Genomic DNA, 144179 nt, shown 5'->3' with positions numbered 1-144179 from the left:
CTTCGTGGTTACTTAGCTAGTCTTAAAGGAACAAACTTATGTACACTTTGTGGTTACACAGCTGGTGCTAAAGGGACATGTTTTTTGTAAACTTCGTGGTTACTTAGCTAGTCTTAAAGGAACACACTTATGTACACTTTGTGGTTACACAGCTGGTACTAAAGGGACATGTTTTTTTTAAACTTCGTGGTTACTTAGCTAGTCTTAAAGGAACAAACTTATGTACGCTTTGTGGTTACACAGCTGGTGCTAAAGGGACATGTTTTTTGTAAACTTCGTGGTTACTTAGCTAGTCTTAAAGGAACACACTTATGTACGCTTTGTGGTTACACAGCTGGTACTAAAGGGACATGTTTTTTGTAAACTTCGTGGTTACTTTGCTGGTCTTAAAGGAACAAACTTATGTACGCTTTGTGGTTACACAGCTGGTACTGAAGGGACATGTTTTTGTAAACGTCGTGGTTACTTAGCAAGTCTTAAAGGAACAAACTTATGTACACTTTGTGGTTACACAGCTGGTACTGAAGGGACATGTTTTTGTAAACGTCGTGGTTACTTAGCTAGTCTTAAAGGAACAAACTTATGTACGCTTTGTGGTTACACAGCTGGTACTGAAGGGACATGTTTTTGTAAACGTCGTGGTTACTTAGCAAGTCTTAAAGGAACAAACTTATGTACACTTTGTGGTTACACAGCTGGTACTGAAGGGACATGTTTTTGTAAACGTGGTGGTTGCTTAGCAAGTCTCAAAAGAACAAACGTGTTTACGCTTTGTGGTTACACAGCTGGTACTGAAGGGACATGTTTTTGTAAACGTCGTGGTTACTTAGCAAGTCTTAAAGGAACAAACTTATGTACGCTTTGTGGTTGCGTAGGTAGTGTTGAAGGAACATGTTTTTTTAAACTTCGTGGTTACTTAGCTAGTCTCAAAAGAACAAACTTATGTCACTTTGTGGTTACACAGCTGGTACTAAAGGGACATGTTTTTTGTAAACTTCGTGGTTACTTAGCTAGTCTTAAAGGAACAAACTTATGTACGCTTTGTGGTTACACAGCTGGTACTAAAGGGACATGTTTTGTAAACTTCGTGGTTACTTTGCTAGTCTTAAAGGAACAAACTTATGTACGCTTTGTGGTTACCCAGCTGGTACTGAAGGGACATGTTTTTGTAAACGTCGTGGTTACTTAGCAAGTCTTAAAGGAACAAACTTATGTACACTTTGTGGTTACACAGCTGGTACTGAAGGGGCATGTTTTTGTAAACGTCGTGGTTACTTAGCTAGTCTTAAAGGAACAAACTTATGTACGCTTTGTGGTTACACAGCTGGTACTGAAGGGACATGTTTTTGTAAACGTCGTGGTTACTTAGCAAGTCTTAAAGGAACAAACTTATGTACACTTTGTGGTTACACAGCTGGTACTGAAGGGACATGTTTTTGTAAACGTGGTGGTTGCTTAGCAAGTCTCAAAAGAACAAACGTGTTTACGCTTTGTGGTTACACAGCTGGTACTGAAGGGACATGTTTTTGTAAACGTCGTGGTTACTTAGCAAGTCTTAAAGGAACAAACTTATGTACGCTTTGTGGTTGCGTAGGTAGTGTTGAAGGAACATGTTTTTTTAAACTTCGTGGTTACTTAGCTAGTCTCAAAAGAACAAACTTATGTCACTTTGTGGTTACACAGCTGGTACTAAAGGGACATGTTTTTTGTAAACTTCGTGGTTACTTAGCTAGTCTTAAAGGAACAAACTTATGTACGCTTTGTGGTTACACAGCTGGTACTAAAGGGACATGTTTTGTAAACTTCGTGGTTACTTTGCTAGTCTTAAAGGAACAAACTTATGTACGCTTTGTGGTTACCCAGCTGGTACTGAAGGGACATGTTTTTGTAAACGTCGTGGTTACTTAGCAAGTCTTAAAGGAACAAACTTATGTACACTTTGTGGTTACACAGCTGGTACTGAAGGGGCATGTTTTTGTAAACGTCGTGGTTACTTAGCTAGTCTTAAAGGAACAAACTTATGTACGCTTTGTGGTTACACAGCTGGTACTGAAGGGACATGTTTTTGTAAACGTCGTGGTTACTTAGCAAGTCTTAAAGGAACAAACTTATGTACACTTTGTGGTTACACAGCTGGTACTGAAGGGACATGTTTTTGTAAACGTGGTGGTTGCTTAGCAAGTCTCAAAAGAACAAACGTGTTTACGCTTTGTGGTTACACAGCTGGTACTGAAGGGACATGTTTTTGTAAACGTCGTGGTTACTTAGCAAGTCTTAAAGGAACAAACTTATGTACGCTTTGTGGTTGCGTAGGTAGTGTTGAAGGAACATGTTTTTTTAAACTTCGTGGTTACTTAGCTAGTCTCAAAAGAACAAACTTATGTCACTTTGTGGTTACACAGCTGGTACTAAAGGGACATGTTTTTTGTAAACTTCGTGGTTACTTAGCTAGTCTTAAAGGAACAAACTTATGTACGCTTTGTGGTTACACAGCTGGTACTAAAGGGACATGTTTTGTAAACTTCGTGGTTACTTTGCTAGTCTTAAAGGAACAAACTTATGTACGCTTTGTGGTTACCCAGCTGGTACTGAAGGGACATGTTTTTGTAAACGTCGTGGTTACTTAGCAAGTCTTAAAGGAACAAACTTATGTACACTTTGTGGTTACACAGCTGGTACTGAAGGGGCATGTTTTTGTAAACGTCGTGGTTACTTAGCTAGTCTTAAAGGAACAAACTTATGTACGCTTTGTGGTTACACAGCTGGTACTGAAGGGACATGTTTTTGTAAACGTCGTGGTTACTTAGCAAGTCTTAAAGGAACAAACTTATGTACACTTTGTGGTTACACAGCTGGTACTGAAGGGACATGTTTTTGTAAACGTGGTGGTTGCTTAGCAAGTCTCAAAAGAACAAACGTGTTTACGCTTTGTGGTTACACAGCTGGTACTGAAGGGACATGTTTTTGTAAACGTCGTGGTTACTTAGCAAGTCTTAAAGGAACAAACTTATGTACGCTTTGTGGTTGCGTAGGTAGTGTTGAAGGAACATGTTTTTTTAAACTTCGTGGTTACTTAGCTAGTCTCAAAAGAACAAACTTATGTCACTTTGTGGTTACACAGCTGGTACTAAAGGGACATGTTTTTTGTAAACTTCGTGGTTACTTAGCTAGTCTTAAAGGAACAAACTTATGTACGCTTTGTGGTTACACAGCTGGTACTAAAGGGACATGTTTTTTCAAATTCGAGGTTACTTTGCTGGTCTTAAAGGAACAAACTTATGTACGCTTTGTGGTTACACAGCTGGTACTAAAGGGACATGTTTTGTAAAATTCGAGGTTACTTTGCTGGTCTTAAAGGAACACACTTATGTACGCTTTGTGGTTACACAGCTAGTACTCTGTTTTGCCTTCATTCCATAGCCTGTATACAAGATAATTGCTCACAGCTGTTTGTTTTTTGCATAACGCCGCACTCAGCAATATTCCAGCCATGTCACGGCTGTCTGTAAATAATCGAGTCTAGACCATACAATCCAGTGATTGACATCATGAGCATCGATCTGCGCAATTAGCCTACTGACATTACAAATATCCCTCGACTATCACTACTTACATTCACAATACTACAACTAATACAGCCGTGAGGATCCGGGTTATAATTGATCTTCAGCAACCCATGCTTGTAAAAGGCGACTATGTTTGTCGTAAGAAGCGCCTGACGGTTCGGGTGGTCAGGCTCACTGACTTGGTCGATGCATGTCATCGTATCCTAATCGACGCTCATGATGTCAGTCACTGGATTGCCTGGTCCAGACTCGATTATTTACAGACCGCCGTCATGTAGCTGGATTATTGCTGAGTGCGGCGTTAAACAACAAACAAACAAACTCACCATTACGTGGCTAAAACAAGGATTGGTTGGCTCAGAGTCAGTATACTGTGTCTGAGTGGGGTATTCATGTTAAACTGCGGCATGGTATCTCAGTGAGCTAGCACTATAAATCGGCATCAGTCCGGACTAGTACAAGCAGCCACACAAACATACACACGTACATGCACGTCGCTATATAAGTGCAATAATCTTGGACGCGACGTTAAACCCCATTTCACCTCACCATTATTACAATATATGCATATATATATAAACTGACGTCCAAAACTTTACCAGAGTTTGAAATCACTCTTGCTCAAAAACAACAAAACATACATGCATGAAGTAAAGTGTATTAATCATACCGCGACCGAGAATGACGTCAGAGCCCCACAAAGTTGGGTGTGGTACAAAACTCGAGCTTTCAGAATCATGGACAATTATAGGCAGAGTACATAAACATTCGCTCACGTTCAATAACAAGTCATAAGTAGGGTGTCTGACCACCAAATGCCTCAATACACGCAAAAACGCTTCGACGCACAGAAAAAGTCAGTCGTCTGATGAGGTCACGTGGGATTTGACGCCATTCTTCTTGGAGGGCCAAGATCAGTTCTTGCCGGTTGGCTGGAGAGTGTGGATTGCACGAACCTTCGGTTGCTCCCGTGTTGACGTTACCAACTTGATGCAACGTTACAGACAGACAGGGCGGACCGCTGACAGGCCAAGAACAGGCAGACCCAGGGTGACCACGCCCCATGATGACCGGTACTTGCGTACCTTGCACCTCCGAAATCGGTCCCTGACAGTGACGTCATCGGCGACAAATGCCTTAGGTCACAGGGTTAGTCGACAGACAGTGGCCAGGAGACTCAGGGCTCATGGAATCAGGGCTTTTAGACCATACAGAGGACAGCTATTGACAGCGCAACATCGTCGTCTGCGATTGACACTGGCCCGGACTGTACGACGTTGGCAACGACGTGACTGGCAGAGGGTTGTCTTCACTGACGAAAGTCGATTCTGTATGTTTAGGGCTGATGGAAGACAACGTGTTTACCGCCGAAGGGGTGAACGAACGGCGCCGCGTTGCGTGCAGGAGGTCGTACCATATGGTGGAGGGAGTGTCATGGTGTGGGGAGGGATCTGTGGGCAGGAGAGGACACTGCTGGTCATCGTTGACGGAAACTTGACAGCTCAGCGGTACATGGATAACATTCTTCGTCCAGTTGTCCTACCATTTCTCCAACAGTAGCCACGCTGTGTCATTTATCAGCATGACAACGCTAGAGCCCATACAGCCAGAATTGTCATTTACTTCCTCGCAGCCAACAACGTCAACGTCCTGCCGTTGCCTGCACGCTCACCCGACATGTCCCCCATAGAACACCTCTGGGACTTGATGGGCGTGGGTGGCTCCCATCTGTACCATACCCAAGGCTCGTTCACGTTGTTCGACTGTGAGTCGTGGCATTTCTTTTGTTTTTTTTATCACAGTGGATGTCTGACTTGCCGTTGCAATCGTTTTATACCCTTACCCGCACGTGCATTTGCAGTTGTCCGTGGTGCACGTGTTTTTCACTTTTTCGCGTGTTATCTCGCAAACATGTCACAGACGATGAACATTTTCTGCATACACTATTGTTGTATTTAGGTTATGTGTTTTAGATAGACTTCATCGAAAAAAATTTTATACTTTGACGTCAGTTTATATATATATACTAGCCACATAAAGAAACTGTGCACGGAGAAAATATATTCTGGACTGAAATACAACACAGCAAGAACAAAATGATGCAGACGCTGTAGCAGCTGAATGATCGGACCATAGGAAAATGTCAACGGGACCTGAACAACATCTGTTACGATGACGTCAGAAGATCAAAATGGAGTAGGGGGTCAAACGACAAAGTCACAAAGTCAATAACGGGTATGACCATCCTGTGCGTGAATCACAGCAATGCATCGGCGACGCATGGAGTCCACCAAATGGGCATGGAAGGCCTGGGGAATGGCCTGCCATATCCTCCTCAAATCCTGTGCCAAGTCACGGACGTTATCTGGAGGATGTGGAAGACGACGCAGACGGCGCTCCATTTCATCCCACACAAGCTCTATTGGGGAGAGATCTGGAGAAATTGCAGGCCATGGCAGTAACATGACATTGTTATGGTGAAGGAAATCCATTGCGACCCTAGCCGTGTGAGGACGAGCGTTGTCCTGCTGAAATGTCAATCCCGGGCCATGACGTTGCAGGAAAGGAATGACCACAGCCCTCAGAATCTGATATCTGTAGCCAACACCGATGAGATTGCCCTGAACAACCACCAAAGGGGTTCGGTGCCGTGCTGTTATCACACCCCAAATCATCACAGAGCCACCTCCAACACGATTCCTCTCCACAATACAGTTGCGTGCATAACGTTCTCCCAAACGCCGGTAGACACGTTGGCGCCCGTCATTGTGGGAAATGTTGAACATCGATTCATCTGTAAAGACAACATTTCTCCACCATATTCGAGGTTGGCGAACATGATTTCGACACCATCTTAGACGGTTGACTCGATGACGGTGTGTCAGGATGGGACGTATGGCAGGGCGTCGTGGTCGAATCCCGTACTGACGTAGACGATTCCTGACAGTGTTGGGATGGATACGTCACAGTCCAGGAATTGTCTGGGACGTCGTTACTGCCGTTTGGAACCTGTGTCGGAGATGTGTCACTCGAATCCATCTGTCCTGTCTTGGCGTCGTTACTCGGGGACGTCCTGAACGTGGGTGTTCGGCAACGTCATTTGTGTTCTGATAACGCCTCACCAATGCTTGTGATATGCTTGTGTCTGCGCCTGAGAAGTTTTGAATTTTTGAATGACCACAGATCATGCTTTCCAAAGTGACAGCGAAAGTTGAGTTGCACATGCTGTGTACAGCTGCACAGGATGCACGTACAGTAACACATTGCACGTCCATAGGCCCCAATCAATGACGTCATATCGCATGGCACGTGCATGAGCGTTTGAATGTCTCCAATAAATGCTGTGTTCAAACCTATGTTTCATATATGGACGGTGTGCCCTTATATCTATATTTTCTCCGTGCACAGTTTCTTTATGTGGCTAGTATATATATATATATATATATATATATATATATATATATATCTGTATATATATATATATATCCTATCAATTATATACACAATGCTACGTGAATGTAATAAATGCTTGTCATGAAATGTATCCAATATCCATTGGGCACAAGTCATTTCGGAGACTCGCGGCGGGAGATATTTATCATCAGTTACATGAATAAACATGAGTGGTGATGCGTCATCTGGTTAGAGTAAAAATAAACAAAAGAGTAATATAATCCATACAAAACGTGTGTCTTATGACTAAGTAAACAGTTCAGTTTGCAGACAGTGAGAGAAGCAGACCAACTGATATTTATCTCTCGATAATCACGAATTTGTTGGACAACAATCTGTGAGTATGCTTACAGCATATGTATTGCCAATTGTTCGTGTCATTGTAGACCGCCTCCGTGGTCTGCATTTGGTTGTAGAGCGTGCCATGTTCGATCCCCGGCCGCGTCATACCAAAAGACGTTAAAAGATGGTACTTGTTGTTACCCTGTCTGGTGCTCGGCATTAAGGGGCTAAAACAAGAACTGGTTGGCTCGGAGTCAGTATACTGTGTCTGAGTGGGGTATTCATGTTAAACTGCGGCATGGTATCTCAGTGAGCTAGCACTATAAATCGGCATCAGTCCGGACTAGTACAAGCAGCCACACAAACACACACACGTACATGCAAGTCGCTATATAAGTGCAATAATCTTGGACGCGACGTTAAACCCCATTTCACCTCACCTCACCTCCCAATGCTAAAACATGCGCCAAAACGTTACCACTGCAATGTTTACCTGAAAACCACAAATGAAATACAGACAGTGTACTGTAAGGTATGTGTGGGTCTGATTTAAAGTGCAATACTGCAATCCGCATACAAAAGAGCGCTCATTCGTATGCAGCACATATTAAGTGTTATTACTGATGCAGGCGTATTGTCAGTAGCAAGCAGAGTGACAGGTATGGAGGCATGCATGCACGCGTGCTTGTGTGTGGCTGATTGTACTAGTCCGGACTAATGCCGATTTTATAGTGCTAGCACACTGAGATACCATGCCGCAGTGTAAATGAAAACCCGACCAAGACACATGATACTCCGAGCCGACCAGTACTTATTTCAGCCCCTTTATGCCGAGCACTAGCCAGGGTAACAACAAGATCCATCTTAAAACGTTTGACGCGGCCGGGGATCGAAAACCGGGGATAGTACTCCGGCCCTTCCGATCTACAGGCGGACGCTTTACCACTAGACCACGTAGGCGGTCAGCACCTTTACTCAAACACTACTCGCTTACTACTTCATGTCTGAAACCAACCCGTAATTTGTAGTAATTGTTATCTTAGTTATAGCTTCTTACAGCTACTTTTGTTGTGTGTGCAATTAAAACACGACCTGACAAAGTTGAAAATAACGGACAAAACGACAAAAGTGTGTATTACCCGGCATTTTCTGTTTAAGAAAACGACAAATAACATCGCATCAGTGACATAATGTCGATCGGCCTTTGTGTTATTTCTCATGACAAGTAATCAACTTTTGCGAAACATTCAAATAAAAACTCCATTGGTTTCAAAATTTAAGTCGGTGATACAAAAATTTAAATACAGTAAACTACGGTTATAACGAACACGCTTATAACGAACTGGTGGATATAACGAACTGGTTTTTAGGTCCCTGCCATTTGCTGTATATATGCTGTATATATACTTATAACGAATTACGGTCATAACGAACTAGAATTTGTGGTCCCTTTGAGTTCGCTATAACCTACTTTACTGTACATACATCAGCGGCACACGGATGTCAAGTGACAGATGCAGGCCTTTCCTAACAAGTAAAATGAAATAACGGGCATAATATATGTAAGAATTAATTGTAAATTTTGATATGTCAACATTTCCTCTTTTATCAACATATAGGAAATACCAAGTAAATCTACCATCTATCAACCAGTTCCATGCATCTAGTTAAAATTTACATACCAGCCAACATACACTGTCCAAAAAAAAGAACCGCATAACAGAATAAACAGTGTTTCATTACATGTTTAATGAAATAGGATTACACAATCAATAATGAAGATACAAAACCAACTTTTACACAGGATGAGGCACATGTTTCGTACACTACAAACAGTATTTTAATGTTCTAAGGGACGTCTGTGTCTGTGATGGTACTGTGCCAAAGTCAGTACCGGGTGTTACCACCACGAGCATCGATCACAGCTCTGCACCGCCTGGGCATGGACTGTATGAGTCGTCGAATCTGGCGTTGTGGAATCCTTCTCCACTCATCCTGCAATGCTTGGTTCAGCTGTTGGGGCGTCTGGAGTTGAGACTGTCGGCGTCGTACACGTCTGTCTAGCAGATCCCACAAATGTTCAATGGGGTTTAGATCAGGCGATTTGGAGGGCCATGACAGCACAGTAACAATGTTGTGGGCAAGATAATCCATGGTAACACGTGCCGTATGCGGTCTTGCGTTGTCTTGCTGGAAAATCTCTCTTCTGACGTCAATGGCGGGGAAAAGGTGACGTTGAAGGATTTCATTACGGTAGCGTACAGCAGTTAAATTTCTGTCCTACCATTCACCGATATGCTTGCCCACATCATGACAATTCCACCGCCGTATCGGTCGACTTCATGAATACAGTGTCGAGTGTAGCGTTCATTTCTCCGTCTGTAGTCACGCATCCTACCGTCATGGCGATACAGCATGAACCGCGACTCATCACTGAACCATATCCTTCTCCAGTGCACTAGGGTCCATGGTCGAACATTTCTGCTCCATTGCAGACGCGCACGACGATGATGTTGCCGCAGAACGGGCGCTGTATATGGTCTCATTGGCCGTATCCCATGCTGCCTTAGACGATTTCTGATGGTTTGCGCTGAGACTCTACGAAGACCAGGAACATTGTTAGTTGTGTAGCTGCACTGATTGTCCGGTTGCGAAGATGCAACACCCGGATGAAGCGGTCCTGCGCCGCAGTTGTGACCCTGGGTCTTCCACTTCTCGGTCGATCTCTTGTAGAGTTGTGGAGTCTGTAGCACTGCCACAGACGAGAAATGTTACTCTGCCTCACGTTAAAGTGCCTGGCTACTGATGTCTGACTTTCTCCAGCCTCCAGGCGTCCAATGGCTCTGTTTCTACAGTCTTCATTCAGTCTTGGCATCATGAGAGTCACGTATACAGAATATCGGAGAGTGATTCGCAGCAGGACTGTCAAATTTTTATACTCATCGGTATGAAGGTTAAGTAGCCGTATTTGCACGTGCAGCATGCTTACAGCTTTTTCTCCATGCAATTTCTCCCAGTTTGGTTTCAAGATGCTGTATTTTGGCGACAAGTCACCAAATGTTGTGTTCGGGTGCAACAAATTAGTGTCAGGTCAAAAGTCACAGTTAGCAATGACATTTATATTGAGTTCAAGCCTTCATCTTTAATAACAGTCAAGTTTGAAAAACAGATTTCAGCTATGCGTTTCTTTTTTTTGCCAGTATATTTTGAAATAACAGATTTACAGTGTCCATATTATTCTATCCTGTATAAATGCGAGCATCGATTCAGTGTGTGCGCGCCTGCGCGTGCGTGTGTGTGCGTGTGTGCGTGTGTGTGAGCGCCTGCGTGTGTGTGTGTGTGTGTGTTTGTGTGTGCGTGTGCGCGCGTGTGTGGATGTGTGTGTGAAGATATATATTAAATAACTAGTCTGTTCAGAAATATGACCAAAGTAAAATATTTGGTTGGCAGTGATGACAAGATGAATGCTAGTAGTTTGCTCTGTGGAAGATACTCAAACGTCAAACATTTCATGTTGATAGTGACAATGAAAAGGATAGTTTGATGGTGCGCAGTAAATAGATAGTCTCTTGGAAAACAGCTGGGAAAACTAAATCGCAACCCCCTCCTCCATGGAAATCAAAGAGGTTATCACGCGAGTGTGTTTAGGGGTGGTAAATATCCTGTATTAGGAATAAACATAGTATTTAGCGAACCTTATTCGTAATACTAGATATTAACCATCCCCAAACAAACAAGCGTGATGACCTCTTTATCATATAATTTCATTCTTTAATTCTGTGCTCGAAAATCTCTTCCCATCTCTCACAAACATTGCCTAAACATTGCAAGCTTTCGTGGAATGTGCGCATAAATATATATTACGTCAGAAGGTAACTGACGTGTCAGTCGGACAGTGACAACAGTCAATATGGTTCCAACTGAAACCTGTTTCTTATACAGTGGCGTAACTACATAGAGTCAAATAACAATTGTCTACACATATTGTTTGCACTTGCCTTTGGCAGTAATCCATCGGTCCGCCTGCAAGAGTAACTGCCCTTTATCAAAGGGAAGCTACTCTGAACCTAGTCTGTGAGACGTCACGTTTGTTTGTCTGTCCTGTCTTAACGTTACGAGTGAGTGAGTGAGCATGGTTTTACGCCGCTTTTAGCAATATTCCAGCAATATCACGGCGGGGGACACCAGAAATAGGCTTCACACATTGTACCCATGTCGGGAATCGAACCCGTGTCTTCGGCGTGACGAGCGAACGCTTTAACCACTAGGCTACCCGACCGCCCCTTAAAGTTACGAAGTGCAGTCAGGTGTACATACAGCGACAAAATGAAACAAGATAACAATTCGGACATATTTCGGCCAAATCCAACTGTTTGAGTTTGACAAGAGGGCTCTGCTGAAAGCCAAGTCTAAAGAGCTATAAAACCAGTGAATATACGAGATGTTTGCGAAAAGGTGGGCCTATCCGATGGCACACGCCACAAACACATGCAAAGGCATTCAACTGTTCACCTGAAAAAATAACACAACATGTAAAAGTCAACATAGGGAATTGCATCGGAGATCAGATTTGTCACTAATGCGTCCAATTTGGAAATGTGTTCCACATGTCCACCATAAAACGTTTTGAAAGCTTTACTGAGGCGGTGGGGTAGCCAAGAGTTTCAAGCGTTCGCTCGTCTCGCCAAAGCCCCGGGTTCTATTCGCAAAATGGGTACAATGTGTTCAGCTCATGTCTGGTGTTCCACCGCCGTGCTATTGTTGGGATATTGATAAAAGCAGCATAATACCATACTCACTCACTCACTCACCGTAAACCTGATCAAAAAGTTTTGAGCAAGTTAATTAACCAGCGGGTCCTAGTCTGTCTACGTCGTAGGTAGCATCAATTGTATCGGATGCGCTTCATGCATTTTGTCTTCATGGTTTATTCTCACCGTTCCCGCACATCAAAACTATATGACAACGGATGCGTGTAAAATCTGCTAAACATGATTAATGAAAAATGCCAGCAAAATAGTACCCTCTTACCCTGTACCCTCTAGCCGTCTCTTTTGTATCAATGATTAAAAGATGAAATCATGAAACATGCAATTAATGTGTACACTGTAATTGCAGGAGACTTTAAAATAGATATACTTCGAGAGAATAATCCATAAATCGAATATTTGCAAATGGTGCATGGACTTTCACAAATTATTAGAGAACCTACTAGGATCACCCAACATTCCAGTACTTGATAGATTTACTTTTGTGACGGACGTTGATAGTGTACAGGACTCGGGAATATGTAATCCAGTTTCTAGTGACCACTGTCCAATTTTCGTACCCATAAAAGAAATAATCCCTAAATCTCATTCTTTTATACGTAAAGTTTATTATTATTCCATACCACACCTAGATGGTTTCAAAACTAACTTGCTGAATATTGATAGTGATTTATCATTCTCATCTGGGGATTTGAATACAATTACTGATGAACTTACATCTAGAATAATAAACGTATGTGAGACGCATATTACCAATTCAATCGTTACCATACGATCAAAGGATCCACAGTGGATAAAAAGTGAAATACGTTCCTTAATAAGAAAACGAAACTGCCAACATAAGAAAGCTAAAAGATGTAATACTCCAGCTGATTGGGCAAATGTTAGGTTGTTAAGAAGTAAAGTAATCGGCTATGTCGGTAAGGCAAAGAAAACATATGCATCTAAAATTGATACTGTAATAAATAGTTCTCAAGGTACAAAGACTTGGTGGCGTTTAGTAAAGGAAATTCTTAAAACACAATTCCCCCCAATTTTATTTGGGGATAGGTTGTATGGATATTGATAATATTCTCAATTGTGTCGTAACTGCCTTTGGGCGTCCAGTGCGACCCTGCTACAGTTACTAAATGTATTGCCGTTCCTGGTCCTTGTGGTCAATTAAGCCAGGACATTGCCCTCGCCTTGTCCACCACGGCTCGGCTCCATCAAGGAGTGATTGGCCTAATGACCCTTACTCCAAGTTGTCTCTATCAGCATTCATACTCACATCATAAAGAAACGCAAAACCAGTTTATACTCACATAGTTTTACTTACTCTCAGCCCATCTATCAATACAGAACAGGATCAGACTGGCCAGGCTCGTTACTATCTGGTGGAAACTTAGAACGATCGGGATTCGACTCGATCGACTGCAAACCGCGCTTCCCTCTCCTAATGTTGAGGGTATCATTTTATAGTGTTCGAGCCTGGCCTGTCCTTGTCACATGTCTCAATACCTCCATTTGATTCGTTACAAGTTTAGATCTGACCATGAACTCATGTGTGTCGCCATCGGAAAAATACCAAAAGCCTACGTGCCAGATTGCTCATCTCTCTATTGATTTTGTGACTCGCTCCGAAGCTCCAAATGGCTTATACCTTGTAATTCCCCATTTGTTTCATTAACTCATGGACGATAGCCAGAGACCAATCCAATGATAAATGTGAAATGTCCAGAATACACTTGTGATAAATGTGAAATGTCTTTTCTGAATTGATTCCTTTCCAACTACAAGTTCTGTCACGAACTACATCTAATGCAACTCCTCATTGCAGCTATAATGGTTCTATTTATTATCATTAGTTTCTGAGATGCATTTTTAACCTTATAACAATTGCTTCTTTGTGGACCAATTTCGCATATGTAATCCTGATATGCACCTTCCAGCCGTAGAATTAGATAAAGTTGATAATCTATTAGTGAATATAATTTCGATGGAAGATGAATTCGAAGTTAGGGATATACTACTGTCCGTGGACACCACAAAGTCGACTGGCCCTGATGAAATAAAGTACTTAAAAACACAGCTCACAGTTTAGCCCCAATCTTTACAAATTTACAAATTACAGACCGGTTGCGTTCATAAGTTGTTTAGCAAAGGCATTGAAAAAAGTATATTTAAACATGTCTATTACTATTTAAGGAACAATAATGTGCTCGCTAACCTACAATCGGATTCAGGCAGGGTGACTCCACCTCAAATCAGTTGACATATTTATATGACTTTATTGCAAAGGTTTCGGATGAAGGCTGTGTTTTGTGACATCAGTAAAACTTTTGATAAAGTCTGGCACAAAGATCAATTTATAAGCTACAACATTATGAAATCTGTGGAAATGTTTCTTAGAAAATCGATATCTAAAGGTAGTTATAAATGGCTCTAGCTCGGGTCCAAAAGCTGTCTTGGCAGGTGTGCCACTGGGCTCGGGCCTGGGACCATTATTGTTTATTATCTATACTAGCCACATAAAGAAACTGTGAAAACGGAGAAAATATATTCTGGATTGAAATACAACACAGCAAGAACAAAATGATGCAGACGCTGTGCAGCTGAATGATCGGACCATAGGAAAATGTCAACGGGACCTGAACAACATCTGTTACGATGACGTCAGAAGATCAAAATGGAGTAGGGGGTCAAACGACAAAGTCACAAAGTCAATAACGGGTATGACCATCCTGTGCGTGAATCACAGCAGTGCATCGGCGACGCATGGAGTCCACCAAATGGGCATGGAAGGGCTGGGGAATGGCCTGCTATATCCTCCTCAAATCCTGTGCCAAGTCACGGACGTTATCTGGAGGATGTGGAAGACGACGCAGACGGCGCTCCATTTCATCCCACACATGCTCTATTGGGGAGAGATCTGGAGAAATTGCAGGCCATGGCAGTAACATGACATTGTTATGGTGAAGGAAATCCATTGCGACCCTAGCCGTGTGAGGACGAGCGTTGTCCTGTTGAAATGTCAATCCCGGGCCATGACGTTGCAGGAAAGGAATGACCACAGCCCTCAGAATCTGATCTCTGTAGCCAACACCGGTGAGATTGCCCTGAACAACCACCAAAGGGGTTCGGTGCCGTGCTGTTATCCCACCCCAAATCATCACAGAGCCACCTCCAAAACGATTCCTCTCCACAATACAGTTGCGTACATAACGTTCTCCCAAACGCCGGTAGACACGTTGGCGCCCGTCACTGTGGGAAATGTTGAACCTCGATTCATCTGTAAAGACAACATTTCTCCACCATATTCGAGGTTGGCGAACATGATTTCGACACCATCTAAGACGGTTGACTTGATGACGGTGTGTCAGGATGGGACGTATGGCAGGGCGTCGTGGTCGAATCCCGTACTGACGTAGATGATTCCTGACAGTGTTGGGATGGATACGTCGCAGTCCAGGAATTGTCTGGGACGTCGTTACTACCGTTTGGAACCTGTGTCGGAGATGTGTAACTCGAATCCATCTGTCCTGTCTTGGCGTCGTTACTCGGGGACGTCCTGAACGTGGGTGTTCGGCAACGTCATTTGTGTTCTGATAACGCCTCATCAATGCCGATATCATGTTACGATGGCATTGGAAATGTGTTGCCACCTGTTGTTGCCTCATTCCCGCTCGGATCATTCCAATGGCTTCATGACGCTGTGCAGCTGTCAATCTTGGCATGATTTGCTTGTGATATGCTTGTGTCTGCGCCTGAGAAGTTTTGAATTTTTGAATGAGCACAGATCATGCTTTCCAAAGTGACGGCGAAATTTGAGTTGCACATGCTGTCTACAGCTGCACAGGATGCACGTGCAGTAACACATTGCACGTCCATATGCCCCCATCAATGACGTCATATCGCATGGCACGTGCATGAGCGTTTGAATGTCTCCAATAATTGCTGTGTTCAAACCTATCTTTCATATATGGACGGTGTGCCCTTATATCTATATTTTCTCCGTGCACAGTTTCTTTATGTGGCTAGTATATATCAATGACATTGTTGAAGGAATAAAAGTAATATGTAATACATCTTTGTATGTGATCATAGAAGATCCTGATATAGCTGCTCGTAATCTCAATAATGCCTTAGACAGAATTTCAGAATGGGCTGCTAGTTGGAAGTTAAATTTAGTCCCGCAAAGCAAACTTAAATATGAATGGTACAGAAATTAAAGATGTACAAAGTCAAAAGCACCTAGTTTTTACTTTACAAAGTAACTGTACATGGAAAATACACATTGATATCATTCATGTGCATTCTCACGCGCCTTATTGTCAATTTGGGATTCTAGAGACGCTTATTACTGACCAAGGTCGTGAATTCTGCAATATGTTGAATGATGAGCTGTGGGATCGTTTTGGAATTGATCACATATAGATAACATCCCCATACCATCCACAGACAGGGGGCCTAACTGAACATTACAACAAAACGCTATGTAATAGCGTTGTAAAGTACACCAATGAAGCGCAAAATAACGTGGACATGCATGTACCTCAGGTGCTATTTGCCTACAGGACATCAATCAAGAATGAAACCTGTTGAGTTGGATATATCAGTGGATCTGTAGAAGCTGATGATGTCAGTGCATTAGAAAGCAGAATAAGTTCATTCGTTGCCTTAGCTGATAGCCGCTCCACTGCAGCATGCAACATATATGTATCAACTGCTGAGAAAACCCAGAAAGAACACTATGATTCCCCGTCTCGTAAGGTATCTTACGAGGATGATGATAAAGTGTTGCTGTTCAATTCCAGGAAACATTCTAGGAAAGAATAAACTGAAAACTTGCTGGTCTGCTACGTTCATTGTAGAAAATGTACTTACCAAAGGGACGTATCGTTTTCGTGAAAAGAAGACAATAATCAATGGTTCCAATTTGAAACTGTACAAAGAATCGGAAGTAGCAAAGGACAATCCAACTACAGTGGAAAGGAGCAAACTCTTCACCTCAGAATCACGCCAGACTACAAAAATGCAACCGAAGCTCCCATTCAAGATAAGAAAGTTGTCATCAGAACCGTCTGAGGGTGATATATTCAGCAAGTTTGTCAGGTCAGGGAGCCTACTGATACACAAAGCTCTCTCGATGTCCATACCATAACGTCTAGTGCATCAGCAAATCCCAATCGAGTCGACTGCGGTCCAGACCCCCTTTTTTATTACCCAGTTGGCCAATACTGGCAAAGGGCAAAAGCAAGCTTGTTTGGCCTTGAGTGTCAAAACACTCCATAATGAAATCTCTTCAACTTTACTGCCTGCAAAAGCATCTCCAAAGGATGTTGTTCGCATGAGAGGTGACGGAAACTGCCGTTTTCGTTCATTTCGTTCAAAGTTTTGCAGTTTTTGGAAGCCAAAGTCTTCATGGCATTGTATGAACTTCTGTTGTACAGTTTATGGTGTCCCAAGCACATCTTTTGGATGTTATATCTATCACTTCAATGGAAGAGTATATTAGCAGAAGTGAAATGGATCTTGATGGTACTTTTGGAACAGTAATTGAGATTATTTAAGCAGCTACAATGCTGAAGGCATCAATCCATGTCTACAGCAGAGTAGGACATGGTAGGAATGAAGAGTGGAGAACCAACATTCGGGTGGCTTGTGTTTTCTCCTCTGGGAAACAACAAACATGACTGAAGAAGCCATATATCGTGAGAATATGAGCAACCATTTACCACCAGTCACAAGCACCGATACAACTGGCACCTATTCCCTGGAAAGAAGACCGTTCTTCAGAGTAGAAAAACATCTCTGAACTTTCAGACTCCATTGTCAGAAATGTGTCCAAGGTGTGAACAGCTAACTACAGATTTTAAAATTGACCGAGATTGAGATGGTTTGTGCGTAATATGTATCTTTCTTTCATATAAATATGCATTCAATTAAAATATTGCAAACGGTGATGTAGTTACTTGAATTGGCATCCTATTGAATTGTAAGGCAGTACCTTTCACTGACAGATCATTCAATCCATCATCAACAATCATGAAAATCGTATCCGCCCCGACGTGCATATACGAGGAGGAGCGTCGGCGGGGATACGATTATATAACATGATTGTTGATGATGCCATCAATAAAAAAACACTCACTCACTCTCTGTCTTGTTGTACATGGATACCAAGTGATAAAACATGACATATGCGACTGGGAAAGTCGACATTGACAAGCACCTGGTGTAAACATTATATGCAGTGAAAAATTCAATGCTAGGTTTGTCGATGTTTTTTGAAATATTTTTCAAAATTATCTGTTATAAAAATCATTTGTTTATAAACACCAGGTGCCTGTGATGTGCTGCCTCGGTTATTCAATGGCGGGCCAGAAACTAAGGGGAATTTACCACACCACATATAGATTCACCTGCAATCAAGTCCTTATATCAGGATAACGAAGTAGGACACTGCTGTAACCCGCAGTGTACTATTGTACCCTACCCTTGCGGAATATAAAACGAGCATCCGCCACGTACAGTGTTCCGTCGCCCTGGCGTAATTCGAACTTGTTATTGCATAGTCATCGGGATTGTTCGCATTAGCTAATTTCTCCAGGGAAGATAACAGAAACCGTACGAAGTGTATGAATCTTAGTCCATTACTTTTCTTTGTTCTACCTTTCCCATCCTTGTCAGTATAATGTATAGTTTTAGTCAACAAGAATGATATGTATTTTTGTTATTTTTGTAATGTTAGTTGATTTCATATTTAAGTTATGATATAGTATCTTTGTATATCTAATATGTATGTCACACTCCCAGGAATAACAAATGGCCAGTCTATTCAACTGCTTCATACTATCGATAACTCGCCTGGCAACTTGAAGTCGCTCTCTGCGATGTAACATATTACCCGAGGTGGACCAATATAAGTACTGAGAGAGATAATAATAAGATATGGGGAAATAGAGAACACCACACTATATCTGATGGGTATTACAGTGTATGCTCACTCAGTGATGAAATTTTTAAGCCTTTGGGAGCTAGTCTCACACAAAATGAGTCGAATGGGATGCTGATTTTAAGCACTCGAGAAAAGGATGTAAATCTTTACAAGAACTTAGGAATAAATACACTTGGATTACCCAGAGAATATAAACTGAACAACAAAAGTTCCTGTGACACCAATATTTTAGTGTATTTTTCAAACAAGTAAAGTTTGGTTTTCAATATTGTAGTACATATATGGAATCAAGTCACAAAAAACGCAACTGCTACAGAAAAGCATGCATTCCATGCAAAAGTTGACTTTTATGCATGTCCCATGCATTTCACTACCCAAGAATGGGTATAAAAACATGTGCGTTAACGGTATTCCAAATGCATTGTTTAGCATCGTGCTGACAACAACCACTCAGAAAAACAACAAAATTACGCAATTATTCAACATTACGAAATACCACGCCTGTCCAAAAATGAGAGTCTGCGAGCCATTGGTATGCTTGAAGCAGGATCGAGTCAACGTGATGTTGCAAGACAATTTAACGTCCACAGAAACACCATTTGGTGTTTATGGCAACGTTGGCAACAGACGAATGCAGTCAGAGACTATCCTCGGAGTGGCAGGTCACCCTTAACCAATAAGGTTTCAGATGAAGCAAACCCAAATCCATCATCTAAGTAAATTACAACATCTACAGAATGTTTTCTCCAGTCTCTAACTAATGGCCTAAAACACTTAGTAAATATATAAGGGGCCGAGGTCAGACCAAAAGGTAAAACTGTGAAACACTAAAAACGCTGTACACCTTTAACTGACCAAGAAAAGTCTAGAAACGTGTGTTGACTAGGGTGAATATCTATGTGGTGATACCCAGACTTAAGATCAAACTTGTACATGTATCCACAAGGTCTAACGAAATCCAAAGCAACCTTGTAATCCTGAGGTGAGGTGAGGTGAAATTGGGTTTAACGTCGCGTCCAAGATTATTGCACTTATATAGCGACGTGCATGCACGTGTATGTGTGTGTGTGGCTGCTTGTACTAGTCCGGACTGATGCCGATTTATAGTACTAGCTCACTGAGATACCATGCCGCAGTTTATCATGAATACCCCACTCAGACACAGTATACTGACTCCGAGCCGACCAGTCCTTGTTTTAGCCCCTTAATGCCGAGCGCCAGACAGGGTAACAACAAGTACAATCTTTTAACGTCTTTTTGTATGACGCGGCCCGGGATCGAATGTAATCCTGAAAGACTATCTTTTCTTTCCAAACATATTTGTGTACTACTCTTAGGTCTAAAATCAACCTTTTCTTACCGGAGCTTTGAATGGAAACTGATAGGGGGTTGACAACCTGAGGTGAGTCTAAGACTCCCTTTGAATCTGAACTGTGGAGAGTCTTCTCTAGCTCTCTTAATAACAGAGAACGACTTCTGCTCAGTTTCATCAATAATTTCACTTTTGAAAGTTTTCAACTTACAGTCCATATATTGGTTAAAGAGTTGAAACTTTTCGTACCCTTCAACAGAATCCTGTGCTTTGTTAGGTTGACCAGTAATGTGTAGTTCTTCAACGGAGTCAAGATTTTCCTGCTGTGGTGAATCCATTACGAAGAAAGAAGACAAAGACAGCTCGCCTGTGTGGCGCGAAGGTCTCGAGTGGTGTTTCATACACCTTGCCCTGTCCTCTGCACCTTAAGCACGTGACGCCACCACTTTCACGCTCACAGACGTCTTCAAATTACATTCGTTACCGTATTTTACCCCCATCGTAAGTACATTTTGTTTTGGAGCAATTGCATACCCTTCGTCGCATTTACGTCTTCCAGTTTGCATCATAGCAATATGTAACTGTATACATTCTAAAGTCTGTTCAAACCTGTGCTTCAGAAAATGACTGATAACTTTTTTATTTTGCAATGTTGATAAACATGTTTTCAAATTTGCGTCCGTGAAATACGTAAATACACGAGGCTATATAAACTTGCAGACTTACATATATAGCTGATGTTTTAGTATCGATACATTCAATATCCATATGTGTTAAAATTCAAAAAGTTATATAATATTAATTACACTTTCAGGCAGAACTGTGAATACTTAAAGAATTCCCAAACAGCCTCTATTGTAAAGTGTGTATTTCGCGCCATTGTTAACTAATGCGTTTAGCAAAATAAAAAGCATACTAAACCCTTCTTTTTTCATTTGCTCAGTTATAAACGAATAATCAATAAAACAGATTTGAGGAAAAAATATCTTAGAAAAAACAAACTTTTCTAACATTTTAAACTCATAATTTTACAAAAGTGTATACACACAAGGTGGGTTTGAATAACCTGACATGTGCTTGGAATGCGGTTCACCCGAGTCTGGTCCCACACTATGAATATCCAATCTGTGGAAACATGCTGAAAATATTATTTTTGTTCCATGAACACAGGAAGCATTCAAATGCATTATATTTTATGACTGATATCACGTCTGGTTAAGTATGTTTTCTGAATTAGTTATTTCGTCTATGGGCGAGAACAAAATGGTCCATTGTCGAGAATTTCCCTTTGCTCCAAAACTCATGACACATGATTTAATTCAGCTAATTTATATCCTTATTAAACTATCTCTCCCATGGGCGAGATTTTTTTCCTTTACTCAAAAAGTATCGTTTCAGACAATTTTACAGTGGTTGATAGTTTGAGCAACGATCCACGCCATCGGCACACGTTGATACGCCATCACCCGTCAACAAACCTGACCACTCAATCCATTAAGTAGCCCCTCATGTTGAGATGTGATTGTGTGCATTGTTTCCATCGCGTATTTGGTTGACTAGGCTGACTACCCATAACAGCGTGTCCTTTTTCTGTGTCTAAAACTATGTGTCCCCTTATTCGTTTCCATCAGCATATGGCATGAACAAAATATTTGCCAGCCTGTTCATATCAAATAAGAAAATCAGTTTGTCTCGCTAATAGATTTCAGTAGCCTTGAGGTCAAGGACAGGAGTACAGATGGGTAGCGTTGGGCAACAAACCCATGCAGTTAAACACTGTTGTGTCGAGCTTTGATGTGTCGAACTTACGGTTGTCTTGATGTAAAAACTTGGTCCCTGCATATTCCTTATTTATTCCTTCGGCTAACCCGAAGTCTTTACATAGGCCCCTTCAACGTCGACAACGTGTTTGACTGTACTTACTTTTTTTAATTGTGTGAGTGGCGGGTGCTTCCGGGAGAGCAGGACACGCTCCATTCATATAATTTTCACCAATATATTGCCTTTTTTCTCCCAATTGAGACTGCCTCCGTGGTCTAGTGGTAGAGCGTCCGCCCGGAGAGCGGAAGGTCCGGGGTTCGATCCCCGGCCGCGTCATACCAAAAGACGTTAAAGGATGGCACTTGTTGTTACCCTGTCTGGTGCTCGGTATTAAGGGGTTAAAACAAGGACTGGTCGGCTCGGAGTCAGTATACTGTGTCTGAGTGGGGTATTCATGTTAAACTGCGGAATGGTATCTCAGTGTGCTAGCACTATAAATCGACATCAGTCCGGACTAGTACAAGCAGCCACACACACACACACACGTGCATGCACGTCGCTATATAAGTGCAATAATCTTGGACGCGACTTTAAACCCCATTTCACCTCACCTCCCAATTGAATTTGTTGTGGTAGACAAGCGAGACTGTTGTCGTTTTATATATTGTGACGTGTGCCACCGATGAGGCAGGATACACTCACAGTGCCGCGAAGCGTATCGACTAGTTCTACTCATATAACTAGCAGTAAAATATTACTATAATCATGCCTGCATAAGTTTTCCGTGAATATAACACATCCTCATGAATGACGTCATGATGCTACAATCAGGCTGTGACCAAGAAGTAATACAGACAGACTATGCAGACAGTATACTGTAAGCTACAGTCCGTTTGACTCCAAATGAGAACGATGAATTGCAAAATAACTCGAAATCCAGAAAAGTTTATGAAACATCAATACGGTACTTGACCATGAATACCCTGTACCCAACAAAATCTGAATTTTGTTTAATTGAAGACCCATGACGGATGAAGTTCTTTAAGAAACTATCATGTAATTTGTATAGAAATGTGTACATGACACGTAGGGGGGACAAACCGTGGAAGGCACAGCGCAAGCACGGTCTGCACGTGCTACACAGTGACCGTGTTCATTCAATGACAAGATGCGCTACTCAGCAGATGTTAAACAGTTGATGTTGAATGTGATTTCTTTAGAAGTGAAGCAGAAAGAGCAAAGCCTTTTTATGCAATTAATATATTCTTGAAACGAGCTTCAAAAGCTCTTGGTATGTCCCCTCAGAAACTTAAAAATGTTGTTAGTCGACGAGATACAAATAGTCAGGCCAAGGAGGTAGGGAACATGTCAAAACCACGCAAGGTTGATAAATTAGACAGTTTTCAGAGGGATCAAGTCAGACGTGCAATTGTTAAACTGCACTCAGAAAATAAGTACCTGTCCCTCAGAACTTTGAAGATTGTGACCATGATTTACGTGTTACAAAGTACAAACTATGGCAGCTGTTGCATACATTTGGTTACAAATACAAAAAGATAACTGGAGAAAATGGGGATGTGTTGTGTGAACGGTCGGACATTGTTCGTCTCCGAAATCATTACCTTCGTACCATCAAGCAGAAACGTGAAGAAGGATATGAGCCCGTCTTCTAAGATGAGACATGGGTAAATGCGTCACACGCAGCCAGCAGTCAGTGGGTACCCAGGGTGACTGTAAGGAGTCTGGTAGGAAGTTACCAATGGGAAAGGGTGAAAGACTCATCGTTCTCCATGCTGGTTCTGCTAGCCAGGGTTTTCTCCCAGACTGTGACCTCGTCTTTAGAGCCAAGGCCAAAGACAACAGGGACTACCACACAGAAATGAACGACAATGTATTTCAGGAGTGGGTGAAAGATAAATTAGTCCCTGCTTTGCCTACCAAGTCTCTCGTTGTCATGGACAATGCACCGTATCATAGTGTGCAGGATCCAGAAAGCAAGACTCCAATCTCTAATAACCGCGTAAAGGAGACATGGTTACTTGGCTACAACGGAGGAACATTACCTTTCCTTCTCGAGCAACGAAACCACAGCTGTATGAAATCATCAAAACTATGAAACCTGACCCCGTGTATAAAGTTAACAGTTACATCAAGGATTTCGGATTTCGAGTTATTTTGCAATTCATTTGGAGTCAAACGGACTGTATGCGTGGGTCGCATTTATGGAGCAATACTGCAATCTGCATACAAAAGAACGCTCATTCGTATGCAGCATATATTACGTGTCATCACTGATGTATGTGTATAGTCAGTATAGTGGAGACAGAAGCAAGCAGAGAGACGGGTAAGTAGGCTGCTTGTTCTATTCTGGACTGATGCCGATTTTATAATGCTAGCCCACTGAGATACCATGATGTAGTTTAAATGAATACCCCACTCAGACACATAATACTGACTCCGGGCCGACCAGTCCTTGTTTCAGCCGTTTTCAAATACCAGTTGTATATATTATTACTCATTGAGACTAATATATACGAAAAACATATTGGTTTCACCAAAGTGGTAACCGTTTAATATGCATCACTTCGGGGCTTTCCTCCCACACGCCGTGATATTACTGGACAACTGTTAAAGTGACGTTAAACCCAACTCACTCACTGATATCAATTGCTCCCCAGCAACCTATTCTGGTCGAAAGGGGAGTCTTAATGGGTCAGGTGGTCAGGCTCGGTGACTTGGTTGATTGCATGTCATGGTACCTCGCCCTGCCCGATACCGCGGAAATCTAAATTGGTAAAATACCGATACCGCGAAAGGAAAAATAGGTTCATTGGGTGAGGTTTGGACAAATCGCGCGAAAGGAAATTGCTTAATAAACGAGATTGGGGCTGATAGCGCGAAAGGGAAAATTGGTTAATAGGCGAGGTTGGGACCGTTAGCGCGAAAGGGAAAATTGGTTAATTAACGAGGTTGGGACCGATAGCGCAAGGGGAAAATTGGTTAATAGGCGAGGTTGGGACTGATAGCGCGAAAGTGAAAATTTCTTAATAAACAAGTTTGGGACTGATAGCACGGAAGGAAAAAATGGTTAATAGGCGAGGTTGGGACTGTTAGCGTGACAGGGAAAAATGGTTAATAAGCGAGGTTTGGACTTATAGCGCGAAATGGAAAATTTGTTAATAAATGAGGTTGGGACCGATAGCGCGAAAGGGAAAATTGCTTAATAAACGAGGTTGGGACTGATAGCGCGAAAGGGAAAATTGGTTAATCAACGAGGTTGGGATTGACGGCGCGAAAGAGAAAATTGGTTAACAGGCGAGGTTGGGACCCATAGCACGAAATGGAAAATTTTGTTAATAAACGAGGTTGGGACTGATAGCGCGAAAGGGAAAATTGGTTAATAGGCGAGGTTGGGACTGATAGCGCGAAAAGAAAAATTTGTTAATAAACGAGGTTGGGACTGATAGCGCGAAAGGGAAAATTGGTTAATCAACTAGGTTGGGATTGACAGCGCGAAAGAGAAAATTGGTTAATAGGCGAGGTTGGGACTGATAGCGCGAAAAGGAAAATCTAACACTGCAAAAAAAAATCCATCTATACAAGCTTGTATATGCTTTGGAATGATGATATTTCCAAAGCATATACAAGATTGGAATGATGATATATACAAAAATATACAAGTTTGTATATACGACATATACAAAAATATACAAATTTGTATATATGGTGTTTCCAAATTTGTTTTCTTTGTATATTTTGGTAAAGGGAGATAATTGTTATGTATTTGTGTATGTTTATTATGTATGTGCAAATTGAAGTGTTTTAAGTTGAGCACTGTGTTTCTTTGTATATGTTGGTAAAGGAGGATAATTGCTATGTATTGTTCTATAATTGTTTTGTATGTGGAAAATAGTATCAGCAAGTTACACAGAAACTGTTAATACTCCAATAATGTCCTTTTTTATGATAAAGTTTTCTTTTATAAGTGAATGAGATGTTTTACAGTTGTTCAGGTGAAAAAAAACTATGAATGTTTATTCAGCGTCCGAAAACCCATAAAACAGGGATATAAAACAAAATATATACAGGGATATATACACAAAGATAAGTACAAAGATATGCTTTTCTCAATATGCTTCAACATGGGAAAAGGGACATTGCACATTTGTGGCAGGGTGTCTAGCCGGGAGAGCCACATTTCAGAAATGGCTATTGCCGGTAAAGCCACATTTTCAGCTGAGTGCATTTCGCCTATTCTAGCAGGTAATTAATAAATCCGATTACCGATACCTTTATATGAGTGTCCCACATTTAAATTACTAAGAGCGGTACTCCCAGACTGAGGGAGGCGACCAGTTCCTACACCGTGTTAGTGACGACATCATCATCTTCACTACAGACAAGAACATTGAACATTTGTGTACTGCAGACATTGTATTTTGTGATGGTACATTTTATGCCTGTCCCAAGATGTTTGATCAGATTTATTGTTTACATGCTGAGGTGTTTGGCCATATGTTTCCATTAGTTTACTGTTTGTTGTCCAATCGAACAAAAGTTATGTCAACATGTTTCAGTACCTATGCGATTTTGCTAGTAGAGGAGGTCTAGAGTTTGCCCCACTTACAATTCAGTTGGACTTTGAACGTGCAGCTCACAATGCCGTGACTGAGGTATTTCCTGGGACATTAGTTAGAGGGTGTTTCTTTCACTTCACCCAATGTATCTGGAAGAGGGTGCAGAAAGAAGGTCTGGTGTTGGACTATAAGGAAGGTGAGGAGGTGAAGAAGCTGGTGACAAGAGCTGCTGCCCTCCCTCTAGTACCTCGTGACAAAGTAGATGATGTGTGGCTTGATGCCATTGCTGACTCTCCTGCTGGCCCTAAAGTGACTGCCTTCATGGACTACGTGACAACCTGTTGGGTTCAAGGAGGGGCCTTCATGCCAACCATTTCGAAAACCAAGGCCACCGTACCAACAATCACCTGGAAGGGTTGCACAACAAGATAAAGAAACTTGCCAAGAAGTGCCACCCGAACATCTACGAGGTAGTGAAGCTATTTCAGCGAGAGCAGTCACTCAAAGAGGTTGCAGTCCTTAGACTCTCACACCAGTGATCAGAACCTTCACGAAGAAAGAAGTACAAGGCAATCGATGCACGTATTGCGTCCCTCAAGATCCAGCTCCTGAACCCACACCTGAGTGAGATGGAATATGCTGACCACGTGGGCGACCTCCTTCATCTGCATTATGATATTCATATGCTATTCATATTCATCAATGTAAAGTTTTGATGAATATGTTATCCTTGTTGAATAGAAAATGAGAAAACAAGACTTGTTTTGTTATATACGGTAACCTGTTAGAATCACAAAGCATGTTTTGACAGCATAGCCGCGAGAGCCACATTATACAATCACGCAACCATAACCATTGCCGCGAGAGCCACATCAATTTGGGCTATCTATTTTCGAAATGTGGCTTTGCCGGCCTGTAACCTGTGGCAGTACTGCTCCCAGGTGGCGGCGGCGTCCACTAATGCCTACATTCACTAATGCCTACATTCACTAATGCCTACATTCACTAATGCCCATATTCACTAATGCCTACGGTCTACAATAAACAAAGTCATGCAACAGTGATTTTCAGCGACACCTGCTATCAGTGCATCATTTGGGCGTCATTGCATTAGTTCTTATAGTATACACCAGCAGATATTTGATGATTTCAAAGAAATTTCAAACAGTTCATTCCTAGCATGGGTATGTTGTTTTCATTGTGTAGGCATTATTCCAGACTGCTTTATTTTTTGTAGGCAATAGTAACTTGTAGGCAAAAGTGGACGTAGGCATTAGTGGCTGGAACCCAGGTGGCCGGGTGCGCAGAAACTATTCCCGATTTTTTAAAAGTACTGATTTAACTCCGAAGTTTTACATCCGCCATCTTTGTTTATTTGACTTTTGCCACTGTTACATTTGTTGGTATGAATATTGTCCAAACGGCACAAAATTGCTTCAAATGCAATCAAATGTTCAAAACATTGCTTGGGGCTCAGCCTAATATCGTTAGCAAAGTCAACAAACTACGACCATAGATGTAATGTACAACAGGCGCAAGAAAATTAAAAAAAATTCTTACAAATACAAATGATAAGAAGTCGAATATAAATACTTATACCTGTACTTTTTAGAACAAGAAATTGACACATTGACGAATTCAGATTAAATTGATAATTTTTGTTCTTTACTTATGTAAATACAAATGATAAAAAAATAATTAACAGTGACATACTCTGGCTATTGTGCAAAGATTCCAGTCCCAATGAAAGTGAACAGCATGCCGATGTTATACAAAGCAATCATATAATATATCGCAACTGATAATTCTAAACAATCAGGCAATCAACATAATGATAGTATCAGTGGGCACATCGTGATATTTGAAGATAAAAAATGATAACACATGAAAAACAACAACTTTATTTACAATTGCATTTCAAATTTATAATGCATATGCATGTATATCCATGTATATGCTCATGAGCAAAGGAGGAAAATATGTGAAAATCAAATTCAAATTTATTCCGATAACCCTGAAGTAACGTGTCAGTATTATAGCTTGATGTATTAGAACAACAGTATTTGTGAATGCCAGGTGCTACCGGTAGTGTTGGGTATGCTTAGCCTTTTTGAAGATTCACGCTTTGTAATTCGACATCAAACGAATTACATCACACTCTAAGTAAACAATCTCATTTAACCCTTAATTAGTTAATTAATCTAGTTAACCTGCAGTATACTGTATCACTTAGTATTGCCTTAACGAGGTGTAATCCCTTGTCAGTTGTTGGTGAGTGATACATTAATGTCTGGAAAAAGGGATTAGCCTTACTCCTAGCATACATGCATAGTCAAAACTCCCCAAAAGCTAGTATGAAATCTTTCCACAAAGTAGCTTTCAATCTAAAATTAACCGATCTTCCCTTCTTCCTCTTTAACCTCCATCTAAAAGAACTCACCGAATAAAATAAAAAAAATAAAAAATAAATCACCAATCACCCGAAACCAATAATGGAAGGACTAAATATTTTTCAGTGGAACGCCAACGGACTCACCTCCCACGGCCATGAACTAAAAACTAAATTTAAACTAAATAAAGGCCCTCACATTGCTTGTATACAGGAAACCAAATTCTCAAAAAAATCCAAATTCACACTACCTAACTACAACTCAGTTAGAACTGACAGAGCTAAACCGAAAACAAGAAGAGCCGCAGGAGGACTAATCATATTTATCAGGGAAGATATAAATTACGAAGAAATAAAAATAGACACGCCAAACCTAGAAGCCAACGGCATTAAAATCACATTAAATAACCGAAACATAAACATCATAAATATTTACCACTGGGCGGAACAAAAAGTCCAACCTGAGGATCTAAACAAACTACTCCAAATAAGCGATAAATCTACTATATTCCTAGGAGACTTTAACGCTCACCATCCTACATGGAGCATAGATGATAAAATAGATAATCATGCCAAATTAATCTCCGAATAGAAACAAACGACCTAGTACTCCTTAATAGCAACCAACCCACGAGGTACGATAAGATAAAACAAAAAATGTCGGCTATCGACCTAACCATATGCACCGCAGATCTAGCCCAAAGCACTCAATGGGAAGTGCACGACGTCTCGCTAGGTAGTGACCACTTCCCCATAAACATAACCATAGGAAATACAAACGTACCAATCCAAACAGAAAACCAAGAACCAAAATTCCATTACAATAAAGCTAACTGGGACCAATTCCAAGATATCTGCAACGAAGCTAACTTAAACGAAATAGAAAATAAGGATCCAGAAACCTATTGTAAAAACCTAACAGACTATATAATAAACGCAGCCAAAACCTCCATCCCCTTCAAAACATCTAAGACAGGCAAACCGACGGTACCATGGTGGAATGAGGAAATAGAACAGACTAGACGAAAACGTAAATCAGCCTTCAATAAAGCAAAACGCGACTACAAATATTTAAACATAGCCCACGAACTAAACCACCAGGTTCAAAAACTAGTCCAAATAGCCAAAAGTAGAGACTGGAAAAAAATTATGCGAAGGTATAAATAACCGTACAGATGCCAGAACGGTCTGGCGCAAAATCCACGCCATTAGAGGCTTAAAACGATATAAAAAACCCCTAACATTAACAACTCAACCAACCCCGCCCAAAAAGCAAATAATCTCGCCAACCACTTTTCGGCCGTTAGCAATAACACCAACTTCAGCCAAAAATTCCAAGATAAACTTAAAACAGAAAACAAACCCACAAAAGAATCAAACAATAACAATCTAGAAATAAATCAACTCTACACAATGGAGGAGCTCCTCTACGTAATCCAAAACAGGAAAAAGGGCACAGCTCCAGGATTAGACCTAACCTCTAACCAAATAATTAAAAAACTCCCCCTAAAACTACTCCAGGCACTACTCAAACTATACAATCTCATCTACCTAAACGGACAGGTTCCTACTCCCTGGAAACAGGCCCTAGTCATACCAATCCCTAAACCTAATAAACCAGCTAATCAAGCTAACTCATATAGACCAATATCCCTAACTTCAAACTTATGTAAAGTAATGGAATCAATGGCTAAAAATAGATTACAACATTACTTAACCCAAAATAACATCATAAACCCAGATCAAAGCGGTTTCACTCCTGGCCGCTCAACCCTAGATAACCTCGCCCGACTAGAACAAGATATTAAGACAGGACAACTAAATAAACAATATACCACAGGCATCTTCTTAGACTTCTCTAAAGCTTTCGACATGGTATGGCACGATGGGCTAATACAAAAACTATAAAAAAATAGGACTCAAAGGTCAGATAATAAACTACATCCAGGACTTCCTAAACAATCGTAAAATAACCGTGGGTATAGACCAAACTCTATCGGACCAATGTCCCCTAGAAAATGGCACTCCACAGGGCAGTATCCTCAGCCCCACCTTCTTCAATATAATGATAAACGATCTATTCGAGGGCCTATCCCCTAAAGTAAACACATCAAAATTCGCGGATGATGGAGCCATCTGGATCCGCACTAAAAGCATGAAAATGGCCCAAAATTTATCCAAAAATCTCTTAATAAAAAATACAACAATGGGCTGACAAATGGGGCTTCTCCCTTAACTCAGAAAAAACAACAGGAATAGTATTCAAACATAAAAAAACATGAAACCCGCCTCCCCAATCCTCCAGCTAAACAATCAAACAATCAAATTTCAAAAACAAACCAAATTCTTAGGACTTATTTTCGATGAACATCTCACCTGGGATGCTCACATCCAAAACCTAACAACTAAATGCAGTAAAGACCTAAACACCCTAAGATGCCTAACTGGCTCTAACTGGGGAGCGTCCAAAGATACTCTCCTCTCTCTCTACATATCACTAATTAGATCAAAACTAGACTACGGCTGCGCCATATACAACACCCTTAACAACTCCCTATCTAAAAAACTTGACTCAATACAATTTCAGGCTCTCAAACTAATTACACGCACCCAACATGGCACCTCCTACACCTCACTTCAGGCTTTAACAGGAGAGATGCCACTAAGTCTACGCAGGGAACAGCTAAGCTTAAATTTCTGGGCCGCGTCCCAATCAAACCCTCTCATCCAAAACTTAATAAACCAAAACATCAGCCCTAAAAACCAAGCTCTAGCTCGTAAACACCCCTTACTTACCCCAATATCCCAAAGAATAACAAACTACCTAAATGAACACCAAATCAAAAATCTTAACCAAAACTGCAAACAATCAAATATCTTCACCCCTAAACTTAAAATACCCAAAATAGACACAACACTAGCTAGCCAAATAAATAAACAAACCAACCCAAACATAGCTAAAACTACCACACTAGCATACATACACGAAAATTGGCCAAATTGGTGTCACATTTACACGAACGGATCCTCAGATCCGACCTCCAAACACATGGGTTTCGGAGTCCATGCCACACAACCAACTAAAACCACACAATCCTTCCGACTCCCAAATAACCAATCAATATTCACGGCAGAACTAATGGGCATGGCCTCAGCCCTCCACAATCAAGAATCCAAAAACCACCAAAAAATCCTAATACTTACTGACTCCCTAAGTGGACTACAAGCCCTCCAAAACAAAAATACCAAAAACCGACCTAAATTAATAAATCAAATACTTAAAAACTCCAACGACCTAACTAAGGCAGGCAAACAAATAACCTTTTTGTGGATCCCCGCCCACGTAGGAATATACGGTAATGAAAACGCCGATAAAGCAGCTAAACTATCCCTCAAAATCCCAGAAATAAGCTTAAACTTACCCATCTCAAAATCAGAAATTAAAAGTGTAAACAAACAAAAAATCACCAAAAAATGGCATAACCTATATCTAAACTCAAATAGCCAAATCAAAAAAGTGCTCAGCAAACCACTTACCAAACCAAAAATTCTCCATCCACCAAAAACAATCGACAGGGTAATCACTAAACTCCAAACAGGACACACCAACCTAAATAACCACCTAAAAAAAATAAAAAAACAAACTACAGGTAACTGCCCACATTGCAAACAACTAGAAACCCCAGAACACGCACTCATCCACTGCACACACTACCTAACACATCGAACCGCATTACAAACCACCCTCAATCTAAACAAGGCTCTCTCTAGAAGCAATACTAAACCCACAAAATAAACTAGAAAACTTCAAGGCCTTAGGCGTATTCTTAATCAAAACGGAACTAATAAAACGCATCTAAAACCATAATAACCTACCAAATCAAAATCACATAAACAAACAAACATCCACCATACCCAGCTCCCTTAGTTCTCCTCCCCAACCCCATCGGCATCTATTCCAAATCTCAAAATTCCCAAATTCTATATAAGCAACCCCTAAAGCCCCCTCTTGGGTTGCACAGACCACCTTCGCCCCTTTCGGAAACACATTAAATGGCCTGGCCGGGCCCGTGTGTGAAATACGTATCAGTCGGAGAGCGCACGTTAAATCTCCAAAGTAAGTAAGTAAGTAAGTGGATAGGGCTAAACAACATAGGTATATATACACTTATTGACATCTAAGTTGTTACAGCGACTAGTTGATGGACACAGAGAGGTGATTAAGCTAATTGGAAGCCAGTGGATGACTAATGAACACAGAGTAAACAAGCAGACAGATGGAGATGATGGAAGCAACTGTATTAATTGGATGGAAAAAGGGATTTAGCAATTAGGTGATGGTAAGCAGGCGGGATGTAATATTAATAAATTAATACAGTGGCTTGTTCTTGGTACAAATATCCAAAATATGGGCATTATATGCTTGTTCATAACTTCTAACGATTTATGTGAAAGGAGTTATTTAACTGAGTGAGTGAGTATGGTTCACGGCGGTGGACACCAGAAAGGTATCTAAGACTTCTAAGGCAATTAATCATAGGGATTTCCTGACTGAAATATTATTCCCAAAGTCATACATATTAATTCCTTTCATTTTAAGATTAGATTTTGCACTTGGGAAGACTTTAATTTAAAGTGAAATAGAAAAGTTTCTGTTTTCTCTGGATACTTGCTTTCATCCATTTGGTAATTTTCTCCAAATCAGCATTAATATATTACGCAGTAGTATTTGGAATTGTCCATTTGGGGAATTGTCTGGACCCCACCGCAAACACAGTAAACAGAAATTCCAATGTGAATAATATGTACAATAGTTTGTTGGGTCGACATGCAAGACTCCATAATTTTAGTTATAATGTAAAAGTCATGGTAATATTAAATTATATTTAAAACAAATCATTAATGTATTTGACATGGAAGACGAAGCGACACACATTGTGTTTTATAATAATGCACAATTTTGAATGCTTTAAACCTGTTTCATTAAACAAATACTTGATTTGATGTTGTCATATAGTGAATCAATATGTGTCTAGTCTTCTCAAATGTTCTATTGCGAACACATATAGTGTCAGCGCTCGTGGTCGCCATATCTATGAATTAATGAAAATATCAACATTAATAAACTCAGTCCGGATGTAACTAATTACAAACTCTGTTCTAATTATGCTAATCGTGGAAGTGCATTATACTGGATGACAAACTTAGTAATCCTTTCACACTAATGATCCTTGTTTACAATGAACGCATGTCAATTGACTAAACAAACATCCTTAAGTAGAAGTATCAAAATGGACGGTGTGTACAACTGTTTGTCAAACAATATCAACCAATATTTTATATTTAGAATCACCATTACATGAAATCACAGAAACATATATATTAAATTTTACTTTGAAAACTCCAGAACTAATGTCGTGAACGTAATATAATAGGAATAGGAATTTATTCCAACAATGTGTTTTCTATATATGTTTCCTTGTACAATTTTAAAATCATGGATTTTTTATGCATTATTTTGCAATGATCGTGACAATCGCTAAAAGGCTACCCTCTTGCTATTCCGTTTATTGGTTATTCTAGTTTAGACAGCGACAGCCTCTCGTTATACAAACAGTGTTTTTTCTAACCCCGATTTAGTTAAGACAGCGACAGCCTTTCGTTATACAAACAGTGCTTTTCTAACCCCAATTAAGTTTATACAGCGGCAGCCTTTCGTTATACAAACAGTGCTTTTCTAACCCCGACCTAGTTAAAACAGCGGCAGCCTTTCGTTATACAAACAGTGCTTTTCTAACCCCGACCTATTTAAAACAGCGGCAGCCTTTCGTTATACAAACAGTGCTTTTTCAAACCGCGATCTAATTAAGACAGCGGTATTATTTACATTATCTGTTACTAAAATCTGCACAAATGTTCATTTTCTTATGTACAATGCTGTCAACACTCCAAATATAGTTGCCATAATGAAAATAGTAGAGACATAATATCGTCACGTGCAATAATACTGTTCGGTAACATTAGTAATATTTTCAAATCCCAAGAATACCTCTTACAGGCTAAAAAAAATCAATGAAGCAGTGGTAAAATCTATCCATATATACAAAATTGAATAGTTTTGGATATACACATGTACCAACTATGCAAAATTGTATATTTTGGAAATACCCTATGTTCATAATTGTATATTTTGTATATATTGGAATTTTCCCTTGTGAAATTTGTTATTAAACGAGGTTGGGATTGACAGCGCGAAAGGGAAAATTGGTTAATAGGCGAGTGTGGGACCTGACCGCGAAAACAATCACTGGGCTATGAATTGTAAGCAGAGTGAGTGAGTGAGTGAGTATAGTTTTACGCCGCTTTTAGCAATATTTCAGCAATATCACGGCGGGGGACACCAGAAATGGGCTTCACACATTGTACCCATGTCGGGAATCGAACCCGGGTCTTCGGCGTGACGAGCGAACGCTTTAACCACTAGTGTAAGCAGAGAGAAGTAAAAGAGATAAAGAGAAGTAATTAAAAAGATAATGTCTTTAAGCAAATGTCTGGATTATGAATCTTAACGAGCGGGAAGTGAAGACGAAAAAGTTTCATGGAATATGAAGTGTAACCACTAACGCCTCAGGACCACTAACGCGAAAGACAATCTGAGAAGTTTGGGAAAGATTTGAACCCGGTCGGTGTTGCCGACCTCTCATAATGGACCGACCATTTGATATTAGGGGTGGGGAAAACAACTGGCAACAATGTAATTTGTGTGGCCGACAATTACTTTCTTTCAACAGTCTGAAGCATAATATTTTTGTTCACGAATTTTCTGAGACAATAGATTATTTTCGATAAAATCCCATGCCCCCTCCAGAATATCAAATACATGTAGTCGGTTGCTAATAGCAATCACCGGTTTGTCTTATTCAAAAGCGATTATTTACGGGCAACCGTCTTATAGTTGCAATATTGTTGAGTTTAATCAACAAAGAAGGACAAGAAACATCAAACAAACAAACACAGTATCTCAATGTGAAATATGTACGTCAACCTCTGTTTCAGCCATGGCACACGAGCGATGGCGTCATCATCTAGACTACCTCATCACCATTCTCGGATCAAGCATTGCATCGGGTGTCTTCATTAAGTTTCCCTATTTCTGTATGCGTAATGGAGGAGGTACATCGCTTTCATAATTTGTTTCCTAACTAATTTCTAAAGTCTTTTAAAAAACCCAACTAAAACTGCCTGGCAAAAGAAAGTATACACACGTTCTGTTTGATGGCATTTAAAAATGAAACAAACAAGAAATTGTTATTCGATGGTGATTTGAAGGTTTTGGTAATCCATCAGTCGGCCTGCTAGAGTAACTGGCCTTTATCAAAGGGAAGTTACTCTAATCATACTCTATGAGACGTCATGTTTGTGTCGAGTATGCCTGTCCTGCAGAGTCAGATGTACACACATCGACAAAATTAAACAAGGTAACAATTCGGACATATTTCGGCCAAATCCAACTGTTTTAAATCTGGCAAAAGGACTCAAGCCGCAGAGGTTTACAAAAACAGATATGGAAACGGATCCCACTAGGCTAGTGTTCTTGGCCTCGCTAAATTGTTTAGCATATTATATCATCAAAGTTGCCAAAACTTGTAAAATGCGCTGCTACATCCCAGTTAGACAGAAATTTTCTGTGTCTTTGACTATTTTGTTTTATAACAATTATCCCTGTAGTTTCTCCAGATTCCCCATGGTAAATTCTGACTCGAACGCCGACTGACAAGGGCGACGCCATGTATGTTTGTAAATACTTAAAGTAATAAATACCTCAGCTTTCATATTTGCATCTTTATCCGTATATGACCCCAACGGGTACCGCTTTATATTCATGGGCTTTATCCTGCCGATAAAAGCAGATATGTCATTCTATTTGAAAATATACTTGACATATTACGGAATCAGTTATGTGTATTAAGGTAAAGATATCACATGTGGAGTAGTATATTTTCGATTCCAACGACTTCAATTTGACTTCGAGAACTCATATAATGAACGATGTTAGTTTGATTACTCAATGAGATATGTCCAATTTTGAGATAAACCTACTGTGTTTTAAAATTTAAGGTAGTCTAACTTTAGATTAGATACCTCTTAGTTTTATTTGAAACATAGTGCTTTATATCCGTGGTATATACATCGATTCGTAGACTATCGATAGAGCCATGCTTTCATACGCAATGTTTCGGTGTGAAAAGGCATTATAATTTTGAGGTATCAAATTAAATTACATACCTAATTTTGACCAATCGGAATCAGTGCTAGTGTCATGGTAGGACTGATAGTAACGTGAATATTCAATGACATTAAGAAGTTTAAATTATAGTTCTATCCGCTTCACTATTCTTTGATTCATGTGCAGGAGCATATATCATCGTCTTCTCCATCTTCACCATCCTTGCGGCCATTCCGTGCGTATTCCTGGAAATGGTCATTGGTCAGTTTTCTCAAGGAGGTCTTATCAAAGTCTGGAACCTTTGTCCTCCATTCAAAGGTAGGATGGTATTTGAATTGTTACACCTGCGTTACTTATATGGCCTGAAATAAATTCTATGAAATTAATGGTAAATGATCAGTCTCTTATTGATTTGCGGGATTAACAGAGTGAGTGAGTGAATATGGTTTAAGGCCACTTGGAAAAGCGATTCCGTTATATCACGGCGTTTCAGCTCGGTGTGGGAGGAAGGCCCCAAATGATGGCGATATGATAATAAGACGTTAATAATTACCACCCACGAGCACGGGTATGGCGCTGATAAACCTAGAAATATCAGGCCGAATGTGAGATTCGAACTGTCGATTGTTGGTTTCTTGCACACCTAGGGGAAGTGTGTGTGTGTGTGTATCTAAGAAATAAACGCCGGGTGGTAGTTGTTTATTGTAAATAAAACATTTCAGGGAGAATAACCATGAGGGGCGCAGACCTGAGTGGTTTATTCTCCTGCAGGTTTTATTGTACGATAAACAACGACCGCGAGTCGATTAATTCTTATATGAGATATCAAAATCATGTATAACCTCTTTAAGGTTGTTAAAACGCAACCAAATATGTGCCCACATTTTAATAATGATGACTCCCTGAATGAAATCCGACTTCAGAAATGTCGGACAAGTCCATTTTCCGAACAGGTGGGTTAAGTGTGGTATCCTTGTATATATATTCTCACAATCCTCAAGTCGATCTTCTGTACCTTTTTTCCCAATACTGATACATATACATATATATTTATATATATTTATATATATTTATATACATATACATATATACATACATTATATATATTACTCAAAAGGACACATGATGTGTTTACGTTTTTTGGCGGAGAATGAAGACACCCCGTGTTTTGTTTTGTCAGGTATTGGAGTTGGCATCGTGATATCAACCTGGCTCTATAATTGTTACTACAACGTGATATTCTCCTGGTTCCTGTTCTACGCGTACAACTCGTTCTTCTCCACCCTTCCCTGGTCACACTGTGACAATCCCTGGAACACACCAGAGTGTATATCTGGCGTTAATGACGTTAATGCGACGTTTCCTAACGTCACTGACAACACCATACTTGGAGGAACTGTGAACTTTACTAACAGTTCTGTTGCCGGAATGACTTCTGCAGAGGAGTTCTGGAAGTAAGACTTCAAACGGCCTTAACAGGTTCATTAATGATAAGGGACCGCCTCCGTGGTTTAGTGGTTGAGCGTCCACCCGGAGAGCAAACGGTCTGGGGTTCGATCCCGGCCGATACCAAAAGACGTTAACAGATGGTACTTGTTGTTACCCTGCCTGGCGCTTGGCATTAAAGGGCTGAAACAAGGACTGGTCGGCTCAGAGTCGGTATACTGTGTCTGAGTGGGGTATTCATGTTAAACTGCGGCAAGGTATGTCAGTGGGCCAGCACTATAAATCGGCATCAGTCCGGACTAGTACAAGCAGCCACACACAAACACAAGCATGCACGTCACTATATAAGTCCAACAATCTTGAACGAAAAATAAAGTGATTAGAAAATGTCTTGACCAGTGACGTCCATTCTTAGGGTGTCATGAGGTTGACGGAGATAATTGCTGCTTGCGCGTGGGTCTGGTTGATACTGGAATGTGGTATAACATTTTAGTTGGTAGGTAATAAGTAGTTATTGAAAGGATTGAATCAAATTTGCTATGTCTACCAATGTGCCGAGCCTAGCGCACCCCTAAATTGCATCTTCATGTAAGATTAACATAAATATTCGTTCGTTCCGCACTTTCAGGTTTCAAGTCTTGGAAATCACAGACGGTCTGGGCTACCTTGGAACTATAAGATGGCCTCTCGCTGGGTGCTTGGTCGTCACCTACGTGATTGTGTACCTTTGCGTGTTTAAGGGGATTAACGTGTCTGCAAAGGTATGGCATATCTACGAAACCTCGAGTTGTACCCAATGGATTTCAGGAAAACAATCTTTCATTTCTATCAACAAGTAATCAACGAACAATGTCACCGTGTTGTCGTGGTTTGTTTAGATCGTGTACGTCACCGTCGGCGTCCCCTACATCCTCGTGACAGTCTTCCTCATCCGCGGATGTCTACTTCCGGGTGCAATGGACGGGATTTATTTCTACATCTATCCACAATTCCAAAAACTTCAAGAACCAAAAGTACGATTTTTACTTTTATCAATAAAAAAATCAGCATTTAAGAACTTAAGAATATATATAAAAGATATTTTTGCTTTCTGAGCTGTTTATTTTAATGCTTTGCTTGTATTCGTACTATTTGTAAATATCTTATTTCGTTCTTGTCCAGTTGCTTAAGAGCACATAAATTCAAGAACTTCAAAGAATCTTAAGAACACGTTAAGTGCATGCCCATATGTTTCCTTTGCCACAGATATGGATTGAGGGGTGTAGATTCTCTCTATTCTCGATGGGTATTGCGATGGGATATATCATAACGTTGTCCGGCCACAATAAATCTAACAACAACTGTTTCAGGTAACCTATTAAAACATCTTGTATCTCGGGGTCACGGGTAGCCCAGTCGTCTAATGCGCACGATTCGCTGAGCAGAGTTGCGTCCCTTGGGCAAGCCAGAAACCTATGATTGTGGGTTTGAATCCCGGTTCGCCCCGATTATGTTTCTAGGTTTGTCAGCACCATACCCGTGCTCATGGGTTTCACCGAAGTGGTAAACGTCTGAGACCTGCATCACTTCGGGCTTTTCTCCCACATTTAAGCTGACACGCCGCGATATAACTGGAATAGTGTTAAAAGCAGTGATATAGTGAAATAGTGATAAACACAACTCACTCACTCATACGAATTCATAAGAGTTTTCTAACAAAACGGTTAACACGTTATGTGTGACATGGGCTATTAGTTATTTGCATTAATGGTTCGAAAGCCAGATAAGTCCAAGTATGACTCTTGGTATAGTCAATACTATGCCAACTGTCGAGAGTGTCACAGAGTGGTAAACGCCAGAGACCTGCATCATTGCTTCCCTAGCACTGAAACAATGTTCATTTATTCAAGGAGTTTTACTCCCAGCTCACTCATTGTGTTATTACTTCTTAATGAGAATTTATATATACTACTCAAAAGAAGTTAAAGAACACCCGATTCTTTCATATTACTATAGTTAATCAGTCTTGGCATGTGAGATGAACTATAGTAATATGAAAGAATTGGGTGTTCTTTAACTTCTTTTGAGTAGTATATTATGTACGCTTCTGGTTCATATGGAGTGGTGAGGTGGTGAAATGAGTTTTAACGTCGCGTCCAAGATTATTGCACTTATATAACGACGTGCATGTACGTGTGTGTGTTTGTGTGGCTGCTTAGTGCTAGCTCACTGAGATACCATGCCGCAGTTTAACATGAATACCCCATTCAGACACAGTATACTGACTCCGAGCCGACCAGTCCTAAATTGCTTGTTTTGGCCTTTTAATGCCGAGCGCCAGACAGGGTAACAACAAGTACCATCTTTTTACGTCTTTTGGTATGACGCGGTCGGGGATCGAACCCCGGACCTTCCGCTCTCCGGGCGGACGCTCTACCACTAGACCACGGAGGCGGTGGTTCATATGAAACACTAAAGACATACTATATGTCAACGCGATAACAGAGAACACTCGTGGGGATTCCGGGGTAGAATAGGCCCCATTAATCTATGCTGGCCGTATACGACCAATACATCGTGTGGTAAGGCCCTGTGTCCTAGTTGATTGGGTGTCATCGAACCCGACGGCATAGATGTTGCTCACAATATTAATCACTGGATTGTCTGGTCCAGACTCGATTATTTACAGACCGTATTATATAACATACACTCCTAGGTGAAATGTGACAAAATTATGTATCTGACAAAACAAAACATGATGCATGGTGATGTCATTAGTTAGCTGTCCTAATACTTCTGACACGCATTTTCTACCAACAGAGACGCCATCGTCGTATGTGTCGTGGATTTGGTTTCAACAGTTTTTGTTGGATTTTCCTTCTTTGCGATCGTTGGCCACGTTGCGTACAAAAGCGGAGTAACTGTTGAAGCGTTTGAATCATCAGGTTTGTGGTAACGTCAGGTTTCAAATTTTGTGAAAATACGTTTCGTAAAAGTTGTGAAATTAAAATGTGCCGGCAAGACGTTGATAATGCCTTGCCCAGATACAGATTCCTATAGGCGTGCCATGATCCTATAAAATCGTGGGTTCGAATCCAGATTCTCTTCAAATTTTCGATGCACCTGTTTTAAATGACTCCCGATAAACGACAATTCGAATTGATCTCAACACTACAGGGGCGGTGGGGTAGCCTAGTGGTCAAACTGTTTGCCCGTCACGCCGAAGACCCGGGTTCTATTACCGACATGGGTACCTCGTGTGAAGCAGATCTTTGGGGTCAGCAGTGATATTGCTCGAATATTGCTAAAAGCGGCGTAAAACCATACTAAAATAGATCTCGAGTACAGCATTCTTACCTTTCCGCGGGGATTCCAAATAGTAATTAATATTTATTTCGCATCTTAACGATTAATCGTTTCTGTTGTTTAAATCCAGGTTTCAACCTTGGATTTATCGTCTTCCCTGAAATCCTGACTTACCTCCCCTTGCCGCAGCTGTGGTCTGTGTTGACCTTTGTGACGTTGATGACTCTGGAAATAGATTCAATGGTACCAAACGCAATATAAAAACAACTGCAACAAATAATTCATGTATTCACAATGGTGTTCAAGGCAATATCATCTAGCGTTTGTAAATTGACATCGAGGATGTATAGGGCGTTCGGTTAGCCTAGTGGTTAAAGTGTTTGCTCGTCACTCCGAATACCCGGGTTCAATTCCCCACATGGGTACAATGTGTGAAGCCCATTTCTGGTGTCCCTCGACGTGATATTACTGTAATATGGCTAAAAGCGGCGTAAAACCATACTAACTCACTCACTCTAGGATGTAAAATATAACACTGTATAGCCATTTTTCAACTGAAGCCTTCTCGAGCATCTATATTCTAAGAAACCCAAGCATGCAAGGTGAGTAATTTCGATTTAATGGCGATTGTTTCCAGGTGCCTACTGTTGACATATTGATGGAAGCCTTTGTGGATATCTTTCCCACTGCGGCCAGACGGCGTTGGCTTGTTATTGGTGGCATTCTGTTGAGCAATTTCCTAATGGGCCTCGTACACATCACACAGGTATAAATCGGGAAGGATTTGTCTTATTCATATTTTGTAAACGATGTATTCATGTACGTTATATATATTCTGCTTGGGAATGATTAAATCATGTTGAGTAATTCCTAATATATACAATACATGGTAACAAAAACGACAAAACACTTAAAAAAAACACACGACTCCCACTACACAATAAGCATGCGTCTATGGATCCAAACTTCCCTTTCTACATGTACACGATTCATGGTAAGTCGGGCGGTCGGGTAGCCTAGTGGTTAAAGCGTTCGCTCGTCACGCCGAAGACCCGGGTTCGATTCCCGACATGGGTACAATGTGTGAAGCCCATTTCTGGTGTCCCCCGCCGTGATATTGGTGGAATATTGCTAAAAGCGTAAAAGGTGAGGTGAGGTGAAATTGGGTTTAACGTCGCGTCCAAGATTATTGCACTTATATAGCGACGTGCATTCACGTGTGTGTGTGGCTGCTTGTACTAGTCCGGACTGATGCCAGATCCGAGCCGACCTGTCCTTGTTTAGCCCTTTAATGTCGAGCGCCAGACAGGGTAACAACAAGTACCATCTTTTAACGTCTTTTGGTATGACGCGGCCGGGGATCAAACCCCGGACCTTCCGCTCTCTGGGTGGACGCTCTACCACTAGACCACGCAGGCGGTAGGTATCTATAAACTATGTAGTACCATTTATACTCACGTTAAAAGAATATATATCTTTCAGGGCGGCATCTACGTACTGACTCTGTTTGACTGGTATGCCTATTTCCCCTCTCTTGCTCTCTACGCCATGTTGGAGTGCGTTGTGGTGGGCTGGTGTTATGGTAAGAGGTTATTAGATACTGATCTTCTCCACACCCCTCCTCTTATCTCGTGCACACCCGTATGCCATCTACAGTCTCATTCACTTTTGAAAAATATTCTCACATATGGCCTATCCTAGTGACCCTTTATCACGTGGGTATGTGAGGGTATGTGTAAATAGTGGATATTCTGCTATGAAACAAAGGTGGAAAAAAAGCTAAAATGAAAAACAAAAATAGGTTATAACGCCTTAGGTGGGAAGGGTGGCTGAAAATGTCCGCACTGTCATCACGTATCCCCAACTGGAAGAGCTTACTCCTACATCCATTCATGCCATGGGCGGATACAGCTTTTTTGAAAAAAAAGGGGGGGGGGGGGGGGGGGTTTGCACAATTAAGATCTATTTATTGTCTTTGGTGGTAATTTATACAGAAATAAAGATTCCTTTCCTTTGCCACTGCCAGGAGGTGGGCAGTTGAATTCTAGAGGGGAAGTGTGAGCCTCGAAGATGATCCAAGACCAAGACCTTCAACTGCCAGTAATGTGAAAAATGTTACAAATGATAAAATACATGATATGACTATTGATGATCGACTACTCAGTACATGTCACACCCCAAGACAGCTGAATCTCTCATAACACTCCTTATCAGAAACACTCTAAGTTCATCATCTCTCGTAAGAATTTACGTCGGTTTGAAGCCGGTCGAGCTGAGTTTGTTGAGTGATTTCTGACCGTGAATACGTCTTAGGTTCACCACCACCAGCCAGAGTAGGTATGGTTTTATGCCGCTCTTAGCAATATTTCAGCAATATCACGGCGGGGAACACCAGAAATGGGCTACAGACATTGTACCCATGTCGGGAATCGAACCCGGGTCTTCGGCGTGACGAGCGGACGCTTTAACCACTAGGCTACCCGACCGCCCCTATCAGCCAGAGACTAAACAACAGTCAAAGCATTGGAAAGATCTAACGTCTTTTCCGAAGAAGAAGGCAAGGTCCGTTCCATCAGCTGGCAAGGTGATGGTTTCCGTTTTCTGGGATTCCAAAGGAATCCTATTGGAGGACTACCTCCCGAAAGGACAGACCATTAATGGACAACATTATTAACTTGCTTCAGCAACTGCTTGAGGCTACACGTTGTAGGGAACCCTTATAGTTGTATGGGTCCACCCGGAAAAGACTGGTCGTCATGGCTTCAACGCATCACATTGACTTTGAACTTATTGAACATCCTCCATATTCACCAGATTTGACATCGTCAGATTTCCACTTCTTCCACTTTCCAAATCTGAAGAAGGGACTGTCTGGCAAGCATTATGCAAATGTAATGACATCAGTTGTGCTGCGGAGAATTTTTACCACCATGAGAAAGCCTTCTAGAAAGTCAGTGGGATCTAGACACTCCAGCATCATTGGCTGAAAAGTGTGGACCTTGGAGGGGATTATGAAAAATAATTCCCCTCTGAGGCCATCAACACAGTTAAGCATTCATTCATTCATTCAGTCATGATTGAATGAATGACAAACTAGTTAATGAGACCATATAAACTGTATTGCATCTTGATGCATGTCATCGTATCCTAATTGTGTAGATCAATGTTCATGAAGGTGACTATGCTTGTCGTAAAAGGCGATTAACGGGATCGGGTGGTCAGGCTCGCTGACTTGGTTGATGCATGTCATTGATCCCAATTGCGTGGATCGATGTTCAGGATATTAATCACTGGATTGTCTGGTCCAGGCTCGATTATTTACAGACCGCCGCCATGTAGCTGGAATATTGCTGAGTGTGGCGTTAAACAACAAACCAAGCAACCAATCATGATGTCGATCACTGGATTGTCTGGTCAATAATGGTCTGGTCCTTTCAATAATCTATTCACTCATTGCAAATATATGTATGATATATAATGTTGATAGTATGGTAGTATTTGACATTTACCCATTTACCCACGCATTGTCAAGTTTTACCATGAATTTGTGACAAGACAGAATTTCATTTTGTCGGATTTGAAATGGTATCCAGCAATGTGCTTGTCGCAAGGGGCGACTAGATGGATCAGTCCTGGTAACCGTGAAGGCATGGGACGTTGCTTAGAATATCAGTGACTGGCTTGTCTTGTCGAAACGTGGCTTTAGAGAAGCAAACCTATCGTCAGGTAATACATGATATATGCATGAATATTATTTTATTATCGTTGTTTTTCGCTTTAATGCAGGCACAGAGAGACTTGAAGAAGACATCGCCATCATGTGGGGAAAGAGCATCCCAAGGATCATCATGATAGCAATCCGATTCATCTGCCCTGTGCTGATGCTGGTGAGCTTTGTGTATCACGATCGATGCAGATGTTACTCTCGGTGTATAAGATAGGGTGAGGTGAAATGGGGTCCAACGTCGTGTAGAGATTATGCACTTATGTAGCGTCGTGAATGTGTGTGACCATACTGCGGTTTAACATTGATACCCGGCTCATACACAGTATACAGACTCGCAGCGAACGTTACCAGTTAAGTTAAACCTTCGAGTATGGTACTGTCATAATCAGGGCAAATCTGGGATTCGAACTGACGTAAAATGTATCTTTGCATGATTAAGGTGAGGTGAGGTGAAATAGGGTTTAATGTTGCGTCCAAGATTATTGCGATTATATAGCGACGTGCATGTACGTGTGTGTTTGTGTGGCTGCTTGTACTACTCCGGACTGGTGCCGATTTATAGTGCTAGCTCACTGAGATACCATGCCACAGGGTGGTGGGGTTGGTGGTGGTGGTGGTGTGGTGTGTGTGTGTGTGTGTGGGGGGGGGGGGGGGGGGGGGGGGGGGGGGGGCGCACGGGTGGCCCAGTCGTTCAAGGCGCGTGATTCGCTGTGCAGAGCTGCGTCCCGGTTCGCCCCCGATGATGTTTCTAGGTTTGTCAGCACCATACCCCGTGCTCGTGGGTTTCACCGAAGTGGTAAACGTCTGAGACCTGCATCACTTCTGGCTTTCCTCCCATATTAAGCTGACACGCCGCGATATGACTGGAATACTGTTAAAAGCGGCGTTAAACCCAACTCACTCACTCACTCCGTTCACTAGGCGGACGCTTCTACCACTAGACCACGGAGGCGGTCGTTTAAAATAGGGACTGATATTGTTAGTTGTGAAGTTGTGACAGTTGTTTTGTTAAGATTATTATTGGTGACGAGGGTTTTTACACGAATAGTCTTAGTTGTATATCCGACTATATATCTATTTCAACTGGACTCACTCATATTTCGATGATTTAATTAATTTGTGACTTCGTTGGAGAGTACCTTGCCCTTTATGTTTTGATTTCTTCTCAAAAACCACCCTCAGTTAATAAAAACATATTTTGTGGGAAGTGTTTACATATCTTCGCAGAAACGAATAGGCTCAGGGAGTTGACGAAATAACGAAATATGTTTTTGTTTGTTTGTTTATTTGTTGTTTAACGCTGCACTCAGCAACATTTCAGCTATATGACGGCGGTATGTACATAATCGAGTCTGGACCAGACAATCCAGTGATCACTGGATTGTTTGGTCCAGTCTTGATTATTTACAGACCGCCGTCATATAGCTAAAATATTGCTTAGTGCGGCGTTTAAACAACAAAACATAACAAACAAAAACATATTTCGTTATTCTTAGTAAATGTTATTTACGCACCAGTGTAATAGAAGCGTGGTGCGACACAAACGATCAGTGGTGTTTGTATTCCTGCAGATCATCTTCTGCTATTCCTTGTATTCCTATCGGCCTCCAAAGTACGGGGACTACATCTACCGGCCATGGGCCACGGGTGTGGGCTGGATGATTTCAAGTGCGTCAATCCTTCCTTTCCCCGTGCTGTTTCTGTGGACGTTGTACAAGACTCCAGGAAATACACTTAAGGAGGTAAGATGAAGTCCCGATTGTCAGTGCCTTCAAACGGATACCACGACACACGTTTCAATGTGATGTGATGTCCGTCACGCTGCAATAGAGATACAGGTAATCTGGAGTCATTCATGCATTCACTTCCGAAAATGCATTTTCGTGGTTTCGTTGATTATAACGAATTTGATCCCCAGTTGTTTTTGTTTGTTGTTCAACGCCGCAGTTAACAATAGTCCAGCTGTAGGTCTATAAATAATCCAGTCTGGACCAGACAATCCAGTGATCGACATCATGAGCATCGACCTACGCAATTGGGATTCGATGCCATCCATCAGCGAATGAGCCTGACCACACGATCTCGTTAGTTGCCTTTCACGACACGTATTGGTTGCTGAAGACGAATTCTAACCCGGATCTGCGCGTGACATTCATGTCATTGACGAAGTGGAATACAAAAAGGGGGCCGAGGGTTATATTTCAGCTCGTTTCGAACTGGCGATGACGCTGGGATATCTTCCCGAAAACTGCATCGTCCATTTCAAGTTTGACGGGATTATACGAATTTGACCCCCACTGAGAACTATGTTCACCCCTATTTTAATGATTTAACATGCTTTCAGAAATTGCGACAGTCATTCAAGCCGAACACGCACTGGCGCCTTCAGTCTGCAGAGGACACTCCCTGTGACGTCGCTCTTCAAAATGTGCCAGAGGACGAGGAGGAGGACGAGGAGGAGGACGAGGACAGGCGAAAGGACTCCCTGCTTTGATTAATGCTCACTGTTCTCAGAAGATAGAGAGAATTGCCCCAAGTCACATTAGTCAAACTTCCGCTATGCAATCATGCAAATAAGTAGAATATTAAATGTCCAATAACATTCCCCTGATGTCTCGAACCCTGTATAACTCGAACTTTCTTCTAGGTCCCCCCACCCCGAGTTAGACGCAAGGAGGCTCGACTGTACAGGATCTGTCAATTGTTTTGTTTTGAGTTAACAAATGTATATCGTACGTTTACAAGTAAATAAATGAGTATATGTATTTTAAGTATTTATTTTACTTTTTCGAAGAATAAAAAAAAGTCAATCGACCGGTTACGTCACTGGTTTTACATTTGACAAATTCCTTTGCTTGTCATGAAATTATGTATTCACAATTCTATCTTTGTCCCCGAGATCTCACGTTAACGGCTGGAAATTCTTTAACTAATTTTCGTATTCAGCGGGTATTCCTTACTTATTATTTACTCTGTGATTGTCACAATTTGCAAATTCAAACCCCGACACAATCTATATATATTTCGGGAAATATTTATGTAAGTTGGCTCATGGCGTTTCGTTTAAAACGATTCCTCCCTTCCACGACAGGTGTTTTATGGTACTTCAACATTGTGGAGTCGCGCTTCCGTTACCTCTGACATGATTCACATCAAGGGCAGTTTCCTCTGCCCTTTTTAAAAGCTATGTTGACCTCTCCATTTTTGCCAGCTGCTCTTGAAATAATGATGATGGTTTTCATTGCCCATATCGGTTTTTTTCGGCACGTATTACTTCATAATCTAATGCCTTTGTTTAAAAAACACCCATTTTTACGACAGGCCACTTGTCACCTCAGCACCATGGTCGTTATAAACCTACTGGCTGTTTGTGTAACTCGATATGGAGTTTTTGAAATTGTGGTAACACCTCGCAGGAGGGCTTACAATCATTGTAAACACTTGTTAGAGCAAAAACTACGAACAGCCTACGAGACGCACGTGCAGATTTCGTGCCATTGCACCGTTGCGAAAACCCACGTGCTGAGGTCACTGGTTTCATTGAACCGAGTTCACGACTGCAGGCGATATTTCAACTCCGATACAGGTTATACATTTGAGAGTTTTTGTTACAGTTTTTTAATTAAAAAACGTTGTCTATGCGATGAGTCGGTTTATAAATTGAACAAACCATTTCTCCTCGGGATTACCAGCGATTGTAAACCCTGACATGAGATGACATACCGAGGGGGCCGTAGGCCTATACAAGGTATTAAAGACCCCTACAACCATACAAACGACCCCACTCTCGTCGCTTCTTTCATTTGTAATAGGCGCCCTCTGGCGGCATGCCTATAGCTAGTGACAGGATTGTAATCGGAGAGTACTGTTCGAACCCTGTTCATATTATTTCGGTCTTTGCGTTGTGTTCTACTGTGATCAGTCATGAACAGTGTACTCTCTCGAGGTTCTATGGTTGGTCAGGTTCTCAACTTTGCTAAAACAAAACTAAGACAAAATCATAAATTAAATGATTTATTAAACTTAACAAAATGTACAAATTAACAGTAAATCAGAAAAATACAAAAAGAAAGCACTCACACACAGTTAAACTTTTACTATTAGCCTACATGTCTTTATCGTTAACTGCCTAATTTACAGCCTATTTTCTCCTACACCTACTTCTCCCCCACACCACTATTCCAATAACTATACTAAATAAATACCTTACAAAACCTACATTTTAACTTATTTCTTACTCTCCAATCTATCTAAGTCCTTATTTCTACATGTTTTTCCTACTACTACTTTCCCCCCACCCGACTACCACATAAACTAAACCTACACCTAAAACTAGTCGTAAAGAAAACCTTATTGCCTAGAGGGATGTTCCCCCGTAGTGGGTGTTGTGAACTTACTTGTCGGGATACCCGAAACTTCAGACAACTAATGTCGGTCGTATCAGGCTTCTATACCCATGGAGCTAACCATATTCATTGGTCACGGGTCATGCAATCTTCTAAACTTCCCATTGGTCAAATGATAATTCCTAACATAGCGTGCTCGGCGACACCTATAGAACCGGAAATACGCTACGGCAGGAAGACATGCGGACCTCGCAACCGTCACAGGGAATTCCAATGGAATTTTACTGCCAAACGTGAGTAATAAATAGATTAATTGACTACAAGATAACGACTTCCACCAGCCCTGCTGAAGCACTACAAAGGCCTATAATTTACAACCCTTACCGTACATGAAAATTAAACTTGCCGCCATACTACCCTAAATTACGATCTATTTTTAGCCCAACTACCACACATTGATTGGTATCGGTGAGCCGTTGTTTTTCCACTTTTGTCCATCACATTTTACAGGGTGATATTGCCATTTTGCTCATTCCCTTGTAAAACTTTTATTGTTGAGACACAGTAAGCTCCTTCGTTGAGATTTTTGCTGTTCATCGTGTTGCTCATTTCTAAGTCATTTAACGTTTTGATTATGGATGTTCTTAACAATAATGCTTGTTTTCAATGGTTGGCCTTTGACAATTGCAAGGTCCTGGTAGTGGACCCGACACTTGCGGGCACTCTACGAGGCCATTCGGCTCGTATAGCTGAAGGTCAGCGCACCTGCTCGACCATTAGCTGTCGAAATTTTTCTCCCATTTTGGAGGGTGGTTTTGTATTTGGCAGGTTTATTACCCTGCCTAACTGAACTCGGTAATATGGATGATGCGGCGCTAGGACAGGTGACGATACGAGCGGAGTATTTCCGAGCACAATACCTGTTCCTTGCCTGTGTGTAATCGGCAATATCCAGACCGGCCCCATTTCAAACCATGGAAGCATGGGCAACGCGGGCCAGCCATATCTTGCCGATACATCTCATAGCGTCTGTCCAATTTTTTGACACTCTGGAAATAGAGTATGGGCTGCCGTCGTGTCGAATTGTGCGTCATACGGCTATTTCATCCACCTACAGTGCCCCATTAGTGGCCCGTGTGGTATCTCAGACACGGAGCAGATACCAAAGGTGATTACGACAGCCTCTTTGTGTCTACTGCAAGACTCTGGTTACTTTTGAACTCGGGTTGGCTGTACAGATCGTCCCGTTGCCATGTTGCTTTGCAACAATCCATAAAGCGTGCTCTCTCCGTTTTAGGTCGTTACCTATGTAACAGGACAGGCTTTGGGCACTTTAGGACACCTTAGGACACCATGACTTTGCGTTGTGTTTCTTTTATTCAGAAGATATTAATGCCGAAAATACTAAAATAAAGTGTCTATGGTCCCTCTGTCTGTCCTTTACGACCTCAGTTCGTTGGATGTAGGGAGGTGATTCACAACAAAATATAATCAAGTTTCAACAGTTTATTACAGAAAAACAAACAAAACGAAAAAAAACCCAACTGTAACAAAATATAAATACGAACTCAACAATTACAAATCAATCAATCCTATTCCTAACTAAAATTTACATTATTAAACCAAAAATCCTACTTACTTATACCTTAAAAATAAAACTCGAAAGCAGCCTAAAGCAAACGAACAAATCCCTCACTAACCCACCTTAATCCCTACAGCATCCTCAACACAGTCTATGAAAACAAACCACCCTTCCAAACTTCCAAACACAATCGGTCAATGTAGCTACATCACATAGCTGACATTATTTCCTGATTAAATCCACCCGTCTAACCCAGCTTTATAACAATTTTCCCAGTAATTCTAAAGTTGCCACATAATTTAGATCTTTATTGCTTAATATCACTAGGGATTGGGGAAATGTTCGTCCTCCGAACACGGTAATTCGGTGTGGTCTCCCTCACCTGTAATGATCTTCCCGATCATGCAAGACAATGAGAGCATTTGCGCCTATCTCTTATATACTCGCAAGGACACGTAATCTCTGGGTCAACACGTCTAAACGGTGCAGCCACTGGCTAATCCAGTCTGTCACCAACCAATCGGAGCGCTCTTACCATACGACCCACGACTGTAAACACTAAATCGGCATGCAGCCGACAAACGCACGTGCCCGCACGTGGGGCAAGATCTGAAACGTGCTGTCCCAAGCGAACTACATATCGGTAAGGAGCTATTAACCACGTAAATGCTACCATCTATCCTACATAATCAGAGGAAATTTCAATATTTCTACACCTAGATTCCCGCTAAACATCCCCGAGGTTTTTTGTCCGGCGTGCGGAGCCCCTGACGTGAAAGGGCGACTTGCCCTTCAGGAGATATTTACACACATACGTTTTTCATGGTTATCTAATAATTGCTTAATATAAACGTTATTCTGGGTCTATGGTCGTCTAGTAACTGTGTTTCAATGTGTGCTCTCAGTCTTTCCTTTTATAATTATATATGTTCTTCGTTTTGGTGTTATTAACTGCAAAGAATTTGCTGAAAGTTGTTAGTTAGAATTTTATAATAGTTTATCCGACTATACTGCTGAAACAGTCCATGGGTTTTTGCGATTTGTTCGTGCTTAGTAATGTCTTTTTATTATCATATTGGTCTACGCAAGTGAACGTGTAATGAGTAGTCCAGAAATTCGATTCCTGCCGGTATGTTCCTTATATGTTTAAACATATTTTATTCAGATTGAAATGGATTGGGAACAAGTTATCCAACTTAGGACTCCCTTTCCATGGTATTTACAAAAGCTTGTAAGTAAATCATATACAGGGAAAACAGAAAAGAAGATGAGTGTATAGCTAACAAAAGAAATTTACAAAAGAGATACGAGTATATATTTACATTAAAGTGTTACCCAAATCTCTTTGTATGACGTAAAAACATTTGCACTGCCTTAAAGGTATGTTGATTTTCGATAATGACAAACATTCATTTCCGTTTAACATCAAATTTAAATCTAATCTAACATTTATGTTCACGTCGTTCTGTAAAATGTTATCATTAACATAGATTTTCTTTGGTGGACATACAATGTACACTCTAATAACTAATGAAATGCGTCTTTACATGGATTACCACATTGACATATTGGATCAAATTTTAACACTATTCTGTATAAATCATAATTGAACTGGCTTTTCATGTATCTTAATCTTAAGATGTATCTTAAGTTTGATAAATATTCAACTTTCTAACACCATAGGAAAAATATGGAGGTGCAATAACTTGCTCTTTTTATATGTATGTCTTGAATTGGGATGTAGATTTCTACCTGCTGCAGGAATAGTGTTCCATAACCTTACAGTTGATGGAATATAAGAACACGTTGAGTGTTTTAATCTTGTATATGTACTCAACATGTTCTTTTATTCCATGATCCTTTTATCCAGATATGCATATGCCAGAAGACTATAATTGTTTATATAGTCTTATTTGTTTCTGAGCTGCAGATGTCACATCTTCATATGTATAAATATTCTATAGTTGGTATGGTACTATTCACTTGCTGATCGTGAATTACTAGTATTTTTAAGTGTTGTAGATGATGGCCGTAGTCCTGCACCATGACCGTGGAATATATTTATTTTATGAAAAAATAATAATCTAGAAACGCATACAAAAGCAAGTCTAGCCAGCTCAAGCTAGCTCTATTCCAAATATTTTTTTATTTTTAGAGTCAAGAAGGATATTGTGTAATATAAGATTTCAGAGAGTAAATGTTAGTAAATACTCACTCACTCACTCACTCAAGCAGTGTCAAGAAAAGTCTACCTCTCTCTGCGTCATCCCAGCCGAGGTCCAGACTGTGTGAACAGGCCGTGTGTTCAGCCATTAACTTTTCTGTTAAGGATTCAAGAACGTTGAACAGCGTTCCGTCAATTGACTTCTCGAAACAAGAGAGGAGCCAGTGAATTCGATTGGGACCAGCGACAAATGAGCTTTAGTGAATGGTGGTGCCATATTGTGGCCATGTGCAGTGACATTTGACATTTATGTATTGCTATTAATTAATTCTACATTGTATTTGAATAATATTTCGTGATGATTATGCTTTGTGGTTATACGAAGTAACATAGGATCATTTCTCTTATTCTTTACCATGTATTTTGACTGGGAGAGTATTCGCTGTTTTCCGGATCTTTATAAAATTTTGAAATTGGTTACAATTTAATATATGGAATGATCGATCATGTTTTACTTCTATTGTGTTTATTGTGATTGTATTTTACATCTCAGACCTGAACTCATGCTTATGTCTTCCGAGCTGTGAGCAGCTCTTGTCCACAGGCGGTGGATTTTATAAGGTTAAAATGCGCCTCAAAAACATTAGAAAATGGTAACAAATGAAACCGTTTATAGCGGCAAGGAGCAGATACAGAGAGACAGAGGAAGTAATAGATGGAAGACATTTCGTGACCGATCAGCATCCCCGATGACCAATCAGAACGTGAGAGTGTGCATTACTAGACGAAGCGACAGTAAAATCCCTGATATATGAAGGACGCAAATTGAAATTAGCATCTGTGAACGCTGGTTGCTTTCATTGACGTCAATATTTTCGTTAACTAAATGTGTAAGAATATAGCCCTGATTTTAATGGATATAAAACAAAACCGAAAACGAAAAATGGGAACAGTCCGTTATTTCGTGATACTAGGAGGTAATTTTTACCAATCATTTTTGCTGAGAAATGGAAGACGAGCTCCCGTGTAATACTAATTTTATGAAACGAGTAAATAGTTGTGGTATCTGACGAGCGAAAGCACATCATTTCACGAGTTTCATAAAATTGGTTTTACACGGGAGCGAGTTTCGTATTTTATTTATTACTTGCCATTTATAACGTTTTTAGAATTATACTGTTGAGTATGAATAGGCTGACACCTACATGATCCACGGCATAGTCCAATTGAGTTTAACAGAATAATACTTCAAACACGTCAAAAGTTGAAACGTATGAATTTAATACCACAAAATTATCGTAGGCCTAAGGCTATCGCAACTCACATACTTAAACAGACTAACGACGGTCGTTGCGCTACAATACGATCGCCTTGAGGAACGGGCCTTGCACCTCAAAGTTTACAATAGCGTAACAATACCCGATGACGTAATTTGTAGAATTTTGTTGCAAGATCCATCGGCGAAACAATGCCATGTGACGTCAACCTAGCAACAAGGTTGCTGGGGTCATCGAGTGTGCATAAGCTCCTCCCTGTGATCTATCAACTCCACACGCAATGTAGTTGAATAAGCCAAGGGATGTTGAGAGCTTTCAATATTTGTTCTTGAAACGTGTTCCGAGAGTACATAAGCACGCGTTTTGGTATTACACAATGTGTAATACAGCTGTATGTTTATTAAACGGGTGATCTCTTCACTCACGGACAAGTAATAAATAGAGAATCTCACCCCTGTGTCTTTTGATATCAAATATATCAACGAGTGTAGCAGATCCATTAGTGATGTCATTTAATTGTGACGTCATGGTAACCCGTGACGTCTCAATGTCTACAAAGCATTGTCATGCAATTTCATTGCCGCGATATCTACAATGTAGATATCGCTAGATCTCCCCTAAGCGATATCTGCTGTGGGAGCCAGTTTGGGATGAGAGATGTTGGTTCCTAAACTACTCTAAAGTTGATGCATGAGTGTGGTGCTGGAATGACGTCACATTTAAATCGCTAGTGACGTCATCTTGCGACAATGCGTTCATATGACGACACGGTCATAAAGGGCTTTTCTCAAACAATGAAGACAATGGAACAATGAGTGAGTGAGTGAGTTATATTTAAAGTCACATCGGCAATATTGCAGCCATATCGTGACTATCAAGGTTTAATGTTTATAAATACAATTATACTTAAATAAAAACCTGCCAACGAAGGACAGTAAAAAGTACTAGACTTATCACAGAAAAAGATTTTAAAACTAGTATGGGATCATAAAAAAGGATAACACTTATACATAACAATAACATGATAAAAACGGGCTATAGATCGCCAGCCCCTGACAATGGAACAATGAAACGAACTAGCCAAACAGTATAGGACTTAAATTGTAATGCTCAGAGAACGACTGAAAATAATAATAACCTCTATCCATTGCGTGGCCCGACGTGTAATATTGTCAAAGTCGTTACAGACGTAAGGTAATGCTTCAACACCACCGGCACAAGAACAGTGTCATTCAATCACTCACATAGCGTGTGTGTCTTGTTAAAGGCGCACTGACCGGTCACTGTAGACCTGGATGCGTGATGTCACGACATGTCGGGACTGGCCCAGGGGTGAGGTGTTGTCACACATCCGTGTCACGCCAAAGGCACACTGCAGTGTCACCTGAACAGATGTCCGATCATTTATGCTACTGTCACAAATAAAATTTTATCTGTGCGTCGCCCCCGGTCAATTGTCGTTTCACCCTCCTGGATAATTGTCTCTGTTCATAGATACAAACAAAAAATGTTTGTGTTTGAACATAAACAAAAGAGGTATATGGGAGGATTTTACCCCCAAAATACAAATGTTATCAAAACCTTACGAGACTGACCGGTCATGAGATACTCATTGGTATGATACATCTAATATTGCCAATGATAGCGTAACACATACATCACTATCGACTTGCCATTTCTTGGTTGTTAAAGTTATAGCCACCATCAAACATGGTTGTCTATTTCCTTTTGCCTGACAGTTTTTTGGCTTGACACGTGTTCTTAATAAAGTGAGTGAGTTTGAGTATGGTTTTACGCCGCTTTTAGCAATATCCCAAGGCTATGGCAGCGGGGGGCACCAGATATACGCTTTAACCACTAGACTACCTTACCGCCCCTGTGCTTAATGGGGGATCAGGTGACATATTCCTTTGACTTCCTTTTTCTTGGTACAATGAAACACCGTTAATCTGGAAACCCCACCCATCGGACGTTTTTGTTGGGGGCGAAGTTTCAGTGTATATCAGACATTTTTTTCTTCTTCCACATTTTCTCATAGTATTCATACATATTGACAGTATATAAGTATGTGTGCGTTTGTTGTTTAACGCTGCACCTTGCAGTATTCCATCTCTATGACAACGGTCCGTAACTTGACCAGACAATCCAGTGAGGGCCATCATGATAATTGATCCAGGCAGTTGCGATACGACGACATGCAATTAAACAGCGAGCCTGACCACCCAGCCATGTAGTCGCCTCTTACGGCAAGTCTGGCTTGCTGGGGACATATATTATATTCTTTCTCAGAATTAATCTTACAAGTACATAAACATTAGGTTAATAAACTTACTGATGGACATGATAGAGTTGTAAAACATGTTTTCTTTTCAAACAATGGAGGCAAATGGACCGACGTGTAAAACCTGTTGTGGTCGCATGTGGAATAGGCTATCGCTTTTGTATTAGCTTAATATTCCGCAAACTTCATTTAGAGCTTTCAATTGTAAAGCATTATATATTTTGTGAGACATATTGTTTTTAATGATGACGAAAGATTAAATCTTTAATGACTACAGTAATAACATTTACATCATCATTGTGTGGTAAGTCACGCGACGAAACACTTTCCATATTCACAAAACATAAATGACACCAATATTTACGTTTGTTTGTTTCTTTGTTTGTTGTTTCTACTGCTCAAACGGGGTGGTCGGGTAGCCTAGTGGTTAAAGCGTTCGCTCGTCACGCCGAAGACCCGGGTTCGATTCCCGACATGGGTACAATGTGTGGAGCCCATTTCTGGTGTTCCCCGCCGTGATATTGCTGGAATATTGCTTAAAGCGGCGTAAAACCACACCCACTCACTCACAAAACATAAATGACACCAATATTTACGTTTGTTTGTTTCTTTGTTTGTTTTTTAACGCCACACTCAGCAATATTCCAGCTTTATGACGGCGGCTTGTAAATAATCGAGCCTGGGTCAGATAATCCCGTGATTGACACCATGAGCATCGAACCACGCAATTGGGATACGCTCATATGCAATCCACTAAGTCAGCGAGCCTGACCACCCGATCCCGTTTATCATGTTGATCATACAGCCGTAATCTACTATAAGTTGTATTACCCTCTGTGTGAAATCTTACTTCCATGTATATTGTTTAGATCAATTTGAAAATATACGGAGAATGACGATGCATATTACCAGGGCCCGCTTGCACAAAGCGATCTTAGCGCTAAGATGATCGTGACTCCCATACTTTAACATAGGCTTACAATAGTCTTAGCGTTAAGATGGTCGTAACTCCCATACTTTAACATAGGCTTACAATAGTCTTAGCGCTAAGATGGTCGTAACTCCCATACTTTAACATAGGCTTACAATAGTCTTAGCGCTAAGATGGTCGTAACTCCCATACTTTAACATAGGCTTACAATAGTCTTAGCGCTAAGATCGCCTTGTGCAAGTGGGCCCAGGTCTGCCACGGACGGCAATTTCCTTATGTTTTAGGCTCTACGCACCAGCTTCATCACAAGCCAATGTTAATATACATGACGCGACGCCGTTTCGCTGTAAGGAGCTTGAATTGCAAAACTTACAGAGATTGCCATGACAACGGTGTATACTGTTTCCAGTTGTACAACGATGTAGCAGGGCACATGGACATTAGTTTGACGTCTTTTGGTACAATTTAGACTAAATCCTATAAAATATCTTCGCATTCTTATAATTAAAGCTTACATTAATACCTTACCTGGCAGGCGTTCAGCACGGCAATGATAAACTCACGCAAACATGTCCGTGACCTTGAGATTCTGTCAAATATTATTCGACCATTTCAGTCCGCCTTATACATGTTGCTGGAATATTGCTGAGTGAGGCGACTAAATGAGAAGGTCATGTGCATGTCTACATCTGATTACACTGTGTATGCCACTGCCTTCCATGATAACAGCCCCGGGTGAAGATACCGGGTTAGAATTTGCCCTCCCCAACCCATGCTTGTCGTAAGAGGCGAGTGAAGGGATCTGTCTGGCGCTAGGCATTAATGGGCTCCCCCCCCCCCCCCCCCCCCCCTTTCACTACGACCACGGATATCCCGAATCACCCCGAATCGGACACTTTCGAAATTCGTGATGATTCGGCCAATAATGCAAACATTCGTGGCTCATCGGGTTGAAAAATATGAAGAATGCCAGGAATGGGTTAAGAAAGGTGTACGAATTAAACGATTCATGTACGGATCATGCACGAATTGTAAGAATCACCTACGACTAAGTTACGAATATGCCGAATGTTGTTCTTACTTAATTCTTACACGATTCGTAGTTGGACATTCGTGTCTGTTTCTGGATGTTTAATTCGGGTTGAGGACAAGAAATTTTGGGAGCCACGAATCGCTAAGAATAGCCAAGAATGCAAAAGAATCGATTGCGAAGCTGTTACGAAACATAAAAATTAATTACGAATGGATTACGATACAGCCATGATATTGCAATTTGGGGACCCTTCCACGAAAGTTTTTGACAAACAAAACCTTCTCGCCGAACTCCCGCGAACTCTACGAATGTTTGGGAATCAAATAAGATTCATTTAAGAACTTCAAGAAATGATTGAGATATATCTACGAGCATGAAAAATTTCCTATTCGGGGTGATTCGGGATATTCGTGGTGGTAGTGAAATGGGGGCATAAAACAAGGACTGGTCGGCTCAGGGTCAGTATACTGTGTCTGAGTGGGGTATTCATGTTAAACTGCGGCATGCTATCTCAGTGAGCTAGCGGGGGCACGGGTGGCCCAGTCGTCTAAGGCGCCGCCATTCGCTGTGCAGAGTTGCGTCCCTTGGGCACGCCAGAAACCTATGATTGTGGGTTTGAATCCCGGTTCTCCCTGATTATGTTTCTAGGTTTGTCAGCACCATACCCGTGCTCGTGGGTTTCACAAAAGTGGTAAACGTCTGAGACATGCATCACTTCGTGCTTTCCTCCCACATTAAGCTGACACGCCGTGATATGACTGGAATAATGTTAAAAGTGGCGTTAAACCCAACTCACTCACTCAGTCAGTCAGTAAGTGAACTAGCACTATAAAACTGGCATAGGTCCGGACTAGTACAAGCGGCCACACACACACCCACACACGCGCATGCACGTCGTTCAATAGTCCAGGACGCGACGTTCAACCGCATTTCACATCACCTCAAGTCTGCAGTGTTTCGGCGACTGTTTTCAGTCTAGGAACGCTCTAAAATCGTTAGGTCAGATCCAATTTTCAAATGTATACTTTCTTTTGCCCCTCAGTTTATATTCCTACCCGGAATCCCCACATGTTGCGATGAGTTATGAATGGGGCGGGTGGTCAACATGTTTCACGTGGTAAGTTTCGTGTCATCCTACCCTGACGGTGTGGACAGTTGCTCACAATAGCAATCACTGGATTGTCTGGTCCAGACTCAGTGTTTTACGCGCCGCTGTTACATATCTGGTTGGTTGGTTTGTTGTTTAACGCCGCACTCAGCAATATTCCAGCTATGTGACGGCGGTCTGTAAAAGATCGAGTCTGGACCAGACAATCCCGTGATTGATATCAAGAGCATCGATCCACGCAATTGGGATCGATGACATGTATCAACCAAGTCAGCGAGCCTGACTACCCGATCCCGTTAGTCGCCTTTTACGACAAGCATAGTGGAAAAGAAGGCGTTTTCATGTGTACGAATAACAAGTTCAAAGTGAAGCTAACTGTGTCAGTCACAAGTCACAAGCATACAAGGCGGCTGTCATTCAACTATAACCCTTGTGCCCCAATATGAGTACGTCAGTTTTAAAGGACGCACGTCCATCATGTAAACAGAGGGGTTGTCAGCTCGTTTATCCTTTTAGTACATTAATTGCTTTGAAGACGTAGAAAAAAATACTTGTAATTACTGTGCTGAACTAACACATGAACCCAGAAGAACTATCAGTTTCTTTTTAGAAACATCTGTTTGCTATAAATACGCAGACAACCAGTATCAATTCACAAGCTGAATAGATCTCAAGACATCAATAGAGTACAGGTCAACTCAAGGACCAGTATCATGAAATTCTCTCTGGTATTTGTGGCCCTCCTCGTCGTCTTTGCATCGACTGCCTCGGCTCAAGGTAAACCGTCGACGACACGTAGAACTTCAACTTGGTTACACCAATGCTTAATGCTTGCAGAGATCGTTCTTTATGAAATTTCAGATGCTTTACTTCAGCAAGAATATTCTCTCGTATACAATGAAGCCCCGTTAATCCGCGCGGTACCGTTCCTAGTGAAACCGTTCGGGTGGACAAATGTCCGGATAAACGAATCATGGGTGTTTTGAAATTTGGCGTCGTTTTACATAGACGTTCTAAAAGATTATCGTCCGGTAAATAGGGATTGTGGGATTACGGGGCCGGAATGTCTGTCTTTCACTGTATATTACAATACTGACAGGTGGCATATGAAACTGGCATCCCGAGTTGTTTTCGTGTAGGCATATTTTTTCAGTACCTGCTGATGTGAGCCAAAAAAGGTAAGACTATCGTTATGTGGAAGAAGGCGACTATACGAATCGGGTATAACAAATGTTATATTTGGGATAACACGTTCTTAGTAAAGTACAGATTCTCGTACTTTGGGTTGAGTCCCGTCCGGGATTCGAACCCACCCTTGCCAGAGTGAGGCACCTAATCGCCAGCACACGAACTAAGCGATCTAACTAACTCAGCCACCGAGGCTTCCACAAAAATTGAAGTCCGACAACTGGTAGTCTAGATCACGTACTTAGAGTACCCCTCTGACAGTGTAAATTGGCACGGCTCGAATCGGGTAGTCAGTCTGGCTGGATCCTTGTCATCGTATCCCAAATTCGTGGAGCGATGCCCATGATGTCAATCACTGGGTTATTTGGTCTAGACTATGTACAGACAACCATCATATAGCTGAAATATTGCCGAGAGCGGCTTTAAACGAGAAAAAAATGAAAAAGCTATCCAAAAGATATGCCTAAACATTGGATGTCATGATACAATTATTTGCTCCAATGAGAGACATTGCATGTCTTGAAGCATTGAAAGAGAACAGTATTATGTTTCCTGAAACAAGTCAGGGCCCCGTTGCCTACAGCTACCTTAACGCTGAGTTGGTCGTAACTCCGATAGGTTTACAAAAGCCGTAGCACTAACATCGCTTTGTACAAAGGAGTCATGATAACTCTTTAAGAACATGTTATAGTCAATCGCAAAGCAGTGCTGGATATATTTACATGATGTACATGTTCTTGTCTTCAGGCCTAGGTGGGCTCGGGGCACTGCTAGCTCTGAGTGGAGGGGGGACTGGCGGTCTGCTGGGGGGTACAGGCGGGGCCAGCGGCAGGGGAGGAGGCCTCTTTGGCAGTTCAGGTAATAACTTTATATATATAACCCAGTAGGGTAGAAACATCGGTTGTCATGACCTTTCGATATGTGCATACGTGTGTCGGTTCTCCACGCTGAATGTTCATTTGAAGCGATATAACGTCACATTGCTTTATTGTTGAGAAAGGTACGATATGACGTTATTTATTGCTCATGGACTTACACATATATATTATGACGTAATCTGAACAATAATCTGCTTTCAGAGAAGTTTCTGTGTAGGGTTGACATTTCATTCGGTGTTCTTAGTTTTCTACAAACCTCACTCACTCTAGACTGATATTCCGTATTTACTCGGAGTTCGTTGGTTATTATCTAAGTGAGTGAGTGTGAGTGAGTTGTGTGTTAACGCCGCTTTTAACAGTATTCTGGTTAAATCACGGCGTGTCAGCTTAATGTGAGAGGGAAGCCCGAAGTGATGCAGGTCTCAAACGTTTACCACTTCGGTGAAACCAAACGAGTACGGGTATGTTGCTGACAAATCTAGAAACATAATTGGGGCGAACCGGGATTCGAACCCAGAATCTAGGTCTCTGGCGTGACCAAGGGACGCAACTCTGCACAGCGAATCGCGGCGCCTTAGACGACTGGGCCACCCATGACCCCTTTTCTCTAAGAAGCAAGGCACTTTTTGTGAATCTGTGTTTGAAAATGATGTGTTCTTATAATTTTGATCACGGTGTTCCTATAACACGAAATACAGTACGTGCATCAACTGACAAATTGCAGAGTTAAGAACAGTCGTTAAGCATATTAATTACACTGACTGACTCCTGACATTTGTTTCTATCGCTTTAAAGCTTTCTACATAGGGGTAAAGATATATTCAAGAAATACAAACTATGGCAACTTCGTTGTTGGACTGATTATAACATCAAGTCGGAGACCGATTAACATACATGCATATTAAAGGATACATATATACTGTTTCCTAATATTTTAAGTTTTTGAACAATTCTGAGAAGACATTCACTGGATACGTGAAGATCCGGGGTAGAATAGGTCTTCAGCAACCCATGCTTGCCGTAAGAGGCGACTATGCCAGTCGTAAGAGGCGACTGACGGGATCGGGTGGTCAGGTTCGCTGACTTGGTTGATGCATGTCATCGATCCCAATTGCGTGAATCGATGATCATGATGTGAATCACTAGATTGTCTGGTCTAGACTTGATTAATTAAAGACCGCCGTCATATAGCTGGGATATTGCTGAGTGCGGCGTTAACAAACAAACAAACAAACAAACAAACAAACAAACAAACAAACATTCACTGAATGTTCCTAGCTGCTTATAGTTTGATCTTTTCACTAATCTTTCTCGCAGCATTAATGATGTTGGTAAAACTGAAATACGTATTACTATTTGGTTTATTTGAACATTATTATGATATCATAAGCATGTATCAAACGTAGAAGGGCAAAAATTCCCATAACATATGTCGTGCGATGTTTCATGTTTTCCATTACTTTTTTGATATTTAAAAAAATAACTATATTTACAAATACCCACAATACACAAGCATGCATAAAGTAACTTTGTAACTATGAAAACTTGATGTTTGTTAATTCTCTTCTTGATTGACAGGTCTCACGCAACAGTTGCTGCAATGTCGACTTCTTAGCCGCATCTTCCCACTTGAAGCATAACAGTTTCCCGTGCCGAGTTACAACATAAGACACATGACCAATGGACTTGATTTGTAAAAAATGAGTCGAACAAAGTCAAATATGTACTTTATAAATAAATTAATTTTGGTAATGTTTAACAGATTGTTTGTTTTAATTCATTTGGTTGAAATGAACACGTCAGCGATTTTGCATATACATACTTATATCTCCATCACATGAAATATACCTCACGTGCAGGAAGTGAGTATTCGTAATACTGCACTAATGAATTGTTACATTATTAAAATTTCAAACGAAGCAGGGGCGGAGATGTTGCAGAATTGTTAAAGCCTTAGTTTGTTTGTTGTTCAACGCTGCACTCAGCAATATTCCAGCTATATGACGGCGGTCTGTAAATAATCGAGTCTGGACCAGACACTCCAGTGATTGATAGCATGAACATCGATCCACGCAGTTGGTTGGTTGTTTGGGATACGATGACATGCATCAACCAAGTCAGCGAGCCTGACCACCCGATCCCTTTAGTCGCCCCCGACGACAAGCATGGGTTGCTCAAGATCAACTCTAACCGGGATCTTCACGGGTCAGAAGCCGTAATATCAGTGAAGACGGGTAGACTTATGGATCGCAAGGTCTTTATTCGTTCAATTATGTCTGTGTACTTGCTTGATAAAGGTACTAGCGACAGAATAAAGAAGTTAGATTTGAAACATGGGTATGATTCGTAAAGCCAATTTTGAGGTCACAAGCCATGAAAAGTGTCTAAAACTAATCCACTCACTCACACAAACGAAGCAGAAGAGTTTCTATAACCATGTTTTACGTCACGCTCTTCTGAAGACGTCAAGAGCTCCCTCTGAGAACCAATGATCCGCAGATTCTGGCACGGCACAGGGACACAACTCTGCCTTGTTCTGAAACAGCCATAACCCTTGATATAGGATGAAAAAAGGACCGCCTCCGTGGTCGAGTGGTAGAGCATTCGTCCGGAGAGCGGAAGGTCGGGGGTTCGATCCCCGGCCGCGTCATACCAAAAGACGTTAAAAGATGGTACTTGTTGTTACTCTGGCTGGCGCTCGGCATTAAGGCACTAAAACAAGGACTGGTCGGCTCGGAGTCAGTTTAGTGTGTCTGAGTGGGGTATTCATGTTAAACTGCGGCATGGTATCTCAGTTGGCTAGCAATATAAATCGGCATCAGTCTGGACTAGTACAAGCAGCCACACACACACACACACACACACACAAACACACACACACACACACACACACACACACACACACACGTGCATGCACGTCGCTATACAAGTGCAATAATAACAAGTGCAATAGTTCCAGTAAATTGAAGGTGATGCATATGGCTGCAGGTGGTGCTGCCTAGAATACTTATTTCTGTTAAAATTTATCGAATGTTTTATGCCTCCCTTGGCTTTGAATAAGTTCCCAGGATCCCATGTTTGTCGTTAAAGCCGGCAAAGGGTATAGGCTATTTTGCTCATTGCGTGTCATCGAGTCTTGGAGCAACTCCTCTAAGAAACAGAAATAGTAATTCCCAAGTCCGAAAACTGATGGCTGAAACAAAGACGTACATAACACTATAGTAGTATACAGTACCGTGCATATATAACCTCCCCTATCTACCGTCCTGAATATTGTGTATACTATATGTGATAGATGTCTATAGGATCTTTCATTCATTGTATATGAGGGGCGGTCGGGTAGCCTAGCGGTTAAAGCGTTCGCTCGTCACGCCGAAGACCCGGGTTCGATTCCCGACATGGGTACAATGTGTGAAGCCCATTTCTGGTGTCCACCGCCGTGATATTGCTGGAATATTGCTAAAAGCGGCGTAAAACATACTCACTCACTCACTCACTCATTGTATATGATATATGCGGTACAATACAAGCAACAAAACTATTTCCATAATCATGAGAAATCCGCTAAACATGTGTTTATGAATCACTATCAATTACTGATGATACCGGGTGTTCGCGAAAAGGTAAGCGTACCCGGTCCCACTTGTGGCATCCGTCACAAACACATGCAAAGGCAATTCACCAGAAATTACACGAGAACATATGGTAGCATTCACAGTAGGAAATTGAATCGGACATTATTTTTGCCACAGAAGTTTTAAATTTGGATGTGTCCTCAACATGTGTACTATAACACGTTTTGAAGATTTATTAAGGCACTGAATGATGTAAACCTTTTAAGCAAGAGTTGTATGGCGCTCTTTGATAAAAAAAACATACCTAAAAAGCTGTGAAATAAACACATTAGAGGCTGGAGCTGCTGGAATGAAGCTCGACATGGAGGGGGAGACTATAGGAAAGCTGAAGTAATACCTCTAGTCATACAGTCTTGTATTTATAATGACAATCAACAAACACAATATTATGGTTCAGAAACAATTTATAATTACAAATTATAAAAATATATTTGGCAGGGGGATTCTCATGGCATTGTTTCCAGCCAGGCTGCACAAGCAGGGATCTCGGACCCCGACTACTTGTCCCTGGTCGCCAGGGTAGCTTGGCTGGAATGAGTGAGTGATTGACTAGAGCACCTGCCCGCGACCGGGTAGATGGTGATTGAATATGACAGGCAAACACCCGCGACCGGGTAGCCTGACCCAGGTCATGGTCGACCGGAAAGCTGATGGTGAATTAACGATATGGTTGGAATGACCGAATGTACGTGACGAACTTATGGGGGTGTTCTTTGTCTTAATGCATAGATCTGAATCAGATCTAGATCTTGACAGATGAGACGGTTTCTCTTTTATTTCTGGTTTAGGTAGGTAAATAAGTGTAAGAGAATTGGCTGATATCCCTGATATTTAAGTCAAGCTTAAATTCCCGTGTTTTAAAATTGCCATTCCCGGCAGAAAGTCCTATTCATATAAGAATATAAGAATCAATGAGCAAGCATCAAGTTTTTCCTTATCAAGTCAGTCTGGTTAGGCTCATCACATGCCTTCGTATTGCCATTTGTTAAAAACAAAGCAAACCAAACCCATAAGGCACAGTCAGAAATGGCAGGGTTATGTCATCTTGACGTTTTTCAATGTGACTCCAATGGCAGCCATGTTTATATTGGATTAGAAATTGTTGAGCCGTATTTAGAGACACATTTCCCTGGAGTATGTGCACACTGTAGCAACTTAGAATTGTCGAAAATCACGCAATTGCTTCACGATCGCGACAAGCAATACAGTTCCCACGGGGAAACGTGTACATCAAGGCCCTAGTACGCCACATACATCAAACAATGACAAAATTATAACTTTGATATGTTATTTCCAATAAATCGGAATATCAAATTTCATAAATGATACATGCAAAAATGTGTATATTTGACATTTCCAATATTGCTGCAATGGCGCTGCTGTTAAAAAACGGATCAGATTTTTTGAGCATATTATTGGAACACCATTGCAGGAATCCTCCTTGCAATGTTACAGTTTCGTATTAATATAATATATCGTGTGTTACTTGAAATATTCCTGGGGCAGGATTCCAAGATGTTCAATATATGGGCCTCTTAGAATTATTATTATTTTGTATTATCGTGTTTCCAATTATTCCCGTCCACTCTCCAAGACGTGTTAACTTTGTTACATGTTTAATTATTTCTATGATGTTTTAAACCTGAATTTTATATGAACAGTAATTAAGTTTAATAAACTCTGCAGCTAAAGCAGGTCTCAAGAAATCTGTGACACCACTTCTGTTCCCGTACAGTGACTATAAACCTGTAATTAGATGTTACATCCGAGATCCAAAGCAGAAGAAGGGGAGACACCCAAGCTGATATAAATAAATTACATGTAATAAAACTAAATATCGGTTACACCTACTTGGGTGGTCAGTCCAGATTTGAAGAGGTAATATTAAGACGACGTCGTATTTGCTATGCTAGATATACACATGGGATTTATTGAAAGGTGAAGATCCTCCATTATGTATCCATTGTGATGAAAGAATCACGGTCTAGCATGTCCTGCTGGACTGTGTTGATTTTTCCATCACAAGGGATAACTACTTCCAGGTTTCATCCATAAAGGATCTTTTTAATAATATTAGCTCTCATTTAATTATTGTTTTTAAAGCAATAGAATAGCATAATAAAATTTGAATCATATGTTTTGTATAAACTATACGACCTTTTCAATTTGGTAGAATGAATTTATATCTGAGATTGTTAGTGGCTGTATCCACTAAGGGGGTTAAAGTAGTGAAAAATTATTGTCCCCCTGAGAGGATTTCCCATTTCATTCAGTGAATATTATATATGCTACTCATTTAAACGTAGAAAATTTGTCGATTGCCGTAAAAGGCAACTAGCTGGGTCTGATGGTCAGGCTCGCTGACTTGGTTGATGAATGTCATTGTATCCCAACAGCGTGGATCGATGCACATGATGTCAATCACTTGATTGTCTCGATTATTTACAGACCGCCGTCATATAGATGGAATATTACTGAGTGCGGCGTTTAACAAGAAAGAAAGAAAGAATATTTGTCATTTTAATTTTGGCTAAACATGCGGACAATCGCCAGCGACTGAAAGGTTGGTGTAAATCCTGCTGTGATCCATGCTAGGATCCATGCTGGGATCCATGCTGTGGTCCATGCAGGTAGCAAAGGTACTGTGAGTCCCCATGGTCCTTAGCATGGTGATCTCCCTTTAGTGGCGGGCGATCAATAGCCATGCCAGTTTGTATCATGTGTTGCTACACAATGTGATTTGTTTATGTATACAGTATTTGATTTAAGAGATTCATACATGTTTACATTTTACAAAGAATGATAATTTCATACCATATGGACTTCTTATCATGATTATATTCATCAAAGCACATAATAATAAGTATTCATATTTATTTGATTTTAAGATACACTTTAAATAAATTGACAATAATGGTCTTGAAAAGGAACATATTTAATTCAAAGTAACCTCTTCAAAAGTTGGAAAATAAAAATTGTATTCGGAACACGTTTATTTTTGTGAAATGATATTTAAAATAAAACGGCGCTCATTCAGACATTCGTGTCGAATTTGTTATGAGTTATCAACTTTTAAATCCCATATTGTATCTCCACAAACCAGATGTTGTCATTATTAACGGTTTTGACAGGTTTTCTCCACTGTAGTGACACACCTCCCTGACCGTGTGATGGGAACGTTGCCCGGTCAACTGGATCCTTGACATCAGCCCTTTCATGTTCCGGTCATGCTGCATATCTTCATCACGGTCAAGAGTCGGCTCAGCACTGGTCACCTGGGTCCTGTTTATCCCCGGAATCGCCACAGGGGTAGTTTAATACTTAGAGATTGATGGCCACCTCGGCGAGCACTTGGGGCTTCACATTCTGACTCTAGCTTGTCACTACATACAGACAATAAAACAGGTAATTTGGAGGACATTTCTGAGTTTGACTCTTGAGTGACAAAAATGATGTCCGAAGCAATTCCCTATTTTCACTTGCACCCAATGTTCCCGTGCCTTTGCATGTGTTCGTGACGGGTGCCACCGGTGGGGCAGGATACGTTCACCCTTTCGCGAACACATGCATCATCACTGTTTGGTAGTGATTCATAGACCCATGCTCATGATATAGTTGGAATTGTACAATCGAGATTTCTTATGAATATGGAGAGGGTTGTGTCGCTTTTGTTGCCAATACAATAGGGACAACTGCATAGGAAGTGATCCCATTTTAAAGCAGAGAGCATGTGGGAATCATTTTAAACAAATTGTAATATTCATTCATGTCTTGTTGCATGGGTGGACATATTAAACTGTTTTGAAACCCAGCTTCATATATCAAGTTACAAAAGCCCCCGTGGGGAGGCGGGATAAAACATGTCCCGGTATGCCTTTGAAGGTCGTGAGAAGCGATTAATAGAGTGGGTGATCTGGTTGGTTGATGACGTGTCAAGGTACCCGGACGGCGTGGCTCGTTGCTCATAATATCAACCACTGGGTTGTCTTGTCGACTCGATTAATTACATGCCGCCGTGGTGTATCTGAAATATATCTAAGTGCGGCGCCGAATAACAAAAGCTCAGCCACACACACAGCCACACGCACGCACGCACGCACGCACACAGCCACACACGCATAGCTACACACACACATACAATGTGTGAAGCCCAGTTCTGGTGTCACCCGCCGTGATATTGCTGGAATATTGCTAACAGCGGTGAGTAAACAATACTCACTCATTCACTCTACATATGATGGCAACTTCAAAGATCAGAGAAGAACTTTGCTTTGCCAAGAGTGACGATGACTATATTTTACTTTTACTCCTCCTTGACATGGTGTTTTGGGTCAATGCCAGGTTATGGAAAGGAATTTCAAGGACACTGACTGTGTGCTGGTGCTACACATTACAGGACGATTTACATTTATGGCCATCTTGTCAGTCAAGGAGACAAGCACAATCTTGATTATCCCTTTTTGATTCATGTTGAGCTTTATTGCTGGCAATATACTCTTCGGACGATAGACAGCTTACTAGATTTATGCAGTATACTAAATATACATATTATGAATGGAAGGTGCGGGTCAGACGCCGGGGTGGGAGATTTTACTTTTATAGGAAATCAGGGTGCGAGTGTGGTGGATTATGTTATTGCCTCGTCCGAGTTGTTTGATATGTGCCATAGCTTTGACATTCCGTCTCGAGCCGAGTCATCACACCTTCCTGTCACGACTAGTTTACGTACGCTTCTAGTAAATGACCCTATGCCACGCAATACACGTAACAATGCTTCCTTCAAATTTGTGTGGGTTGAAGAGAAGGCTGAACAGTTTAGAATAAACCTTATTTCTGGGACTGCGAATGATTTACTGGAGAAGGCTGTAGATGTAGCATTTGTTAATGTTGAAGAAAGTATTGGGTATATCACTGAAGCTGTTATTATTGCTGCATCAGATATGAAGAAAATGAATAAGGACTGTAAATATGATCAACAATGGTTTGATAGCGAATGCCAGCTACTTAAAAAGGAGCGATGTAGACGTTTAAATAATTTTAGAAAGAATAAGGATAGAGGATCACTAACCGACTATAATAGAGTAAGAAATCAGTACAACAATGTTTGTAGGAAAAAAAAGACAGAATATTTCGAACAAAAACAGAAACTGTTGGAATCAAGCATAGATAATTCTAAAACATTTTGGTCATCGCTAAAAGCCATTAAACCAAATAGATATTGCAAAAATGACATTGATATTCAAGCCTGGTTTGAGCATTTCCAGGAACTGTTTTCAGTTCCATTTAGCCATGACAATAACAATTTATTTGACATGGAATTCATGGAAGATAAAGCTGACAGTGTAACAGATGATATTCTTGAATGTCCAATATCTAGAGAGGAAATTATTGACAGCATATCCAACCTTAAAGATAATAAGGCATCTGGAAATGATAATGTAATAGCAGAGTTTTTTAAACATTCCTCAGACATTTTAATACCATATTTGGAACTAATTTTTAATATCCTTTTAGAGAGATCATATTTTCCAGATAATTGGACAGTTGGCATTATTGTCCCTCTTCACAAACAGGGCGCAACCAGCGATGTTAATAATTACAGAGGCATAACTCTCCTAAGTACATTCAGTAAAATATTTACTTCAATTATTAACAAGAGACTTGTTTTCTGGGCGGATTCTTTGGATAAGATAAGTGAGTCACAAGCAGGTTTTAGAAAAGGATACTCCACCACTGAGAATGCTTTTATCCTATATTCTATAATTCAGAGATATCTATCAGTGAAACGAGGGAAGCTATATGCTGTATTCGTAGATTTTGCAAAAGCTTTTGACTCTGTGAAAAGGGATAACTTGTGGTCACACTTTCAAAGACATGGGCTAAGTAGCAAAATTGGAAAGTTATTATGCTCTCTATATAAAAATGTGAAGGTATGTGTACCGAACAATGGCGCTATATCGGATACTTTTGTAAGTAGCAGGGGTGTCCGACAAGGGTGTATATTAAGTCCCTTCTTATTTTCCTTTTTCATAAATGATTTGGCATATCAAATCCAAAAAAATTGCACTGATGGAATACAACTGCACCCCGAAACTATTAAATTATTTCTGTTTCTTTTCGCTGACGATATAGTCATGTTCTCGAGCACAATACCTGGCCTGCAAAAGCAAATACATGTATTAGAGAGTTATTGTGACGAGTCAAAACTTACTGTAAATATGGATAAAACCAAAGTTGTAGTTTTTAAAAATGGTGGTAACATATCCAGAAAAGAAAAATGGTTTTACAGAAGGAAGCCTGTAGAAGTTGTTCCATTTTATAAATACTTAGGCTTGTGTTTTACAAGTAGATTAACTTGGTCAAGGAATACACATAACATTTCATTGCAAGCCAAGAAAATTTTTGCAGGCATATTAAAAAGTCTTAGAGTTCTGGACAATGTTACATATGATGTTTATTTAAAATATTTGATACAAAAATAAGCCCGATGCTATTGTATGGATCCGAAATTTGGGGCCTAGAACATTTGGATGTTACTGAGAAAATACATTTGTATGCATGTAAACGGTTCTTGGGGGTAAAATCTAGCACAGAAAACGCAAGGGTATATGGTGAATGCGGACGGTTTCCCATGTATATCAATAGTTATTTAAAGGTTTTTAAATCCTGGGTCAAGCTATTAAATATGCCATCTTCAAGATACCCGAAAAAATGTTATAATATGATGCTTCTCTACGACAGCCATGGGAAACAAAATTGGGCATCAAAAGTTAAAAACATGTTATACGAATGTGGATATGGTTATATTTGGTTACAGCAACATGTAGATATGCCACAACATTTCTTCTCCCGTTTGACACAGACTTTAAAAGATATGTACATTCAAAAATGGCATTGTTCTTTGCTTAGTTCTAGAAAAGCAAACTATTACACTACATTTAAGACTACTATTATACTAGAACCTTATCTATTAAGTGTAAATTTACATAAGTTTAGAACAGCTCTTTCTCGATTCCGTTGTGGCTCACATGATCTATTTATTGAAACAGGCAGATATGAAGGTATTGCAAGAGAACACAGACTTTGTAGGATTTGTAAAACTGATTGTACTGAAGATGAATATCACTTTTTATGTGTATGTCCAGTGTATGAAGATTTAAGAGCAAAATATCTAAATAACTATTTCTACCGCAACCCAAACGGTAACAAATTTTGTAAATTAATGACTTGTGATTGTACAGAAACTATTAGAAATCTATCAATGTTCATTTATCATGCCATGAAACTAAGAAAATGTATGAATTTGTAACATGCCCCACACATTGTACTATAGGCCTTTGGCCTCATAAGTACCATGAATAAAGATTGATTGAACAGTGTTACACCTGAACTAGTATTTTCCACAGTATTTGCTAAAAAAAATGACTTTTTAACCAAATCCCAGCCTTCCGAAAATATACAACGGTCTGCCTTTATCAGTGAGTGTGAAATTGGTTTTACGCCGGTTATGGCAATGTTCCAGCAATACTATGGCGGGAGATACTAGACCGGCGCAGGATACGCTAACTTTCCGCGAACACCTGGTATTTCTTCATTGTTTGATTCATTAACACACGATTATGTCATAGAGGGAATCGTAGCAGGGCCAAAGCCCCAGAAACTCTTCAGGGGTGAAGCTGCTGAACACAGTCCCCTCCTCCATTTTCTCCCTGCGAGCAACGTTCCTCAACTTCACTTGATTTGTGACCTGTGCGCTGTACATCTGTGCCACCACATACATAAAAATATTGTTAACGATGTTTAATGAATATTGTTTTATGCCACATGCAATAGATTCGGGGTTTTGAAAAGGCTCGAGTTTGAGTCTGGCAAACCAGACCTTGTCTCTATGATCAGTCAGAAACCAACCAGTCCTTATTCATCGGTTTTTACGTCATGATTGGAAATTAGGGTGGACGGAAAAACGAAATTTTGAGATAACTTTGAATTAAAGACTCGACAATAATCTCCTCTTTAACAAAGTATCTCGTCCTTAGTACTTACTGCAATTGGTATTTCATAATGACATATGCAAATAGTTTTGCGAAAAAGGCAAAAATGCCGGTTTTAATATTGCTGCCGTAGCGATCATGTTTAAAATCGAATTGGAATTCTGTACACATTTGCGATAACACAGCTGTGAAAACATACACAGAATGCATGCCCTTGTGCTCGCCTAAAGAGCAGATGGTTCCAAAATCTAAGACTGAAAAAGATGTATCATCATAATTTGATAGAAATTCATACACATATGCATATATATTGTCGGAATCGTACAATATTATAATGTTATTCCGCATACTACATACTGATATCAATTTTCATAATAATACTGACAATTTAGCTGAGCAGTTTGCAGTTTATGAAACAAGTGATTCACCTATCACCTGTCACGTTACAACTATTTAACATCGTTGGGCCAGGTCATGGTATAGAGGTTAGAGGTTATCAAGGCGATGTCGCCTGAACTTTGTAAGTTGAAAGAAATACCTAAATGCACACATGAAATGATTTCTTTCAATATGTTATGTTTGACGGTTTATTAAATGTGGTGCATTTTATCTAAAAATGCAAAATTCTGTTATTTATACCTTTATTCAAATTGTCATGGTGTACCCATTCCCTATACAGCTAAAATAACAACACTATTACTGACTGGGGCAGGTTTAGTACGTTAAATGCAGGGTCTGTGAGACTTCCTTTGAAACCCTACAAAACACAATATTGTGAATGAATAAAAACGACAAGATTCTTTTTCATAACCATAAGAAGTAACTGCAGATACAATCTAGTGACATATGTATACATGCATTACATTTCTACCTACATGGTAGGTAGATTATGACTATATGTGTATACAATGAACCCTCGTTAGCCCGGACCCCGTTAGTTCCCCTAAACCATCAAAGTTGGGAACGTCAGCATGCAAGTAATGGGCATACATACCCAGGATTCGTTAATCCGGACATTTATTGATCCGGACGATTCCACTTAGAACGTAGTGTCCGGATTAAAGAGGTTTCAGTGTATATGCACACATCCGACCTAAATTCCCATTTGCTATAAATACATAGAGATGTAAAACTGTAGCTAAAAATAAGATACAACTATCTTAAGCAATCCAAATTTCTTTCTTTGAAATACAAGTATTGCCTGCTGCGAATACAATAATGATGTTGTTCACTAACTGCATTGAATAATATACCTTATTAGGGTAGATTTGGTTTGATTAAAAAATGTTTTATTTACACAGAGTAAGAAAGTTTTGGTACAAGTTATATCAACTAAAACCGTTCACTTGTGAGATGAAATCCATTTGTCCTCATAAAGGGGTCGCCTAAGGACAACGTCCAACGCCTCCGAAAGATGAACTCTTCACACATACACGCGCCATTAAAACCACTTTCTCTTTGTCTCATAAATATGTGCCATCATAAAGAGATTATCACTAGATACCTTGTCATTGTGACCTTGCCATACACCCTGAATAGCATTTGCATCAAAAGCTACAAAGGACTGGATGTTGAGGAGGAATCTCTATAAATATAAAGGAAGGCTGCTTCTTTCCATTAACCATCCTGACTCTCACACAGAACGGTTCTGCTCGCAACTTTCTTGCTTCAACCATGAATTCATCGATTTTGATTGTTGTCCTTGTCGCCGTCTTTGCTGCAACAGCGTCAGCTCAAGGTAAATATATATAAGCATTAAGGTTGTATTACTATACGGCTGTAAAATGCATGGGTGTGTGTGCTGCAATGTCATTGCGTGTGAATACTTTTTCTTTTTATCTTTTTTATCATGACGCCAAGGCATTGTAGAGTGTCGTCATTGAACTGCGACAGTTCACGTAGGGAGAGAGCACTACGGAAAAATACTGATAACTTTTGTATTATGCAATGCCCCAATAAACAGAATGTGTTTAGATTTGTGGGTTTCATTGAGTATTCACGCATAATCTTTATCTCCTAATTTTCAATGTCAGTGACTTGTTAAGTTTAAGATATGTGAAAGGAGCATTTAACCACACTCACACACCCTACATTACATGTATATCATATTGACGAGTCCTAGCACAGCTGAAATACTGCCGATTTGACTTTAAATTTAAACTCACGCACTCATGTTCACGATGAAGTAAGACCCGTGGAGATCTGGGGTAGAATAGGTCTTCAGCAACCCATGCTTGCTGTAAAAGGCGACTATGCTTGTCGTAAAAGGCGACTCACGGGATAAGGTGGTCAGGCTCGCTGACTTGGTTGATGCATGTCATTGATCCAATTGTGTGGATCGATGCTCATGATATTACTCACTGGAATGTCTGGTCCAGACTCGATTATTTACAGACCGCCGTCATATAGCTGGAATATTGCTGAGTGCGGCGTTAAACAACTAACCAACCAACCAACCAACTAATTAACCATGTGGTACTGGCTGGTGTTTCTGTTTGGCTGTTTCTGTCAATTATGTCACGTAGTTCCTGTTTAACCTAGAACATTGTGGTGGTAGAGTGGTATCGGTCCTTCAACTGCAAGTTCCGGGTTCAAATCTCCCATTATGATCCCTGGTCTATTGTCACAATACCAGTGTTGTGGATTTAATCAAGGACCATAACGTCTCTGGGCAGCTGACATGACATTGAGTTTTCCTTACACGTATCCTGCTGTGATTTATATGAATTTCCAAACAACGTTAAACCATACCACTCACTCACTGCATGAACTTCTGTTACAGGACTTGGAGCACTGCTGGCCTTGAGTGGAGGTTTGGGTGGTGCGGGTAGCCCGTTTGGTGGCGCAGGTGGTGCAGGTGGCGCTGGCGGGATGGGAGGACTGTTTGGCAATTCAGGTAATCATAGGGGTTGTACATAGAAGCAATAGAACGATTCTCAAAGACAGGAAGAGCTGAAGTAACACATGACAATAGAATGTCTTCTGCACATGGCGCCTAACACAGCAAAACTAACAACCTGTGTTTAGTATACAATGGCGCTAAAATTAGCACGATACTAAAAACCTCGTTTTAGGATTAAGCCGAGCTTGGATTGTGCGCTCGTTGACTACCTCTAAATTTAACAATTACATTTGTACAGGAGTACTGCATGACAGAGCAGTACAGTTCCCATCTAACATCGATGGGCGTGATATATTCATCTAGAAAAAGTACTTCCCCACCATTTCATTATTATTATATATCAAGAACTCGCAACTATCCATCCAGGACATTAACTTTATTTCGAGAAATGACTACAGTAGCCTGTTACTAGGTCACATCACGTGACTTCCAAGAGAGAAAGCAATTGAAAAGAGTATCGACACAGCTACCATCAGGTCGTAAGCTCATCGCCTTCGCTTTCTATATGTGTATTTCACATTGTACTAAAAACACAAATAATTTTCGTGACAAAAATGTACAGGATATATTTTAACGTATCTTGTTCACTTTGTATCTGACAGGTCTCAGCCAACAGCTGCTTCAATGCCGACTCCTGAGCCGAATCTTCCCGATGGAAATGTGAAGGTGTCCATGGGAATTCTGGAAATACTGCAATGGCAATCATTCATCACAAATTGTCAAACATGTACAATTGATTAATCATTTATCAATAAACAAGGTATTCAATAACAACTGGTGTGTTTGCTCTTTATTCTCTTTTATGGGGAAAGTTAGAAGTGATTCCCAACAACTATGCCTGCCGTACGAGGCGACTCAATAGATCGGGTGGTCAGGCTCCATGACTTGGTAGACTGCGTATCTTGGAAAACCGACGGCGTGAATGTTGTTCATTGTATCTGGTCTGGTTCAGTTCTTCGGCATAACGTATGAGGAAAGGCTAAACTGACACACGACTTTGACGTTTATCGTTTTGTCAAACCAACAAGCACGTGTAAGGTGCTGACAAAACCATGGAACATAATCAGGGCGAATCTGGTACTTGTACCTGCGATCATCGGGCACCGGCAGACATGGAACACACTCAACATCAGTGACGTGTAGTGCTTTAAACCCCTGGGCCGCCCTTGCTCCGGTCTCCACAAGAACACACCATGGTCTTGCTGTCCAACTTGAGTCCAACAAGAGCTGCTGTAATAAAATACTATTGCAGAAATACAAAATATTAACATTTTCAACAGTTACTAAACAATGTTACATGAACACATTCAACACACACTGCATTTTTAGCATGACCCATGCACCTAACTGTGTTCTGCTTGTGGTGAAAGTAGTAAATTGTCCATATCTTTAACCACCTGGTCGCCCGATAGTCCGGAAATATCAATACTTAATGTAATTGTTTCCAGTGTTTAGTACGAAATCACTCTTAGCAACTAGCATTGTTACTTTGAAGCAATGTACGTTTAGGATTTACAGAAAAGTAGCGAAAAGAAAGGTAATCTTGTGACTCAAGATATGACATTCAAGAAATGTTTATACTTGCATGGTATCAAGTAGGCATTGGTGAAATACTTTCCTAAATACAGATTTGAACAGTTCCGGTTAAGTTGTGCCAATCTTATGCTAGAGACACCCGGAAGTCTAAAGGTAGTGTAATGTTCAGTGCCACTGTAACTACACATAGTATATTTCGGGTATCAAATATCATTCGTTAGTCTGATCCTGACTGCCAGTCGTAAACAATTCTGTATATTTCGGGTATCAAATATCCCCGTTACTCTTATCCTGACTGCCAGTCGTAAAAAAATCCTGTATATTTCGGGTATCAAATATCCCCGTTACTCTTATCCTGACTGCCAGTCGTAAAAAATCCTGTATATTTCGGGTATCAAATATCCCTGTTACTCTTATACTGACTGCCAGTCGTAAAAAATCCTGTATATTTCGGGTATCAAATATCACGGCTACTCTTATCCTGACTGCCAGTCAGAATGAATCTTGTATATTTCGGGTATCAAATATCCCCAATACTCTTATCCTGACTGCCAGTCAGAATGAATCTTGAATATTTCGGGCAACAAATACCACCCGTTACTTTGATCCTGACTGCCAGTCGTGATCAATCAGGAATATTTCGGGCATCAAATACCACCTGTTACTTTGATCCTGACTGCCAGTCGTAATAAATCCTGTATATTTCGGGTAGCCAAGCCGTTAATGTTGGATTTCATTGCGAAAAAATCCTGTATATTTCGGGTATCAAATATCCCCGTTACTCTTATCCTGACTGCCAGTCGAAAGAAATCCTGTATATTTCGGGTATCAAATATCACCCGTTACTCTTATCCTGACTGCCAGTCGTAAACAATTCTGCATATTTCGGGTATCAAATATCACCCGTTACTCTTATCCTGACTGCCAGTCGTAAAAAATCCTGTATATTTCGGGTATCAAATATCCCTGTTACTCTTATACTGACTGCCAGTCGTAAACAATCCTGTATATTTCGGGTATCAAATATCACGGCTACTCTTATCCTGACTGCCAGTCAGAATGAATCTTGAATATTTCGGGCATCAAATACCACCCGTTACTTTGATCCTGACTGCCAGTCGTGATCCATCAGGAATATTTCGGGTATCAAATACCACCCGTTACTTTGATCCTGACTGCCAGTCGTAATAAATCATGTATATTTCGGGTAGCCAAGCCGTTATAGCAGTCGTGTAGCATATGGGATTTCATTGCGAACATGGACAAAATGAGTAAAACACGTTTCTGTTGCCCCCGTCCTGATAATACATTATTGCTAAAAGCAGCGTAAAACCGTACTCACAATGAGTTATTAACGCTATGTCACATTTTCAATAAATATGATGGCGAACTTTTTAATATTCACAATGTGGATAAGCGTGATATTCACATATTTATGCGAACAGCACACACTGATTGTTTAACCGTAAATATAGCTTACGTAATGCCACGGTTTGCCGTGGTTGTGTTGCAGGTATGACCGACATTTGGTTGAATTTCTTTCGTTGTAGTGACATCGATCTGAGCGTCCCATCGTTTTTGCATAAAATGTCGTATATATATTTTGATTATGGGTTTAAAATCACTGTGCCGCGCAGAACGAGAGACTGTGGCTGGAGAAAGTTCGGCTGCAGCAGAGGCTTTACAGGGACCTGCAAATAGAAGATGGGGATGGGAAAGTTAGCAAACACACATTATTGAGTGTTTCGTGAATGTTTGCAGTGATTGGCTGAGAAGATGTTAGAACCATCGAAACTAATTTAACTCTTTCAAAACGACACATAGGACAATTTAGGCATACGGACGGTGTTTTACACTACTATCTTTTGATCTGATATCCCCAGTGATGAACACTGATGAAGACTGGACAAGCGACAAGGTTCATTTTCATAACCATAAGAAGTAACTGCAGATTCAATCTAGTGACATATGTATACATGCATTACATTTCTACCTACATGGTAGGTAGATTATGACTATATGTGTATACAATGAACCCTCGTTAGCCCGGACCCCGTTAGTTCCCCTAAACCATCAAAGTTGGGAACGTCAGCATGCAAGTAATGGGCATACATACCCAGGATTCGTTAATCCGGACATTTATTGATCCGGACGATTTCACTCAGAACGTAGTGTCCGGATTAAAGAGGTTTCAGTGTATATGCACACATCCGACCTAAACATTTCCCAATTGCCATAAATACATAGAGATGTAAAACTGTAGCTAAAAATAAGATACAAATATTTTAAGCAATCCAAATTTCTTTCTTTGAAATTCAAGTATTGCCTGCTGCGAAAACAATAACGATGTTGTTCACTTATTGCATTTGAATGATATACCTTATTAGGGTAGATTTGGTTTGATTTAAAAATGTTTTATTTACACAGAGTAAGAAAGTTTTGGTACAAGTTATATCAACTTAAACCGTTCACTTGTGGGATAAAATCCATTTGTCCTCATAAGGGGGTCGCCTAAGGACAACGTCCAACGCCTCCGAAAGATGAACTCTTCACACATACACGCGCCATTAAAACCACTTTCTCTTTGTCTCATAAATATGTGCCATCATAAAGAGATTATCACTAGATACCTTGTCATTGTGACCTTGTAATACACCCTGAATGTCATTTGCATCAAAAGCTACAAAGGACTGGATGTTGAGGAGGAATCTCTATAAATATAAAGGAAGGCTGCTTCTTTCCATTAACCATCCTGACTCTCGCACAGAACGGTTCTGTTCGCAACTTTCTTGCTTCAACCATGAATTCTTCAGTTTTGATTGTTGTCCTTGTCGCCGTCTTTGCTGCAACAGCGTCAGCTCAAGGTAAATATATATTAGCATTAAGGTTGTATTACTATACGGCTGTAAAATGCATGGGAGTGTGTGCTGCAATGTCATTGTGTGTGAATTCTTATTCTTGATGCGTAACCTTTTTCAACGACAACGTACCATTCTGTTTGGCACAATACCACACTAATACTACATTAAGTTTAATTAATATTTGTAAGAAGAACTTCAATGTAGATAAACAGAAACTCATGAAATTATTTTATCATGACGCCAAACCATTGCAGAGTGACGTCATTAAACTGTTACAGTTTTCACGTACGGGAAAATACTGATAACTTCTGTATTATACAATGCCCCAATAAACAGAATGTGTTTAGATTTGTGGGTTTCATTGAGTATTCATGCATAATGTTTATCTCCTAATTTTCAATGTCAGTGACTTGTAAAGTTTAAGATATGTGAAAGGAGCATTTAACCACACTCACACACACTACATTACATGTATATCATATTGACGAGTCCTAGCACAGCTGAAATACTGCTGATATGACTTTAAATTTTAACTCACTCACTCATGTTAACTTTGACGTAATTAACCATGTGGTACTGGCTGGTGTTTCTGTATGGCTGTTTCTGTCAATTATGTCAATTAGTTCCTGTTTAACCTAGGACATTTTGGTGGCAGAGTGGTATCGGTCCTTCAACTGCCATTTCCAGGTTCAAATCTCCCATTATGATCCCTGGTCTATCGTCACAATACCAGTGTTGTGGATTTAATCAAGGACCATAACGTCTCCAGCTGACATGACATTGAGTTTTCCTCACACGTATCCTGCTGTGATTTATATGAATTTCCAAACAACGTGAAACCATACCACTCACTCACTGACTGAACTTCTGTTACAGGACTTGGAGCACTGCTGGCCTTGAGTGGAGGTTTGGGTGGTGCGGGTAGCCCGTTTGGTGGCGCAGGTGGTGCAGGTGGCGCTGGCGGGATGGGAGGACTGTTTGGCAATTCAGGTAATCATGGGGGTTGTACATAGAAGCAATAGAACGATTCTCAAAGACAGGAAGAGCTGAAGTAACACATGACAATAGAATGTCTTCTGCATATGGCGCCTAACACAGCAAAACTAACAACCTGTGTTTAGTATACAATGGCGCTAAAATTAGCACGATACTAAAAACCTCGTTTTAGGATTAAGCCGAGCTTGGATTGTGCGCTCGTTGACTACCTCTAAATTTAACAATTACATTTGTACAGGAGTACTGCATGACAGAACAGTCCAGTTCCCATCTAACATCGATGGGCGTGATATATTCATCTAGAAAAAGTACTTCACCACCATTTCATTATTATTATATATCAAGAACTTGCAACTATCCATCCAGGACATTAACTTTATTTCGAGAAATGGCTACGGTAGCCTGTTACTAGGTCACATCACGTGACTTCCAAGAGAGAAAGCAATTGAAAAGAGTATCGACACAGCTACCATCAGGTCATCGCCTTCGCTTTCTGTATGTGTATTTCACATTGTACTAAAAACACAAATAATTTTCGTGACAAAAATGTACAGGATATATTTTAACGTATCTTGTTCACTTTGTATCTGACAGGTCTCAGCCAACAGCTGCTTCAATGCCGACTCCTGAGCCGAATCTTCCCGATGGAAATGTGAAGGTGTCCATGGGAATTCTGGAAATACTGCAATGGCAATCATTCATCATAAATTGTCAAACATGTAAAATTGATTAATCATTGATCAATAAACAAGGTATTCAATAACAACTGGTGTGTTTGCTCTTTATTCTCTTTTATGGGGAGTGCAGGTTAGAAGTGATTCCCAACAACTATGCCTGCCGTACGAGACGACTCAATAGATCGGATGGTCAGGCTCCATGACTTGGTAGACTACGTATCTTGGAAAACCGACGGCGTGAATGTTGTTCATTGTATCTGGTCTGGTTCAGTTCTTCAGCATAACGTGTGAGGAAAGGCTAAACTGACACACGACTTTGACGTCGATCGTTTTTTTCAAACCAACAAGCACGTGTAAGGTGCTGACAAAACCATGGAACATAATCAGGGCGAATCTGGTACTTGTACCTGCGATCATCGGACACCGGCAGACATGGAACACACTCAACATCAGTGACGTGTAGTGCTTTAAACCCCTGGGCCACCCTTGCTCCGGTCTCCACAAGAACACACTATGGTCTTGCTGTCCAACTTGAGTCCAACAAGAGCTGCTGTAATAAAATAATATTGCAGAAATACAAAATATTAACATTTTCAACAGTTACTAAACAATGTTACATGAAAACATTCAACACACACTGCATTTTTAGCATGACCCATGCACCTAACTGTGTTCTGCTTGTGGTGAAAGTAGTAAATTGTCCATATCTTTAACCACCTGGTCGCCCGATAGTCCGGAAATATCAATACTTAATGTAATTGTTTCCAGTGTTTAGTACGAAATCACTCTTAGCAACTAGCATTGTTACTTTGAAGCAATGTACGTTTAGGATTTACAGAAAAGTAGCGAAAAGAAAGGTAATCCTGTGACTCAAGATATGACATTCAAGAAATGTTTATACTTGCATGGTATCAAGTAGGCATTGGTTAAATACTTTCCTAAATACAGATTTGAACAGTTCCGGTTAAGTTGTGCCAATCTTATGCTAGAGACACCCGGAAGTCTAAAGGTAGTGTAATGTTCAGTGCCACTGTAACTACACATAGTATATTTCGGGTATCAAATATCATTCGTTAGTCTGATCCTGACTGCCAGTCGTAAACAATTCTGTATATTTCGGGTATCAAATATCCCCGTTACTCTTATCCTGACTGCCAGTCGTAAAAAATCCTGTATATTTCGGGTATCAAATATCACCCGTTACTCTTATCCTGACTGCCAGTCGTAAAAAATCCTGTATATTTCGGGTATCAAATATCCCTGTTACTCTTATACTGACTGCCAGTCGTAAAAAATCCTGTATATTTCGGGTATCAAATATCACGGCTACTCTTATCCTTACTGCCAGTCAGAATGAATCTTGTATATTTCGGGTATCAAATATCCCCAATACTCTTATCCTGACTGCCAGTCAGAATGAATCTTGAATATTTCGGGCATCAAATACCACCCGTTACTTTGATCCTGACTGCCAGTCGTGATCAATCAGGAATATTTCGGGCATCAAATACCACCCGTTACTTTGATCCTGACTGCCAGTCGTGATCAATCAGGAATATTTCGGGTATCAAATACCACCTGTTACTTTGATCCTGACTGTCAGTCGTAATAAATCCCGTATATTTCGGGTAGCCAAGCCGTTAATGTTGGATTTCATTGCGAAAAAATCCTGTATATTTCGGGTACCAAATATCCCCGTTACTCTTATCCTGACTGCCAGTCGTAAACAATTCTGCATATTTCGGGTATCAAATATCACCCGTTACTCTTATCCTGACTGCCAGTCGTAAAAAATCCTGTATATTTCGGGTATCAAATATCCCCGTTACTCTTATCCTGACTGCCAGTCGTAAACAATTCTGCATATTTCGGGTATCAAATATCACCCGTTACTCTTATCCTGACTGCCAGTCGTAAAAAATCCTGTATATTTCGGGTATCAAATATCCCTGTTACTATTATACTGACTGCCAGTCGTAAACAATCCTGTATATTTCGGGTATCAAATATCACCCGTTACTTTGATCCTGACTGCCAGTCATGATCAATCAGGAATATTTCGGGTATCAAATACCACCCGTTACTTTGATCCTGACTGCCAGTCAGAATGAATCTTGAATATTTCGGGCATCAAATACCACCTGTTACTTTGATCCTGACTGCCAGTCGTAATAAATCCTGTATATTTCGGGTAGCCAAGCCGTTAATGTTGGATTTCATTGCGAAAAAATCCTGTATATTTCGGGTATCAAATATCCCCGTTACTCTTATCCTGACTCCCAGTCGAAAAAAATCCTGTATATTTCGGGTATCAAATATCCCCGTTACTCTTATCCTGACTGCCAGTCGTAAACAATTCTGCATATTTCGGGTATCAAATATCACCCGTTACTCTTATCCTGACTGCCAGTCGTAAAAAATCCTGTATATTTCGGGTATCAAATATCCCTGTTACTATTATACTGACTGCCAGTCGTAAACAATCCTGTATATTTCGGGTATCAAATATCACCCGTTACTTTGATCCTGACTGCCAGTCATGATCAATCAGGAATATTTCGGGTATCAAATACCACCCGTTACTTTGATCCTGACTGCCAGTCAGAATGAATCTTGAATATTTCGGGCATCAAATACCACCCGTTACTTTGATCCTGACTGCCAGTCGTGATCAATCAGGAATATTTCGGGTATCAAATACCACCTGTTACTTTGATCCTGACTGCCAGTCGTAATAAATCCTCTATATTTCGGGTAGCCAAGCCGTTAATGTTGGATTTCATTGCGAAAAAATCCTGTATATTTCGGGTATCAAATATTCCCGTTACTCTTATCCTGACTCCCAGTCGAAAAAAATCCTTTATATTTCGGGTATCAAATATCCCCGTTACTCTTATCCTGACTGCCAGTCGTAAACAATTCTGCATATTTCGGGTATCAAATATCACCCGTTACTCTTATCCTGACTGCCAGTCGTAAAAAATCCTGTATATTTCGGGTATCAAATATCCCTGTTACTCTTATACTGACTGCCAGTCGTAAACAATCCTGTATATTTCGGGTATCAAATATCACGGCTACTCTTATCCTGACTGCCAGTCAGAATGAATCTTGAATATTTCGGGCATCAAATACCACCCGTTACTTTGATCCTGACTGCCAGTCGTGATCAATCAGGAATATTTCGGGTATCAAATACCACCCGTTACTTTGATCCTGACTGCCAGTCGTGATCAATCAGGAATATTTCGGGTATCAAATACCACCCGTTACTTTGATCCTGACTGCCAGTCGTGATCCATCAGGAATATTTCGGGTATCAAATACCACCCGTTACTTTGATCCTGACTGCCAGTCGTAATAAATCATGTATTTTTCTGGTAGCCAAGCCGTTATAGCAGTCGTGTAGCATATGGGATTTCATTGCGAACATGGACAAAATGAGTAAAACACGTTTCTGTTGCCCCCGTCCTGATAATACATTATTGCTAAAAGCAGCGTAAAACCGTACTCACAATGAGTTATTAACGCTATGTCACATTTTCAATAAATATGATGGCGAACTTTTTAATATTCACAATGTGGATAAGCGTGATATTCACATATTTATGTGAACAGCACACACTGATTGTTTAACCGTAAATATAGCTTACGTAATGCCACGGTTTGCCGTGGTTGTGTTGCAGGTATGACCGACATTTGGTTGAATTTCTTTCGTTGTATTGACATCGATCTGAGCATCCCACCTTTTTTGCATAAAATGTCGTATATATATATTTTGATTATGGGTTTAAAATCACTGTGCCGCGCAGAACGAGAGACTGTGGCTGGAGAGAGCTCGGCTGCAGCAGAGGCTTTACAGGGACCTGCAAATAGAAGATGGGGATGAGAAAGTTAGCAAACACACATTATTGAGTGTTTCGTGAATGTTTGCAGTGATTGGCTGAGAAGATGTTAGAACCATCGAAACTAATTTAACTCTTTCAAAACGACACATAGGACAATTTAGGCATACGGACGGTGTTTTACACTACTATCTTTTGATCTGATATCCCCAGTGATGAACACTGATGAAGACTGGACAAGCGACAAGGTTCATTTTCATTACCATAAGAAGTAACTGCAGATACAATCTAGTGACATATGTATACATGCATTACATTTCTACCTACATGGTAGGTAGATTATGACTATATGTGTATACAATGAACTCTCGTTAGCCCGGACCCCGTTAGTTCCCCTAAACCATCAAAGTTGGGAACGTCAGCATGCAAGTAATGGGCATACATACCCAGGATTCGTTAATCCGGACATTTATTGATCCGGACGATTTCACTCAGAACGTAGTGTCCGGATTAAAGAGGTTTCAGTGTATATGCACACATCCGACCTAAACATTTCCCAATTGCCGTAAATACATAGAGATGTAAAACTGTAGCTAAAAATAAGATACAAATATTTTAAGCAATCCAAATTTCTTTCTTTGAAATTCAAGTATTGCCTGCTGCGAAAACAATAACGATGTTGTTCACTTATTGCATTTGAATGATATACCTTATTAGGGTAGATTTGGTTTGATTTAAAAATGTTTTATTTACACAGAGTAAGAAAGTTTTGGTACAAGTTATATCAACTTAAACCGTTCACTTGTGGGATAAAATCCATTTGTCCTCATAAGGGGGTCGCCTAAGGACAACGTCCAACGCCTCCGAAAGATGAACTCTTCACACATACACGCGCCATTAAAACCCCTTTCTCTTTGTCTCATAAATATGTGCCATCATAAAGAGATTATCACTAGATACCTTGTCATTGTGACCTTGTAATACACCCTGAATGTCATTTGCATCAAAAGCTAAAAAGGACTGGATGTTGAGGTGGAATCTCTATAAATATAAAGGAAGGCTGCTTCTTTCCATTAACCATCCTGACTCTCACACAGAACGGTTCTGTTCGCAACTTTCTTGCTTCAACCATGAATTCATCGATTTTGATTGTTGTCCTTGTCGCCGTCTTTGCTGCAACAGCGTCAGCTCAAGGTAAATATATATTAGCATTTAAGGTTGTATTACTATACGGCTGTAAAATGCATGGGAGTGTGTGCTGCAATGTCATTGCGTATGAATACTTATTCTTGATGCGTAACCTTTTTCAACGACAACGTACCATTCTGTTTGGTACAATACCACACTAATACTACATTAAGTTTAATTAATATTTGTAAGAAGAACTTCGATGTAGATAAACAGAAGGTCATGAAATTCATTTTATCATGACGCCAAACCATTGCAGAGTGACGTCATTGAACTGCGACAGTTCACGTAGGGAGGGAGCGCTACGGAAAAATACTGATAACTTCTGTATTATACAATGCCCCAATAAACAGAATGTGTTTAGATTTGCGGGTTTCATTGAGTTTTCATGCATAATGTTTATTTCCTAATTTTCAATGTCAGTGACTTGTAAAGTTTAAGATATGTGAAAGGAGCATTTAACCACACTCACACACGCTACATTACATGTATATCATATTGACGAGTCCTAGCACAGCTGAAATACTGCTGATATGACTTTAAATTTTAACTCACTCACTCATGTTAACTTTGACGTAATTAACCATGTGGTACTGGCTGGTGTTTCTGTATGGCTGTTTCTGTCAATTATGTCAATTAGTTCCTGTTTAACCTAGGACATTGTGGTGGCAGAGTGGTATCGGTCCTTCAACTGCAAGTTCCGGGTTCAAATCTCCCATTATGATCCCTGGTCTATCGTCACAATACCAGTGTTGTGGATTTAATCAAGGACCATAACGCCTCCAGCTGACATGACATTGAGTTTTCCTCACACTCATCCTGCTGTGATTTATCTGAATTTCCAAACAACGTGAAACCATACCACTCACTCACTGCATGAACTTCTGTTACAGGTCGTCACTATATGGCTGAAATATTGCCGATGTGACGTAAAGCAATAACTCACTCACTCACTCTGTTACAGGACTTGGAGCACTGCTGGCCTTGAGTGGAGGTTTGGGTGGTGCGGGTAGCCCGTTTGGTGGCGCAGGTGGTGCAGGTGGCGCAGGTGGCGCTGGCGGGATGGGAGGACTGTTTGGCAATTCAGGTAATCATGGGGGTTGTACATAGAAGCAATAGAACGATTCTCAAAGACAGGAAGAGCTGAAGTAACACATGACAATAGAATGTCTTCTGCACATGGCGCCTAACACAGCAAAACTAACAACCTGTGTTTAGTATACAATGGCGCTAAAATTAGCACGATACTGAAAACCTCGTTTTAGGATTAAGCCGAGCTTGGATTGTGCGCTCGTTGACTACCTCTAAATTTAGCAATTACATTTGTACAGGAGTACTGCATGACAGAACAGTCCAGTTCCCATCTAACATCGATGGGCGTGATATATTCATCTAGAAAAAGTACTTCCCCACCACTTCATTATTATTATATATCAAGAACTTGCAACTATCCATCCATGATGACATTAACTTTATTTCGATGAAGGGCTAAGCCACCTGTTACTAGGTCCCATCACGTGACTTCCAGGATAGAAAAGCAATTGAAAAGAGTATCGACACAGCTACCATCATGTCGTTAGCTCATCGCCTTCGCTTTCTATATGTGTATTTCATATTGTACTAAAAAAAACAACAAATAATTTTATATATTTTAACGTATCGTGTTCACTTTGTATCTGACAGGTCTCAGCCAACAGCTGCTTCAATGCCGACTCCTGAGCCGAATCTTCCCGATGGAAATGTGAAGGTTTCCGTGGGAATTCTGGAACTACTACAATGGCAATCATTCATCATAAATTGCCAAACATGTAAAATTGATTAAATATTTATCAATAAACAAGGTATTCGATAACAACTAGTGTGTTTGCTCTTTATTCTCTTTTATGGGGAGTACAGGTTAGAAGTGATTCCCAACAACTATGCCTGCCGTACGAGAAGGCTCAATAGATCGGGTTTACATGGCTTGGTAGACTGCGTATCTTGGAAAACCGACGGCGTGAATGCTGTTCATTGTATCTGGTCTGGTGCAGTTCTTCAGCATAATGTGGGAGGAAAGGCTAAACTGACAAGTGTCTTAGTAACGTTTACCGCTTTGGTGAAACCCATGCAACATAATCAGGTCGAATCTGGTATTCGAACACCCGGCCATTGGTTACTGACATGGGACGCAAACCTGCAAGGGACTGCACCGCATTAGACACTGGCCCTCCAATGTCCCCTTCTCTCTTTAGAGCGAGGGCTGCGGGGCCTGGTGGTTAAAGCGTTCGCTCGTCACGCCGGAGAGTGAGTGAGTTGGGTTTAACGCCGCTTTTAACATTATTCCAGTTATATCACGACGTGTCAGCTTGATGTGGGAGGAAAGCCCGAAGTGACGCAGGTCTCAGACGTTTACCATTTTGGTGAAACCCATGAGCACGGGTATGGTGCTGACAAACCTAGAAACATAATCGGGGCGAACTGGGATTCGAACCCACAATCATAGGTTTCTGGCGTGTCCAAGGGACGCAACTCTGCACAGCGAATCGCGGCGCCTTAGAAGACTGGGCCACTCGTGACCCGTCACGCCGAAAACCTGGGTACATTGTGTAAGGCCAATTTTTGGTGTCTCCCGCCCCGATCTAGATGGAATATGACGGCGTAAAACCATACACAGTCTCTCTCTCTAGTGAAAAGCTCTGTTATATTCTGCCACCTTGCTGTTATGCCTGATCTGAATATATCTCCAGTGAGGAACCCCTCACAGCACTGTCGTTATGTAGAATCAAGAAGGTTGCCCAATGAAACTGGACCCACGTGAAATCTGGTGATTCTACTTTTATTGATACCAGTGTGGTTCACGTTCACGCGAATACGTTCCCAGGTTTACTTAACGAAGATTAAAGATTTTTTCAGTTATATCATACATTTGTCAGCCCAAAGTGGCACGTGTGGCGATTTACCACTTACCTAGGACCATAACTGGTGCGACCTGGGATTCGAACCTACGCCAATTGGACACTGTAAGACATTGGGCACAGTTTTCTTCACTGACGTGTAGTGCTTCAAACCAGTGAACCACCCGTTCTCCGGTCTCCATAAGAACACACCACAGCCATGCTGTCCAACTTGAGTCAAACCAGTATTCACATGGTTTAGCCATGTTCGAAACAAGAAAGGGGGCGGTAGGGTAGCCTAGTGGTTAAAGCGTTCGCTCGTCATGCCGAAGACCCGGGTTCGATTCCCGACATGGGTACAATGTGTGAAGCCCATTTCTGGTGTCCCCCGCCGTGATATTGCTGGAATATTTCTAAAAGCGGCGTAAAACCATACTCACTCACTCACTCACTCACTCACTCACTCACTGGAAACAAGAAAACGGTGGAAATACAAAACATGTGACTTCATCAGCGACTAAAGCAATGTAACACACACCAAAAATCTTTTAAAATGACTCATTGACCTAATTAACTGTGTACTGTGTACTGTCCCTTGTCCAGAGAACCCCTGGTCGCCCGATCGCCTGGTAATAACATCACAAATTTAATTGTTTCCAAAGTTTAATACGGAATCATTCAATAAACAAGCAATTTTTTTTTTAAACAGTTGACGTCAATGATTTACGAAGGCAGAGCTATTGCTTAAGGTGGGGGAAAAAGTGGAATCAAGATAACATTTTTAATTAAATATTTATACTTAAACTGAATTGTTCAGTGACATTGTAAATACACAAGGTATATCTCGGATATCAAATAACACCTGTTACTCTGTCTTGCACACCTGTTACTCTGTCTTGCACACCTGTTTCTCTGTCTTGCACATCTGTGACTCTGTCTTGCAAACCTGTGACTCTGTCTTGCACACCTGTTTCTCTGTCTTGCACACCTGTTTCTCTGTCTTGCACACCTGTGACTCTGTCTTGCAAACCTGTGACTCTGTCTTGCACATCTGTTTCTCTGTCTTGCACATCTGTTACTCTGTCTTGCACATCTGTTTCTCTGTCTTGCACACCTGTTTCTCTGTCTTGCACACCTGTTTCTCTGTCTTGCAAACCTGTTTCTCTGTCTTGCACACCTGTGACTCTGTCTTGCAAACCTGTTTCCCTGTCTTGCACACCTGTTTCTCTGTCTTGCACACCTGTGACTCTGTCTTGCAAACCTGTTTCTCTGTCTTGCAAACCTGTTTCTCTGTCTTGCACACCCGTGACTCTGTCTTGCAAACCTCTTTCTCTGTCTTGCACACCTGTGACTCTGTCTTGCACACCTGTTTCTCTGTCTTGCACACCTGTGACTCTGTCTTGCACACCTGTTACTCTATCTTGCACACCCGTTACTCTGTCTTGCAAACCAGTTTCTCTGTCTTGCACATCTGTTTCTCTGTCTTGCACATCTGTTTCTCTGTCTTGCACACCTGTTTCTCTGTCTTGCACACCTGTGACTCTGTCTTGCACACCTGTTTCTCTGTCTTGCACACCTGTGACTCTGTCTTGCACACCTGTGACTCTGTCTTGCAAACCTGTTTCTCTGTCTTGCACACCTGTTTCTCTGTCTTGCACATCTGTTTCTCTGTCTTGCAAACCTGTTTCTCTGTCTTGCACACCCGTGACTCTGTCTTGCAAACCTCTTTCTCTGTCTTGCACAGCTGTGACTCTGTCTTGCAAACCTGTTTCTCTGTCTTGCACACCTGTTTCTCTGTCTTGCACACCTGTTTCTCTGTATTGCACTCCTGTTACTCTGATCCTGACCTCAAGCCGAAATCCATCATTTATATGTTAAATATTTAAAGCATGTCGGCCGATAGGTAGCCCAGTAGTTAAAGCATTCGCTTGTACCGTATTCTATTCCAAATATCAAAAAATGGATTAAACCTGTTTCTTGTGTTTCCCGCCGTCATATTGCTAAATTATTGCTCAAAGCAGCGTTAAACCACACTCACAATCAATTATCTACACTATGGCACATTCTTTATAAATATGTTGGCGATGTATTTAATATACCAAAATCAAAATCAAACAGAACCAGGCACTTCAATAGTATTAAAAACAATGTATTAACATTATTCCAGTTATATCACGACGTGTCTAAAATTGTAACACGCACACACATGGTGTTGACATATGGGCTCAAACTCTCAGATAGACGTGAAGTAATGACCAAATGAAATATTTCCCTCTATCGAAACCTTCCAAACACACAACGAAATATGTTGTCACAAACAAAAGCCACAACACCAATTCCACAATCACAAGAAACACGTTACAAAGACATACAAAGGCAAGTCAATTGTTCACTTGAGAAAACACGGGAGCATATGGTAATAGTCAAATAGAGAATTGCATCGGACAAAAAAAATGTAGCTGATGCCTCAAATTTGGAAATGTCCTCCACATGTCAACAGTAAAACGTTTTGAAATCTTCGTTGGGGTCTTGAATGTTGTAACCCTGATGAAACAACTGTTGAGCAAGACTCACATGAATCTCTTTGAAATCTAGATCGTACCTTAAAGGTTGTGAAATGTAGTCACGAAAGTGAAGCCCTTCCACGAATGGAGGTGATGTTTCCACTATGTCGTTGACAGCTACATGTAGACGTGATGGATGTCAAATAGCCTCATCAAGCAGCTTTTCCGTGTAGGTCAGTGCTCAGAGTACTGTCCTTGTAGAAGGGCCATGTCTCCGTGTAGGTCAATGCCCAGGGTACTGTCCTTGTAGAAGGGCCATGTCTCCGTGTAGGTCAATCCTCAGAGTACTGTCCTTGTAGAAGGGCCATGTCTCCGTGTAGGTCAATGCCCAGGGTACTGTCCTTGTAGAATGGCCATGTCTTCGTGTAGGTCAATGCCAAGGGTACTGTCCTTGTAGAAGGGTCATGTCTCCGTGTAGGTCAATGCCTAGATTTCTGTCCTTGTAGAAGGGTCATGTCTCCGTGTAGGTCAATGCCCAGAGTACTGTCCTTGTAGAAGGGCCATGTCTCCGTGTAGGTCAATCCTCAGAGTACTGTCCTTGTAGAAGAGTCATGGCACAAAAACATCGGATGACCTTTAACATGTTATATGGTGGATATTGCAAATACAAAGCCCACGATATCGTTACGGAAATAGTACAAAAACAGTGGAATGTCACATGTCGGTTGACGTGGGTATGAACTGTTTGATCTATGGTCTCAAACAGTTGGCGAGGTCAAACACAGTAACATCTCAATTCACATTCCTCATTCGATATCGGGGAAATTGTAGTGAACTGAAATACGACATTTTTTGCATTTTGGCATTCTGAATTGAGGACTCGAGAGTATGTCGTCGTTATGACACCCGCATTACAACCCGGAATATGAAGAGGTCGTCGTGGAAATGATAAATACAAAATTCTTTGGAACTGGTCCGTATACAGCCTCAGACGTATCCAGGCCAACAAACGTGATCTTGTCCTTTTTGATAAATCCAGTGAAATCATTTATATTATTGAATTTTCTGTCCCTTTTGATACTATTGTGATTGACAAGATTTTCAGGAAAACTACTACTACTGCTACTACAACGACTACTACTACCACTACTACTACTACTTCTACATCTACTACTTCTACTACTACTACTACTTCTACTACTACTTCTACTTCTACCTCTACTTCTACTACTACTACTTCTACTACTGCTACTACTTCTACTACTACAACTTCTACTACTACTACTACAACTTCTACTACTACTACTACTACTTCTACTACTACTACTACTTCTACTTCTACTACTACTACTACTACTACCACCACTACTACTACTACTTCTACTACTACTACTTCTACTACTACTACTACTACTACTTCTTCTACTACTACTACTACTTCTACTACTACTACTACCACTACTACTACTACTGCTGCTACTACTACTACTACTACTACTACTTCTACTTCTACTACTACTACTTCTACTACTACTACTACTACCACTACTACTACTTCTACTATTACTACTACTTCCACTACTACTACTACTACTACTACTACTACTACTACTACCACTACTACTACTGCTATTACTACTACTACTACTACTACTACTACCATACTACTACAACTACTACTACTACTATTACTTCTACTACTACTACTACTACTTCTACTACTACAACTATTAATACTCTTACTACTACTGCTAATGCAATGTACAGTGCCAAGCCTTATACACATCCGATATACATGTATTCCAATCGCCATCGTCAGTAATACAATGTGATGTAAAATAGTTGTAACGATGTGTTAAGCAATGCGTTAAAATCGATTCCACTCAATCGATCTCCACCCAAACCATTACGTGGCGTTCTCTCCATTTGGGGTTTTACATTTTACATCAACCAAGCCTCGCAGGTGAGTTTTCACCTTTACACAATCCATGAGGAGGACGCCTGAAGACAACGTCCGGTGTCCCGGAAGATGACCTCTTCACACACGCACACGCCATTAAAACAACTTAATCTTTGTCCCATAAATCATGATAAAGAGATGAACACTTAATACGTTGTGTTTGTGACCTTGCGGTACCTGAATGTCATTTGCATACAAAACAGGACTGGATGTTGAGGAGGAATCTCTATAAATATAAAGGAAGGCTGCTTCTTTCCATTAACCATCCTGACTCTCACACAGAACGGTTCTGTTCGCAACTTTCTTACTTCAACCATGAATTCTTCAGTTTTGATTGTTGTCCTTGTCGCCGTCTTTGCTGCAACAGCGTCAGCTCAAGGTAAATATATATTAGCATTTAAGGGCTGTAAAATGCATGGGAGTGTGTGCTGCAATGTCATTGCGTATGAATACTTATTCTTGATGCGTAACCTTTTTCAACGACAACGTACCATTCTGTTTGGTACAATACCACACTAATGCTACATTAAGTTTAATTAATATTTGTAAGAAGAACTTCGATGTAGATAAACAGAAGCACATGAAATTCATTTATCATGACGCCAAACCATTGCAGAGTGACGTCATTGAACTGCGACAGTTCACGTAGGGAGGGACGCTAGGGAAAAATACTGATAACTTTTGTATTTTACAATGCCCCAATAAACAGAATGTGTTTAGATTTGCGGGTTTCATTGAGTATTCATGCATAATGTTTATCTCCTAATTTTCAATGTCAGTGACTTGTAAAGTTTAAGATATGTGAAAGGAGCATTTAACCACACTCACACACGCTACATTACATGTATATCATATTGACGAGTCCTAGCACAGCTGAAATACTGCTGATATGACTATAAATTTTAACTCACTCACTCATGTTAACTATGACGTAATTAACCATGTGGTACTGGCTGGTGTTTCTGTATGGCTGTTTCTGTCAATTATGTCAAGTAGTTCCTGTTTTTGCTGCAACAGCGTCAGCTCAAGGTAAATATGTACCAGTGTTTCAGATTGCATTACTAATAACTGTAACATGCATAGGAGTGTGACAGCAATGTGATTGTTGGAAAAAATATGAAATCTTTTGGACATTGGACTGCGTGTGAATACTTTTTTCTCAATCCCTGTACATGCATTTTATGTTCCCGATAATTCATGGAACTTAGTGTCGAAAATGTATCAATGTTTTAGAACAACGGGTGCCAGAAACAGTATTTTACAAACCCTGTTGTAATGGCTGGTGTTTCTATCACTCTGTTACGCAAGTGATATAATCGGGAAATGCTTTAAGTTATTTCAAATAGTTCCTGCCTTTGGTGGCAGAGTGGTATTAGGTCCTTCCCTGCCATGTCCGGGTTCAAAACTCCCATTATGATCCTTGGTCTGTCGTAACAGTACTAGTGTGGATTTAATCAAGGGCTAAAACGTCTCCAGCTGACATGACATAGAGTTTTCCTCACACACATCCTGCTGCTGAATTTCAAAATAACTTTAACCAATACCACTCTCTCACTGCATGAACTTCTCCCATCTGTTTCAGGACTTGGAGCACTGCTGGCCTTGAGTGGAGGTTTGGGTGGTGCGGGTAGCCCGTTTGGTGGCGCAGGTGGCGCTGGCGGGATGGGAGGACTGTTGGGCAATTCAGGTACTTATGAGGGTTCTTAATGGAAGCAATATAGCGATGCCCAAAGGCTTGAAGAACTCAAGAAACACCTACATACGTCAGAATGGAATTCCTTTTCTGTACCTGACACCTTTACAAATCAAACTGTGTTTAACAAAGTACAATGGCGTTAAACAAAGCACAATACGGTAAACTTTGATTTAGGATTAAGCAGCAAATGGAATTAACGCTTGATGACTACCTCTAAATAAAGTTATTATATTATCGCAAGAACGAATAGGACAGCTTCTATCTAATATCGACCGGGGGGATAAATGTATTTTGATAAAAGTAGTTTCCCATCCAGTCTTTACTTTCATTTTCCGAGAACTTGGAAATATCCACTCATAACATTAACTTCATTCCAAGAACTGTCTTACCACCAGTACCTGCTACTAGGTCATATCACATGTGGCAGAGGAAGCAACTGAGACAGGATAAAATAACTGTTGCTATGAAACAGCTCTAAAACATGTTATAAAATCGAATTCGACTTCTAGATTTCAATATCGGTATGTTACTTCATACTTTACGTCAGGAAGTAAATACATGGTTTTAAACAATAATATATGACTTCTTCCCAGCTGTCTAATGGCTACACCCACTCCTCATAGGCATTCGAACAACCTTGTTTCATATGAATTAATTTAATATTCTACATCATATTACAAAGAGATATTTTTTATATTGCAATGGTCCTTAAATAAACCATTATTTACACAAAATACAGGGTAGTATTACCTTTCCTCCAACATGCCATCTGTATCATGTAGTGTGTCTGCGCTTTGAAGGGTCCTATCTAACTTACCTCACTCTGCGTTTGACAGGTCTCGGCCGACAGCTGATGCAATGCCGACTCCTGAGCCGAATCTTCCCGATGGAAATGTGAAGGGTCCGTGGATTTTCTGGAAATACTCCAGAAGCAATTATCCATCATAAATTGCCGAAAATGTGAAAGTGCATTAATTATTTATCAATAAACAAGGTATACGTTAACAACTGATGTGTTTGCTCCTTATTCTCTGTAGGTGGGGAGTACAGGATAGAATTGATTCCCAACAACTATGCTTGCCGTACGAGGCGACTAAACACATCTGGTAGTCAGGCTCCATGACTTGGCAGGCTTCTTGTCTTGGAAAACCGATGGCGTGAATGTTGTTCATTGTATCTGGTCTGGTTCAGTTCTTCAGCATAATGTGGGAGGAAAGGCTAAACTGACACACGACTTTGACGTTTATCGTTTTGTCAAACCAACAAGCACGTGTAAGGTGCTGACAAAACCATGGAACATAATCAGGACGAATCTGGTACTTGTACCTGCGATCATCGGACACCGGCTGACATGGAACACACTCAACATCAGTGACGTGTAGTGCTTTAAACCCCTGGACCACCCTTGCTCCGGTCTCCACAAGAACAGACCATGATCTTGCTGTCCCACAAGTGATCACACGGCTGACCCATGTCCGAAAAAATACAATTAATAATATTGCCGAAATACAAAGACATTAACATTCAACAGTTACTATACACTGAAGAATGGAGGCTAAACTGATGCATGTCTTTGTGACGTTCACCGTTCTGGCGAAACCTACAAGCACGTAAGGTTCTGAGAAACCAAGAAATTTAAAATAAATAAATAATGTGTTCACTTATATTGACTCCATACACAAGGTTCATGCCCTGACATTATTACCCGGTCAATGGATCAATGTGCACTTGATTTTCATTCTCAGCTTCCTGGGGAGTATAAAAGTCAAACCGTCTTGTCAGGCGCTAGAAGGGTAACCGTCACAACCCCATGCTGTCGGAAATGAAACATTATCAGAGCGAATCCGGGATTCGAACCCACAATCGTTAGTTACTGACACGCCTACGGGACACATTCATGCACAGAGCTTCAAGTATTTCAGTACTTCAATTCTGTCACAGAATGGTAACCACTAATCGCCCGTGCTCCCGTCTCCACAAGAACACACCACAGTCTTACTGTCCAACTTAAGTCAAACCAATAGTCACGTGGCTTCCCCATGTCGGAAGTTAATACAAAACATGTGACAGGTACTAAAACCAGTGCTACATACCCACACGCTGGTTCATTGTAAAAACGCATGCACGTAACTGTGTATTTCATGTGGGGAGAGTTGTAGCTTTTCTAGATTCTAATGCATCTGGTCGCCTGATCGTCCGATAATAACGTAACTAAATGTAATTGCTCCAATGTTTAATAGGGAATCGTTCTAAAACTAGCAATGTTTGAATAATTGACGTCAAGGACGTTCGAAGGCAGGGCTATAGCTAAGGGTGGCGAATGTTAACGGTAAACCGTAGACTCAGAATATTAATTTAATTAATGCTTGTACAATGGCCTGAAAAAGTCAGTCTTGGTTGATGCCTTCCTAACAGCTTGTTGGAATTATAACAAAGTTGTGGCCATCAAATATTAGAAACACCCACAAATCTAAAAGCAGATATGTTCAGTGACATTGTATATACACTTAGTGTATCTCGGGTATCAAATAACACCCGTTACTCTTATCCTGGCCGCAAGCCGTAATTCGTGATGTATATCTCGGGTATCAAATAATACCCGTTACTCTTATCCTGGCCGCAAGCCGTAATTCGTGATGTATGTCTCGGGTATCAAATAATACCCGTTACGCTTATCCTGGCCGCAAGCCGTAATTCATCATATGTATCTCGGGTATCAAATAACACCCGTTACTCTTATCCTGGCCGCAAGCCGTAATTCATCATGTGTATCTTCTACATAAAATATTTACAGCATGTAGAGCAGTGGGCAGTGGTTAAAGCATTTTGCGTTTCGCACCGAATATGGAAACAATGGATGAATAAAATAATAGCGACAAAACCATTTCACTACTAGTATAAATAAATACGATACAAACTATGCAATAAGCATGGAAGACAAACACTTAGTCAATGAAAACATTTGTTTGAAATAATAATTATATTTTTTTTGAAAGAACCTTTCCTCTTCTGCTGATTGCTTGTGGAATCAAGGAAACTAGACTTGGTATAGTTTGATCTAGACTTGCCTAGGCTTTTAGTAAATATGGCGCAGGACTATAAGCATGTATTTATGAATCACTATCAAATAGAGAAACCCATATCTGGTATCACCCGCCGTGATATTACTAAATTATTGCTGAAACTATACTCACAATCAATTATCTACGCTATGTCACATTTGAAAATAAATGAGTTGGCGATGTATTAAACATTCCAACATAACACTTAAGCAGAACCAGGCAACTTCATGCAATGATATTTCTAAAGGTGTGACAAGCACACACGTGGTGTTGACATGTGGGCTTATCTACTGACCTGCTGGTGACTGGTGAGAGCATAAATTTGTTATGTCAAACTCTCAAACTGAAATAGTTAACATCCAGCGAGACTTGAACAATCTCTGTGTACCTCAGATTGAGATGTGGCCAATTACTTCATAACCGAATAAAATGTTTCACCAACAGCTAAATCTGCCAAAACACGGGGAAATCTTCACATACAATCAGACGCACATAATAATAAATATGTTCTCATCTGTAATAACGATCTAGTAGTTCGACGAATGACGGTGACAGTTACTGATGTTCCCAACACGTCCTTGACAGCAACATGGAGACGTGATGAATGTCAAACATGGTTATCAAAAGCGTGTCCGTGTGGGTCAGTGCGGAGAGGACTGTCCTTGAAGAAGGGGCATGTCATGATCACGTAAACGTCGGATGACCTATGGCAGATATTTACTGTCAACATATTATAGGTGCATATTGGGAATAAACAAATCCGGGTTTCTTTGTGTCATATATTTCACGGAGAGGAAATAAAACAACCATTGTGGAATGTCACCTGTCAGTAATGTTGACTTCAATATGACCCGAAAGGTTATTTTCATTCGTGATGTGAGGAGGGCTGAAATGGGGTTTAACGTCGCATTCACTATTATTACACGACGTGAATCGAACCACAGACCTTCTGCTCTGCAGGCAGACCCTCTATCCACAAACCCACGGATACGGTGCGATTTACAATGAATTAAAGGTTGCAGTAGATGAAATTCAATCATTCAATAGTGACTTTATCAGACCTAGGGGGACGGGTTGATACCTTACGGGCGTGCAAGAAACGTTTGACCGTGGGTTCAAATCCTAAAGGCGTCTTCGTTTTACGTGTACGTTTGTCGCCAAGATACCCGTGCTCGAGTATTTCACAAAAGTGGTAAATGTCTAAGACTTGCACCAATTCAGGCTTTCCTCCCACACCAAGCTCATGAGTTACTCGTCAGTCATAAAAGACATATAAAATATCAAGCTCACAGTCTTCAGTCTTCACCAGTGTTCATCACTGGAGGTATTAGATCAAAAGATAGTGTAAAACACCGTCCGTATGCCTAAATTGTCCTATGTGTCGTTTTGAAAGAGTTAAATTAGTTTTGTGGGTTCTAAGATCTTCTGGGGGGCACGGGTTGCCCAGTCGTCTTAGGCGCCGCGATTCGCTGTGCAGAGTGGCGTCCCTTGGACACGCCAGAAACCTATGATTGTGGGTTCGAATCCCAGTTCGCCCCGATTATGTTTCTAGGTTTGTCAGCACCATACCCGTGCTCGTGGGTTTCACCGAAGTGGTAAACGTCTGAGACCTGCATCACTTCGGGCTTTCCTCCCACATTAAGCTAACACGCCGTGATATAACTGGAATACTGTTAAAAGCGGTGTTAAACCAAACTCACTCACTCACTCTAAGACCTTCTCAACCAATCACTGCAAACATTCCCGAAACACTTAATAATGTGTGTTTGTTAACTTTCCCATCCCCATCTTCTATTTGCAGGTCTCTGTAAAGCTGCTGCTGCAGCCGAGGCTTCTCCAGCCACAGTCTCACGTTTTTGATATATCAAAACATATATACGACATTTTATGCAAAAACGGTGGGACGCTCAGATCGATGTCAATACAACGAAAGAAATTCAACCAAATGTCGGTATACCTGCAACACACCCACGGAAAACCGTGGCATTACGTAAGCTTTATTTACGGTTAAACAATCAGTGTGTGCTGTTCACATAAATATGTGAATATCACGCTTATCCACATTGTGAATATTAAAAAGTTCGCCCCCATATTTATTGAAAATGTGACATAGCGTTAATAACTCATTGTGAGTACAGTTTTACGCTGCTTTTAGCAATAATAAAATATCAGGACGGGGGCAACAGAAACGTGTTTTACTCGTTTTTTCCAAGTTCGCAATGAAATCCAAAATGATACACGACTGCTATAACGGATCGGCTACCCGAAATATACATGATTTATTACGACTGGCAGTCAGGATCAAAGTAACGGGTGGTATTTGATACCCGAAATATTCCTGATTGATCACGACTGGCAGTCAGGATCAAAGTAACGGGTGGTATTTGATGCCCGAAATATACCTGATTGATCACGACAGGCAGCCAGGATCAGAGTAACGGGTGGTATTTGATACCCGAAATATACAGGATTCATTTTGACTAGCAGTCAGGATAAGTGTAACCCTGATATTTGATACCCGAAATATACAAGATTGATTAGGACTGGCAGTCAGGATAAGAGTAACGGGTGGCATTTGATACCCGAAATATACAAGATTGATTAGGACTGGCAGTCAGGATAAGAGTAGCGGGTGGCATTTGATACCCGAAATATACAAGATTGATTAGGACTGGCAGTCAGGATAAGTGTAACGGGGATATTTGATACCCGAAATATACAAGATTGATTTCGACTGGCAGTAAGGATAAGAGTAACGGGGATATTTGATACCCGAAATATACAAGATTCATTCTGACTGGCAGTCAGGATAAGTGTAACGGGGATATTTGATACCCGAAATATACAAGATTGATTTCGACTGGCAGTAAGGATAAGAGTAACGAGGATATCTGATACCCGAAATATACAAGATTCATTCTGACTGGCAGTCAGGATTAGAGTAACGGGGATATTTGATACCCGAAATATACAAGACTGATTCCGATTGGTAGTCAGGATCAGAGTACTGAGTTATATTTGATACCCGAAATATACTTTGTGTAGTTACAGTGGCACTGAACATAACACTACCTTTAAACTTCTGGGTGTCTCTAGTATATGATGGACGCAACTTTACCGGAACTGTTCAAATCTGTATATAGGAAAGTATTTCACCAATGCCTCCTTGAAGGTACCATGCAAATATAAACATTTCTTGAATGTGATATCTTGAGTCACAGGATTACCTTTCTTTTCGCTACTTTTCTGTAAATCCTAAACGTACATTGCTTCAAAGTAACAATGCTAGTTGCTAAGAGTGATTCCGTACTAAACCCTGAAAATATTTACATTAAGTATTAATATTACCGGACGATCAGGCGACGAGATGGTTCAAAATATGGACAAGTTACTACTTTCACTACAAGCAGTACACAGTTAGGTGCATGGGTCATGCTTAAAATGCAGTGTGTGTTTATGTAACATTGTTTAGTAACTGTTGAATGTTATTTTTTTGTATTTCGGCAATATTATTTTATCATATTATTTCGGACATGGGTAAGACTGGTGACCACTTGTTGGACTCAAGTTGGACAGCAAGACTATGATGTGTTCTACTGGAGACCGGAGCAAGGGTGGCTCAGATTTTTAAAGCACTACACGTCACTGATGTTGAGTGTGTTCCATGTCTGCTGGTGTCCGATGATCGCAGGTACAAGTACCAGATTCGCCCTGATTATGTTCCATGGTTTTGTCAGCACCTTACACATGCTTGTTGGTTTGACACAACGATAAACGTCAAAGTCGTGTGTCAGTTTAGCCTTTCCTCCCACATTAAGCTGAAGAACTGAACCAGACCAGATACAATGAACAACATTCACGCCGTCGGTTTTCCAAGATACGCAGTCTACCAAGCCATGGAGCCAGACCACCCGATCTATTGAGTCGCCTCGTACGGCAAGCATAGTTGTTGGGAATCACTTCTAACCTGTACTCCCAATAAAAGAGAATAAAGAGCAAACACACCAGTTGTTCTCGAATACCTTGTTTATTGATAAATGATTAATCAATTTTATATGTTTGACAATTTATGATGAATGATTGCCATTGCAGTATTTCCAGAATTCCCACGGACACCTTCACATTTCCATCGGGAAGATTCGGCTCAGGAGTCGGCATTGAAGCAGCTGTTGGCTGAGACCTGTCAGATACAAAGTGAACACGATACGTTAAAATATATCCTGTACATTTTTGTCACGAAAATTATTTGTTTTTTCTTAGTACAATGTGAAATACACATATAGAAAGCGAAGGCGACGAGCTAACGACCTGATCGTAGCATTGTCGAGACTCTTTTCAATTGATTTCTCTCTTGGAAGTCACTGATGTGACCTCGCAGCAGGTAACTTAGCCATTTCTCGAAATAAAGTTAATGTCCTGGATGGATAGTTGCAAGTTCTCGATATATAAAAATAATGAAGGGGTGGGGAAGTACTTTTTCTAGATGAATATATCACGCCCATCGATGTGATAGGAGCTGTACTGTTCTTCCATGCAGTACTCCTGTAAATGTAACTGCTAAATTTAGAGGTCGTCATCGAGCGCACAATCCAAGCTCGGCTTAATCTTAAAACGAGGTTTTCAGTATCGTGCTCATTGTAGTGCCATTGTATACTAAACACAAGTTGTTAGTTTTGCTGTGTTAGGCGCCATGTACAGAAAAAAAATTATATTGTCATGTGTTACTTCAGCTCTTCCTGTCTTTGAGATTCGTTCTATTGCTTTTATGTACAACCCCTATGATTACCTGAATTGCCAAACATTCCTCCCATACCGCCAGCGCCACCTGGTCCACCTGCGCCACCAAACGGGCTACCCGCACCACCCAAACCTCCACTCAAGGCCAGCAGTGCTCCAAGTCCTGTAACAGAAGTTCAGTCAGTGAGTGAGTGGTATGGTTTAACGTTGTTTGGAAATTCAGATAAATCACAGCAGGATGAGTGTGAGGAAAACTCAATGTCATGTCAGCTGGAGACGTTTTAGTCCTTGATTAAATCCACAACACTGGTATTGTGACGATAGACCAGGGATCATAATGGGAGATTTGAACCCGGAACTGGACGTGGAAGGACCTGATATCACTCTGCCACCGCAATGTCCTAGGTTAAACAGGAACCACTTGACGTAATTGACAGAAACAGCCATACAGAAACACCTGTCAGTACCACATGACCTGCATCACTTCGGGCTTTCCTCCCACATTAAGCTGACACGCCGTGATATAACTGGAATATTGTTAAAAGCGGCGTTAACCCCAACTCACTCACTCAGTATTCGATGCATTTAACACTCCATAATTATGGACATTGTAAAGTAAAACAGTCATACGTAATAAAATAATACGATAAAATGGACAACATCATAATGGTTCTCTTATAACCCGTCTGACAGAAGAATGTGGACAAAGGCAACTAAAATCGAAGTTCTTCTTACAATTATTGTTCAACCATATTTATCAGTGTGGTACCCATTGTGGCAAACCGAATGAAGCGTTTTCTTTCAAAAATGGGATTCAGAAAATATAAACGCCTCAAGAAAAAATATTCATACGCTCTGAAAAGTTCGAAAGATTTATAATATCCAACAGTTCTTCCCCAATCAGAATGCAGTACACATTTCCATGCATTTTACACCTATTAATAATACAACTTAAATGCTAATATATATTTACCTTGAGCTGACGCTGTTGCGGCAAAGACGGCGACAAGGACAACAATCAAAACTGAAGAATTCATGGTTGAAGCAAGAAAGTTGCGAGCAGAACCGTTCTGTGTGAGAGTCAGGATGGTTAATGGAAAGAAGCAGCCTTCCTTTATATTTATAGAGATTCCACCTCAACATCCAGTCCTTTGTAGCTTTTGATGCAAATGACATTCAGGGTGTATGTCAAGGTCACGATGACAAGGTGTCTGGTGATAATCTCTTTATGATGGCACATATTTATGAGACAAAAAAGGTTGTTTTAATGGCGTGTGTATGTGTGAAGAGTTCATCCTCAGCGTCAGACGTTGTCCTCAGCCGACCCCCTCATTGAGGACAAATGTGTATCCTACAAGTCTATGATGCCTGCGGTTGGACCCACATGAGAAATACGGACCGTTGCCATAAGTTTACCAAATCCTTCATACTCTGTGTAAATAAAACCTATTTATATCATGTCAAATCAACCCTCATAATAATACTCTATTTCAACTAGAAGGTATATCTTTTAAATGCAATTAGGGAACAATATCGATACCGTAGTCGCTGCAAACAACACTTGTATTTCACAGTAGATATTTGATATCTTACACAAAAAATGTTTGGGTGGAGTTTATTTGTTTTGATTTTAACTTATTGCTTAACACATCGTTACAGCTATTTTATATCGCATTGTACCCTGTAATAATGTGTATAGAATGTTAACGCTTACAAGACATGTTTACGTCCTAAACGGAAAACACATTTGATTTTGTTCTATCTAACACATTTAGGGTCTAAACACATGAAATGAGCTACCACCTAAACACAACATCCCCATAATCTAAACATGTTTAGAATTTATACATGTATGGTCCCAAACACAATTGCGATTACCCTATCAAAAACATCATTTCATTAATAGCCACAATCAGACATAAGTGTTAACTTTCTTTTGCCGTTCAGTTTATGTCAGTACTGACGGCTTATAATAATTTACTTTATAGATATAACTTATCCTATTATGATCAAACCAAAAAAAAAAACCACTACATGCACGGGGTGTCTGGTCCAGATTCGATTGTTTACAGGCCGTTGTCATATAGCTGGATTTCTGCTGAGTGTGGCGTCAGACATCAAGCAAACAAACAAATCTAATCTCATTGATTATATTGACAAACATAATGATATTACTTGAATATTGTGAAGACTGCGCTTAACCACATTTACACAGGCTACTCAGTTCGTTGAGGATCAGTTTGGGCACTTAATCAACCTTTGAAAAATAAATTAGCGGAATAGACCTATTGTGGGTGCAACACCAACAATGATTTGGCTTGGAGAATATATTCTCACTCACTTACTCACTCACTCACCAGCCCGCCACGCAACACTGAACACAGTGAAAATAAACAATGTCACACGCACAGGTCAACCACTGTGACATTGGCGTGGCAAATGACCTCGGAGACGATGAACTTATCACGATCTCTTTTAACCCGACCCCAACATACTTTTAATGTACAAGGTGACATATACCCAAAGTCTACCCTATGTTAGCGGTTAAAAAAGTCCATAAACGTCAATTTAACGTCGCGAACCTATGGGATTGTTTTTAACGCTGTGCCATTTGCATCGTGGGGTTTGGTATAAAAGCATGCCACTATGCCTTGCCAAGTATTCTCGTCCAATACACCTCAGCTGTTCAGTTCTTTAGCATCCGACACAATGGTCGTCATTGTAGCTGCCTGTGTCATCTTCGCCATCACTGGTTCAGCCTCTGCTGCAAGTAAGTGTTTCAAGCATCAGGTACTGGAAACCGTTAAAGACTCGTTATGTAGATAAGTTACTGTTAAACAATCGTATACTTTGCAATTCGTTTAATGTTAAGTTCAATAACTGGATTCCCTGGTCCAGACGCGGCGTTAGAAAGACACTGTCATACAATGAATACATTACTTTTTAAATATGGAATAGAACCTGAAGATTTGTTGTAACTTATATGGATATAACAATTTAATTTTAGAAACTCCTGCTTCTGTATTCTGCTATATGTATATAAGTTACTGTCATACAATGATATACTTTGCAACTTGTTTAGTTTGAACTCCAGTTTGTGGGAACTTAATTATGCTTCTGTATTTTGCAAAATAATGGAACTTTTGTACAATGAGTAACTACATGAACGTCTGTTGCAGACGCGGCATAAAAATAGTGGCTATGTATAAAACTGTAGATGTGAATTACAACTGTGTTTCTTTATCTCGATATTTGAAAGAAACGAGTCCTTGTCGACAAAACTGGAACTATACATCAGGTTATGTTGGTGTCAGCAGTATTAGAAATGATCAGTAAGTACATCCGTGTCACTGTATGATGTTGCCATCCTCAGCTCCCACCAACTGCACCATCTCTGGATGTGGGTTCGGAGGCAAATGTATCGACAATGCTGCTGGGACGGCGTCCACCTGCGTCTGCTACCAAGGATTCGAACTCAGCTTCCAGACATTCGAATGCATAGGTCAGTAACAATGATCCTAATATTCAGAAAGTTTCCAACTCCAGTTGTTTAAGAGGTCACTCGGGTCGTCATACCAGGTGACCTTGGAGCGTGTCATTGTACCCAAACTGCTGACAGACACCTTTCTGCGTTGTCTAATCTCCAGTTTTTATTCATTGCCGTGAATTAATTGGAATATTGCTAACTGGGGCGGAAATATGAAATGTCAGGGAAAGAGTGAGGTGAGGTGAAATGGGGTTTTACGTCGCCTCCAAGATTATTGCACTTATATAGCGACGTGCATGCACGTGTGTGTTTGTGTGGCTGCTTGTACTAGACCGGACTGATGCCGATTTATAGTGCTAGCCCACTGAGATACCATGCCGCAGTTTAACATGAATACCCCAATCAGACACAGTATAGTGACTCCGAGCCGACCAGTCCTTGTTTTAGCCTCTTAATGCCGAGCGCCAGACAGGGTAATAACAGGTACCATCTTTTAACGTCTTTTGATATTACGCGGCCGGGGATCGAACTCCGGACCTTCGCTCTCCGGACGGACGCTCTACCACTAGACCACGGAGGCGGTCGTCAGGGAAAGAGAATTATCAGAGTAGAACATTTTATCCTTTTCGAGAACACCTGGTGTCATCACTCATTTTCAGTTATCCAGTCGTATAATTGTTATGTTTCTCTTCCAGACATCAACGAGTGTAACTACACCAGCGCCGCCTTGTGCAGAAACGGCTACTGCTACAACATGTACGGCGACTACAAGTGCAACTGCTACCCGGGCTTCGTGCCGCACTACCCCGACGGAAAGACCTGCGTGCGACGTAAGTGACTTGCAGTAAACATGGTTAATCCCGACTCAAGGAAATTCGAAATCCAGAAATTCTACCAGGGTTTCACTGTAAGGATATATTGGTGGGTAGGGGTAGTGGCTGACAGAAAATACTAAGCGACCCGATCTCTTTTCCTCAGATGATTCTAACGGACAGGAGTCGTACATACACATTTAATTTCATTTTACATAGAGCGGTTATTGGGCAGCCTAGTTGTTGAAGCGATGGCTCGTCACGCCAAAAGACAGGTTCGATCCCCCACATCGGTGCTATGTGTTCTGCCCAAACTGAGTCCAAGGCCGCGATAGTGTTGGAATATTGCTTAAAGAGGCGCCAAACCCAACATATCCACTAACAAAACACATAAACTTGCAACTCGATGACATTGTATGATTCGTATGCTAACTATGAATGTCCTACTGTTTCAGCTATATTCCCTATCATCAACAACAACAACAACAACAATAACAACAACAACATCTTTGGTAACTTGCCAGTCTGGGTCCTGTCTTTGCTGTTTAGAGAGATGTAAGAAGAAGAACATCTTAACAGTGTTCTAGTGTGTCCAAGTAGACAGCGAAGGATCGCAACACGTCTGGCAAAGGATCAATAAAATCAAATGTTTTGCAATGAATAAATGTAATGGCAGATTTAAGGTTGTTTTTGTTTACTGTTTAGTCTTTGAAAGGCATTTAGAAGAGATGCTCTAGTGAATAGAATTTATGGATGTCAACTTCCTTATTATGAGGAACTCAACGTTGTAGAGTATTTTGAGATGAAATTGAGAAAGAGAAAGAGAAAGACTTAGTATATTCTCTGAAACGTTGTGTTCCTCATATAAAAATAAGTTGACATCCATAAATTCTCTTTCCCCTTTGTTTACTGTTGTTAATCCGATCTCTGGCTGCATTCGGGGCATTTGTTTATTTGTTAACGCCGCACACACCAACATTCCAGCCTAAAAACGGCAGTGTAAAAATAATCGAGGCTGGACTTGACAAAACAGTGACTGATATTTTGACAGCGTCCCACGCAGGGGCACCATGCGAAGTAATCCATCGGGCCAGACCACAGATCTATACGTCTGGCGTAGGTTGCTGGGAATCTATTCTAACCCCGGATCCCCAGGGGAGAAGGAACACTGTTGTTGGTGACAGACCATGTTCCATGGCTACACACACGCCTCATTCCAAAACTGTGTCATCACTATTATGGACACAAGTAATAATACCTTCTAAACAAGAGGCGATGTTGGCAAGGTTGCTGATGTGAAGTAAGTGATTTCAGTTCAACTGTCTTTGGGCAGTAAATTCAGTTATATAACGGCATGGCAGCTAAATGTGGAGGAAAGGAGTGGAAACGTGAAGAAAAACTACTCATCAGTGTTATTGCTGTTGATTGCCACATGCACTGTAAACATATGGAGAATCAAAGATATCAACACGATTTGAAAAAAGTGGAAAAACTCCGAGGCTTGCCGTGGAAATTTTCCACGTTTATCAACGAGTTTTGATATATTTGATATCAAAAGACACGAGGGTGAGATTTTATTTATCATCGTACATCATTCTTCCAACCGTTTCAGTTTGTAGGTAATAAGCAGTGTCTCAGTGTAAAAAATACTGCTAACAGCTTCAGTAGCAGAGACATTAGTGATGTTGTTTGATTGTGACCTCATAGAAACAATGACGTCACAATGGTCTGCAAAGCATTGTGACGCAGTTTCATTGCAGCAATATCTACAATGTAGATCCAGTTTTGGATGATAAACCTAGTTAACTCGAACTTCTTTTAGCTCGATACATACTCTCTCAACGCATATAAGAATTTTAACTACAGATTTCTTTTTATTTTGATACACTGTGGACAAGATAATAGCAAATGGAATTCGAAGAAATTTTACACAGGAAATGTCAAGGTATCACTGTTTAATAAGACATCGGAAAAAGTCAGTTTATGAATCACACCTCGACGTTTGATGGCGCTGAAGTCAGTACCTCGTATGACCACCATTGGCGTTCAGAGCTGCGGGACATCGTCTCGGCATAGAACGAATTAGTCTCTGAATCTGATGTTGCTGCAATGTAGCCCACTCTGCCTGTAGTGCATGTGCTAGTTGCTGGAGTGTCTGGGGCTGTGGGTTACGCTGTCGCACCCGTCTGTCCAGGGCATCCGAAAGATGTTCTAATGGGTTTAAGTCTGGTGATCTGGAGGGCCAGGGCAGCACATTGATGTTCTCATTCCGGAGACACGTGCCGTATGAGGTCTGGCATTATCCTGCTGGCATTATCCTGCTGGAATAGCTCCCTCTGGCGGTTGATAATGGGAAGGAGGTGTGGACGAAGGACTTGATCGCAGTAGCGTTGCGCTGTCAGGTTGCCTTGGATCAACACCAACTCAGTCTAGGATATGGCTCCCCACATCATCACGCTGCCCCTGCCGAATCTGTCCACCTGGGGGACACAGGCGTCGGCAAAACGTTCATGACGTCGTCTGTACACCTGCATTCTTCCAAACCCCGTCGTTCCAACAGAAATCTCGATTCATCGCTGAACCAGATTCGACGCCAATTCACCAAATTCCAGGCCTGAACGTTTGTACACCATTGAACGCGATGGTGTCGATGCTGCTGACGCATAACGGGGCCAAAGTAGGGTCTACTTGCTCTTAAACCTGCCTCTCGTAGTCTGTTCCTGACAGTCTGTGCAGATATCCTTCTCAATCCGGGTATTTGCCTAGCGGTAGTGGTCGCTGTAGCTGTTCGCTGACGCAGGTGATGTACCCGGATGTACCTAGTGCAGTGGTGACTCGAGAACGTTCACTTCTAGGTCCATCTTCCACCGAGTTCTGCTGCCGATATTTCTCCCAGAGACGAGAAATCGTGCTTTGAACATTCATTCGACGGGCAACTGTAAGTTGAGATTGTCCTGCTTCCAGGAGACCTATGGCGATGTGACGATTGGCGTGGCTCAGTCTTGGCATTTTGCACTCTTCACAAACTTCCAAATAAAGTGAATGAAAAAAGACGGAGATCGATGTTTTATACCCATCCACGACACGATGTGATCCCGCATTTAATGTCACAGAACAATCAATCGATTGATTGATTGTTCTGTGACATTAAATGCGTCTATCGAAAATCATGCTTTAACATACGGGTTTTTCATGCGGGATGCGTTTGGATATGACGTTTTAAGACAAAAACACCAGAGAAATCATAAACAAAACAAATATTTTGGAAAAACCCACCCTGTACCAATACATTGCTTCATCAAATTACTGGCCCCAAAGGCAGCAAATTGTGCTGTGGTGGACGTTGAAGTGGCGTGCAACATTCCCCTCTTTGGATACGTCCTATGGCGATGTTCCGATCGGCAGCGATGAGTCTCGGCATTTGCGAACTTGAAAAATGTTGACAATTGAATGACAAATTATTGGCTTATGCTTGCATTTTTATAGCCACTACCACAAGTTACGAATGCCATAACTTGCACATGCATTTTCCTTGACTGTTTTCCTCCATGACATTTTTGAACAAGTGTGAAAACAATGCCGTTTTGACACACCGTTTGCCGAATATTAGGCCACCAACATTTTCCAGTAACATATATCCAATTTATATACCGGATTTTTTGTGTAGTCAGGTTCAATGAACTACATACTACCTGTGCGTTGTTTTTAATACTGTATTAGATGGTGGCTTAAAATGAAAAACAAACAAGAAATTGTTTTTTTCACGCTGACGTATTTGATACGGATATCTTCGCTGTGTTTTGGACCTTTAGTTTGCAATGTTTCGGCGACTGTTTTGAGCCTTGTAACATTTTGATAACGTTTGTCAAATCCAACTGGATACTTTTGCAGAATGATGATGGTATCAAGTTGTCCCCAAGCCATATTCGATAATTATTTCATATAAATTACACAAAACTGTCTTTTATTTCACACTTTAGGCACAGCTTGTAATGAAGAACTGGAAGCTGGTTGGTTGGAGTCGATTACAGCATTTATTATATCGGACTTATCCTTTGTTTATTGTGTCTAAGAAGAGGAAGTTGTTATATTGTTGTTTTAGGTCGCTTTAGTATCGGTTCAACGGTTAGCGGATAGTGTGAGAAGAGTCATGTATGTTTACACCTAACGCTGCCTTTTACATGTAAAGCTAGTTGTTTTACGCAAAAAGCCAAATTCATTACGCGTCCCCATCCCCATCTTCTATTTGCAGGTCTCTGTAAAGCCGCTGCTGCAGCCACAGTCTCACGTTCTATGCGGTACAGTGATTTTAAAACCCATAATCAAAATATATATACGACATTTTATGCAAAAACGGTGGGACCCTCAGATCGATGTCACTACAACGAAGGAAATTCAACCTAATGTCGGTCATACCTGCAACACACCCACGGAAAACTGTGGCATTACGTAAGATTTATTTACGGTTAAACAATCAGTGTGTGCTGTTCGCCTAAATATGTGAATATCACGCTTATCCACATTGTGAATATTAAAAAGTTCGCCATCATATTCATTGAAAATGTGACATAGCGTTGATAACTCATTGTGGGTATGGTTTTACGCTGCTATTAGCAATAATGTAATATCAGGGCGGGGGGCAACAGAAACGTGTTTTTCTAATTCTTTCCATTTTCGCAATGAAATCCAACATGATACACGACTGCTATAACGGCTGGGCTACCCGAAACATACTTGATTGATTACGACTGGCAGTCAGGATCAGAGTAACGTGTGGTATTTGATACCCGAAATATACAGGATTGTTTAAGACTGGCAGTCAGGATAAGAGTAACGGGTGATATTTGATACCCGAAATATACAAGATTCATTCTGACTGGCATTCAGGATGAGAGTAACGGGGATATTTGATACCCTAAATATACAAGATTCATTCTGACTGGCAGTCAGGATGAGAGTAACAGGGATATTTGATACCCTAAATATACAAGATTCATTCTGACTGGCAGTCAGGATAAGAGTAGCCGTGATATTTGATACCCGAAATATACAGGATTGTTTACGACTGGCGGTCAGGATCAGAGTAACGAGTGATATTTGATACCCGAAATATACCTTGTGTAGTTACAGTGGCACTCTACATTACACTACCTTTAGACTTCCGGGTGTCTCTAGTATATGATAGGCGCAACCGGAACTGTTCAAATCTGTATATAGGAAAGTATTTTACCAATTCCTACTTGAAGGTACCATGCAAGTATAAACATTTCTTGACTGTGATATCTTGAGTCACAAGATTACCTTTCTTTTCGCCACTTTTCTGTAAATCCTAAACGTACATTGCTTCAAAGTAACAATCCTAGTTGCTAAGAGTGATTCCGTACTAAACCCTGAAAACATTTACATTAAGTATTGATATTTCCGGACTATCGGGCGACCAGGTTGTTAAAAATATGGGCAAGTTACTACACCACAAGCAGTACACAGTTAGGTGCATGGGTCATGCTAAAAATGCAGGGTGTGTTTATGTAACATTGTTTAGTAACTGTTGAATGTTAATGTTTTGTATTTCTGCAATATTATTTTATCATATTATTTCGGACATGGGTAAGTCCGGTGACCACTTGTTGGACTCAAGTTGGACAGCAAGACCATGGTGTGTTCTTGTGGAGACAGGAGCAAGGGTGGCCCAGATTTTTAAAGCACTACATTAATGATTTTGGGTATGTTCCATGTCTGCCGGTGTCCGATGATCGCAGGTACAAGTACAAGATTCACCCTGATTATGTCCCATGGTTTTGTCAGCACCTTACACATGCTTGTTGGTTTGACAAAACGATAAACGTCAAAGACGTGTGTCAGTTTAGCCTTTCCTCCCACATTAAGCTGAAGAACTGCACCAGACCAGATACAATGAACAACATTCACACCGTCGGTTTTCCAAGATACGCAGTCTACCAAGCCATTGAGCCTGACAACCCGATCTATTGAGTCGTCTCGTACGGCAGGCATAGTTGTTGGGAATCACTTCTAACCTGTACTCCTCATAGAAGAGAATAAAGAGCAAACACACCAGGTGTTATCGAATACCTTGTTTATTGATAAATGATTAATCAATTTTACATGTTTGACAATTTATGATGAATGATTGCCATTGTAGTATTTCCAGATTTCCCACGGACATCTTCACATTTCCATCGGGAAGATTCGGCTCAGGAGTCGGCATTGAAGCAGCTGTTGGCTGAGACCTGTCACATGCAAAGTGAACACGATACGTTAAAATATATCCTGTACAGTTTTGTCACGAAATTTTTTTTTTTTTTTTAGTACAATGTGAAATACACATTATAGAAAGCGAAGGCGATGAGCTAACGACATGATGGTAGCTGTGTCGATACTCTTTTCAATTGCTTTCTCTCTTGGAAGTCACTGATGTGACCTCGCAGCAGGTACCTTAGCCATTTCTCGAAATAAAGTTAATGTCCTGGATGGATAGTTGCATGTTCTCGATGTATAAAAATAATGAAGTGGTGGGGAAGTACTTTTTCTAGATGAATATATCACGCCCATTGATGTTAGATCGGAGCTGTACTGTTCTTCCATGCAGTACCCCTGTACAAATGTAATTGCTAAATTTAGAGGTCGTCAACGAGCGCACAATCCAAACTCGGCTTAATCTTAAAACGAGGTTTTCAGTATCGTGCTAATTTTAGCGCCATTGTATACTAAACACAGGTTGTTAGTTTTGCTGTGTTAGGCGCCATGTGCAGAAGAAATTCTATTGTCATGTGTTACTTCAGCTCTTCCTGTCTTTGAGAATCGTTCTATTACTTCTATGTATAACCCCTATGATTACCTGAATTGCCAAACATCCCTCCCATCCCGCCAGCGCCACCTGCGCCACCTGGTCCACCTGCGCCACCAAACGGGCTACCCGCACCACCCAAACCTCCACTCAAGGCCAGCAGTGCTCCAAGTCCTGTAACAGAAATTCATATAAATCACAGTAGGATGAGTGTGAGGAAAACTCAATGTCATGTCAGCTGGAGACGTTTTAGTCCTTGATTAAATCCACAACACTGGTATTGTGACGATAGACCAGGGATCATAATGGGAGATTTGAACCCAGTTGAAGAACCTGATACCCTTCTGCCACCACAATGTCCTAGATTAAACAGGAACTACTTGACATTACTGACAGAAACAGCCAAACAGAAACACCAGCCAGTACCACATGGTTAATAACGTCATCGTGAACATGAGTGAGTGAGTTAAATTAATAGTCGTATCGGCAGTATTTGAGCCATATCACCATCAACGTACAGTGAATTAGTGTGATCAAATGCCACTTACAGCTATCTTGTTTGTTTGTTGTTTCAAGTCGCACTCAGCAATATTCCAGCTATATGACGGCCTTCTATAAATAATCGACTCTGGACCAGACAATCCAGTGATTGACATCATGAGCATCGATACACGCAATTGGGATACGATGAAATGCATCAACCAAGCCTGCGAGCCTGACCACCCGATCCAGTTAGTCACCTCCTACAACAAGCTTTGATTGCTGAAGACCTATTCTACCCCGGATCTTCACCTTTACAAGTCAAATTAGGACATAATCATTATGTGTTTTCATATTAGCGGGTGTTATTCAGTATGCGATGGGGGGCACGGGCGGCCCAGTCGTCTAAGGCGCCGCGATTCGCTGTGCAGATTTGCGTCCCTTGGGCACGCCAGAAACCTATGATTGTGGGTTCGAAATCCCGCTTCGCCCCGATTATGTTTCTAGGTTTGTCAGCACCTTACCCGTGCTCGTGGGTTTCACCGAAGTGGTAAACGTCTGAGACCTGCATCACTTCGGGCTTTCCTCCCACATTAACCTCACACGCCGTGATATGACTGGAATACTGTTAAAAGCGGCGTTAACCCCAACTCACTCACTCAGTATTCGATGCATTTAACACTCAATAATTATGGACATTGTAAAGTAAAACAGTCACACGTAATTTTCCCCAGGGCCCGATATGAGATCTCGCAGCGGTGACGCAGTTATGACGTCAGTCTGGAAATTGGTTGGTTGGTTTGTTGTTTAACGCCGCACTCAGCAATATTCCAGCTATATGATGGCGGTCTGTAAATAATCGAGTCTGGACCAGACAATCCACGCAATTGGGATCGATGACATGCATCAACCAAGTCAGCGAGCCTGACCACCCGATCCCGTTAGTCGCCTTTTACGACAAGCATAGTCACCTTTCACCTTTCACCGTCTGACAGAAGAATTTGGACAAAATCGAAGTTCTTCGTACAATTATTGTTCAACCATAGCGTTTTCTTTCAAAAATGGGATTCAGGAAATAGATATGCATCAAGAAAAAATATTCATACGCTCTGAAAAGTTCGAAAGATTTATAAGATCCAACAGTTCTTCCCCAATCAGAATGCAGTACACATTCCCATGCATTTTACACCTATTAAACAACTTAAATGCTAATATATATTTACCTTGAGCTGACGCTGTTGCCGCAAAGACGGCGACAAGGACAACAATCAAAACTGAAGAATTCATGGTTGAAGCAAGAAAGTTGCGAGCAGAACCGTTCTGTGTGAGAGTCAGGATGGTTAATGGAAAGAAGCAGCCTTCCTTTATATTTATAGAGATTCCACCTCAACATCCAGTCCTTTGTAGCTTTTGATGCAAATGACATTCAGGGTGTATGTCAAGGTCACGATGACAAGGTATCTAGTGATAATCTCTTTATGATGGCACATATTTATGAGACAAAAAAGGTGGTTTTAATGGCGTGTGTATGTGTGAAGAGTTCATCCTTCCGAGGCGTCAGACGTTGTCCTCAGCGGCCCCCTCATTGAGGACAAATGTGTATCCCACAAGTCTATGATGCCTGCGGTTGGACCCACATGAGAAATACGGACCGTTGCCATAAGTTTACCAAATCCTTCATACTCTGTGTAAAGAAAAGCTATTTATATCATGTCAAATCAACCCTCATAATAATACTTTATTTCAACTAGAAGGTATATCTTTTAAATGCAATCAGGGAACAATATCGTTACTGTAGTCGCTGCAATCAACACTTGTATTTCACAGTAGAAATTTGATTTTTTACACAAAAATTGTTTGGTTGGGTTTATTTGTTTCAATTTTAACTTATTGCTTAACACATCGTTACAGCTATAGTACGCATTGTACCCTGTAATAATTTGTATAGAATGTTAACGCATACAAGACATGTTTACGTCCTAAACGGAAAACACATTTAGTGTATTCTATCTAACATATTTAGGGTCTAAACACATGAAATGAGCTATCGTCTCACTGCCTAAACACCACCTAATCACAACATCCCCATAATCTAAACATGTTTAGAATTTAAACATGTATAGTCCAAAACACAATTGCGATTCCCCTATCAAAAACATCATTTCATTTATAGCCACCATCAGACATAAGTGTAAGCTTTCTTTTGCCGTTCAGTTTATGTCAGTACTGACGGCTTATAATAATTTACTTTAGAAATATAACCTATCCTATTATGATCAAACCAAATATGACCACTACATGCACGGATTATATTGATAAACATAATGATATTACTTGAATATTGTGAAGACTGCGCAAGGCACATTTACACACAGTCAGCTACTCAGTTGGTTGAGGATCAATTGGGGCACTTAATCAACCTTTGAAAAATAAATTAGCGGAATAGACCTATTGTGGGTGCAACACCAACAATGATTTGGCTTGAATAAAATAATCTCACTCACTTACTCATTGACCAGCCCGTCATGCAACACTGAACACAGTGAGAATAAACAATGTCACACGCACAGGTCAACCACTGTGATATTGGCGTGGCAAATGACCTCGGAGACGATGAACTTATCACGATCTCTTTTAACCCGACCCGAACATATTTTTCATGTCCAAGGTGACATATACCCAAAGTCCCCTATGTCAGCGATTAAAAAAGTCCATAAACGTCATTTAAACGTCGCGTGCCTTTGGGATTGTTTTTAACGCTGTTCCATTTTTGCATCGTGGTGTTTGGTATAAAAGCATGTCAGTTTGTCTTGCCAAGTATTCTCGTCCAATACACCTCAGCTGTTCAGTTCTTTAGCATCCGACACCATGGTCGTCATTGTAGCTGCCTGTGTCATCTTCGCCATCACTGGTTCTGCCTCTGCTGCAAGTAAGTGTTTCAAGCATCGGGTACTGTAAACCGTTAAAGACTCATTATGTAGATAAGTTACTGCCATACAATCGTATACTTTGCAATTTGTTTAATGTTAATTTCAATCACTGGATTTCCTTTTCCAGACGCGGCGTTAGAAAGATACTGTCATACAATGAATACATTACTTTAATTTGAATATGGAATAGAACCTGAAGATTTGTTGTAACTTATATGGATATAATAATTTAAATTTAGAAACTCCTGCTTCTGTATTCTGCTATATGTATATAAGTTACTGTCATACAATGATATACTTTGCAACTTGTTTAGTTTGAACTACAATTTGTGGGAACTTAATTATGCTTCTGTATTTGCAATATAATGGAACTTTTGTACAATGAGTAACTACATGGACAAACACCATTAGGGGTCAGATTTGAAAAACGTCAACACAATTACTCAGATTCTTTCCTTTACCTAACTTGTATACTTCGTTGTTCCGTGGGGATCCCAAGTAACAACATAGATTCCCACAAACGTGTCGACTTGTTTGACAGCTTGCCATCTTACTCCAATAGCGTGGATCGATCCTCGTGATGTCAATCACTGGATTGTCTGGTGCACACACAGCATTAAAAAGTGGCTATATATAAAACTATACATGTGAATTACAACTGTGTTTCTTTATCTCGATATTTGAAAGAAACGAGTCCTTGTCGACAAAACTGGAACTATACATCAGGTTATGTTGGTGTCAACAGTATTAGAAATGATCAGTAAGTACATCCGTGTCACTGTATGATGTTGCCATCCTCAGCTCCCACCAACTGCACCATCTCTGGATGTGGGTTCGGAGGCAAATGTATCGACAATGTTGCTGGGACGGCGTCCACCTGCGTCTGCTACCAAGGATTCGAACTCAGCTTCCAGACATTCGAATGCATAGGTCAGTAACAATGATCCTAATATTAAGAAAGTTTCCAACTCCAGTTGTTTAAGAGGTCACTCGGGTCGTCATACCAGGTGACCTTGGAGCTTGTCATTGTACCCAAACTGCTGAAAGACACCTTTCTTCGTTGTCTAAACTCCAGTTTTTATTTATTGCCGTGAATTAATTGGAATATTGCTAACTGGGGCGGAAATATGAAATGTCAGGGAAAGAGAATTATCAGAGTTGAACATGTTTATCCTTTTCGAGAACACCTGGTGTCATCACTCATTTTCAGTGATCCATTCGTATAATTTTAACCACTATTTTGTCTTTTACAACCAATGGATTCTGTGTCGGCAGATACTCGATATTGAATATTCTCTTGTGTGGAAGCAGTAGTACCAGTGTGTCAGTGCATGTTTCTCTTCCAGACATCAACGAGTGTAACTACACCAGCGCCGCCCTGTGCCCTAACGGCTTCTGTCACAACATATACGGCGACTACAAGTGCAACTGCTCCCGGGGCTTCGTGCCGCACTACCCCGACGGAAAGACCTGCGTGCGACGTAAGTGACTCGCGGTAAACATGGTTAATCCCGACTCAAGGAAATTCGAAATCCAGAAATTCTACCGGGGTTCCAGTGTAAGGATATATTGGTGGGGTGGGGTAGTGGCTGACAGAAAATACTAAGCGACCCGATCTCTTTTCCTCAGATGATTCTAACGTACAAATGTAGCATCCCACAGATGACATCCTTACCTTGTCAGCTTGCTGACGGGGTTAACCTCTTCGGTCATGTGGACAAGCGTCCGACCTCTGATGAGAAGGTCCGTGGTTCGAATCCCATCACGGGACTCGGAAATTTTATGGCTGCTACATTGGCGCCCAACGTGGGGCTGAGCACGTTCATATGAAATTTGAGCAAAATAAGCCTCAGTACCTTACTATGCGGCCCGGGACGTGCCTTCGGTTCACGGGAGAGTATGTAGCAGGGCGTGGAGTCATCCCACAGATGACATCCTTACCTTGTCAGCTTGCTGACGGGGTTAACCTCTTTGGTCATGTGGACAAGCGTCCGACCTCTGATCAGAAGGTCCGTGGTTCGAATCCCATCACGGGACTCGGAAGTTTTATGGCCGCTACACAAAGAAGAAAGAGAGTGCTTTATTTGGGGCAGGAGTCGTACATACATGTTTAATTTCATTTTACATAGAGCCGTTGGGCAGCCTAGTTGTTGAAGCGATGGCTCGTCACGCCAAAAGACAGGTTCGAGCCCCAACATCGGTGCTATGTGTTCTGCCCAAACTGAGTCCAAGGCCGCGATAGTGTTGGAATATTGCTGAAAGAGGCGCCAAACCCGACATATCCACTAACAAAACACATAAACTTGCAACTCGATGACATTGTATGATTCGTATGCTAACTATGAATGTCCTACCGTTTCAGCTATATTCCCTATCATCAACAACAACAACAACAACAATAACAACAACATCTTTGGTAACTTGCCAGTCTGGGCCCTGTCTTTGCTGTTTAGAGAGATGTAAGAAGAACAACATCTTAACAGTGTTCTAGTGTGTCCAAGTAGACAGCGAAGGATCGCAACACGTCCCGCAAAGGATCAATAAAAGCAAATGTATTGCAATGAATAAATGTAATGGCAGATTTAAGGTTGTCTTTGTTTACTGTTTAGTCTTTGAAAGGCATTTAGAAGAGATGCACTAGTGAACAGAATTTATGGATGTCAACTTCCTTATTATGAGGAACACAACGTTTCAGAGTATTTGGAGGTGAAATTGATGGACCCTGAGAAAGAGTAAGTATACACGTTGTGTTCTCATAAAAAGAATAAGTTGACATCCATTAATTCTCTTTCCCCTGTGTTTACTGTTGTTAATCCGATCTCTGGGTACATTCAGGGCATTTGTTCATTTGTTAACGCCGCACACACCAACATTCCAGCTATATGACGTCGGTCTGTAAATAATCGAGGATGGACTTGACAATCCAGTGACTGATATTTTGACAGCGTCCCACGCAGGGGCACCATACGAAGTAATCCATCGGGCCAGACCACAGGATCTATACGTCTGGCGTAGGTTGCTGGGAATCTATTCTAACCCACGGGAGAAGGAATACTGTTGTTACTAACAGACAATGTTGTATGGCTACACACACAGTTTGTTGTTTAACGCCGCACTCAGCAATATTCCATATGACGGCGGTCTGTAAATAATCGAGTCTGGACTATACAATCCAGTGATTGATATCATGAGCATCGATCCACGCAATCGTGTTCGATGACATGTATAAACCAAGTCAGCGAGCCTGACCACCTGATCCCGTTAGTCGCCTTTTACGACAAGCATAGTCACTTTATACGGCAAGTATGGGTTGCTGAAGACCTATTCTACCCCGGCGTCTTCACGGGCCTCACTTATATTGACACAAGTAATAATACCTTCTAAACAAGAGGCGATGTTGGGTCTTACTAGTCAAAGCGTTTGCTGATGTGAAGTAAGTGATTTTAGTTCAACCCTCTTTGGGCAGTAACTCAGTTATATAACGGTATGGCAGCTAAATGTGGAGGAAAGGAGTGGAAACATGAAGAAAAACTTCTCATCAGTGTTATTGCTGTTGATTGCCACATGCACTGTATACATATGGAGAATCAAAGAGGACTTTTTCCACGTTTTTCAACGAGTGTTGATATATTTGATATCAAAAGACACCAGGGAGAGATTTTATTTATCCAACATCATTCTTCCAAACTTTTCAGTTTGTAGACGGTAATAAGCAGTGTCTCGGTGTAAGAAAATACTGCTAACAGCTTCAGTAGCAGACACATTAGTGATGTTTTTGATTGTGACGTCATTGTAATAATGGTGACGCAATTTCATTGCAGCGAGATCTCCCTTGAGAGCCAGTTTTGGATGATAAATAGAGATTAATACACGAGTGACTATCAGATACCATTGATCTTACAACGAGTTGTTTCAAAACGTATCTAACGAAAGAAGGGAGTTAGATACGCTTTGTAACAACGAGTTGTAAGATCAATGGTATCTGACAGGCACGTTTACAGTAATCTGTTTCTTACACACCCTAAAATCGCACCTTTTTAGCACCGGATCTATGCATTTTGTATATTCTCATGATCGCAGTAGCGCATTAATACATAACACTATTGTCATAAGTGACATCGTTCCATGTACTGCTTACTACTCATAAATAATGTGACCCTACACAAAAAGGTTTCCGCAATGTCTGTGGATTATCAAGGCGACGATGATAATGCAAACAAGACAAAAACAAAGAACACGATGGATGCCGAATTAAATGTTGACATCTCAAAGAAACTACCAAATATGTACAACAATGTTTACTTCCGTATGACATCACTACCGACGAACGACTTTTGCAAAATGGCGTGTACACTGAAAACAGCATGCGGGATTTCCAGAGGAAGATTTTCGTTGATTGAGGGATCGTATACACATTAATGTTTCACGTAAGTATTCAGAAACATTCTGACAATCTGCTTACTGTTATTTGTTTACCATGTTTTCCATGTAACAAAGAGAATAATTCAGAAATGCAGATAACTACCGTCGGCGTTGTGCGTGATTTAGCATCTGTCATGGCGTCACACTTGTACGGTTTCTAATGAATTTACCACATCATTGTAATGTTTATATTTGAATTCCATTATTAGTGCAACGATACTCTTCCCATGAATATTCTCAAACGCGTGATCGAGCCAATGCATGAATATTTTGCTTTGTTTACATTTCAGCAAGTACAGTTTTCCGAGCACAGTGTTAGTTTCCACGCCTATTTATTTGGCATGATTTCATCTCGATAATTTGCATTGGTGACAAATTTGTCATTTGTTTCTATATATATGGAATTCAGGGATGCATGTATAGCATCTGAGTTTGAAATATACCTGATCGAATAGGCGTCTCATAACCGGCATTTTGTAAACACAATCCAATATGGCGGAACGTACACTTCGGCGTTTGTGAATGCGTATTTTCCAAAACATTCTAAACGATTCTAGGCTTATCAGCGACGTTTCTGTATTATCATTAGTGATTTGATACCCGTGATCACTAATATGCTATTTTTCTACTTTAATTATTCGAGCAAATATCCAATATTTAGATTTCTAAAAACACAGTAAATAACGCCGTGTATTGTGATTTGGCCAGACTTACAATGTACCTAATTTTCAGATGTCACATTCACTAATTTTGCTTTGCCGAAAATGACAGCAAATGATAAACAGAAAAGTGAATTCAAAACTGCGAAGTGTATTAGTTTGCGTGATGTATTTTGAATTTTATTCGACTTCGAAGTGAGGGTTGAAGAGGAGGGACATATGTGTCGCTGTGGCATCCAGGGGGTTTACACTCTAAAAAATGATAACGTTGACATAACAGCATATAATGTAACTGATTATTATTATTATTAATTATTACACGGTCTTGTGGTTCAACGAGGCGTATGTGAACATTCGACTGAATCACGAGCAACCTATCAATGACTTACAATCAGAGAAGTAGTCCGTCATCATCTGACCTCAGGTCATCACCTTGGAGTAGCCAATCACGGGCCTCGAATTCGATCTCACACATATGTTTGATACCAGTTATCTCAAATGGGTTTCTCACCGACCGTTGTGTAAGAAACCTAGTTAACTCGAACTTCTTTTAGCTCGATATATCGTTTAAGATGATGTAATTTCGTGGCTGCGACAGACTTGTACATTAAATCACGGCTTTATTGATTATAAGAACACTGAGGGACTCAATACATCTAAAATTACAGGCAAAAGAAAGAATACACTTATACACTCTTCAAATAAAGAAAGGTAGATTTTTAGTAAATTTATTGTACCTAATAAAGTCGATATATTTAATTCAATATCATAGATACATGAAATTTTGGAGCTCGATAGTCACATGATGTCGTTGTACAAAGGCATTGAAAACTCTTCATTGTCATGTCACATAAGGCCACAAGGTTGCGCTGAACTCAGTATCTCGTGTGACCGCTCCTTGCAGCAATCTCGGCTCTGCATCTCCCTACTGGATAAGTGTACGCCATTCTGCTTGTAACGTGAAGAAGAATTCGTGATTCATCACTAAACCACGCTCGTGTCCAGTTTCTCAAATTCCAAGGCTATAAGGTATGGCACCAACGCAAGCGTCGCTGTCGATGGATCTGTTGCAAAAGAGGGACGATAACTGGTCTTCTGGGTTTGGATTCCAGCCTACCGCGATTTACAAATACCATAACTTGCGCATGCATTTTCCTTGACTGTTTTCCTCCATGACATTTTTGTACAAGTATGAAAACAATGTCGTTTAAGACATTGCGATTCGACAATGGCTGTTTTTTGACGCAGCTTTTGCCGAATATCAGGCCACCAAAATTTTCCAATAACATATATCCAATTCATATACTGGATTTTGTTTTGTAGTAAGGTTCAATGAACTACATACTACCTGTGCGTTTTTGGTTTTTTAACCATACACGGTTCCCCCTTGTTAAAGCCACCCGGGAATCGTTATGCTGAAGGGCCGGTTTCGATTCTCCACGTGGGTAAATTGATTGAAGCCTACATGTATTTCTCATTTACTCGCTTTAAGTGTCACTGTTCTCTGTGCAGAAATCGTGGGTTCGAATCCCACATTTAGGCCTGTGAACACCATACCCGTCCTTATGAGTTTCACCAAAGCGGTAAACGTCTGAGACAAGCATCACTTCGGGTTTTCCTTCCACAGGTTTGAACAGATCCCGAGCAACCTTCGCCAGACGTACGTGTCGACTTAATAGATCCTGTGGTCTGGCTCGGTTGATTGCGGGGCCTTGTACCCCGGCGTGGGACGCTGTCAAAATATCAGTCCCTGGTTTGTCAAGTCCAGCCTTGATTATTTTCACACTGCCGTTTTAAGATGGAATGTTGGTGTGAGCGGCGTTAACAAATAAACACATGTCCTGAATGTACCCAGAGATCGGATTAACAACTGTAAACAAAGGGGAAAGAGAATTTATGGATGTCAACTTATTTTTATATGAGGAACACAACGTTTCGGTGTGTATACTTACCCCTTCATCAGGTTCCAACCATTTCACATGATGAAGAAGTAAATATGTATTCCGAAACGTTGAGTTCCTCATAATAAAGAAGTTGACATCCATAAATTCTGTTCCCAAGTGCATGACTTCTAAATGCCATTCAAAAACTTAAAGTAAACAAAGACAACGTTAAATCTGCCATTCATATTTATTCATTGCAGTACATTTGTTTTTATGGATCCATTGCCAGACGTGTTGCGATCCTTCGCTGTCTACTTGGACACACTAGAACACTGTTAAGATGTTGCTCTTCTTACATCTCTCCAAACAGCAAAGACAAGAGCCAGATTGGCATGTTGCCAAAGATGTTGTTGTTGTTATTGTTGTTGTTGTTGTTGATGAAAGGGAATATAGCTGAAACAGAAGGGCGTTTATAGTGAGCATACGAATCATATGCCATCGATTTGCAAGCTATGTGTTTTGAGATGTTGATATGTTGAGTTTGGCGCAACATAAAGCAATATTCCAACAATATCGAGGCCATAGACTCAGTTTGGGCTGAAGACATACGTAGCACCCATGTCGGGAATCGAACCTGGTTTTCCGGCGTTGTGCGGCACAGATTGATGTTCCATGTTCAAACATGAAAGTATTTTTCTGACTCCTGCTCCCCCCATCCCCCCAAGCATTGTCCAGAAGCTAGATGAGTTCCTTATCATCAGTTTAATCTTTACGATTTCAACAAGCGTCTTATAACTCTTCCGCAAATGTTGTGTGCTGAAGTTGACAAAGTCCAGGGCCATTGTCAAGTTTTCAGAATGCTTTTTGGTGGATAAGTGGAAGACATTTCCAAATTTGACGCATCAGTGACAAAAAAGCAATTCACTATTTTGACCATAATTATGTTCTCTTGTTTTTTTCAGGTGAACATGCCTTTGCATGTGTTTGTGACGGGTGCCACCTTTTTATGAACATCTAGCATAATCCCTATAATAGTGATTGATAAACATATGCTAATGATGTATTCGGAATCATACAACGACTGTGCTTCTAGCAGGTATGTCATGTTTTTTTTACTTTCTAGCTTTGAGATTCGTCTCGGAAAATGATATCGGGTCTTTAAGAATATGTCCATCAGTCCCCTTGCACCTGTAGACAGTGCAACCCCAGTAGATTCCCTATTCTGAAATTTGAATTTCATTGCTTCGTTAATCCGGACGATTTCCTTGAGCATGGTATAGTCCGGATTAACGAGGTCTGACGTTCGTTACTTACGTCGCACGCAGGTCTTTCCGTCGGGGAAGTGCGGCACGAAGCCCCGGGAGCAGTTGCACTTGTAGTCGCCGTACATGTTGTGACAGAAGCCGTTAGGGCACAGGGCGGCGCTGGTGTAGTTACACTCGTTGATGTCTGGAAGAGAAACATGCACTGACACACTGGTACTACTGCTTCCACACAAGAGAATATTCAATATCGAGTATCTCCCGTGACAGATTAAAGACAAAAATGTGGTGAAAATTGAACGAATGGATTGCTGCAAATCAGTGATGACACCAGGTATTCGCGAGAATGGGGAAAATGGTCTGCTCATATAATTCTCTTTCGTTGACATTTTATATTTACGCTCCAAATATTCCAGGTAATTCACGACCGTTAATAAACATTGGAGTTTAGGTAATGCAGAACACTTGTTGTCAGAAGTTTAGGTACAATGACACCCACCAAGTCAGGTCACCTAGTATGGCCACCGGAGTCGCCACTTACAATATACAAGCGAATAAGTTTGGTTAGTTGGGTCTTTCTAAATATTAGGATCATTGTTACTGACCTATGCATTCGAATGTCTGGAGGCTGAGTTCGAATCCTTGGTAGCAGACGCAGGTGGACGCCGTCCCAGCAGCATTGTCGATACATTTGCCTCCAAACCCACATCCAGAGATGGTGCAGTTGGTGGGAGCTGAGGATGTCAACATCATACAGTGTCACGGATGTACTTACTGATCATTTCTAATACTGTTGACACCAACATAACCTGATGTATAGTTCCAGTTTTGTCGACAATTCACATGTACAGTTTTATATAAAGCCACTATTTAATGCCGCGTCTGGACCAGACAATACAGTGATTGACATCATGAGGATCGATCCACGCTATTGGAGTAAGATGACAAACTGTCAAACAAGTCGACACGTTTGTGGGAATCTATGTTGTTACTTGGGATCCCCACGGAACAACGAAGTATAAAAGTTAGGTAAATAAAAGAATCTGCTGTAATTGTGTTGACGTTTTTCAAATCTGACCCCTAATGGTGTTTGTCCATGTAGTTACTCATTGTACAAAAGTTCCATTATATTGCAAAATACTGAAGCATAATTAAGTTCCCACAAATTGTAGTTCAAACTAAACAAGTTGCAAAGTATATCATTGTATGACAGTAACTTATATACATATAGCAAAATACAGAAGCAGGAGTTTCTAAAATTAAATTATTATATCCATATAAGTTACAACAAATCTTCAGGTTCTATTCCATATTTGAATTAAAGTAATGTATTCATTGTATGACAGTATCTTTCTAACTCCGCGTCTGGACCAGGAAATTAACATTAACAAATTGCAAAGTATACGATTGTTTAACAGTAACTTATCTACATAATGAGTCTTTAACGGTTTACAGTACCTGATGCTTGAAACACTTACTTGCAGCAGAGGCAGAACCAGTAATGGCGAAGATGACACAGGCAGCTACAATGACGACCATTGTGTCGGAAGTTAGAGAACGGAACAGCTGGGGTGTATTGGACGAGAATACTTGGCAAGACATACTGACATGCTTTTATACCAAACACCACGAAGCAAAAATAACAAACCGTTGAAAACAATTCGAAAGAAACACGACGTTTAAATGACGTTTATGGCTTTTTTAAACACTCACATAAAGGGTATATACTTTGGGTATATGTCACCTTGGACATAAAAGTAAGTTCGGGTCGGGTTAAAAGAGACCATGGTAAGTTCATCGCCTCCGAGGTCATTTGCCACGCCAATGTCACAGTGGTTGACCTGTGCGTGTGACATTGTTTATTCTCGCTGTGTTCAGGGTTGCATGACTGGCTTGTCAGTTAGTGAGTGACTGAGATTATATTGTTCAAACGAAATCCTAGTTGGTGCACCAAAAATAGGTCTATTCCACTATGTCAATGGTTGATAAAGTACACCAACTGATCCTTAGCAAATTGAATGGCTAATAGTTAGTGAATTTGGTTGTGCGCAGTTTTAGCAATATTCAATTGATATCACTGTAGGGGACACAGGAAACTGACTATACCAAAGCCACGTAAACGCTTTATTCATTAAGCTATACGACCGCTCTTAAATGAGATTATGTTTGTATCTTTGCTTGTTACGCCAGTCAGCAATATACCAGCTATGTATTTTTAATGTGTATTGGTGCCTGATTTGGTTCATGTGAGTTGTGGTTTGACGCGGGCGTTTGTGTTCGGGCCCAAATAAGCTGTACTACATTATTTGAAATTACTATTTAAAAGATTGATTGAATGCACCCCAACACCCGCAACCCAACTCTGAGTATATGTTCAAAAATAGGTCTTCAGCCACCCATGCTTGCCGTAAGGGCGACTATGCTTGTCGTAAGAGGGGACTAACGGGATCGGGTGGTCAGACTAGCTGACTTGGTTGATGCATGTCATCGAATTCCAATTGCATGGATCGATGCTCATGATGTCAATCACTGGATTGTCCTGTCCATACTGGATTATGACCGCCGTCATATAGCAGGAATATTGCTGAGCGCGGCGTTAAACAATCAAACAAGCAGACATGTAGCAATAGTGAGTCGTTATGGTTTTACGCTGTTATTTAAAATATCCAAGCAAATCACTGAGTGGGATATAAGTAATTGACTGCACACCTGATACCCATGTCAAGTCAAGGCTTTAACAACTAGGCTACCCAGCCTTTGTTTGTTTTGTTTGTTTGTGTGTTTGTTCGTTGTTTAACGCGGTGGCCTGTAAATAATCGTGTCTGGATCAGGAAACCCGTACATGTAGAGGTGTTATTTGGTTTGATCAAAGTAGAATAAACTTTACTTTCGTTTATTTACAAATATGGTAAATAATCATAAACCGTCATTGTGCTTTGTAAATTTTGTTTAGAATTGTACATGTATGATATCATAAATGTTCATATAAGAAAGACAAATATAATCGGAAACAAAAGAAATCGTTTTCGGAGGGCTTTTAGCTATGAGAGTTTAAATATTTAGCTCATAAACGATTTTAAACGTCGTCACGTTTAGCTGACGACACAAATATCTACTTGTCCGATGTACAGGGTGTTTTCTTCTTTGCTGAAAACCATAAGCCTATCAGAACAGTCAAAGAGAAAATGATTTGCCGTATAAAAAGGCTCGGCGTTTTGCCTTGGCCTGGAGACAGGGGTTATACGTACGTGTGTGTGGTGTTGATGTCACCGTGAACGTGTTCCTCGGCGTCCCCGCACTGAACGTGACATACAGTTCAGGGCCGGGTCATCGTGGTCTTGTGGGCGTCCTCCGCTGACCGGCCACCAGCCTTGAGATGTCCATCATGATGAAGGTTACACACATATACGTGCAGCGATTCGGAGATCCATCACTGAATCATTCTTAATCCTTGATGCTTCCCTTTGCCTTCCTCATAATCTTTGATGCATACATTTGCCTTCAAGTGCCATATTGTACTGACAATTTATTACCTTGTACCTGCACTTGGAAATTCCAACTGTTAGTTAGAAATATAAATGTGGACTTGAATTATTTACGAATAATGTACGTTTTACGGATTTGAAAGAAGACATTTCTTTATCTGACATTGACTCTGCCTTAATGTTTGTTTGTTGGTTGGTTGATTAATGCGACAATATTCCAGATTGTAAACAATCGAGTTAGGACATCATGACACGCAATTGGGATACGATGATATTGTAATTATATAATCAACCAGGTCACCGAGCCTGACCACCGATCCATTCAATCGCCTCTCACCTACAAAATAGGCGGCTTGGGACCTAAACTGAAGGGCAAAAGAAAGTATACACCCATGTTTGATAGTGGCTAAAAATGAAACAAACAAGAAATGGTTATAAAGGGTGATGTATTTGATACGGGGATCATAGATGTGTTTTGAACCTTAAGCTTGCAGTGTTTCGGCAAATGTTTTCAGCCTAGTTTTGAGAACGTTTGTAATTGTTAATCAAATCCAGTTTTCATCTGTATACTCTCAGTATATTTCAAATCAGTTAATGTGTAAAATGAGTGAAATTTTCACTCAGGCAAGCTACAAACGCCAAAATATTTCAGCTATATTACAAAAAAGTTTCCATTTATGGTTTAATGATAACGGATCCTAAACATTTCGGGGTTCTATTTGATCACCCAGTGACTACAAATGAATAAAAGAAAACGAAAGTAAATGTATATTTGTTTTTATTTTACTCCTTATCCTTACATAATTAGTGCATGTGATGTTTGTGATCCCTATTGAACTTCTTCATACACTTTCGTCAATGTGAAGGGACAAACATGGTATAATGACTGACATATTTTGGCTATGTGAATTGTTGAACTGTTTTGTGAAATTTCAGTTATTTTACACAGTGGCTGATTTTACACATTGGCTGTAACATATATAGAAAGCAAAGCTCTGTATTGACAACAGTGCGTTTATGATCTATCTATCTATCTATCTATCTGTCTATCTATCTATCTATCTATCTATCTATCTATCTATCTATCTATCTATCTATCTATCTATCTATATCTATCTATCTATCTATCTATCTGTCTAAAATTCATTATTTCATATCATTATTCATTATTTCTCACATAAACACCATGTATAGTACGCGCATATATGAATGTATAGCACAGCTACTTCAGAACAAACCATGATGGGGTCACCCCTGAAGTACTTTACTTGTGAGCCATACATCGCAATGACATCATACTGTTCATGTGTTTATGTTGTCAAGACAAAATTGGCACAAGGAGCTTGGTGTGTTAGTTTGTGCAAGACAAACTTGGAACAAAAAAAATAATGTGTTAGTTTGTGCAAGACAAACTTGGCACATTGAACTTAATGTGTTAGTTTGTGCAAGACAAACTTGGCACATTGAACTTAATGTGTTAGTTTGTGCAAGACAAACTTGGCACAAGGAGCTTGGTGTGTTAGTTTGTTCAAGACAAACTTGGCACAAGGAACTTAATGTGTTAGTTTGATTAAGACAAACTTGGCACAAGAAACTTAATGTGTTAGTTTGTTCAAGGCAAACTTGGCACAAGGAACTTAATGTGTTAGTTTGTGCAAGACAAACTTGGCACATTGAACTTAATGTGTTAGTTTGTACAAGACAAACTTGGCACATTGAACTTAATGTGGTAGTTTGTGCAAGACAAACTTGGCAAAAGGAACTTAATGTGTTAGTTTGTGCAAGACAAACTTGGCACAAGGAGCTTGGTGTGTTAGTTTGTTCAAGACAAACTTGGCACAAGGAACTTAATGTGTTAGTTTGTTCAAGACAAACTTGGCACAAGAAACTTAATGTGTTAGTTTGTTCAAGGCAAACTTGGCACAAGGAACTTAATGTGTTAGTTTGTGCAAGACAAACTTGGCACATTGAACTTAATGTGTTAGTTTGTACAAGACAAACTTGGCACATTGAACTTAATGTGGTAGTTTGTGCAAGACAAACTTGGCACATTGAACTTAATGTGTTAGTTTGTTCAAGACAAACTTGGCACAAGGAACTTAATGTGTTAGTTTGTTCAAGACAAACTTGGTACGAGGAACTTAATGTGTTAGTTTGTTCAAGACAAACTTGGCACAAGGAACTTAATGTGTTAGTTTGTTCAAGACAAACTTGGCAAAAGGAACTTAATGTGTTAGTTTGTTCAAGACAAACTTGGCACAAGGAACTTAATGTGTTAGTTTGTTCCAGACAAACTTGGCACATTGAACTTAATGTGTTAGTTTGTGCAAGACAAACTTGGCACAAGAAACCTAATGTGTTAGTTTGTTCAAGACAAACTTGGCACAAGAAACCTAATGTGTTAGTTTGTTCAAGACAAACTTGGCACAAGGAACCTAATGTGTTAGTTTATTCAAGACAAACTTGGCACATTGAACTTAATGTGTTAGTTTGTTCAAGACAAACTTGGCACAAGAAACCTGGTGTGTTAGTTTGTGCAAGACAAACTTGGCACATTCAACTTAATGTGTTAGTTTGTTCAAGACAAACTTGGCACGAGGAACTTAATGTGTTAGTTTGTTCAAGACAAACTTGGCACAAGGAACTTAATGTGTTAGTTTGTTCAAGACAAACTTGGCACATTGAACTTAATGTGTTAGTTTGTTCAAGACAAACTTGGCACAAGGATCTTAATGTGTTAGTTTGTGCAAGACAAACTTGGCACAAGAAACCTAATGTGTTAGTTTGTTCAAGACAAACTTGGCACAAGGAACTTAATGTGTTAGTTTATTCAAGACAAACTTGGCACATTGAACTTAATGTGTTAGTTTGTTCAAGACAAACTTGGCACAAGAAACCTGGTGTGTTAGTTTGTTCCAGACAAACTTGGCACATTGAACTTAATGTGTTAGTTTGTTCAAGACAAACTTGGCACGAGGAACTTAATGTGTTAGTTTGTTCAAGACAAACTTGGCACATTGAACTTAATGTGTTAGTTTGTTCAAGACAAACTTGGCACGAGGAACTTAATGTGTTAGTTTGTTCAAGACAAACTTGGCACATTGAACTTAATGTGTTAGTTTGTTCAAGACAAACTTGGCACAAGGAACTTAATGTGTTAGTTTGTTCAAGACAAACTTGGCACAAGGAACTCAATGTGTTAGTTTGTTCAAGACAAACTTGGCACAAGAAACCTAATGTGTTAGTTTGTTCAAGACAAACTTGGCACAAGGAACTTAATGTGTTAGTTTGTTCAAGACAAACTTGGCACAAGGAACTTAATTTGTTAGTTTTTTAAGACAAACTTGGCACAAGGAACTTAATGTGTTAGTTTGTTCAAGACAAACTTGGCACGAGGAACTTAATGTGTTAGTTTGTTCCAGACAAACTTGGCACATTGAACTTAATGTGTTAGTTTGTTCAAGACAAACTTGGCACATTGAACTTAATGTGTTAGTTTGTTCAAGACAAACTTGGCACAAGGAACTTAATTTGTTAGTTTTTTAAGACAAACTTGGCACAAGGAACTTAATGTGTTAGTTTGTTCAAGACAAACTTGGCACGAGGAACTTAATGTGTTAGTTTGTTCAAGACAAACTTGGCACATTGAACTTAATGTGTTAGTTTGTGCAAGACAAACTTGGCACAAGGAGCTTGGTGTGTTAGTTTGTTCAAGACAAACTTGGCACAAGGAACTTAATGTGTTAGTTTGTTCAAGACAAACTTGGCACAAGGAACTTAATGTGTTAGTTTGTTCAAGACAAACTTGGCACAAGGAACTTAATGTGTTAGTTTGTTCAAGACAAACTTGGCACATTGAACTTAATATGTTAGTTTGTGCAAGACAAACTTGGCACAAGAAACCTAATGTGTTAGTTTGTTCAAGACAAACTTGGCACGAGGAACTTAATGTGTTAGTTTGTTCAAGACAAACTTGGCACATTGAACTTAATGTGTTAGTTTATTCTAGACAAACTTGGCACGAGGAACTTAATGTGTTAGTTTGTTCAAGACAAACTTGGCACAAGGAGCTTAATGTGTTAGTTTGTTCAAGACAAACTTGGCACATTGAACTTAATGTGTTAGTTTGTTCAAGACAAACTTGGCACAAGGAACTTAATGTGTTAGTTTGTTTAAGACAAACTTGGCACATTGAACTTAATGTGTTAGTTTGTTCAAGACAAACTTGGCACGAGGAACTTAATGTGTTAGTTTGTTCAAGACAAACTTGGCACAAAGAACTTAATGTGTTAGTTTGTTCAAGACAAACTTGGCACATTGAACTTAATGTGTTAGTTTGTGCAAGACAAACTTGGCACATTGAACTTAATGTGTTAGTTTGTTCAAGACAAACTTGGCACAAGGAACTTAATGTGTTAGTTTGTGCAAGACAAACTTGGCACAAGGAACTTAATGTGTTAGTTTGTTCAAGACAAACTTGGCACATTGAACTTAATGTGTTAGTTTGTTCAAGACAAACTTGGCACAAGGAACTTAATGTGTTAGTTTGTTCAAGACAAACTTGGCACATTGAACTTAATGTGTTAGTTTGTGCAAGACAAACTTGGCACAAGAAACCTAATGTGTTAGTTTGTTCAAGACAAACTTGGCACGAGGAACTTAATGTGTTAGTTTGTTCAAGACAAACTTGGCACATTGAACTTAATGTGTTAGTTTATTCTAGACAAACTTGGCACGAGGAACTTAATGTGTTAGTTTGTTCAAGACAAACTTGGCACAAGGAGCTTAATGTGTTAGTTTGTTCAAGACAAACTTGGCACATTGAACTTAATGTGTTAGTTTGTTCAAGACAAACTTGGCACAAGGAACTTAATGTGTTAGTTTGTTTAAGACAAACTTGGCACATTGAACTTAATGTGTTAGTTTGTTCAAGACAAACTTGGCACGAGGAACTTAATGTGTTAGTTTGTTCAAGACAAACTTGGCACAAAGAACTTAATGTGTTAGTTTGTTCAAGACAAACTTGGCACATTGAACTTAATGTGTTAGTTTGTGCAAGACAAACTTGGCACATTGAACTTAATGTGTTAGTTTGTTCAAGACAAACTTGGCACAAGGAACTTAATGTGTTAGTTTGTGCAAGACAAACTTGGCACAAGGAACTTAATGTGTTAGTTTGTTCAAGACAAACTTGGTACGAGGAACTTAATGTGTTAGTTTGTTCAAGACAAACTTGGCACAAGGAACTTAATGTGTTAGTTTGTTCAAGACAAACTTGGCAAAAGGAACTTAATGTGTTAGTTTGTTCAAGACAAACTTGGCACAAGGAACTTAATGTGTTAGTTTGTTCCAGACAAACTTGGCACATTGAACTTAATGTGTTAGTTTGTGCAAGACAAACTTGGCACAAGAAACCTAATGTGTTAGTTTGTTCAAGACAAACTTGGCACAAGAAACCTAATGTGTTAGTTTGTTCAAGACAAACTTGGCACAAGGAACCTAATGTGTTAGTTTATTCAAGACAAACTTGGCACATTGAACTTAATGTGTTAGTTTGTTCAAGACAAACTTGGCACAAGAAACCTGGTGTGTTAGTTTGTGCAAGACAAACTTGGCACATTCAACTTAATGTGTTAGTTTGTTCAAGACAAACTTGGCACGAGGAACTTAATGTGTTAGTTTGTTCAAGACAAACTTGGCACAAGGAACTTAATGTGTTAGTTTGTTCAAGACAAACTTGGCACATTGAACTTAATGTGTTAGTTTGTTCAAGACAAACTTGGCACAAGGATCTTAATGTGTTAGTTTGTGCAAGACAAACTTGGCACAAGAAACCTAATGTGTTAGTTTGTTCAAGACAAACTTGGCACAAGGAACTTAATGTGTTAGTTTATTCAAGACAAACTTGGCACATTGAACTTAATGTGTTAGTTTGTTCAAGACAAACTTGGCACAAGAAACCTGGTGTGTTAGTTTGTTCCAGACAAACTTGGCACATTGAACTTAATGTGTTAGTTTGTTCAAGACAAACTTGGCACAAGGAACTTAATGTGTTAGTTTGTTCAAGACAAACTTGGCACATTGAACTTAATGTGTTAGTTTGTTCAAGACAAACTTGGCACGAGGAACTTAATGTGTTAGTTTGTTCAAGACAAACTTGGCACATTGAACTTAATGTGTTAGTTTGTTCAAGACAAACTTGGCACAAGGAACTTAATGTGTTAGTTTGTTCAAGACAAACTTGGCACAAGGAACTTAATGTGTTAGTTTGTTCAAGACAAACTTGGCACAAGAAACCTAATGTGTTAGTTTGTTCAAGACAAACTTGGCACAAGGAACTTAATGTGTTAGTTTGTTCAAGACAAACTTGGCACAAGGAACTTAATTTGTTAGTTTTTTAAGACAAACTTGGCACAAGGAACTTAATGTGTTAGTTTGTTCAAGACAAACTTGGCACGAGGAACTTAATGTGTTAGTTTGTTCCAGACAAACTTGGCACATTGAACTTAATGTGTTAGTTTGTTCAAGACAAACTTGGCACATTGAACTTAATGTGTTAGTTTGTTCAAGACAAACTTGGCACAAGGAACTTAATTTGTTAGTTTTTTAAGACAAACTTGGCACAAGGAACTTAATGTGTTAGTTTGTTCAAGACAAACTTGGCACGAGGAACTTAATGTGTTAGTTTGTTCAAGACAAACTTGGCACATTGAACTTAATGTGTTAGTTTGTGCAAGACAAACTTGGCACAAGGAGCTTGGTGTGTTAGTTTGTTCAAGACAAACTTGGCACAAGGAACTTAATGTGTTAGTTTGTTCAAGACAAACTTGGCACAAGGAACTTAATGTGTTAGTTTGTTCAAGACAAACTTGGCACAAGGAACTTAATGTGTTAGTTTGTTCAAGACAAACTTGGCACATTGAACTTAATATGTTAGTTTGTGCAAGACAAACTTGGCACAAGAAACCTAATGTGTTAGTTTGTTCAAGACAAACTTGGCACGAGGAACTTAATGTGTTAGTTTGTTCAAGACAAACTTGGCACATTGAACTTAATGTGTTAGTTTATTCTAGACAAACTTGGCACGAGGAACTTAATGTGTTAGTTTGTTCAAGACAAACTTGGCACAAGGAGCTTAATGTGTTAGTTTGTTCAAGACAAACTTGGCACATTGAACTTAATGTGTTAGTTTGTTCAAGACAAACTTGGCACAAGGAACTTAATGTGTTAGTTTGTTTAAGACAAACTTGGCACATTGAACTTAATGTGTTAGTTTGTTCAAGACAAACTTGGCACGAGGAACTTAATGTGTTAGTTTGTTCAAGACAAACTTGGCACAAAGAACTTAATGTGTTAGTTTGTTCAAGACAAACTTGGCACATTGAACTTAATGTGTTAGTTTGTGCAAGACAAACTTGGCACATTGAACTTAATGTGTTAGTTTGTTCAAGACAAACTTGGCACAAGGAACTTAATGTGTTAGTTTGTGCAAGACAAACTTGGCACAAGGAACTTAATGTGTTAGTTTGTTCAAGACAAACTTGGCACATTGAACTTAATGTGTTAGTTTGTTCAAGACAAACTTGGCACAAGGAACTTAATGTGTTAGTTTGTTCAAGACAAACTTGGCACATTGAACTTAATGTGTTAGTTTGTGCAAGACAAACTTGGCACAAGAAACCTAATGTGTTAGTTTGTTCAAGACAAACTTGGCACGAGGAACTTAATGTGTTAGTTTGTTCAAGACAAACTTGGCACATTGAACTTAATGTGTTAGTTTATTCTAGACAAACTTGGCACGAGGAACTTAATGTGTTAGTTTGTTCAAGACAAACTTGGCACAAGGAGCTTAATGTGTTAGTTTGTTCAAGACAAACTTGGCACATTGAACTTAATGTGTTAGTTTGTTCAAGACAAACTTGGCACAAGGAACTTAATGTGTTAGTTTGTTTAAGACAAACTTGGCACATTGAACTTAATGTGTTAGTTTGTTCAAGACAAACTTGGCACGAGGAACTTAATGTGTTAGTTTGTTCAAGACAAACTTGGCACAAAGAACTTAATGTGTTAGTTTGTTCAAGACAAACTTGGCACATTGAACTTAATGTGTTAGTTTGTGCAAGACAAACTTGGCACATTGAACTTAATGTGTTAGTTTGTTCAAGACAAACTTGGCACAAGGAACTTAATGTGTTAGTTTGTGCAAGACAAACTTGGCACAAGGAACTTAATGTGTTAGTTTATTCAAGACAAACTTGGCACATTGAACTTAATGTGTTAGTTTGTTCAAGACAAACTTGGCACAAGGATCTTAATGTGTTAGTTTGTTCCAGACAAACTTGGCACATTGAACTTAATGTGTTAGTTTGTTCCAGACAAACTTGGCACAAGGAACTTAATGTGTTAGTTTGTTCAAGACAAACTTGGCACATTGAACTTAATGTGTTAGTTTGTTCAAGACAAACTTGGCACGAGGAACTTAATGTGTTAGTTTGTTCAAGACAAACTTGGCACATTGAACTTAATGTTAGTTTGTTCAAGACAAACTTGGCACATTGAACTTAATGTGTTAGTTTGTTCAAGACAAACTTGGCACAAGGATCTTAATGTGTTAGTTTGTGCAAGACAAACTTGGCACAAGAAACCTAATGTGTTAGTTTGTTCAAGACAAACTTGGCACAAGGAACCTAATGTGTTAGTTTATTCAAGACAAACTTGGCACATTGAACTTAATGTGTTAGTTTGTGCAAGACAAACTTGGCACAAGAAACCTGGTGTGTTAGTTTGTTCCAGACAAACTTGGCACATTGAACTTAATGTGTTAGTTTGTGCAAGACAAACTTGGCACAAGGAACTTAATGTGTTAGTTTGTTCAAGACAAACTTGGCACAAGGAACTTAATGTGTTAGTTTGTTCAAGACAAACTTGGCACAAGAAACCTAATGTGTTAGTTTGTTCAAGACAAACTTGGCACAAGGAACTTAATGTGTTAGTTTGTTCAAGACAAACTTGGCACCAGGAACTTAATTTGTTAGTTTTTTAAGACAAACTTGGCACAAGGAACTTAATGTGTTAGTTTGTTCAAGACAAACTTGGCACGAGGAACTTAATGTGTTAGTTTGTTCAAGACAAACTTGGCACATTGAACTTAATGTGTTAGTTTGTTCAAGACAAACTTGGCACATTGAACTTAATGTGTTAGTTTGTTCAAGACAAACTTGGCACAAGGAGCTTGGTGTGTTAGTTTGTTCAAGACAAACTTGGCACAAGGAACTTAATGTGTTAGTTTGTTCAAGACAAACTTGGCACATTGAACTTAATGTGTTAGTTTGTTCAAGACAAACTTGGCACAAGGAACTTAATGTGTTAGTTTGTTCAAGACAAACTTGGCACATTGAACTTAATGTGTTAGTTTGTGCAAGACAAACTTGGCACAAGAAACCTAATGTGTTAGTTTGTTCAAGACAAACTTGGCACGAGGAACTTAATGTGTTAGTTTGTTCAAGACAAACTTGGCACATTGAACTTAATGTGTTAGTTTATTCTAGACAAACTTGGCACGAGGAACTTAATGTGTTAGTTTGTTCAAGACAAACTTGGCACAAGGAGCTTAATGTGTTAGTTTGTTCAAGACAAACTTGGCACAAGGAACTTAATGTGTTAGTTTGTTTAAGACAAACTTGGCACATTGAACTTAATGTGTTAGTTTGTTCAAGACAAACTTGGCACAAGGAACTTAATGTGTTAGTTTGTTTAAGACAAACTTGGCACATTGAACTTAATGTGTTAGTTTGTTCAAGACAAACTTGGCACAAGGAACTTAATGTGTTAGTTTGTTCAAGACAAACTTGGCACAAAGAACTTAATGTGTTAGTTTGTTCAAGACAAACTTGGCACATTGAACTTAATGTGTTAGTTTGTGCAAGACAAACTTGGCACATTGAACTTAATGTGTTAGTTTGTTCAAGACAAACTTGGCACAAGGAACTTAATGTGTTAGTTTGTGCAAGACAAACTTGGCACAAAGAACTTAATTTGTTAGTTTGTGCAAGACAAACTTGGCACATTGAACTTAATGTGGTAGTTTGTTCAAGACAAACTTGGCACATTGAACTTAATGTTAGTTTGTTCAAGACAAACTTGGCACATTGAACTTAATGTGTTTATTTTGTCAAGACAAACTTTGCACAAGGAATCTGATGTGTTTATTGTCTCAAGACAGACATGCCACAAGGAACCTAATGTGCATATTTTGTCAAGACAATCTCGGAACAAGGTACACAATGTGTTTATATTATCAAGACAAACTTTCAACTTAATAAATATCCTTTCACTGGCGGCCACTGCTGCGTTGTTTTATTTCTTTGTACATAAGGCGCTCTTGCACGGAATAAAGTTTGGTCTCGCACCTATTATTATGTTGGTAAAACCTTGAAGCAGTGTGTATATCTTAATTAGAAATACGGGTCGAAATGCAACTGAGTGAGTGGGGTTTAACGACGCTTCGAACAGTATTTCAGTTTTATATGTCAGGTTGATGTGGGAAAAAAGCCTGGGAAGAGGAAAGTGATACCACTTTGGTGTAACCCACGAGCACGAGCACGAGCAAACCTAGAAGATAACCGGGGGAAACCGTGATTCGACACCACGATCATAGGTTCCTGGCGTACCCAACGGTCGCAACTCTGCACAGTGAGTTGCATGCTGTTTTACGTGGATGGTAAAAAGTTCAACACTAATCCTCTTTGATTTCGACTTCGAATGACCGCCTCTGTGGTCTAGTGGTAGAGCGTCCGCCCGGAGAGCGGGATGTCCAGGGTTCGATCTCCGGCCGCGTCATACCAAAAGACGTTTAAAGATGGTACTTGTTGTTACCCAGTCTGGCACTCGGCATTAAGGGGCTAAAACAAGGACTGGTCGGCTGAGAGTCAGAGACTGTCTGAGTGGGGTATTCACGTTAAACTGCAGCTTGGTATCTTAATGGGCTAGCACTAGAAATCGGCATCAATCCGGACTAGTACAAGCAGACACACACACACTTGCATGCACGTGGCTATATAAGTGCAATAATCTTGGACGCGACGTTAAACCACATTTCACCTCACCTTTCCTGATATTGATAATATCATTCATTTCCTGTTATTATTATTATTTTTCGGAAAATAAACAAATGTGCGGTTTTTTGACACAAATTTACATTTCAAACATGGTAGACGTTACAAATTAATTTCTTACTCCAGTCTCCATTGAACCAATTTATTTTTACACAAAGTGACCCAGCCACATATTACTGCTGGAAAGACTGACGGATAAACAGACATTATTGAATATTTAACAACAATGCTTTCAATGTTCAATTACATGAAAAACAAACTCGGTATACTTTCTTTTGGTCCTCACTTAAATGGATTCTGATTGACACACAGACAGACATTTTATTCAGTATGATAGGCCTAATGGCCCACAATGCACAATTTGTTGCGTGAATGGATGCAAGACATATTTAAACTAAGTTTTCTTTAAAAGAAATACATGTTTTAGAAACAAAGCTGCAGATTGAATGTGATTAACATGATTCGAATTTAGTACTCAATCATTGTCTGTTGACATTTGAACATCGGAGCAAGAAAAGTATTTAATCGCAAATGTGAAGACGCAGTAGAAATTAACAATACATGAAATTACAATTCCTACATATAGCAGGTAACTGGTCAACGCAACTTTATTTACGGATAGTATTCACATTAAAGTTATGAAGAAAAATTATCAATTTGCAAAAAACCGTTATAAACGCTTTATCATTTAAATTTGTTGTGTACATTTCTGTTCCATTTAAAGCTTTAATACTTGGAATTATAATAATAATTGCCAAGACTAAAAGCTGATCAATTTGGATTGCGTCTGATTTTACGGCCGCCTCTCCGCAGACTAATGCAAGTTCTAAATTTGACCATAATCATGGCGGTTGACACCATATCAAACATTAGGAATTCTCCGGAATATACGGTCAAGACTAGGAGGAATTCAGTGACCATGGCAACGAAATCGGAATAGTTCAGGTGCGTTAAACAACTATTGCAGCTAACATATATCATGGCAAAAATATCTCGAATGAAAACATTGTCTGCTTAAATATATTCAAGTACTGAACCATGAACTGAATTTATGCTAATTTCAATAGAGCATGCGAGCGCAAACTGTTTTGTAGCTGATTTTCTGACAAATTGTTTATATGGGGATCTTTCAGGAATTTACCGCCATGGATGGTTTTCCATTGTGTTATAACAGCTGTTGTCGTTAACGTGGAATTGATAGATTTACAAGAAGCGCCCGATCTGGTGTTATATTGCCCCCATATATAAGGTATGGCAGAGTGGTTCACTCGGGAATATCGTGAAATAGTTAAGGGTATTTATTCCCCGCAGTATATCACCAGTGACAGGAGTTGCAGCAGTTACATAGGACCTGTACACTAGCGTCTGTCATCAGACAGTAGGACAAGTACTCTAGCGTCTGTCATCAGACAGTAGGACCTGTACACTAGCGTCTGTCATCAGACAGTAGGACCTGTACACTAGCGTCTGTTATCAGACAGTAGGACATGTACACTAGCGTCTGTCATCAGACAGTAGGTCCTGTACACTAGCGTCTGTCATCAGACAGTAGGACAAGTACACTAGCGTCTGTCATCAGACTGTAGGACCTGTACTCTAGCGTCTGTCATCAGACAGTAGGACAAGTACACTAGCGTCTGTCATCAGACTGTAGGACCTGTACACTAGCGTCTGTCATCAGACAGTAGGACCTGTACACTAGCGTCTGTCATCAGACAGTAGGACATGTACACTAGCGTCTGTCATCAGACAGTAGGCCAAGTACACTAGCGTCTGTCATCAGACAGTAGGACCTGTACACTAGCGTCTGTCATCAGACTGTAGGACATGTACACTAGCGTCTGTCATCAGACAG

At 40.4% G+C, this 144179-nt stretch overlaps 6 protein-coding genes across 6 annotated transcripts; 4 read left to right on the top strand and 2 right to left on the bottom strand.

Annotated features, from left to right (window-relative positions):
* The first annotated feature begins 27170 nt into the window (after positions 1-27170).
* On the top strand, positions 27171-48228 carry LOC139465123 (sodium- and chloride-dependent GABA transporter 3-like). The gene is made up of 14 exons (XM_071246811.1): positions 27171-27195; positions 36106-36222; positions 37463-37594; positions 38457-38730; positions 39351-39483; positions 39601-39735; positions 39968-40071; positions 41522-41646; positions 42138-42250; positions 42645-42773; positions 43490-43589; positions 45794-45894; positions 47306-47476; positions 48079-48228. The coding sequence occupies exons 2-14, from the start codon at positions 36108-36110 to the stop codon at positions 48226-48228; spliced, it is 1782 nt and encodes a 593-aa protein (XP_071102912.1). The 5' UTR covers positions 27171-27195; positions 36106-36107.
* Positions 48229-61169: 12941 nt separating this feature from the next.
* Positions 61170-83099, top strand: LOC139465122 (PE-PGRS family protein PE_PGRS33-like). The gene is made up of 6 exons (XM_071246810.1): positions 61170-61233; positions 62392-62502; positions 76931-77044; positions 81400-81450; positions 82324-82437; positions 83038-83099. The coding sequence occupies exons 1-6, from the start codon at positions 61170-61172 to the stop codon at positions 83097-83099; spliced, it is 516 nt and encodes a 171-aa protein (XP_071102911.1).
* A 9002-nt stretch (positions 83100-92101) lies between these two features.
* On the bottom strand, positions 92102-106022 carry LOC139465121 (salivary glue protein Sgs-4-like). The gene is made up of 6 exons (XM_071246809.1): positions 105959-106022; positions 105035-105148; positions 98513-98627; positions 97046-97161; positions 92477-92841; positions 92102-92425 (listed from the first exon to the last, which is right to left on the bottom strand). The coding sequence occupies exons 1-6, from the start codon at positions 106020-106022 to the stop codon at positions 92102-92104; spliced, it is 1098 nt and encodes a 365-aa protein (XP_071102910.1).
* A 1609-nt stretch (positions 106023-107631) lies between these two features.
* On the top strand, positions 107632-109843 carry LOC139464260 (uromodulin-like). The gene is made up of 4 exons (XM_071245782.1): positions 107632-107755; positions 108359-108487; positions 109168-109302; positions 109740-109843. The coding sequence occupies exons 1-4, from the start codon at positions 107632-107634 to the stop codon at positions 109841-109843; spliced, it is 492 nt and encodes a 163-aa protein (XP_071101883.1).
* A 9594-nt stretch (positions 109844-119437) lies between these two features.
* On the top strand, positions 119438-121962 carry LOC139464259 (protein delta homolog 1-like). The gene is made up of 4 exons (XM_071245780.1): positions 119438-119498; positions 120301-120429; positions 120846-120980; positions 121862-121962. The coding sequence occupies exons 1-4, from the start codon at positions 119438-119440 to the stop codon at positions 121960-121962; spliced, it is 426 nt and encodes a 141-aa protein (XP_071101881.1).
* Positions 121963-126815: 4853 nt separating this feature from the next.
* LOC139464258 (uromodulin-like) lies at positions 126816-129327 on the bottom strand. Its single transcript, XM_071245779.1, has 4 exons — positions 129204-129327; positions 128331-128459; positions 127778-127912; positions 126816-126916 (listed from the first exon to the last, which is right to left on the bottom strand). Exons 1-4 carry the CDS (start codon positions 129325-129327, stop codon positions 126816-126818), a joined length of 489 nt encoding a protein of 162 aa, XP_071101880.1.
* Positions 129328-144179: the final 14852 nt, after the last annotated feature.

Source organism: Haliotis cracherodii, unplaced genomic scaffold (genome assembly GCF_022045235.1).
Source record: "Haliotis cracherodii isolate W230 unplaced genomic scaffold, xgHalCrac1.p SCAF_17, whole genome shotgun sequence".
NCBI classification, from domain to species: Eukaryota; Metazoa; Mollusca; class Gastropoda; order Lepetellida; family Haliotidae; genus Haliotis; species Haliotis cracherodii.
The sequence above is the reverse complement of the archived record's forward strand: the minus strand, read 5'-3'. Positions and strand labels throughout refer to the sequence as shown.

What these genes read in the sequence shown, in the direction of transcription:
- LOC139464260 (XM_071245782.1), top strand. Translation starts at nt 107,632, where the DNA reads ATGCCTTGCCAAGTATTCTCGTCCAATACACCTCAGCTGTTCAGTTCT. An exon ending in TGGTTCAGCCTCTGCTGCAA is followed by an intron (nt 107,756 to 108,358) that starts GTAAGTGTTTCA and finishes TGCCATCCTCAG; the next exon opens with CTCCCACCAACTGCACCATC. An exon ending in CCAGACATTCGAATGCATAG is followed by an intron (nt 108,488 to 109,167) that starts GTCAGTAACAAT and finishes TTTCTCTTCCAG; the next exon opens with ACATCAACGAGTGTAACTAC.
- LOC139464259 (XM_071245780.1), top strand. Translation starts at nt 119,438, where the DNA reads ATGGTCGTCATTGTAGCTGCCTGTGTCATCTTCGCCATCACTGGTTCT. An exon ending in TGGTTCTGCCTCTGCTGCAA is followed by an intron (nt 119,499 to 120,300) that starts GTAAGTGTTTCA and finishes TGCCATCCTCAG; the next exon opens with CTCCCACCAACTGCACCATC. An exon ending in CCAGACATTCGAATGCATAG is followed by an intron (nt 120,430 to 120,845) that starts GTCAGTAACAAT and finishes TTTCTCTTCCAG; the next exon opens with ACATCAACGAGTGTAACTAC.
- LOC139465122 (XM_071246810.1), top strand. Translation starts at nt 61,170, where the DNA reads ATGAAATTCTCTCTGGTATTTGTGGCCCTCCTCGTCGTCTTTGCATCG. An exon ending in ATCGACTGCCTCGGCTCAAG is followed by an intron (nt 61,234 to 62,391) that starts GTAAACCGTCGA and finishes TCTTGTCTTCAG; the next exon opens with GCCTAGGTGGGCTCGGGGCA. An exon ending in AGGACTGTTTGGCAATTCAG is followed by an intron (nt 82,438 to 83,037) that starts GTAATCATGGGG and finishes TGTATCTGACAG; the next exon opens with GTCTCAGCCAACAGCTGCTT.
- LOC139465121 (XM_071246809.1), bottom strand. Translation starts at nt 106,022, where the DNA reads ATGAATTCTTCAGTTTTGATTGTTGTCCTTGTCGCCGTCTTTGCCGCA. An exon ending in CGCAACAGCGTCAGCTCAAG is followed by an intron (nt 105,149 to 105,958) that starts GTAAATATATAT and finishes CTTCTGTTACAG; the next exon opens with GACTTGGAGCACTGCTGGCC. An exon ending in TGTGCAAGACAGAGAAACTG is followed by an intron (nt 92,426 to 92,476) that starts GTTTGCAAGACA and finishes CAGGTGTGCAAG; the next exon opens with ACAGAGTCACAGGTGTGCAA.
- LOC139465123 (XM_071246811.1), top strand. Translation starts at nt 36,108, where the DNA reads ATGGCACACGAGCGATGGCGTCATCATCTAGACTACCTCATCACCATT. An exon ending in CTCTGGAAATAGATTCAATG is followed by an intron (nt 42,251 to 42,644) that starts GTACCAAACGCA and finishes GATTGTTTCCAG; the next exon opens with GTGCCTACTGTTGACATATT. An exon ending in TCTGCCCTGTGCTGATGCTG is followed by an intron (nt 45,895 to 47,305) that starts GTGAGCTTTGTG and finishes GTATTCCTGCAG; the next exon opens with ATCATCTTCTGCTATTCCTT.
- LOC139464258 (XM_071245779.1), bottom strand. Translation starts at nt 129,327, where the DNA reads ATGTCTTGCCAAGTATTCTCGTCCAATACACCCCAGCTGTTCCGTTCT. An exon ending in TGGTTCTGCCTCTGCTGCAA is followed by an intron (nt 128,460 to 129,203) that starts GTAAGTGTTTCA and finishes TGACATCCTCAG; the next exon opens with CTCCCACCAACTGCACCATC. An exon ending in CGGAAAGACCTGCGTGCGAC is followed by an intron (nt 126,917 to 127,777) that starts GTAAGTAACGAA and finishes CTTCTGTTTCAG; the next exon opens with CTATATTCCCTTTCATCAAC.